The following is a 144,179-nucleotide window of genomic DNA, read 5'->3' as shown; positions in this document are numbered from 1 at the left end:
GTGGTGCAGTGTTTACCACTGTCACCTCACAGCGAGAAGGTTTTGAGTTCGAGTCCTGACTCGGGCATGGGATCTTTCTGAGTGGAGTCTGCATGTTCTCCCTGTGCCTGCGTGGGTTCTCTTAGGGCACTCCAGCTACAGTCAACAGACAGGCAAGTGGGGATGAGGTTAATCGGATACTCTGCATTGATCGTAGGTGTGGCTGTGAAAGCAAATTTTGCCTGTCTGTATGTGTTGGCCCTGTGACGAACAGGCGACCTGTCCAGGGTGTAGCCCGCCTCTCGCCCGAAGGCAGCTGGGATAGGCTCCAAGCCTCCCGACCCTTAACAGGATAAGTGGCAGAAAATGGATGGATGGATGGATGGATGGATGGATGGATGGATGGATGGATGGATGGATGGATGGCCCCAGCAAAAGCGTCTGATTCACCTCTCACCTTGCTACGTCAAATAGGAACAGTGTGACTACTTTCAATTGAAAATATTCCATAACCCCACAGAACTGTCCCATTTCAAAAACGTTGGACATGACAGGTGTAAATGAAGCCGGGTGGAAACCTGGGCCACATCCCCACTAATAAGGTTTCATTTCAAAAGGCATAACTTCAGCTACGTTTATGCCTTTCATCCACATAATTTCACCATTTCAAAGCTAAAAAACCGTTGAAAACTCTGCTGCACTTTGTGTAGGTTTGTAAACTCTGCAGTGGCTATGTCATGAGCATAGGTTAATTCAGAATGGGTACTGGATTACAGGGGTCACTGAACTTGTTGTATTTGCCAGCAGCAGTTTATGTGGAATCGTTCCAGAGAAATGGTGAGAAACTTTTTGAATGAACTAAAACATCGTGACTGCAGACACACAAAACTGAGGACGCCTCTGGGTGCAACATTACCCAAACATTACCCATTATATTAACATGAGTGGCAAGGGAAGACTCTGGAAAATGCTTATGCTTGTGGACTTCCCCAAGATTTTTCATGTGTCTGTGTTGCCACCATCTTCCTGCATCCAGATTACAAACACCAAGTCCGGAGTCTTAGGGATCTGGTTGCCATCACCTTCCACTGAACACGGCATGTCACCATTTTCACCTTTTTTGGAACGTTGCCCCTTTTGTGTGTGTACTCAGGAGCGATACTAGGATCTAACTTTTAGGGAGGGGCTCAGCTCCGAGTAAGAACATCACTTCTCATTGTGTCATTATCGTGGTATAACAGAGCTTAATATTTCATGATATTAAGATAATATCCCATTATAACGAGTAATCATCTCGTTATCACAATTTAACAGCAAAAAAGAATTGCTAGAATGGCCTCTCTTTGCTTCAGTACTCGTGTTTTACTTTTCCTTCGAAGTATTTTCTGCACTCAGACCCGCACTTTTACCTCAGGTGTGTTACCACTGACGTTATTCTCTCCCTAATATGATGCACAAATATCCTCTTGTGTGGATGAAGACTAATGTTTGTTTCAAGAACCTCTTATAAGCTACCTATCTGCTTTGAGTTAGTTGTATCCAAGCAAGCCTGACACAAAACACGTGGAAGGACAAACTCGCTGTGCTTCCAGCAAACGTGTGTACATCTTAGACCTTTGCCCCCCAAGTAGAGTTCTTGAGTCTGTCCATTGAGGGTATATTCAGCTTTATGCAGGAGAAAAATCACAAACGAATTCAGACAGTATGTCCTTAGTTTAATTAGTCCGTCTGGAAAGGTTGGCTCATCGTTAAATCTTTTTTAGCACTCAAGGTGGTGAACAGAGCAACGCAACCGTTTCATACAAATAATTCCAAACAACAAAACAAATCTGGAGATTTCATCCGGACAGCTTTAATGACAAGTTGTGGGCAAATGCAGCTATCAAGTCAGGGTCACTTACTTTTCAATATAACTGGCATTTTATTCTTCTGTATTTGTTTCATTCTTTTCTCCACTTCATAATAGTAACTGTGGAGAGGGATGTATTCAAGGTGTTTATTTAGTTATTTTTTCTTATCATTTTAATGTGGTGATTCAGGTGTCGAAGCATGAGTCACAGCTCTCAACACCCTCATTTTCGCATGTACTCTGGTCAAAGCCTAGTAAACAATATGAGAAGAAACAAATCAAATTGTGTAAAGTACAGTAATGTTTTACCTCTATATTGCACGAATTTAAGATGGGGATTAGGTAAATAGGAAGGTTTTCATCTATAATATTGACATTGTTTGGGAAATTTGTGCTAAATTATTTACGCTAACAGAAAATGGTAGCAAAAACTGCAAAGCTGTTCCAAGACACATTTCATATTACATATATAAACCAAATGTTCGTGTTTTTCCTGGAAAAAGAGCCATTGGCCGAGGGTTGCTGCCTCAGTTTAGCTTCAAACTCTCGCTGAGTATTACATAATTCTTCCCTTGCCTCTGCATCAGATTGGACAGATAAGGGTTGTGCAGCTGTTTGTGTTAAGCTTGTGAGTGTGTGTGTGAACGTGCTTCTTTGTGTATGCGCGGATGTTTGTGTGTCCAAGAAGCTGCATAAGGTTATCCAAGTTGCTGCCAGGAACGCAGGGAGTGAGGCAATGTGAAGGATGTAGTAACATAATCCCTGCAACCTCATCCTAACAGCAGGGGAGATGTCTTTAGAGTTTGAGTTAAAAAAAAAAAAAACCCAAAAAAATGAAGCTAGACTATTCTTTCCCTTATTTTCTTCTGTTAATTAATTTCCCCCTGACACTGTTCTGCCTTCATTTGTATGATTTAGCCATCTCTGCCTGCAAGACATATTTACAGTGGAAAGAAATAATGGCCCTTACTTCACTTTGTCTGGTTTATTAGTAAGCGCGTTTGCTCTGATCTATAAAAACATGATTTTGCGTGCAGGGCTTACATAGATTTTTGCAGTCCTGCAATTGATTGGAGATGCAATTTTGCCATCCTCTGAAATCCTTCAGGCCAATTTCCATATGCTTCTCGCTGGAATAACAAACAATGCAAGCAAGGCGTGGGGGAGTGAAATGATATATATGCCAAGGATGGAGTGAACAGAAAGTCTGCTGTATTAACCTGCATGTAAATGAACAGCCATAAAAAAAACAAACAGCTGCAGTGTCGCTCTCATTGTATAGTTTGAGGGCAGTGCAGCTGCATTTGCTGTCATCTGTCTGCAAATTGCTTGTAGCTGAAATAATACAGGCGTACTTGTAAGGTTTGAAATTGGAAAAAGACTATGTAGGAAAATTAACCATTACTAAACACAGCTGAGGGATCACTGAGTTAAAGAAAAAGTTAAGCTGTCTGAGCCTGCAACCTTGGGGAGGAGGCTGTTGGTTGCGTGATGTAAAATCAAACAGCAGTCAAATGCTCGCAGTGTGTCTTTGTATTTCTATGAGGCATCAATTTCACACAGAACAGCAAGTGTCATTTGTTTCTTTCTTCTCACATGTCTGGGCCTCACTTGCATGTTTGGCGAAATGAACACAGAACATTCTTTGCCAAGAGCGGTTGACCTTTCATCTGACCTAGGAGACTTATGAGGGCCCCTGGCTCATGGCCCTGTCAGCACACGCACGACAACAAAAAAAACCCAACATCTAGGGTTTTCACTTTTTTTTTTCTGTGTGTGGAGAGATATCAGCCTGACTGAACATTATAGAGACCCAGAGGACTACAAGCATTCAGGCATGCACACACACATACAGAGGAAGAGGTAGCTAGTGGAGTAGGACGCAACCTTGAAAAAGCTGTGCTCCCGAGGGAACTTCCCTGAATGGCCTGTTTGCAAGAGCAGAACAATTGCTTGTTCGCTCCATCGTTTCATCCCTCTCTCCATCTAACAAGGGAAAAGAGCGAAACTTGGATTCATGAGCGCAGAGCTGTGTTGATTGATGTTTTGTGGGACACACTGATGTGCGGCAATGAACATCAGGTCAGGCTGTCTGTGCGTCTTTGTCCTGATCTATCATCATTACTGCCCCATGTGTCTCGAATAGAACATACATACACACACACACGCACATTGGCTGATCAAGAAGCTTGTTTTACAACGTCATGGGATGGAACGTTGTAGGGAGATAATATACTTTTTGATAAGAGATCTGACCAGGAAATTGTTCCACTGATCCATAAGCACCTGTAACATTTGTGTGTCCTGCATAATGTTGCTTTATATCTTCTCTTTAGTCGATAAGAACACGCTCATGCTTCGGCAGCAGATTGAACTGGCCATCTTTTCAACAGTGATTCCTTCCTCCCTTTTTTCTTCACTCTCCATCACTGGCGAGGTTCTGTCCTTGGTTCAACCTGCCCCCAAAACGAGTATACATTTGCATGCATTTGCACTCTCCCGTAGCTTGCCTGTTACCCACTGTGCCGTCGAGTCTGATTAATGAGCTGAGTGTGCCACTTCTCACAATAGCCAAGCAGCCAGCCTGCTTGTGCTAACATCAAATATCCAAGATTACATCTACGATAAAGAAAATGAAAACTATACTTGCTATACAGCTGAACATACAATAAAATACTTAATGTTATTATAGAGGATATGCGAGGTGTGTTCATCCCAGGTCATCAAATATCAACCCTTTCTCATATTCTTTAGCATCCGATACCTGCTATTAAGCAATATCAGGGGAGAGGAAGTGCTGTTGTACTGAATATGATGTGTGTACCTTTAAGTTTTCTGTTGTCACACCAACATATAATCCAAACACTCACTACAAATGGATGCGATTAATTTTTCATCTATAATAATAATAATAATAATAATTACTATTATTATTATTATTATTATTATTATTATTATAGATGAAAAATTAATAAAATCAATAGAAATCCAGCAATTTTTAACAATGTGTGAAAGGCTCAACTGTGAACATCCGTAATCTGATCAAGAATAGAATGGCGTTTGTCTGACAGAGGAGAAGTGATTCTTTAAACGATGATGACCAGACAGAAGTGGTACTATTCCCTCGTGGGGGATTTGCTTTTGCACAAACAGTACAAGTCATTTCCCACTCGTGGAATGCCTCTTGTCTCATTAAGTCAAGTCAAGTCAACTTTATTTGTATAGCGCCAAATCACAACAAAAGTTACCTCATGACATGTTCCAAGTAGAGTAGATCTAGCATCACAATCCATCAATGACTTTAAACCAAACAATTCTCCATGAGCAAGCACATCCTGCAACAGCAGCAACAAAAACCTTTCTTTTAACAGGCAGGAACATCAAACAGATCCAGGCTCAACGTGAACCATCACCCGCTTTGACCAGTCGTGGGGAAAGAGAGCAGGCGAGCGGGGCAGAGACAAAGACAGATAATGGAGGAAGACAGATATACAGAAGGAAAGAGAGGTACAGAGAGAAAGGGGGAGAGTGACGGACAGACGGGGATGTGGAAGGCTGGAAGGAGGACAGTAAGTAATAACAGCAGCTCGCTACCAATAATCACATCTACTGTACACCATCAAATCTAGCATAATATGCACAATTGTATGGTAGCAAGCTGAATGCTGATGCAAATGCTAATACAGTATTGAGAATACTGACATAAATACTACGAGTACAAAACTAGAACAATGATGCTGAGGGTGGCAGCTTGAGCCTCTTAAGGTCTGTAGCCTCCTCCAGCAACAGTATCAGTCAGGGATTTGGGGAGTAGGGAAGCATAAATGCTCTGGAGAAGATAAGCTAGTAACACAAATGAGTAAAGGAGGACAGAGAGGACTGAGAGGAGGAGAGAGAAGCCCAGTGCACCATGGGAGATCCTGCAGTCTGAGCCTATAGCAGCATATCTAAGGGCCAGCCTAAGCCAGCCCAACTATAAACTTTATCAAAAAGGAAGGCCTAAGTCTGCTCTTAGAGAGGGTGTCTGAATCCTGGACTGAAACTTGGACAAGCTTCCACAGGAGGGGAGCCTGATGGGGGGGGGGGGACTCTGGCTCCCATTCTACTTTTAGAGACCCTTGGAACCACAAGCAGCCCTGCGGGAGTGAAGGGTTCTAGCTGGATAACAGGGGACTATGAGCTCTGTCAGATATGAAGGTGCCAAACTATTGAGGACTTTGCATGTATACATGAAGGCTGCTTGCTCATGGAGAATTGTGGGGTGTAAATTCATTGAAGGAGTGTGGCACTCGAGCCGCTCTACTTGTAAAGTGTCATGAGATAACTTTTGTTGTGATTTGGCGCTACACAAATAAAATTGACTTGACTTGACTTTGTATGTTAAAAGAAGAATTTTGAATTCTATTCTGAATTTAACAGGGAGCCAATGCAGAGAAGCACAGGAGAGGTATGGTCTCAGGTATGATCGCGGTACAGGAGAGGTATGGTCTCTTCCACCAGTTCTTGTCAATATACAATGGTGTTTTGGACCAGCAGGAGAAGTTGTAAAGACTTGTTGACATAGCCTAATGGGGGGAGGGGGGTTCAGTCACCATGCCTTGAAATAATAAATGCACGGACTAGGTTTTCTGCATCAGTAAAATCCCACAGTGTTTTTAGAGGCTCAGTTGTGACCTGTTTGACAACACATTTCATTTAGAATAGTGCCCTCTACAAAGATAAAGAGACACTGAATTTTTTTTTTTCACGAATTGCAAAGAGAGACTATGTTACAAACAAGAGCTCAGATGTCATTGTAGCTACTTGTCACTCTTTTAAAACAAATACACACCTGGACCAGCTGGTGAGTCTTTATGGACTTATTGGTGCAGCCTGATATCAGGGAATTGCAGTAATCCAGTCTGGAAGTGACAAAAGCATCGTCAAGTTTTTCTGCATCTTTTTGAGACAGGATGTGTCTGATCTTACTGATGTTACATAGATGAAAGAAAGCAGTCCTAGAGATTTGTTTCATGTTGGAGTTGAAGGACAGATCCTGATCGAAGATGACTCCTGTGTTTCTTACGGTAGTGCTGGGGGCCAGGGTGATGCCATCCAGGGTACCTGTCTCATTAGATAAGGTGTTCCTAAGGTGTTTGGGCCCAGCGCAATAACTTCAGTTTTGTCAGAGTTTAACAAAAGGAAATTATGGGTCATCCATGTTTTTGTTTCCTTTGGACAGACCTCCAGTTTAGTCAGCTTATTTGTTTCATGTGGATGCATTGATAAGTACAGCTGTGTATCGTCTGCATAACAGTGACAATTACAGTGACATGTTTCAGTCTCTGTAATAGGATGTAATGGTCAAAAGCTGCACTAAGATCAAACAAGACCGGCACAGAGACGAGTCCTTCATCTGATGCCAGTCGGAGGTCATTGGTAGCGTTGACTGGTGCTGTTTCTATGCTATGATGAACCCTGAACCCTGACTGGAAATCCTCTATAAACTGTTCCTCTGAAGAAAGTCACAAAGCTGCTTTACAACTGCATTCTCTAAAATTTTGGAGAGAAAAGGAAGATTTGATGTCGGTCTGAAGTTGGCCAAAACTTCTGGACCCAGGGTTGTTTGTTTTTTTGAGAAGGGGTTTAATTACTCTTACTTTAAAGGACTGTGGAACATAACCAGGTAACAGTGACACAATGATCACAATATTGATCATATCTAAGAGAGAGGCTCTCACTTGGGGTTAAGAGTTTTTAAGCAGCTTAGTTGGGATGGGGTCTAGGAGACAGGTGGACGGTTTAGAGGAGGAAATTGTAAGTTCTTGAAGGACAATGGGAGGAAAGCTATCCGGGTATCTACCCGGGCCTACAGCTCCTCTAAGGTTCTGAGTATATAGATGATGTGGTGCCAGCTGATAGGATGAGAAGAACTGCCTCTCTAATAAGTAGAATTTTGTTATTCAAAAAGTTAATGAAGGGAAATGCATATTACTTTGTTGGAACAACAGTAACTGCTGTAAAATGAACAGTGTCAGTTCGATTTCTTCCAACTAACATCTAGAGTAGTGCTTTTTGCAGTGCCTTATATTTGTGGACAGATGAATATTGTTTTTATCATTTTGTTTATTTTTTTAGTTGAACATTGTCTGAAAAACATTAAAATCCATGTTCTTTTGTTTCTCCTTTTTTAAAATATTATGGGCTATCCTGATCACTTTTAGATTTTTTTTTCCTAATCAGTGAAGCATTTTTTTTTTTTAATTACTACGCAGTTGTGGAAAAAAGGTACCTGCCTTAAGTTAGCACCCAAAACTGCATGTTCTATAAAGGCAATTATGATTATAAGAAGAGAAATAAAATGAAATACATCATTTCCCAAAACCTTAAGTTGTATTTCTTAATGCTTTTTGAAATTGCAGAGTGCTGAGATTGTTGCATTTTTCAATGATTTGACTCACTCTGGCAAGAATATCTGTCGCATTGGCAGATATACTTGGCCTGTTTTCACAAAACATTTTATCTTATCATGAAAAGTTCCCACTGACTCAGGAGACACAAGAACTTTGTTGCCGAGTTTCCTCTTAAAGCGTATTTACAATGCTGTTGTTTGTAAGGAAACCTCAGGCGAAGAGAAATGGGGTGGGGTGAGCAAACAGTCTAATACCCAGTCTAATGTCTGAACAAGTCCCATTCATTTCGGCTGTTGTACAATATGGCTTTTTGGTAACAAAATTCTTTCCAGTGTACCTCCCTGGGGAGGCCTGCCTACACTTTGAAAAACACTTTCCTACATTAAATATGATTTCTTCCGAATTTGGCCTCCATATTCTCTCGAAAATTTGGCCTCCGGGCTTTTCAACTTCATGCTGTCATATTTGGGGTGCTTCCTAACTCGGTATCCAAATTCATGCCTAGAAATTCAGTAAGCTTCCAAATTACTTTCAAATTCAAAATTAAAAAAAAAAAACAGCTTCTAATTAACCAATAAACAAGAACCAAATTTTCTTCAAAATTCAGCTTCCATATTTGCACGTAAAAGTTTGTTAGGTTCCCACCTTTAGCTTCAAAAGTTACGTGTCCAAATGGATCTTCCAAATCGTTGGAAGAGATAGATATTCCTCTGTATGTACTTAGGTGTCCCCCTGTCAGCAGAAAAAAACATCAGACCAACTGCTTGCCTGGTGTTCTTGGGTACTAAAGTTGAAGCATTTCTACCTGCTGAAAATCTCATTCATATTCATGAAATACCTCAGTTTTTCATTAAAGTTAGAAGAGAGGTCTTCCCCATAGTCACTTTTATTTCCAAATTGGAGCATCCACTTGTGCATACCCAATTACTCAACATGATTCTCTGGAAGAATGTTGCCCGTACTAGTTCACTCAGTCACTTTCTGAGATTTTTCACTGATGCTGTGCAGCTATGCCTGTAGAGCCCATGGTTTGCAGGTAAATGGCTTAATCTTTTAATCAGGCTTAGGCAGAACAGTTGTGATGACAGTGCATCTCCTTGGTATATACCGCACTTGATGTTAACTTGGGCTATTGGCTTTGAGTTGACCTGTAGGGTTGTCTTCCACATCCCCATCGAGGTTCTGATGAAGCCTTTCAGTTTAATGTTGATGTTTTACAGTTCAGACATTCTAGTATCCATGCGCATGGCATTGAGTCATAGGCTTTCTTGTAATCAATCCAGGTGGTGCACAGGTTGGCCTGTCTGCTCTTGCAGTCTCGGGGCAATTGCTCTGTAAACCAGTAGCTGGTGCTTGGCTCCTCGGTTGTTTGTGCCGATTCCTTTCCTCATGTATTCACACAATCAACTAAGTGTGAAAGATAGATAGCTAAGCTCTTTGATCCCCTTTGTCTTTGTTCTCAGGTACCTAAATTTTGGGGGAACAATTACAACCACAAGTTAAGAGGATGTAACACCACTCCCAGTTTAAACCACGACTATCAAACTTTAAACCAAAATAATTAAAAACTTCCCCTTATTCCCACAGTTTTCTAACCTTCAAACATTTTTTGTTTTAAAAGAAGACATTGGGAAATATGACCCTCAGTCAGTTTAGCCCTCACGATGATAGGATTAATGGTTTTTGATTAAACTGCTACAGCAAATGTCCCATTGATGGCCATGTCAAACTGAGTTGAGAAGGAATTGAAAAACCATATAAAGACAATTTTTAACTAACAAATTAAGGAAGTTTCTGTTCCGCTGACACAAACTAGTGCAACCACAGACAGGACACCGGTAATGAAGGAGAATGTCCGAAGGCTATTTATTAAATGAAATAGGCAAAAAAGTACTCTGGACTAGGGTGGCTAGAATGGGGTAATGTGGGGCTTAAGCATTATATGAATGGGATGTGTGAGTAATTATGTTTGTGTGTGTGTGTGTGTGTGTGTAGTGCTGCATGAAATATTTAGATGCACTAACAGTCCAGGGTAGGGAATACCTAACACTGGGGGTCAGAGGTCCCAGATGAACTGTAGGGGTCCAGGAGACAATCGGGGTCATAGCAGGGTTGGTTGTGTCGTCATGAAGGAGGTCTTGGGAGGCAGAGGAATCACGGAGGAGGACTCGGGAGGCAGTAGAGTCATGGAGCGGTTCTGGAGAGGCGTTGGAGTCGCAGAGGAACTCTTGGGGAAGGGAAAACAGGGGAAAAACAACATATGAGTAAAAATCTGCAGAGCAAAAACTAGAGTGCTGGCAAAAGGGCAGAGAAATCCTAAGAGCGCCTTTTGGTATAGTTATCATATGGGTTCAGTACGTTCAAGCACTGCGTGCAGGTCCAGGCTTCCTTTTGAAGCTGGGCTGGTAATTGGCTGCAGGCGTGGCTGATTGACGATTAGCATCACCTGTGCTGCTGGTCCTCCCAGCCAGAGGAGGAGGGCCATGGACAGCACCGGGAGGAGTTGGCAGAATGACCAGTTTCACTTGTTGGAAAGTGCTTATTTGGTGGCAAATTTAATTAAGTCTCTTCTGCCAAACTCTGCTCACAGATTCACTATATCGGGACAAACATAGCTATGCAAAGAATTTGCTGTGACTCGATAGAGAGGTGTAATTGTTAAATGTTTTTGTTTTCCATTTTGAATAGACCCTAATATCTGGTACATTTTTTTGGCATCATCTCTGTTGTGACCCTTGGTATGTTCTACATATGTTTGTATGTACATCTGGACACTCTTATGGGCAGACGTAAATGGAGTAACACTGATGTACCGCAGTGCTAAAAGAGAGCAGGGAGGCCAATACCTGATATAAAAGTCAATATGCTGATGTTTGTTTTTTATGTGTGATACAAAAAAAAAATGATACCAATAAGCAACTATACTGCTGGAAGTAAGTTTATGACACATGCACTCGCCCTGCTTTGCATATTTTTAATTAAAAAAGTTAATTAAGAAACATAAACGATGTTAGTTAATCAACCTTTTGTGAACACAGGTGTAGACAATTTTAAAATGACATTAATTGCGCAGATTTTCAGTCAACCTTGATTTATCTATTACTGTCTTACATATCCTCCCAAGTCTTTTCTATCTATTAATTTTCTATTTTAAGAGGAGACGCTAATGAATGATCATTCCCCGTGTGAGTGAACTCACATTCATATACAGAGAAGGCCGCCTCCAGGCATCACATTTTGATTATCACCACATAACCTTTTTAAAGATAGTTTTACTCAGTAGTTCCCATTTTACCCAGGAGCTTATCTTGATCTGAAATAATTATCCCTTCAAAACTGAACCACTGAACAGAGTTTTCCGTAACAGGGATGGAACTCACCTTTTACATCATGCACAAAAATTACACATACATTTTCCTGGCAATACAGCTTATTTAGTCTCATACAGAAGAACATCCAAACTTTCAATGCACAACAGCGCAATACTACTAGATATAGAAAACTTTAACCTTCATGTAATTTTACACAGCCTCAGCATTAAATCTCTTGGATTCAACCAAGTCAGAGTACAGACAGACTGCTGCTAGAGAATGAGGGGGTGGTGACTCTCCAACAATGCGCCGGATCAGTGTGCGATGACATGGTGTAACTGAGTAGATTGATGCTTAAAGCACGATTTTAGCAGTATTTACCTCACAGATTTATTCAATTATAGCTCCCTATTTGTACTATTAATGAGATTGATATTGAGAGAATATATGGCCCAGACTGCAGTAGAGATATTATTTTATTCACGTCAATGCTTGTCATTTTATCTTTTTCATCCACCTTCAAATCTTTCACAGTAGAAAATTGAGTTTGTCACATGGTTAAATAATTTTTCTGCCGTCCTTGCTTTGTACATGCACACGTCTCACATTCGTCGCTCCCTCGTCGAATCCTGACAGACTGACCAACTATGACAGTTATATGGAACAGCTGCACATGCTGCTGTTTTTTATTAACCATTTGACATTTATTCCAAGGCAGATTAGGATTTGATAGAAGAGAGGAGCGAGAGAGAAAGTAGGAAGGAGGGAGGGACATGGGAAGAACTGATGGTAAGGAAGGTTGGGGGTAGCCGTGGAAACCCTCCATGCGTTGGCCCATTCGTGCATTGCCATTGGCGGAACACTCATCATATTCCTGCTGAGGATTGCATCATCTGGTGCACGGAAGACACCTCTCACGGTCTCTCCCTTCTGTCTCTCCTTCTCTCTCTCTCTCTTTTTCCACTCTCTGAGTCAAGCTGTCTCCCACAAGCGATGCAGAAGCTGCTTGTTCAAATGGAATCCCCATCCCCCCTCCAGTTTTCAAAATGAGGGCAGAGAGAAAGCAAGAGCAGGGAGGAGGACAGATTTTAAGAGCAGCAGTCATGTGAATACATGGATTTTTTGACATTCACAAATACCAATGTGCACTGTGTTTGTGAGGTAAATGAGTTTTCTATTATTGTCACAAGCACAGTGGTCACATCTCATTTCCCCCGGGTTTACACACACGTACAGTGCACTCAGCCTGCCAGGCTTGCACTCACTCTCTCCTATTTCTAGTGTCACAGATGCTGCCTGGGAAGTTGGACCGAATTGAACCCTCTGTAATGGGGTGTATTGATGTAAATAAAATTGTTAGCGTCAAGACACAAACCCTTATCTCATTGCACCATACTCAATAGAAAGCTACATTTAAAAAAAAAATAAAAAAAACCAGGAGGCTAATGGTCATTTACTTCTCTCTTTAGGTGACTGAAGTGGCAGTGTTACACACTATTTTCAAATAGGCAAAGGTGAAGTGCTGAAATTTATCTGTTACCATGTAAACGGATTTACTGAGCATTGTGTAAAACGTGCAGTGCTCGGAAATGTATCTCTTAGCAATGGTCACACACATTTTTAGGGATCAAACTACATAAATCCTTTTCTATCCATTCTAATTCTGTTATATCTATCTTTTGCTATCTGTCTTATTTTGCATCAGAGGCATATTTGATCAAAGGATAATTGGAATGACACATCATACAAGACCTGACACTTTCATCATTATCTCCTCATCAGAAAAGGATGAAAACCTAGAGATGTTTGCAGCGCAGCCAATGAAAGTGAAGCTCAGGTCTTTGTTGATTCTGATGCAAGGCTTTGAGCCTCAACCTGTCAGTTTTTAAAGGGAGCCATGTCAAAAATCATTGCCACCCTCACATTCCTTCATTGACATCATCAGCTGCATTACCATCATTTTATTTCTACATCCTAATGATATTGTTTCATGTATCTTTATGTGTCAACTTGATTGTAAAATATCCACACACACACACACACACACACACACACACACACACACACACACACACAAAATGTTTTGGGGTATGTGAGCTTGTGGGACATGAGAATGTATATGCAGGCAAAGCAAGGAAGAGACAAGTCAAGAGGGAGTGAAAGAGAGAAAGGAAGGAGGACTGCTAAATCCAAGCATCTCTTTCCTCTCTTTTTTGATGCAAAGACAGTCACCATGGCAACACACCAGTCCCACTTTAAGTGCCTTTTTCTCTCCGCCCCCTCTTGCTCTGCTCACCAACAAGGTATACAGGCGCCTGCTGAAACCGAGTGATTATGATGTCTTCTCTGACTGAGTGTTGACAGGCCAACTCCAAACCCTGTTCCTTCAAAGTACACCTCCCTTTGTGTGCTGTCCTGCATCTGAAAGGAGAGAAAAAAAGAAAAAAAACATTTCACTAAAGGTTAGGAAATACTTAATATTTTTGAGGCTAGGGATGGTTGGTTTATTCTGTGTGTTGCGAGGAAGATGGAGTATGTGAAAGTGCAGGAGAATGAAAGACCAAACAAGGTTGAGGAGAGTGGCGAGGCACTTAATCACATAAGCTGACAGCAGCAGGCTGAGGTGCTATTTCCTCTCACCTGTCACTCAACCAGAAATCAGTTGGTATAAATTGCAAGCTGGACATCAGCCAGTTCTCTCTTCCCTGTTGGGCCGTGATCACTCCCCCACTTGCCAATCTTTGTGTTTTCATTGGGCAAAGGTTGTTGATATCATGGAGAAGATAATTCTGAGAACGCGTGCATTCACCAAGAAGTGGATGCAGAATAGGAAGATAATATAAGCAAAATATGGTCATTAATGTTCTACCCTGCTGACAGAAAGTCTTCCTGATTACAGATCTAGAAGATGGTTTCAAGTCAAGTCAAGTCAACTTAAGTCAGTTTTATTTGAATAGCGTCAAATCACAACAAAAGTTATCTCAGAACACTTCATAAGTAGAGCAGGTCCAGTACCACACTGCTTCAATGAATTTACGACCAAAATTCTCCATGAGCAAGGACATCAGGCAACAGTAGTGATGAAAAACTTCCTCTTAACAGGCAGGAATGTCGAGCAGATCAAGGCTCAATGGGGAGGCCTTGTGCTTTGACAAGGGGGGGTTCAAAAGGTGTCCTGAAAAATACCTTTAATAACTAGATCCTGTCAATGGCCTAAAAGAATCTTCAGGATCCAGGATGTAATATATGAGATCAACTCTAAGAGTGAATCAAGGTTTTATGTAATATTTCCGAACTTTCCTTTAAATTTGATCAAAATCTGTTAATTTTCTTGTGCTATTCTGCTGACAAGCTAAGATAGAGATCATGGTAATTGGACCCCAAAAAACTGCAACATTTGTGACATGATTTTACATCATTTCTGGATGATTTGGTAACTCATTGCAGTGACAGAGTTGATAATATTCGTATGCTCTTTGATCAGACCCTTTGCTTTAAAGGAATATTGACTATTGCTCAGATTCAATCAGTCCTGGTATTTAAAGATGCTTGGACCCATATGCATTCTTTTGTTTAATCTAGTTGGGATTATTGTAATGTCCCTCTGTCAGGTTTGCCAAAGACGAGTTTTAAAGGTCTTCAGATGGTAGAGAATTGAGCAGCTTCGGTTCTGACCATTGCATCGTTCCAGCACTGGCCTGTCTTCATTGGCTTCATGTTGATGCAAGAGCAGACTTTGTGGTCCTGCTGCTAACGTGTGAGATAGAAAATCCCATTACACCGTTGTCCCTGTCAGACCTGGTAAACACTTATACACCTACACATGCTACACAAACACAGGGGACTCAGCTGTTGAGTGTACTCCAAGTGTGTAAAAAGATGGTACTGTAGGCCCGACACTTTGGAACAGTTTACCTGTAGGCACTCGGCAGGCAAGAAGAGTTGACATACGGAAAGCAAAGCTACAAACCCACTTGTTTGCGGTTTAGCTGTATATGAGTCTTAAATTGTCTGTTCATTTCTCTGATGTACTGCCATGTAGTTTTTGTGCGTTTTGATTTGCTCTCAGATTATTTTTAATTGTCCTGTCATGTCGTCTTCGTGTATTTTTAATTGTTTTTAGATTTTTAAATGTTCTAAATTATCATTCGTGACTTGAGTGACAATTAAGTGGAAACCCAATAACAGCAAATCAGTTCCTGTTGTCAGGTCTGCAACGGGTCACAGTCCGTTTTGATCCTTTGATTTTAAGTTCTGGATGCAGCTGGTGATACGAACAGTTCTGGCCACCATAGCAGCAGGCGCCCTGTGGCACCTTCTACCTCCTTGTTGTAATCAAGCTGATTATTTCAATCCCAACATTTGATCGTGTGCACCTCTGCTCTGTTCCTCTGGTCCTTTCACTAGGCAACACAAGCACTGTTCTGGAATGTGATCAGTGCTGCGGGTTCATCAGATCTATGGCTCTTGTTTACACACTTTCTGATACGTTGTAATTCCCACTTTTTGGCACTTTTCTTTGTTTTTTTTTTATTGTATTTGATATTCGGTCCTTTCAGGATTGCATTACTGTGCATGGTGGGGAGTGTGAGGGTTGGAGGGTTTTTGGTGAAAGAGTTTTTCCCTTTTTTACACCAAATGCAGGTTTTGACCCACATATTTAAAGGATTTGCTCCCTTTTAGGGCTCATTATAATTGTTTAAAATTGTATTTGTAATCTTGTGGGGAATTCCTTGACTCTGTCCGTTTCTTTATAGCCATTATTATCACTTTTGAGATCTGAATATGAATTGTGTTACACGTAATTACTTAATTTGGGTTTTTTTTGTCAGTATTAATCATTTAATACCTGCCCTTTATGTCTCCATTTATGTCCACTTCCCTCCACCAGCACCACAACCATTGCAGAGTTTGTACCAGCATGAAGCAGAGGGTTCTGCTGGGACTGGCTACACCTCCCCACTGATCCAGCAGAGACGATGTGTTATTGGGGAGGATCTTTCAAATGGTCAAACACTGCAGCAAATGAACACACATGTCCAGCTTTCTCTCCCCTTTGTCTTGTTTCCAAATGAACTGTCTCACACACACACACACACGCACGCACGCACGCACGCACGCACGCACGCACACACACACACACACAATTACAGTCCACCACATCCGCTCATCCTCTCACATTTCACTGGCTTGTACTGTAGCTGGTGAAGCGTAACAGGCCTTTCTCCCCTTACGCTCTGCTTGTTAGCAGAGAAAGTAAGAGAAAGAGAGACAGTTAAAGAGAAAGTTAGCGACTGTACATTTTTGAGGGACTCAGGTGTCTTTCGAAGTTCATACACCTCAAAGAAAGAGATAACAGTTGCACAATGAAGAAACTGTCAATGATTCAAAAGTCTGTCACAGCACTCAAGTTTCTTTCCTTTTTACCGATTGAGAAAATGTCCTCTGTCTATTATCTGGCTTCATCTGGATCTGCGGTCCTGTTCTTGACAAAGATTTTGCATAGATCAGTGAGTGTTACTATGGCAACCGGTTACTATACTCTCTGTCTAGTAGATATTTGCAGAACCAATCTCAGCAGCAATAAAAAAAGAAAAGAAAAAAAAAGACTGTGGCTCAAATATGTCATAAAATGACAAAATTCCTTATCGTCCTAACAGCATCCATGTTTCCTTCCTCAATGGTAATGATCATAATATGTGCCCAAAAAAAGTGTTCATGTTCCCCAGAGGGGGACCCTATTAACCTTCCCTCCAGCAGGTTTTTCATAAAATTCACTCTGGGGACAGACATCCTCCAGAGGATAAACCATTATATGATCTAGAAATAATACTTACATTTTAGGCTGAAAAGAGTTTTCCTTTCTTTTCTCAATTCTACAAGAATTGTGTTCGTGCCTGTACTTGTGAGACTTCATAATTCCTTCACACGAATATCATGAACAACCAAATAGCTTAATAATAACTCACATTGAGCTGCTGTCCTGTTATTACCCGGACATTTCTGACTGGGAATTTTTTTTTTTCCATGGTGGGATATTTATATCCAATTGGGGACTAGGCTGTGAGTGTGAATGGTTGTCTGTCTCTATGTGTTGGCCCTGCGATGGACTGGCGACCTGTCCAGGGTGAACCCCGCCTCTCGCCTGAAAGCTGCTGGGATAGGTTCCAGCCTCCTGCGACCTTTAACAGGATGAGCTGCAGACAATGGATGGATGGATGGATATCTATACATCACTTTGTGAGATGAGCAATTCTCAGATGAGCTCAAAAATGAAGAGGAAGATGAAGTTAATGCAGTTTTTCTTCACGCTGTGCAGTGAAGCATTTTAAAAAGTCTAGTTTGTATCTTCAGTGACTTTCTGCAATTGTGCACTAAATTATTTTCACAAAGCTGAGACACCAGCCAACATCCAATGAACTGTGATGAACTCCGGGGAAAGTAGCAGTGGAGAAATTGCTTTTTGAAGAATACAATTTGGAGAAAAAAAAACAGTAACTTTGTTATCTATTGCACTGTGAGGGCAACATAATATTTTTACGTGCAGTGAAATTCCGGTGTAATCCCTTCCACACATAAAACATATTATTATAAAACTTCTTTTCCAATTGGCTCAGGTGTCAAATACATTGTTACCAATGTAACATGCTGTATTCTTAGTGTGTGTGTGTGTGTGTGTGTTTGTGTGTTTGTGTGTATACATACATAAGCAAATCAGAGCAGTACATACATGTGTGAGCTATGTGCATGAGTTCCCATTGGGTATACTTTAGAGAGCATAAATAAGACCCAGGGGACCCCAGGCTCAGACTGTGCCTTCTACTGTGTGCGAGGTGTGTGTGTGTGTGTGTGTGTGTGTGTGTGTGTGTGTGTGTGCGTGCGTGCGTGTGTGTGTGTGTTGCCGTCTTAACCGACTTGAGACATGAACCAGACATAGGACAAGGTTGATCACTAGAAGGGAATCTCAAGGAAAATATGCAATTAGACCACAATCTTTTGACATCACATTGCTTGAGGGTGGCAGGAAATGTGTTCAAATTATGAGGGAACAACAAAGAAACAATGCCAAATCATTAGAATGGTTTTTTTCATTGTGGAAACAAGAATTCCACGATTCAATGTCATACATCGGGCGGGGGTTACAGTTGTTAAAACATCGAGGTCTCTACAGGAGACAGGCTGGGGTGGTGGTTGACTGTGAGACGACAGCGCTAACCACTGCACCACCATGCCACCCCTGCCTCAATCAAACGTAACCAAAACTTAACCACAATAACATCACAAAAGATTAATTTGCCATGGTCAATGTAATTTCAATAAGCTGTTGTCAGTGAGTATCAATTCAATAAAGTTGTTCTTAATTGTTTTTTTTTTCCATGGTGCTGGCGAGTTATTTGAACAGATGTAATATGACAGGGTCATTTCATGTGTTTGAAGTTAGGTTGGGGAATTAAGGATGGAATACACAGGCCACAAATGGTGACGGGTTAGTGTTAGGCATATTATAGATGAGTCAATATGCGTGTGTGCATGTGTATGCATGCGTGTGTGTGTTTAGCCACTTAAAGGGACACATAGCACACTTAAAGCAAGGTTAATCACTAGAAAGGGATCTCGCCGAAAATATGCGACTTGACCGCAAGCTTTTGACATCCCATTGCATTGGAGGGGGCAAGTGATGTTTTGAATTTATTGGGGAGCAACATAGAAAAAATGCCACATAAATGAGGTCGGGCGTTTTTTTCATTATGGACACATGAAGTCCAATGTTACACAACGGGTGGTGGTCCCTGTTGTTAAAACATAGAAGTCTCCACAGGAGACATGTTAGAGTTTTAGCTGACACCAACAAGTACCAGCGACCTGTCCAGGGTGAACCCCGCCTCTCGCCCGAAAGCCGCTGGGATAGGCTCCACCCCCCTCGCAACTCTTAACAGGATAAGCAGAAGAAGATGGATGGATGGCAACAAATACCAGACTTTGCAGTGGGAGACTGCTGTGTGAGTCGTGTGTTTTCTCTGAGCATCAACCGACTGCCCTTTTCCGCCTAAACTTAACTACATTGACATCATGAAAGATTAATTTGCCATGGTCCATGTAATTTCAAGAAGCTGTTACCAGTTAGTATTGATTTACTAAAGTTTTCTTTAATTGATTTCTCCATGGTGCCGGCTAATAATTGAAACATCTATAATGTAACATGGTCATTTCATGTATTTGAGGTTGGGTTGTGAAACTGAGGATTGAATACACAGGCCACAAAGAGTGACTGGTTATGATTGGGCATATTGAGTGTGACGTAAAAGTCACTCACACACACACACACACACACACACACACACACACACACACACACACACACACACACACAAAACACACACACACACACAGACTTACCTTGTAAGGGCCCCTAGTCCCTATGGGGACCAAAGACGTCTCCCAATGCGGCATACCATAATTTCTGTTTCCAGTTGAGGTTACAATGAAAGTGTCATTTGAGTTTAGGTTAAGCTTTGGGTCAGGCTTCAGTTAGTTAGATTAGGATTAGCAAATGGGTTACGCGGTCTACATGGATGAAAGACAATGGAATGTCTGAACAAAAATGGTGTATCAACCACACTAAGACATTTATATGGGATCAAATAATTACATTTTGGATAAAAGGCTTTCTCCTTCGTGTGAGGGACTTTTATTTCCATGTTGTAAATGTTTGTTATGTCAGAAAAAAAACATGTTTTCATGAATTTGTTTACAAGAAAAGATGCTTTTAAACAATTTGTGACACCATTAACTAACCTGTTTATCCCTCCTGATAGATTGGATGTTGAGTGCCCCTCCTGATAGATGGGTTGCTGAGTGCTTGTGCGCACAATATTATGTGAGTGGTTGTGTGCATGTAAAGATTGCAGCAGAGCTAACTGAAGGTTATTAGATACCCACTTGCACAGAGGACTTTCACACTGCGTCACATTGACCAGGTGATTTAAGTCACACTTAGAAATGCGTGCAATAATGCGCACTCTCGCACGGTGTTGTACAAAAACACACACGTATGGACAGGCAAGCTGAAATCTATGCTGATGATATACAACAGCTGAGCAGTAAAAATCGATTGAATCCAGGTCCCCTCATACGTGGCAGCAATGTGTACACCTCATCTGTTCTATCCACCCTTCTTCACCTCCTTTTCCCCGTCGTCCAGCTGCTCATTCTTTGCTTGTTCCATTTCCATTTGCTCCCCCATCCTCACACTTTTTCTTCAAGGTTCCACATGGCTCGTTACCTCTAATAAATAATGTCTTTCCTGTCACAATCCTCAATCCCTTAGTGTCTTAATCCGCCTCCTTAACCACTGGTTTTCTGTTCCATCAGTTTTGTTCTGTCCTCCTCTCATCCTGTAAAGCCTGCAATTCCATGTGTGTGTGTGTGTGTGTGTGTTAACGCTGTAGGACCACTGAAGGACATCCACTGGTAAGATGAACTGGAACATTTGAGGGAGAGAAACATAGCATAGGTGAAGTAGGGACACAGACAGAAAGAGAAAGTGAGGAAGTGGCTGGCAGGGATGGGTTATTAGACACACACCTTTTTAACACAAGTTAATTTGGTAGTAAATTGAAGGCCTGTCAGATGATTCTTCCTGAAATAGCTCAAGTGTCTTTGAGTGCGTCAGCGGACTCTAATATCATAATTAAATTCACACTATTTGAATGTGCTGTGCATCGAAAGTGAGTGCAATTTCAAAGCAAGATTAAACACGTTTTGATTTATTATTTTTTTTCATACCGCTACCATGTTTCATATAATCCTTTTTATAATATGAAAAGTAAATACTCAAGGGGGGAGAAACACAAGTTTAAATGAGGAGAAAGATGAAAGCAGTATCAAAACAGATAGATAAATCCTGCTCTATGTCTGACCTTTACCTCAAAAACAGAGATGGATGGCGAGAGAAAATTCTAGATGATGAAAGCCGTTTTTATGAGTCTGGCTGCCAACAATATGGTGGCTCTCAATATGGTACAGGCTTTGTGTAAGCCGAACTGCCCACACACAGCCATATAATATACACACAAGCATACACTCTTGTGCATCTTGTAGAAACACTTATACTTCACACATTCTGCAGCATCTCACACACCTATACCCCCACACGCCCACACGCGCAAAGGCATTTGCGCAGACACAAATGTGAAGTGAGGCTTCACAAACAGAGATGCAGTGAAACACACATACATATGGTACACAGGCACAAAACATGACACAGTTACCTTGGCTCCAGACTCACTGAATGAATCACCCAGAAATCTGTCCCTTCTGTCCAAAACTCTTAGGCTCAAAATCCCATTCCACTGTGAAGAGCAAGCACCAAAATCAGAGGATAATGTTGTTATTTTCTTTCCCTTAAAAAAAAAAGCAAAACAAAAAAAAACCACAAGACGCACTGGAATATTTATAGCATATATAATCTTTATCAATTTACATTTAAATATGAACTAAAACTGTTTTATTAATAGGCAGCGTAACAGTGATTTGTTGAAGGGGTTCAGAAACAAATACAAAATTTCAAAGAAATTTATGGTCCCCACATTCAATTCCTGATTTAACAGTCTTATAGGAGCCCGAGGGTCTTGGGAATCAACATGTATCTGAGCGATTGAACTCTTCTATAAGGGCAACATCACTATTGGAATGAGAAAGAATCACAATAGGGAGCACAAGAGTTATATGGTCAAATGTCTTTCTGACATTTAGGTCAGGCAGGCACTCTAAATGGCAGCCAGACAGATTTACTGAGGGCACTGAGAGAGGCTGACGACTTGTCTCCTGACTGTCACACGCTTACGGCCCGCCTGGTCATTCCTAAAGCTTTTCTTAACCCTCTTCTGCTTTCCATGGCTTCACTTCATTTGCCTAAATGTCGGTGCGATCCTTCAGGAACATATTTTTGTCTTTGAATAATCTGACTCCACTATCTACTCCGACAGTTCTAGCCTTTTTTTTCTTCTTTTTTTTTAAATCTTTTTTGTCTTTTTCATCTCAGCTTTTGAAAATAATGTCACCTTTGCAGTCTGCCCAACGCTCCAACACAACTGCAGTGGGTGTTGATTATCCATTCAAGGTACACATTTCTCTCCATCATGATTCATTTCATCCAAAGATTCCATTTGAATTCAATACACATATTCAATAAAGTCTCCTACCCGTACAGCCATGTAAATTGTTGTTTCGTATAATTGTAACATTTTACCTTGTGTTATGAATTCCTGAGCTTGATTTGATGAGGATCTATCGCTATGAGGGGCAAGGAGCAGCTTGAATTTAGGAGAGTGTTTGATTAACTGTTCTTCATGAAATAAAACTGTCACCTTTTGAATCCCTTTTAAGTTTCACAAATAGATAGAGCCGTGCAACTAGGCTGAATGCCTTTTCCCATAATTTCCTTTTGAGTGTTTTGGGTAGTGAGTAACAAAAATTAGCACTGATTTTGACAGAAACTGGAAGCCTATTCTTACCACTGCTGACACAAAAGTGACAGCCCACTACTGCTACCGTTGCTTAGTGTTCAAATAGCCATTCGCATATCTCAACAAAGGTTTGCTAAACTCAGTAGCAAACATGAGTCTCCTGCACTGCAGTCATCATAACACCACCCCACCCCGCCTCGCCTCACCCACCACCTCTCTATCGATATTTTCCTCTTTTTATTGATGGAACTTTCAATGATGTAACGTCCCCCTTTCCCTCGGTCGTAATCACTACGGCAACTAGGTGGCAACCATCTCTTACATTGTAATCATAACCTTTCTGTTCATTCCTGGTTCATTCTGGGCTGCACTTTTTATGAAATTCAATTACTGTCTCCTCAGGTTCCACTCGTTCATACACAGCTGTGCTTCGTTAATGGCACTCTGACTGGGCCACGTAGTCAGCAACAGGTTATTGTGCGGCCTTTTTCCCTCGGTTATATCCTCATCTACAAAGAAAAGAACGGGGAAGTTCTTTATCTTTGTGTGCGATGAATTAACCAGAGAGAATTAAAACTAAGGTTTGAGATTGTCGTCATACTTTGTATACATTCACAATGCTAAGATTACATATAATCACTACCCATGTGGGAGCAGACTGGTGAGGGATGTACTTGTATAGCACAAGTACCAGCAGCGGAGGAACCTGAAGCAGAGCCAGGGGAACCAACCCGGCTACAAGAGTGAAGACAATGATCCATTAGGTTCTGAATTTGGCAAATGTGTCTGAAGCACACCATTCCCAAAGCTACAGTGGTGATAACAGGCTGAGCGCTGCACTGCAGATGCTGCTCTGATGACTTCTGGATGAGATACCTCCTTGCAAAAAATTCCTGTCTTCTTATTTTTCTGACGAATTTCAATTAAATTGATAGTTGTTGTTTTTTTTTTCAGCCCAAGGAATGGGCTTGTCTCCCATTAGTTGGCTGAATCCTAGGGTAGCACAGTAACACAGCTCATCACGATTCACTCTGCACCGCAAAAATGTGTCCATCAACAAGTAGTAGTCCTTTTTTTTTTTTTTCAAAATATGGTGAGATCATATCGGTTAAAAATGCAGTCAGTAACCTCAAGTCTTTCACTGCTGCCATTCAAAATCCACCTTTTTTTTTTTCCCTCTCAGTATGATGTACTTTGTAACATGTTACTTAAGTAGGGTTTTGTTTTATTCATGTCCTTCATGATTAATTCGGGGCTACAGGCTGACAAACCCATCTCACCTCGTACTCCTTCCCTGTCACTCTCTTCTCACCATTTCTTTGTGCAAAAACCATGACTACATCTGCTTATATGAATATAAGATTCCGAGTGAAATATCTGCACCTCCTCTTCCTCGCATGCACATCTGCCGCTTTCCCCCCCCCCCCCCCTCACATCACATCTTCATCATCAAGACACGAACCCAGCAATCTATGGAGATGGTAGACAGCTGCTACTCTTGTGGTAACACTGCAAATGAAAGGCAGGGCAATTGAAAGAAAAAAAAAAAACAGCATATACTGTTTAGTGCGTTGTGAAACAGTGGAATATACGTGACTGAAAGAATTATCATACTCACCTGTTGATAAGATATTAAAATCTTCATACTTATCCAGAAATTCGCTTCAAGGAAGTTATTGACTGATTCCATGTGACCATCGTCCCTCATTTCTACCTACTGTCTGACAGTAAGCACTTGAAACCAAGTAGAGAGAACTTGCAGTCTGCTTTGCTCTCAGACGAATTCCCAGGCAGTCAGCATACTGCAATTAGTGTTGGATGGGAGGTGATGGTGTCCCACCCACACAGTCTCCAAATGCCAAGTGGCAACAGCAGAAAGTCTGGCTGTCTCAGTGATGTAGGGGCCAGTGGACATCTGGGAAAGTCAAGTGGCTGAGGGGAGTCAGAGGAGGAGTCATGGCAGAGGCGAGGAGGTTTGGTGAGAAAGGGAGAGGTCAGAATGGTAAAGGGGGTAGGGTCTGGAGGGGACATGAGGCTGGCAAGGTTGTAGGTTGAGAGAGAGGTGCACAGCCAGGGAGGCTGCCAGAGTGCAATGGAGAGTTGAATGCATAAAAAGCGGTTCCCTAGACTAGAGAGTGTGCAGACAATGCAGTCTGTCAGGTCTCCAATCTGTCAGCAGAGTGCCTCTGTTCCCCTCCGGCCTCTCAACAAGGCCCTGCCTCATTTTGTGCTCTCATCCTCTCACATACAATGTCCTCATCCACCCTCCTGTCCCTGGCAGTGTGCTTCATAATACTCTGATTTCACCACAGGGATGAAAATAGATTGTTTGTGGTTTGTTGGATGACCCATCATGCAAAAGGACAATCTTAATATCCAGAATTATGCAGATGGTGTCAAATTATTGCTTTAGGTGTCCACGTGATTCTATTTCTTTTGTTGTTCATGTCAACCAAAACAACCCTGATTTAAGTATCCCAATAACTGAAAATGTGATGGATTTTTCGATAAATGAAGCTGCAGCACCATCTGCTGGAGAAAAGCTGTTGTTACATCTGATGATTTGTCGTGTCCAAAATAAACATAAATGTATTTTCCTTGTATTTTAAAGTATTTGCGATGTAGCCACATGATAAACTGAACCATTTTGTACTCATATTGCCGAACTTGCGAAATCCACCAACCTTTTTAGTGACTGCAGCAGGGCCACATTGAATTCTTTTTTAATTGATGTAGTGCCAAATTCCACCAGTTACCTTGGGACACTTTTCATAAAGGGGGCAGGTCTATGTGACCAGGGGTACAATTAGTTGTTCCGAGTATTTCATCTATGCCATTTATATAAATTGGGGTGGAAACCTCTCTGAAATAGATCAAATAAAAAGTGAACATCATAATCATCATCAGGAGTGGATTTATTGTAAGGTTTTATAATTATAGACCATTAGTCTGATCGAGGCAGACCTAATGAATTGGGAAGTGGGTGCACATACCCCATTAAAATTTAAAAGTCATCCTGTCATTGTTTCACAGGAAAAAAAAAATGCTGTATTTGGAGGCTGCAGTTTTGGCCCTGTTAAGATGAGTAAGTGTTACATTTAGAAATGTATTACTTGGGATTCAAATAATTGCTATGGTTACGTCTTCGAGGCCGCGCAGATGTGTGATTTCACTGCTTTTATTGCACATGGCCGACCAGACCATAACTGGAAGACGTCTCAACAGAAGCCTGGTCGTCTGTTGCCTCACAGCAAGAAGGTTCAGGGTTCGAGTCCTGGCTCCGGCACGGGATCTTTCTGTGTGGAGTCTCCATGTTCTCCCTGTTCCTGCGTGGGTTCTCTCTGGTACTCCAGCTTCCTCCCACAGTCCAAAGACATCAAGAGGGGACGAGGCTGATTGATACTCTAAATTGACCGTAGGTGTGACTGTGAGTGTGAATGGTTGTCTGACTCTATGTGTTGGTCCTGCGATGGACTGGTGACCTGTCCTGGGTGAACCCCGCCTCTTGCCCGTAGCAGCTGTGATAGGCTCCAGCCCCCCCCCCCCCCCCCCCCCGTCGACCCTTAATAGGAATAAGCGGAAGAAAATTAATGGATGGATGATTTCAATATATGATCTGGGTTTTACAGAGAGGAAATTCAGAGATGTTGTTTCTTTTTTTCTTGTCAGAATTCTGGATCAGCTGGAGAGTCTTCAGAGAGTATTTGGGGCATTCTAATAATAAATAGTAATTGCAATAACTCAGCCTGGAGGCAACAAATGGCATGATTGCACCTGTGAGAATATCTCCAACATTATCATACAATACTTATTATAGATTGCGTTTCTGTCAAACACACTTAAACACACACTCACTCTTTCTCATAATCTTGTATACAAAGTGAAATGTGAGAGGGGGAGTGAGGGAAGCAGCACTGCGTGAAGACAGATCTCTAAGACTTCAAACTAGACCACCCCCTCAGGGACCAGCAGTGACCTGACATGGACCAGAGCGTCATGCATATTTTCAGAAGTCAATTCAACTGTTCTTGGTATACTATACTAATGTATCTCATAAACTTTGAATGAAGCAAGATCTTCTGCAGATTTGTTTATTGTAATTATGGCTACATAATTTGTGAATCTGAAACTTTCCAGACAGCCATTGTACCACTCACTAAAATCTGATTTTATAAATGTGAAACCTCAGGGCAGCACTGATTTATTTTATATTCTTTACTAGAGTTTTTAGTTTTCTTGACAGTTTGGCTGTAGTTGTGGTGGCAGGATCTGTGATTGCAGGGTTTAAAGGTACACCACTGATGCCTCTCTGGTACTCCAGCTTCCTCCCACAGTCCAAAGACATCAAGAGGGGACGAGGCTGATCGATACTCTAAATTGACCGTAGGTGTGACTGTGAGTGTGAATGGTTGTCTGTCTCTGTGTGTTGATACTGCGATGGACTGGCGACCCATTCAGGATGCATCCCGCCTCTCGCCCAAAGGCTGCTCGGATAGGTTCCACCCCCCCCCCCCCCCTCGCGACCCTTAACAGGATAAGCGGTAGAAAATGGATGGATAAACTTCAGGAAGCATGTGCATGTGCATTCTTATTTAATGGCAGTTTGCGGGCCTGAAAACCAGGATATAGCCGATATATATGAGGGGCTCAATGCGCTTTGTGGGGGCAAAATGTTGTGCCCCACTACTTTGGATGGTTGTTTGAGAGTTAACTTGGTTTTAGGGTAATTACAATGTTCCTCGGCACAGAGTTGCGATGGGTAAGGTTAGTTTTTTCCTTCAATGCATTCTGTGCAGCAGGTTTTAACTGGGCTTCTTCAGAGCAGTGCCCTGCGAAGAGTCGTCTTCCACCATGGCAACATTGGCTTGTGGCCAATTTGAAGAAGGTCCCAGCGTAGGACTGACGCCACTTTACAAAAGGTCATCATACCCCAGATCAGATCAAGTGACTTCTACTGAACTGCGGAGTCTCTCTTGACCCAACTCTTTAACACCCACAGTGTCATATAATAAGGCTTATGCACCACGCGCAGCACCAGCATGTGACTGGGTGGAACCAAAATAGCAGAGGAGACAATGTCTGTTGTTACATTTCGAAGCGAACGATGTGGGATCAGTTTCTAAACGGCTAAAGATTGTTGATATTTCATGTTTTATGATGTTTTCAAGTTGAGCGTCACTTTTGTTTGTACAATTTCAAGGCTGATTTGGTTTCTGGACGAGGAGATTGCATTTTCCACAGGTGTCAGTGAATTTAAGACATATGCATGACTTTTTAAATCTTATTTATTCTTTTTTTTTTTTTTTAATTTGTTTAAGAATATAATACAGACCGCACCCATGCTCTGGCTGTTAAAAGGAAAATTCTTTTCTAAACGGTGTTCATATTGATTAAAGACGACCTAACTAAAAAAAAAATTATATTCAGCTTTGGCGCGCAGTGAAGAGCACTGAATTACTGACAAATTATCATTACGCTTAATGTTAACATACAGGAAAAAAAAAAAATCATAATTCGTCAGTGAAAGTCTTTGAGTCCCCTTGAACAAATTTCACTCACCATTAAATCCCCAAACTCCCATGACATTGTGCGTACGCATTATTATCCAGCAAACCTGTTGCACCTCCCTATTGCAGTCTTATTGTGATCAGTTGTACACTCCTGGATGAACTGGAGCAGGGATTTTCAAACTGTCTCTGATCCGATAGGGGCTTCCTCGATATTTTTTATTTTTATATTCATTTTGCATATCCTAGATTTTCGGTGGCAATTAATGATGATATAACTACATCACAAGGCTGAATGTTAAACGTATTGCATCATTAACCTTGTGATGTATCACGTTTTGTAACTCTCGTGTGGAGAAAAAAAAGGGATAAAATGGTCTATTTGTAACGTGAAATTTGATTTGATTTCAGCTTCCGTCGGCAGGCAATGAAACTGAAGCGATAAATGACTCCTCAGAGGCAAGGATGGGGAAGTGTGCGACTGAGGTTCAAAGATTGGACACATCTGATATAAAAAAAAAACAACTAAAAACGTGTAATCCTGCTGAAAGAAACGAAACATCATAGAGCACCAAAGAGGTGTTCAACTTGTTTCCTAAGATGATGTCCCTCAAACACGGTCTTTATTCTCATCCCTTTTTTTTTATATTATTATTATCAAGGACTATATTTCCTTTAGCACTTTTTAAATGTAAGAGAGAAAAACAGCCAACAGACACGTGGGCCCACGTGATCATGACTTGGACCTCACTATTTTGATGAGCGGTGAATTGACATCGGCAGAAAACACATTACCTCAGACTTGCATCAACTCGATCCAAGAATAAATGGCATGGGACTTGGACCAAATTAAATGAGTCACATGTCAGAGAGCAGCTGTACTTACAGGCTGCGGAGGGTGTCGGTTATCACACTGTATGGAATAATAAGTGAATATACAGTGTGGTGTATGTTGTATACAGTGTTGCTTGTTTGTTGGTGACGTCTGAAAAACAGCAAAAATGTGTTCAAGGCTGCCGTAAAAATGATTTCCTAACATATATGGTTCTTATTTCCCATAGGTGGGATGATAGCGTGTTGAATAAATGAACGCTTTGTCAGCTAAATGTTCCCCTCGTGAGCCAAAATACAAGATGAATTCGTTTATTTGTTTCGATAGATTTATTTTATTTTATTCAAAAATAACATCAAATGACCAGTATTTCAACTCACACGATTGCAAACATACAACAGAGTATCAGGGCCACATTGAGAGAGAAAAAAAAAAAAATTTTGAGAATGAAGTTGTGAATTTATGAGAAAAAGCCATTATTTTATGAAAGTAAAGATGTAATATTCCGCGAATGAAGTCTGAATTTTTGAGAATACGGTCGTAATTTTAGTCTTTTACTTTAAAAGAGAGCTACAAGAAGAGCAGTCGCCCACATGAAACCGAGGGTCGTAGATCGCTTTTGAAATTGTTCTCAAGTATTGTTTTTCTTTCAAATAAGGAAACACTTCAACCTCTGGCATATCAGCACCGTTATCTCGTATGTATCAGAATTTCAAAAGGATTTGCTAGAAACTGTGTGTATTCTGAAGAGTAAACTGTATAGCACCGGAGACAGGTTGCCAAGGAGGCTGCCTGTACAATCGCCTGTTTTGTTTGCTTCCATTGTGGGTACCATAATATTATCATTTACGCTTAAAATGATGCCTGTATTCTCATCATATTCTGATCTTTTTTTCATAAAATTATGGCCATCTCGATGTCCAAAAAAAAAAAACGTCTTCAATGTGGCCTAAATAAGCCATTTTACAAACACCCTTATCTACACGAATCAAGCACTTGATTCATAACTTTGTTCCATTTGGTGCATTGTAAACTAATGTTGGGCCCATCATACACGGCAAATATACACACACCGTCCACATACACTGTACGTTGACAGTAAATCTACCTTCAACAAGACGTCCAATAAAAGTACACGTAAACTATAGGTGAACTAACGTGAAAGCACAAATTTTTAAGATGGAGGCTTTAAGTTTTCATCTAAATGTGGAATTTCAGAAATTAAATTCAAGATTATTTGGAATTAAATCTTTGTGTTCCACCTTGTCAACAAATGTCGAATTTTAACTCAAGAATTCAATCACAGCAAGAGCTCGGAGGTCAATTTTGTTTGGTTTTACGGAGTCACGGGCTGAATCCGTTTCATAGCTTCACGTGAAATTAGGAAAGAACAAAAACAGCAACAACGACGACAAAAAAACAACCCCATATAAAACCGCACAACCAAACACACACGTTAAAAATTCTGTAAAAACAAGTTTGTGTTATTGCACCTGTTTCGTCAACTTTTCACCACCCCTGTTCAGACCTGGAATTAACGTGCATATTGGGACAATTTTGAGAACATGTTACAATCGCTCGAACTATTCATTCAAATGATCACTTCTGATTCTCTCTCTCTCTCTCTCTCTCTCTCTCTCTATATATATATATATATACTATATATATATAGATGGGGCAATTGATCATTTTAGCAGCAAGCTGTTGATTGTAAATGTAACATGAAATGCAAAACTGTGGGCAAAGATTATGAGTGACATATGATTCTTTTTCATTTTCTCTCAGCTGACCCCAAAATGACAATTTCGTCTTTTGCCTTACCCTTTGTAAGGAAACCTATCCCATCACATTTGTATTCACATCGCTAAAACAGCTTGCGGTCCAGGTCACCTCTGAATGTAGCCAGAGTGATTCGCAACTGTCCTTCGTGGCATGTTTTTGCCAGGTCTGAGCTGGACCATTGCCTCAACATCTCAGAATACAGTATGAACACGTTTGAATTTGACAGTAATGTAATGTTGTATATGTTTAAAAATGCCACACGCTACACTCTTTTAACACCTGTCCTTCTCTGAGGCCTCTCATTCTAGTCCACCATCCCCTTATTCATTGTCCCTTGATATTTCTTCCACTTGTAGAACCACCAGCTCAAGGAAAATATGTACATTGCAAAAAAAGCAGGGAAATCATACAGGAAAACAACAAAGAATCCTGCAACTAGTAGGCCACAGATGAGAAGTCTGGTGATGTGACTGAGAATATATAATACACTCCACCATATGAGACCATTGGACTGTTTGGATTTTTGAGACAATGGACTGAGGTGTGTGTGACATGGATGAGCCCACTGATTTAAACTCTCTTTGTGAGCGACGACATCATCTTCTGTTCGTCTGCCTTTTGCCTGTTGGGATCTTTCCCAATTTTGAGTGTGATCTTTCGCCGAGCCGAAAACTTGGGAGGCTAAAGTGGGGTTGAGATCTTGATTATGAGAAGCGCTTGAATTCAAATCTGTCTTTAATTGTGAGAGACAGCGTTGTTCTGGCTGAAGAGCAAAGCCACTTTTGGTGGGCTTCTTCCCTCTTTCTGTTGAGAATGCATTGCTCTCTGTGGATAAGGTTTGCTCTAAGCCGTGACTCAAATTGGGATAGGTTGGTTCTCTGACGGGCAATACACCTGGATCCAAAACCTCTGTTTTTGAAAAAGGATGGCAATCATGTGTACTATCAGACGCTTCAGTCAGTTGCATACCTAATCCAGCACCGATGTTTACATCTCTACAAGAGGCCTGTACATTGCTTTTCTGATCCAACGCCTCCTCCCAAATCCCCCTGACCAAATCTTCTCTAAATCTTTCTGTAAATGTCTCGTCTAATCCGGACTCTATCACTTCAAGTGCAGCCGTATTTTCTGTTACGATAGGGTTTTTTGTTCCATCTGAGAGTTCTTTATATTCAACACGTGGAGAGCTCTCAACTTCCGCGGACAACTTTTTCAATTCAGCTGGTGCATTACTTCTCTCCCCCTGAGGGTTCTCCACATTACCTATCAACTCCCCCACTGCTGCTATTTTCAGGTTTCTAATACTCACTCTCTCATCTTTGTCTCTCTGACTCATATCTTCCTCTATTCTTTCTAATATCTCAGGTTGGTCTCTCAGCTCTGGTGAAATATCTGCCTTTGAAACATTTGCAGTAACTTCATCTGAGCTTATTGCGCTGCCTACATCTTCATCGTGACTCTTCATATCTTCCTGTGAACGAGTCAGTCCCATTTCTAGCACCTCTATATGACTTTGGTCACATTTATACGTTGGAAAGGGTCCAAATGTGTCACAATCAAGTTGGAAGACCTTTTTCCTTTTCCTCAATTCCACTGTGTGTGCTGTAGGTGCTGATTGATTTATTTCTATGCAGGGCTCCTGCTTCCCTTGAATTATTTCTGTGCAGCTCAAGCTCACTCTTTCTTCTGCTTCATCTGAGATTATTTCATGTTCACCTGCTTGTGATTTCACTGCACTGTTTTCTTCAGTTTTTTTCAATGTTGGGTCCTCATCTTTTTGAATCCCTGCTTCCCCATGTAGGAGTTGAAACATTTCTTGCTCTGTGCCAGTTAGCCTCTCCGTGCCGTTCGTACTTCCTTTCTGTTTCATGCCCAAGTATTTGTCTTGTGATGCTGCATCTTCTTTTTCTGAATCACTTATTTGACTTTGTCTGAAAATATTCTCACATTTTTGGTTCAGATTGACTTCATCTGAATGAAACTGTGCAGGTTGTATTTCATTTCCATCTCTCTCATTGTGCTTAAATGGGTTTTCACTGTTTTGGTTCAGCCTGAATTCCTCACATTGATTTTCATCTGCATACCTCTGGGAGATTTCACACTCCTCTGCTTTCTGTGGCCTAAATATCATCTCCTCTGTAGATTCCGTACAGTTTGTCTCCACTCCTTGTCTAGCAGCGGAGAAGACAAACCTCTCCCCATCCTTTGTCTCCTGTGTGATTGTCTCCCAAAATGCCAGCATGTCATCCATCGCATTGTGTGCCGTTCCTGTAAGCTCCCCATCCCTGCTGTGAGAAAGACCCTTTTCCAGGCTCGCTCCCCATGAGATCCTATCAACAGCACTGGCATTCTGAGGGTCTGGTATTGCTGTCATGTCCGTTGTCTCTGTGTCCCCTGAGCTTGTTACTATGCCAGCTATGTGTGGGTTACAGGGCTCATCTCCTCCTTCTGCTTTCTCTATTAACCCTTCTCTTTCTAGTTCCAAGACTGCATGGTTGTGACACCCAGTCGAAGTGACAACAGAGCCCTTGGATACAGGCATTGCCCCCACAAACATGAATTCTCGCAGAGTGTCTGTTACAGAGTTTGTCTGTGACACTTTGGTTGTATCTTGTTTCGTGGTGTTTTCACCTCTCAAGACCCTGTCACATACCCCTGCTGGCTGGTCTTCAGTGTTCAAGGCAACACTAGTCACTGATATTTCATGAGTGTCTGACCGTAGTTGACATGCAGTTGAGGTGGGTGATTGTAAGAGTGTGGGGGCATCTTTCCCTGCTTGAGATTCATGTTGGATTTGGGGCTCTTTATTATTTGAAGGAGAAACGGACGCTGCCGTCTGCAGCCATTCTGACTCTGGAACAGTGGAATGGTCCTCGCTGCTTTGCCCGTTTAGAAATGCCTGCCATGCATCACACACAGAGGTGTCTTTATCTGTCGTATCATCTTTACCTTTAAGAAAGGTCTCCCATATATCACTAACAGACAGTGTATCCTTTTTATTTTTCTTCGACAGAGTCCATTTAACTCTTCCAGTCCAGATATCATCTACATTAGGAGTCTCCCACTGCTGTGGTTTGTCATTGTTCCAGTCCAGTGTGGTCAGAGGAATCTGGTGGTAAGTGAGGATCCTTGGATTTCCACTGGATTGTTTCTTCTGAATTTTAGAGAAAACGTTGGCAGTGCTACCCCATGGAGCTGCCATAGGTTGAAAAAAGTTCTTGTCATTGGTTGTGTCATGTGAAGAAGCTTTCGGCAGTTCTAGTTCCTTTACGCGTGCCAAGCGTGCCGCTCTTTGCCGACTTTTTATGCTATCCACCTGTCAAAAAGGCCAAAGGTCAAGTAAAGTATTTATATTCTACCTATATAAACCATAGGAAGAGGCCAAGTGCACGTGATTTGTTAGTCTTGGAGATCATGGACCACTTTAACTTCCAGCTGTCAAATATACAGTAGGCCTATATGTCTTTTCCTCCCTATTTGTAGAATGTTACAAATGCCACATTACCGTTAAGGTGCATTTCTTTGCAAACCTGCTGCGATCTCAAAATATACCTCCACTGTTGTTTACATCAACTTCTCTACACATTTACAAGCAGGTCACATGCACATTTATTATTAATAGCTTGCACATGTTCTCAAGTGTCAGATTAGCTGACTTTCTACATCCTTCTGGGACTCATTCAGCACAGAGTAGTATGACGGGCATCTTGAGCTAGATTTCATTCCTACCCTTGCAGAAAGTGCACATGTATTTTGTTTTTACTTTATATAGAATTGGCAGATAGAGACAGTGCAGCCAGTTAACATCCAATTAATACTGACTGTGGTTTTTTTTTTTGTGTGTGTTTCTGTGTGTGTGGCTAGTACTGTTTACTTGTGAGCGATATGGGTAATTTAATTTGCTTCCCGGAGTTTGTAACTCCAAAGATAATAAATGAACCTCACCAAATTTCTGTGCTCTTCTTGGTATAATAATGTTTGTATCTGTGCACTGTCCACTGTGTTTCTGAAAGCCTCCTCTGCATTTTGTGGTGCCTCAGCTTCTGAAAGATAAAGACTTAGAAACTCAGGCTTAAAAGCAAGGGTCAACATTTGCTCACACTATGACACACACTTAAACAAATACAGGTATACACACCTGCACCAGCTGTTGCTGGGTTCATGGTGTCCCTGGCCATTCCCCTCCTGTGGTTCAAAATAACAAAAGACAAAATCGTTAAATCACATTCTTCTCATAGTTTATTTGCTATTGACATTATGTTGCTTTGTTGCATCGGCTTGATTCTTTTTTTGTTTTGTCGGTGTCACATCTCATCTCTGAGCTTAATTAAATCGTATGACTCAAAGCTTTCACCCATCAGTATAATTCTTTTTTGTTTGTTGTTCTACCTGCACCGTATGCCTGTTCTCATTATGGTTGCGCATTACATGTTTGAGACTCTTATGCTGCAGTAAGGCAGACCAGAACATCAACGTTCCTTAACTGTTCTTAAAGTAGATTTCTGTCAGAACGGACAAATTGAAGTGTATCCGTCTCTCCTCTCCAGTGAGACGTCACAGAAATCTGGACGGACATCTGACCTTACATGGGCAATATGTGGTCTACAGCTCAAACATTTCCTGCTGAAAAGTTACATAACAGCTCTGTGTAAAGACACAAAGGCCCGGCCAAAAAGAGGCCATGGCTATTACTTCAACGTAATTCGAATTTGTCACAACGTGAGACAAGGCCTTTTTTACTTGTTTCCTTTCTGTCATCAAGCAGAACCTATAAGACATGATCATTAGAATGTAGTCAATTTATGTGTTTTCATTAAAACAAAACTAGAAATCCCTCAAAGAGGGCATATCTCACCAAAGAGGTAATATGGCTGTATAATATCATTGAAATCCCTTCATTAATGTTGTTCATACGATCGAAATGATCACCGGAGACTGTAACATTCTCTCAAGCATTTCCCTTTAACTATGGATAAAAGACTAAAGGACCCAAATTTATCTACATGTGCACACAAACACATCTGCTAAAACAGTCTGGGGTCTAGGATCTACAAACTTTTCCAGCTTATTTCCAAAAGCTTCTTCCAAATTTCATCAACATGTGTAATTTATTTTTGAGATAACATGCTAACAGACAGATTCATCCAGATGATCATGAGCCCCCTTGGGTGAGATACTAATTAGATCCAAATCCCCCACACTAGAGTATTGATTACTCCATAATGGTATCTATTGTTGACATTTGGAGGGGATGAGCCTTCTCCCTTGGACTGTGTTGGGCACAGAAGTGACATGTTTAAAAAAAGATTTAGCATCAGATTTTCCCACCTGTTAGCTTTGAGACAGCTCCTCGTACTCTTGAGTCTGGTACCCTCCTCTTGCACTACAGGCCCATGCTCCTTCACATGTACTTTCTGGTGGCAGAACATTACGTAGTTCATCTCCTTGTTATTGGCCCAAAAAGTGCCCACTGATGTTTCATAACGCAGACAAAACTCCACTCTGGTCCCATCTCTTTCAAGACGAGGAACAACCGTGTACTTGAAAGTAAACCTATCAGTTTTCCTGTCACTGGATCCTGGCACATACTCAGCCAACAGGTCAAAGAAGCTGTTCCACTTATCCAGGGTGATCCGGGCATAAACAGACTTACTGAAGCAGAGGTTGACCACCCTGATGATGCCACGGAACGTGGTGGTTCCTGGGAGAAGCTCAATGCTCTCCAGCTCGACCATCTGTGCCTGGAGCCTGTGGTCCAGCTCCTCTGGGGATGAAGGGACTGTAAACAGACAGGATATGTAGAACTCCTCGAGTGGATGTGTCAAATCTCTCTCAGCGGGTTTGCAGGCTTCTGACTCTGTCACATCAACATTGTCATACTCCTTGACTGAAACTAGGTCGAGGCCAAAAGCATCTGCAAATGATACCTTCCTTCGGACAACCGGTGGGGGTTCTGGTTCTTCGTCTTCGTCTGTTTCCTCATCTGTAGAGAAGCCCATGGACGAGGAGGCCTCCATGCCCCACTCTTCCTGTTCTCTACTTTTGTCCTCTTCTTCCTCCTCTATCATTGCCCCGTCATCTTCCACGAATTGAGTGTACAAAGCCTCCATAATGAGCACAGATCTGAGAGGCAGCTGTCTGCCCGGCCTACCGTCTGTGTGGCTTGGAGGGTGGCACAGACCAGAGTGCCCTTAGCCTGGCTGCAGTGATACTGTAGAAGGGAGAGCAGGGAGAGGACGTGACTTGACAGATGGAGTTTGGTTACAGCTGAACATTGTGATTCTGAGCCAGGCCTATTAATAGGACACATATAGCTAAAACAGGGCAGGACCGTTATCCCCTCATTTATCCAGTCACAATATGTTTGCTAGCTACAAAATAAATACATGAAAACAAAGCATATGTCATGCAGTTTAAACTAAAAAAAAATAAAAAAAAATGGACCCAACAAAGTCCATGTTTGAACTTGTGAAAGAAAGTCATTATTTTGTTACTTCACTTCTGAAAAAAAAAAACTCAAATGAAAAATAAAGACGATGAAAAATAAAGACTACGAAATTCAATCGGACTGTCTTGTGACTTTGTAAAAATGCTAAAGTGATGTGGCAGATACATGGTTTTCAAAATGGCTAAGATAGAGTATCCTAGATCCTTGTAAGTATTGTGCCAAGGTGATAACGGAGGCTATAATGTCACTGAGAGGTTGCGTGTTCTAAACCTAGAAATGAATAGTGCATGCATGTGATAAGAAACATGACCAGCATATTGAATGTCATGCTTGACACCTCTTTATGGCAACTATATTTTTCTTAGGCGTAAATGTGTTTTAATTGCCTGTAACAGACCCTTTTACTACCTCATGTGTTGTCCGGGGATCGCAATGACACACACACACACACATAGAACAGAAGCTACTTTCATTCACTTCCTCTTTCCATAAAGAGTACATACACTTGCAATAATGTGATGTGGTCATTCACTCCATTTTGAGTTAAGACATTGAAATCTAGTTTTTAATTCATTTTAAGGCCTTTTTCACCGAGTATTGCTCTTGCAGAAACGTTAGGTAGACATATATGTTTTTAAATGTTGACAAATGGTAAAGCCAAGACTAAGGTAAAATGACGATTTTAATTCCTGCGCGCCAGTCCTGCAGAAGATCACCACGCTCAAGTCTTTAAGGTTGTAGGGTGGTACAAAACCGAAGAACAATAGGAAGGAAAGTTCCCCAGATTTCGGTCTATTAAAACTTTCAGATTTACATTTACTCCCAAGCTTTCTGACATGCCCACTTCTATAAAGCAACTCAATAAAAGCTTTTTTTTTACTGCCAGGTAAATACCCAAATTGCACTCTCACAGGTTTAATGGAGATTCTGTATTAAAAATTTGAAGTCTCAAGCCTGGTTTGGATGATTTTCTACAGATTTCAGCAGGAAGCTTCCCCCTGACCACAGATTCGTTTCACAGGCTGAGTAATTATGAGCTGTTCCTGAATAAAATGAGTGGAGTAACCCTTTAATGATTGCATCGTGCCTAGAAATGCTGTAAATGAAACCAAATTTTGAAAAAGCTTAAAGTAATATCATGAAAGTATCTTGTCAGCCTTCTGTGCTCTAAAAAGACTACAAAAAGACTTAAAAAAAAAAAGAAAAAAGGATTGGATAATTTCAAACTGATGAGCCTGAAAGACCATAAATTAGTTATGTAAATTTGCCATCTATATAAACTGTGCCTTCTCATTCTGTTTCACTATTTCGAATGTTGGATGTCGCCGTGATGTTTGATTCAAGCACTTTGCGTCTGCTGAAGCATCGCACCTACTGCAGGACTGATACTGACCTTTGACCTCTATATATTTGCAAGAAAAAAGGAGAATTTCTCCCCTGAGATCACGAGTTCTTCAAAGTCTTATCAATTCTTATATCATGCTTCAAAGGCACCTGAAAGATCTCCGAAGCTGCGATTGCAGCCCTCATATTTTAAGTTCACTGCATCTTGGACCGGAAGAGATTATTCTCGTCTTTGTGTCAGACTGACCTCTGCATGTGTGTGTGTCTGTTTGCGGGCGTCTGAAGTGCAATTCAATTCATCCCTGATATGCAGTGTTAGAACACACTCTAAGCCCAGTAAATATTGTAAATATAACTCAGTACTGGTTATAAAAGCCTGGACAGGTATGTGAGTGAGTTTTAGTACACACTGGACTTTTTGTTTTGAAAGACATGAGACACTGTTAGATTTTATTTACAGTTTTTGTAAAGCCAGATCTACAAATATGTATGAAAATACTACACAACATCAACAATCATAATCGTAATCATAATCATGTAAACGTATGTGGAAAGGTGTGTTTGTGACTGTTATTTAATCTGCTGGTTAATAGCCAAGTGCAGCATGTGACCCATGTATATCAGTAGATGGCACTATGTGATCAGACAAAAACTACATGTCCTTGTCATCCACACCTCAGCCAATAGCATTGTTTGTTTGCATTTATCATGTGATAATTTCATCAAAGTGTGGAGGTGATGTGAAAGAAAAATTAACTCAACAGAAAAGAATTTGAATGACAAGATAAACGAATAGGATAATTTGCATTATATGTAATGCAGACTTCTAAATGACCAGTAGGTGGCAGCAAGCGACCACAATTCCATGACAACTGGTTCCCTTTCCTGTCGTCATCAATTCCCAGATACTTCGAAATCTTTTTGATGGAATGCTTTGATGGGAATAAGATTTTATAACATAAACAAGGCCCTTAAAATCCGAATAGACACATATTATTGTCACGGAAGTAATACGACAGTGTTTTCAAATCTTGTCATTATTTTTGACAACAACATTAGCGAATGACCAGATTAAAATATTACATTTTGGACGTTATTTTGCACTAAATTGCTTCTCAACGACACGTAACAATATCATTTTCTTTTGAAAAGAATAATTATCAGCCATCGTTGATGTTTTTTAGCTGCTATAAACTGACGGTGTATTTACTATTATTTAAAATATGGATTGTCAGGAAACTAAAAGTGATGTTTCAAGTACTTTAAATTCTAACTAAATGACGCAATAAGCTGGTTTGTCACATTCAGCAGTGTAAAGGTAACGCAAATGAAGCATGAATGTTGGTGTTTAGAGTAGCAAAGACGGTCAAATTACCTTTTGATTTGTCTCAATTTTGTTTCAAAAAACTGTCCTCCATATTTGTTTTCTTTTTCTAAAATAAATGCGATCATACCTCGACAGTCAACGTCTTTGAGGCTTTAAAAAAAGAAAAAAAGAAAGAAAGAAAGAAAGAAAGAAAGAAAGAAAGAAAGAAAGAAAGGAGTCACTGTTAATGAAGAAATGCCCCGGGACCTGCCTTTAATGATTGGACAGGCAGAATTACCTGTGAAGGTATGGCAGAATGAAAAAAAAAAATGAAGTCAAGTTATTTTGTTACTTAGTAGAGGTCGTATAGGATGACATTTACGTTTGGTTACGTTTGTTTCAAACTTAATCCATTGAAATAAGATTTCAGTTACAATAATATGTTACCATGCACACACCTCAAAGGTAGTTTTCCCTGCAATCTGACAATTAAATAAATCTTTGCGGAAATTGTTTGGAATTACAAAATAATATATATCGTGCATTTTTAAAAAAAAATAATTAATTTATATTATTTTCGACACAACATATTTCCATTGTATTATATATACTGGAGGAGTCATAATGGATGTTTTTGCAACATACACAAAGGAAAGGCAGACAAAATATCTTATTAAAATAAAAACGTATACAAAATTCAAAACAGCAAATGACAATAAGGACACTGACATTCACAACTCCACAGCGTTGACTCTAAAAAAAAGTAGATGTTCTTGATGAAATGTAGGAAGGAACAATGTATGAACATTGGCTGTCGATTTTTTTTTGTCAACTCGTACTTTCCATTTACAGTGAGACGACTGAAGGAACATAAAAGCCTCTGATATTCCTCGCTGAATGCTTTCTTCTTTTTGTTTGTAAGGTCGTCTCATTAGCCAAGAGGTAACAGTTCATTACCCAACAACAATATAAAGATTTCGAAAGCCCTCACGTATGACCGCCTGCTTATAATACAGCGAAGCGTTTGAAGAAAAAAAAACGGAAACAAACTTTTGAAAATACTTTTTGTTTACATAGCAGGTGGCCCTGACGTCACATGGGGTCGTAGTACGCCCAAAAATAACAACACACATCCGCGCACAAGCAAGTGCCTCCCCTGGGGGGGGGGGGGGGTTTCTAGTCCCAAATATACTTGCGTGCTGGGATATGACTTGAAGTGTGTTTGAATCCCAACGAAAAAAAAAAAAACGAAAAAAAAAAACAAGCCGCTTCTTCTTCTTGCGCGTCATTCAAACAGGACTCGGTGTACTGCTTTCCCCTCTGTTGCATTAGTAGCCTAATAACAGCGGCGTTGACGGGAGACAGCAGCAGGAGAGAGTGTGTGTATGTGTGTGTGTGTGTGTGTCTCCGACAGCGGTGCCCAGCGGAGGAATATTTGAGCTTTTTATTTACTCTGCACCTTGTTGTTCATTTTCTCTGCGTTATGGTGAACTTGGACAGTCACGTGTGAAGATCTCTGCGAGGACGGCGACTTCTCACCTGGCGAATGTCCCTTATTTGACTTCACCGCGAGGGAAATATACCTGCCGTTTTTTTTTCCTGGTAAGTTTTTCTGCCCATGAGCGTCTTTTCTCTTCACTGTCTGACTTTTTACTTCTCTGGCCACTGCACTTGAATTAGGAAGTGGACCGTGGGGCACCAGTTGGCCCGAGCGCAACTTGACTTGCAATGTTATTATTTAGTAGACATCGCGCGTGGACTTTAGGTATGTTTGAGTCTCGAGCAGCCATTAAGACAAGTCGCTTTGGCTTCATTTTGTTCTTAAATGTTAAGACCTTCTCAGTCTGTCTGACCGCCGAACTCTCACTTTTGAAACGCTGACGCGTTGTCTTAAATGATAAGTAGCCTTTCATAATGTTGTAACCCTTCTTTCATTTTGTAGTCATGACTTCCAGAATGTCCCGAAGCGCTCTCACGTTCACGCTAATACACTAAATGACCTACAACAAAACTAATTGTAGCTTTTTCGGATATGTGCCTTAACTTTTGTGTGCTAGTTGTACACACGTGTATTTAAAATAAATTTACATCTGCTTCAAAGTCTTTTACTATCGAAGTATTTAAACTATTAAAAATGTGACTTTTTTTTATTTTTTACTGGCTATTGCTATTGCGCAGTAATTGTCATTGTAAAATAAACATGGAGATCCATTATATGAGATACGTTGTCATATTTATTAAAATCGATGCGATATCTCATTAAGCTTATTTATGACACAGAAGATGATTCCTTACGTCTAAAAAATAAAGTCACTTGTATTGGCTGCATATACATATAAATCCATGTTTATATTTCACCATAGTCTCAAAGCCCCCCCCCCCCCAAAAAATGCAAATATCATCGTAAATGCTTTGTCACTACAAGCATATCTATGATTATCAGCGGTCGAAACCTTACCGTGGTTGCTTGCTCCATTTTTATATTCCTTTTTTTCCCCACGTCCAGTGACTGTGCTGGCAGCATAGTAATTTGCATGATGACTGACCTGAAATTATAACTAATTAAATAAAGCTTATAAACTCCTCAGCTTACTTCCTTTATTACACTCCTGGCTGTGTCTTGCCAATGTTGTTTTGCAATCATTGTGGCCCACTAAAGTCAATACATGTAAGTTGTTTTTTTTTTTTTTTTTTTTTTTTTTGTGAAGTGTGGCTAGCAATGCATTGGGAGCTGCTGAACTCTTCTGGCCCATCCTCTGATCAGCTTTCACCCCTGGATTAGCTGGACCTACCCTCCTTGTTCAAGCCGCAGGGTGCACAGGTGTTCCTTCCTCAGTTATGCAGGTGTGCCCCCCCCCCCCCCCCCAACACACACTCACTCAGCAGCTCTCACTCTTCAAAGGCTAGTCGGCATTAAATGCCCCTTGTGAAATATGCCAGCGACAGTGCACAATCAGCCTCTTTGTTGAAGAACCCCTGTAATAATTTCTTGAAGCGTTTTGCTCTTGTTTACTTGTCGTGTGTAGTAAGTAAGGTCACTTCCAAACGGGATGAATCTTGCCCCAATGCAATGAGAGAGAGCGAGAGAGAGAGAGAGAAGAGACTTGCCATTAGTCTGCCTCTGACTGACCGGCGTTGGGAGCAGTGCACTTATTACCCCGACTCTCCCCACTCTGCATCCATTTTTTGATTGCTGCATTTATCATCGGGCGGTCGTGCTCTACATTATGGTAATAGGAAAATGAATGTCCTCCACAGGATTAATGTGTGTAACCTGTCATACGTTTCAATCATTTATCAGAATTAAGATTCAGCTTTCAGCTCTATGAACACTGGCTGGTGCATGATTGTGTCTGAGATATGGAAATTGTTGCTTCCGACAGAGCCAAAGTTTGAAATGCGCTACAACTTATTTGTCTTTTTGTGTCAACAACAACAACAACAACAAAATCCTTATGTGCTTTTGCAGAGCCTGACAATGCATGACATTTCTGTTTTAAGTCCGATTACTTTTTATACAATGAAACACTTTTGGATTAGCTCTTGAATTGCACCATAACCCATCCCCCAACACCTCTGTAATGAAACCAACTGCTCACTCAACCCTTGAGGTGTTGCTCCATTTCGGGGGGAAATGGGTAAAAAAAAAAAAAGAAAAATATATCAAGGGAGTGGTGCACTAGCTTTACTTTACTAAACATCTTGCTGTGTCCATCAGCATAGCCTGCACACTCTCATGCAGCTAACTTGGCCTTACCACTTAGCTGAAAGGCAATTCAACAGCAAATCTTAAGGTTTATCCCTGTTAACTTCATAGAAATGTTTCCATGACAACCTCCATGCAAGTTAAGGCAACCAGAAATGATCAAGTCCTCCCCGTCTCCCTTCTCCCCCTTACTTTGGTCCCCCCCCCAGTCAGAATGGAATTTGTGTTGACAGTTTTGGCCTTTAATGGCACTTTTGTGCCTCGCGAAAGTATTTGTTTACCAGGATCATATGCTGCAAGCTGTCAGCCCTGGAAAGATTGACTCCTTAAGATAAAAGAGTGTATTACATGCTTAAGAGGCCACCCGTTTGCACTGTAATTATCCACATCATAGTAATGATGTTTTGTGTGCCCCAGTTACTTAGAGTCTTGAGACAGCTCAGACTTTTTTTAGTTATGCGCTGGGTCACTTCTTAACTCGACACTGTTGTGAGTGAGAAGTGTTGGCTGGAGAAAGCTGTGCAGGGTGGGGTCAGGGGATGAGGATTAGAAAAGGGATTGTGTGCTACCCACACAAGAGTGAGTTAAATGCTGTCTGATGAAAGAATCAGTCTGTAACTTTCTTTTTATGCTGGCTATTAGATTTAATTTAATTTCATAGTCAAAAATGTATAGCTTTCTTCAGATTTTTAGGGGCCAAGATAGACTGTGTAGGCTGTGTAAACTAAAACAATCAGGCGTCAAAACATCCTACAAAGATTATTTTCTGAATATTACATCTTTCGTCATCAAACCTCCTTCCACAGATTGTAAAGCCACAAACATGTTACAAAGTGTAGCTTTTGGCTGACGCATGTAACCTCAGTGTGACAGATTCTGAGCTAGGAAAAAGAACACACAGACAAAGTTATAAAACAAAGGTTTGGATTTTGTACACAATATTTTATTTGAAATAAGTAAAATAACTTACGCCTTTTCATAAGGGTTCACCCCTTGGCAGCAGTCTTGAGTCTGGCCTTGGTCTCCCATAAGCTTGGCCTGCAAACTGACCAACTTCATTTAAATCTCAGTGTACCAACATGAGCAACAAACCTTGCTTTTCTTTGTCTGCCCTCCATTTTTTCCTCCTCCTTCCTTGTTCGGTTAACAATTTTGTGTTTACTTGCTGGTTAGTGTGGTGTAAAGGCATGCCAGCTTTTATTCGAGTCATGGTCAGATGAACAGTGTTCCGGTGTGAAAGAATGTGTTGGTTTTGGGGTCTTGCCCTGAATTTAAGATAGAGGGTCACTCATAGTAAAAGGCAAGGTCGCCACTGCCCAGCCATCAGCCTGTCACTCGAAAACAATCAAATCTCATTTGAGACAGCTAAGGCTAACAACACTAGCTGATTCAGTTACCCTGTCTTTTTTGTCATGACATCTGTTATTTGATTTGTAACCAGATAGTTGTGGTTAGATTTGATCACATGTTGCCTCATGAAATGGATGTCAATCATCTGGCGATGGCAAAAATGATATACCACTGCTTAATAAGTGCATTACAAGTGAGGAAGAATGATTAGTTTTGTCTCACAAACAGTTACACTGCATTCACTGGTGCCTCACATCTCCAAGGACCTTTTCACTTTACCCAAAGAGGCACAGCTAGAGAAAAAAATGTGTATTTCAACATGTTGTGAGAAGAAAAAAACATTGGGATGGGGGGGTTCATGACAGTAACCATTTTTGACAGGCACATTAGGCTGCAGAAAGAGCATCCAGCTCGAGGCTGAGGGCATATGGTGCTGCCTTCTGCCGGCGTAGCTCTAGACCAAGTTACAACACTGGCACAGGGTCACGACTGTCTCAGGTTTGTTCCTTCTGTCTCACTCATCTAAATAAAAACAGAGGACAAACGGAAGTGGGGGGTTGGGTCAGTGGTGCTGATGATGAGTAGGTTTGTTGGGCAGGAGTGTTGTTGGTCGCTCAGTAAAGGACAAATGGAACATTTCAAGTTAACCCCCTGGGTCTAGACATAATTTGGTCAATATATGAAGGGGAGACATATGACATTTTCAGAAATCTCTTAGTCTTTGTTGTGTCACTACCACACACATTTCACTAAAGTTTTTGTTTCTGTTGTGGTAAATATAATCTTGCAAGCGAGTATAATTACTGTGTTCTTCATGTGAATACCCAACTTGTTCTCTTGGATGGTGATCCCTAATCCTACTCTAAACAATAGCCGCGTTTTCACCACATCGGCTCTGCGAGGTTTTTGGCCTCTGTAATGTGGAGAGGAAGGACTTGGATAATGTGTAAGATGACGCATGGCTCTGGTCTGAAGACAGCAGATCGGTGGGAGGGTAATTACAGGCTACTGTGCAGCGCTCTGGATTTTCCCTGGATCACTGCTATAGGCTTCAGCGCCACTGTTACTCTCGGAGAACGAGATGGGATGGCCACAACATATGGTCGCAGCAAAACAATGGTTTATTTTTATGATATTTGATGAGTGGTTTTTAATTTAAATTGTCACTTCTGGCAAGCAGCAGGGCAGATGGTGCAGACTTGAGTGCCCATCAGAGCCTAAATACCTCCAGGCAGCTGTTGGCCATAAACTTTTTTTCCCCTACATGTTTTTTTCATGATTTCCTCTCTTTAACACGGGTGAGGTCAAGAGGAGTCAAACCTGTTACAACACCTGTTTCTGCATATGCAAATCTGTTGTTTTGTCATTTAATTAAGCAAGGCAGAAAGACTTTGGTTCCCTTGTGGTTGCAAACGCGACTGGCACTGGGCCCAATTTGACATGCCTTACAGCGGAGAGACGCTGAGGGGAGGGACGAGATGTTGGGCAAAGTGACTCAGACGGCAGATGCCTTCGTTGTCTGGATGGGTTCCTAAAATTCTGATTCAGCTATGTTTTGGGTTCAAGAATGGGTTAGCTCCCTCTTAGCCACTCTTCATCTCCCTGTAAATGAATGACAGAGTCCATTGCCAAAAACTGGTACACGCGTGTCAGGCACACGCCACATGCCACCCCCCCCCCCCCCCGTCCTCCTCCTCCCATCTTCATCCCTTCATCATCTGGTGCTCTCCTGCAGCGCTCGCCTCTTAACCACATGTGCCAGTGCCGGGCCTGCTCTTGCTCCAGGGCTAATTGTTCACTGGTAAACTGCATCCTTGTTGGTGGGGGTCTCCCCTTCATCCAGACGCACTGCTACAAAGCTGGATGGTGGCAGCGGGGATGACGATAGTGGGTGGGGGGTACAGATCATGATCTCTCCATGCAGTTTATTTTCCCCTTATAAGTCTGAAGATTGTCGGTTGTAATCCTGCCTGTGCGCTGAATGCAACAAATACACCATGAAATTAAAGGTTATTGCAGGAGCATAATGCAAAAGCTCTGTTCCAGATTATCAAAGCTGTTTGCAGACCTGGGGGAACGAGACAGGGGGACAACAGAATATGGCTTTCTTTGCTTTGCTTGAGTGCAGGAGTCTTGCTGTCCCTCTAAGCACTAGATTATTTTTGTCATTTCAACATATATGCTTTGATTTGCTTGGATTCTAAAAAAGACTTGAGGGGACTGTGTTTAACTCTTAATCATCAGGGTATAGACTTTGTTTTCTGTAGTTGGTCAAATAAGTAACTAACCTGCAGCCAAGTCATTGTATTCTAGTACTTTTCTGGAGTGACCTCCTCAACCAGACTTAAAAGTTTTATGAATTGCTGAAGGAAAAACCTAGCACTAGTCGCCATGCTGAGCTTAATCTCGCCTGATAACCTCGGCCTTCTTCCTCCTCCTGTCTTTCTTTTCTTTTCTCCCCCCTCTCTGTCATCCTCCTCCCTCCTCCGCCATGGCTTGGTGGGTTTGATTTGTAGTTCTGCTCTTCTCTCACCGCACAGACAGCATTAAACCCAGGCCCCACAAGCCCCCTCTGATATGGGAGAGTTCATTAGAGATGCGCCTTTGATGGGCAGCCTTTTCATGTGACTACCGGTTTTTCAAATACCTTGATGTAGAAGCTTAAGAAGGCATTGTGCAGTAAGCCCTCCTTTTGATGCGACTTATTTAGATCTGCATACTAAATCAGGGGGGAGTAAATAACCAGCAAGCAGATGGAAGCAAGGAGATAAGGCACCGGCGAACAATCACATTTGTATTTTGTTATGATGTTGACAGCAGCTAAAATTCACTAATCTAGAGCTACTGATCTGCATTTCAAAGAAATCTCATTTAGCAGCGGGGAGGATAAAGTTCCTCTCATTGTGTCTATTTTATTGCATTCTTCACTAATTTATCTGCCCACAGATTTAACGTACAGGGCTTGGTGGTAGGAGCCAACATCCGCGCGTTGCATAGGGGGTCTTAAATACTGTGAAAGCGGCTACGTCTAGACTGTGAGCTGAGGGTAATTACACGTCTGACCATGAATAGAATGAGTTTGAAGACTCATCTTTCTTCGAGCAGGCCTGAATTGCTCGACTAACACTGATAAGGAGCATTTGGTCCCCACAGAAATATTGCCAGTGACTTTCCTTAACACCCCCCCTCCCCATTCCAACACCATGGATGGTATTTACTTTAAAGATAAAGTTATTGTATACAGTAATCTGACTTGTTAGCATAATGTCCTCTTTCATCACAGGACCCTCCTTTTTCTGCTGTGTGGAGGTATTTGTGGTGTGGGTCTTAAATAGTTTATCTTGACTTAGTGCACAAGCGCTTTATGTAAATATCAGCCTATAGCATTGTGAGGCCTTCATGAATACTTGAATGCATTTGCCATATTTATAAGTTGATAGAATTTACCATTGGATTTATATTTGGCATAAAGATATGTGTGGTATTTGTAAATCCCCACAAATTGGAGGTCATGCAGACTAATAGCATTCCTAATGCTTTTTCAGTGAATAAAATATGACATATGCACAGCCACGAGGTGTATGATATTAACTTGAAATCATTTAGATTGAAAAAGCATTAACTTTGGTCAAAACACTTAAAATTATACTAAAACTATTGAGCTTTATATTTTATTTTGTTGCAGTGTTTATAAGTGAATATTTTCTGTTGTTTACATTTTCATAGATGTACAGTTTGTAGAAGCACTCACACACATACACACTCACCTCTAATGTTCTCCTATTTTGAGTGCAGCAATCTGTGCAACATTTTCCACAAACTCAAAACAGTGAAAAATTATAGCAGTTGGCATGTTTTGTTTTCAGCTGTGCTCTTTGGGCTGAGGGCTTTTTCTGCAGTTCAGAGAGCACATTCCTTGGGATTCAGCAGTCGCTGGTTGCCTGTAGGGGTCATTGGAATTCTGGGAGAATAAAAGGGAGAAAATAAAATCTCAGAGTGGAGCATCCAGGCCATTTTGTGCCCCTCATGCCTCAAGCAGCAGAACTGTGCCTGCTCAACACTACACTATTAGAGGGATTGTAATTTTTCAAAAATGTGGTACTGCAAAAATGTCCAAAGCATTCAGTAGCTGGTGTCCTGGTATTACACATTCTTTCTTTCGTAGTTTCGTAGTCAAAACAAAAAACATCAGCACTAATGATCTGAATTATGTGGATGCCATAGACTTTGCAGTCCAATGTAGACATCATGATAGAAGTACATAAGAAATCAATTGTGTCAGGTTAACGATGTGATTTACTTGGTGTTGAGCGCTCAAGCCTTCAGGCACTGCGCCTTTTTAACTTTTGAGAGTATGTTTGTGTGTGTGTGTGTGTGTCTCTGCACGTGTGTGTGTGTGTCTCTGCACGTGTGTGTGTGTGTTTGTGTGCATGCACAAACAGGCAACTGAGAGTACAGTACAGGTTACGATCCCCCCACCACACACACACACACACACACACACACACACACACACACACACACACAAAGGCTCCACGCTACATAGCAAAATCCAGGTGTGCTTTGTTGTTTCAAAGTTTATAGCTTTCACCTACAAGTCATACAGAAAATAGTTATGCAAGATACAATCTAGCCCACACATGTCTGCTCAAGCAATGAATGTGCTGGGGAAACATTAAAAGATCAGAAAGTCAAGAAATGCATTCAGGCTAATGATATATGTAATGTTTTCTCTAATCTCAGATTGCTTACATCACTGGACTCCTTCCACACCTGTGACGGACAACAACAGGAAGTTCTCCCCCTGAGGGTGAGTATTAGAACATGGCCCCTTCATGTCCATCTGTCAAAGAATCCTTAACCTTGAGAAAGATTAGAGTGGCATTAATGGTGTCTTTTCAAGGATCAGTGTTGAAATTAAGTGCAACCTACATTCTATTCTCAAGATCATTCATCTGTCAAAGTAAACTCTGATAGATACCTAATTTTTTCTTTAAATTTTCTTTTATGCGTCCATACGAGTATGTCTCTTGTGCAGCACTATGGCATTGTTAGCTCTACTGTGTTTGGATGATTGTACTGGCCAGTCGAGGTCAAGGAGGGCCCATTCTCCCCCTCAAATATAACAAATCTTCATCTTGTCCACCTTGATAGAATTGCCCCTCCACTGGGCAACCTTTCAGTTTTGCCTGTTTGGTTTTCACACCCCAAGGCTTTTCAATCTACTCTTGCTTAGAAGTTATGATATGCATTACGGGGGACAAATGTGGGCAAGCCTGGGTATCACTTTTTTTTATTTATTTTGTTGATGTCTTGATTGAGATTTGTAGCAGAACAGAATGAAATAGAGGGAGAATAAGCTTTAAATTATGTTAGACTCACTTGGTGTGTGTTACCAATGCACTGCATGGCTATACAAAAGACAAAAACAGTCTTGTTCAGTGCATTGCTCATAGTTTTAGTCCAAACATCTTTCTCCCTGCCCGTTTGTCTTTTCAGGATAAAATATGCTCACTTTGCACCCGTAAGAACAAGTAGAAGACACGTTGTAAAGTCCAAAGAGGTAAGTGAAAGCACTTTTTATTGTCTCTGCATGCCTTCTGTTGTGAATTCTCCCAGACTACTGTGTCTACTGTAATGAGCCACATCAGTCATAGCAGTTGGAAGGGTTTAGCCCGGTCCTGGGTGCTGAAATTACAAAACAGCAGAGCCAAGTTTGAGAAAATTATGTCAGTACATGCAGTATTAATGCTGAACATATCAATCATACACTGGGGAATGTGTTTGAAAAGAAATATGAAATACTATATAGGAGGATTTACCATACACATTCACATAATATGCCTTCATCTTATCATACAGTTTGAAAACCAGTGTCTAAGTATTGTTACACATTTCTAGGTTAAGAAACAAAATTTGAACACATCTTTGAAACGTGTCAGTCTTTAACTTCTCTCTAGAAAAGCACTATTCAAGTTTTGTGCATTAAATGATTACACATAAATTTGTTGATTTCCGATGGCACGACAAAATTTTTATACATTCCTCAGGTGCTATGTTGTTTTAGTTAAATGTTAAATATTTACCACCATCATGAGAAACCTATTGTGATAATGAATAACTGAATAACTTGATTGGTAATATCTGCTCAATTTTAGCTTTCTGGTTTATCCTGCACATAGTCATTGTTATACTTGACCAATAAAAGCTCCCTTTTCCAAGCCAACAATACAAGTTAGTGATTGTCATCGAGTCGGTCCACAAATGAGTGTTAGGAATCTTGGGTCAAGTGATGGGAGTCACTGATTACATCACTGGCATGACATGCTATATTGACTGGCATACATGAGCATCTGTGCTGCACAAGTACACACATACACATAACCACACACACTGTCACACAACAGTAACAAATAAGAGAAAGAGCAAATCTTCTGATTATTTCAGTTGATTTTGGTAGTGTGTGTGTGTGTGTGTGTGTGTGTGTGTGTGTGTGTGTGTGTGTGTGTGTGTGTGTGTGTGTATATATATATATATATCTGTATATATCACTTAGTTTTTAATGTGTTTGCTTGAATGGAGTGATTTTTCATCTATTGACTTGTGTATACATGAGCTGTTTTTACATCATTTTTGTATTCATAATTTACATAATTTTCCAAGATTTTTTTTTTCAAAAGGTGTGAGTGACAAGAGAGTAGTGAGTTTAATAGATGGGTTAAAGCTTGCAGTTGATTAGCCTTCTATCAAGGTCATTGGATTATTTATTATAAATATTCTGACTTAATGGAGGAAATATGTTTATCTTAGTACAGCATCATGAAGTGGACTTGAGGACTAATATGATGAAAGTCCATGATATTGGGTGGCTTGGCTGTCAAACCAGTTCAACCTCCCCAGAGTCATATCTCCACCGGGCAGCATCCAGATTCCCCTCTCCACCAGAGGTTTGAATGCTGCTTCTTAATTTGTCTAGTCTTCAGCCTTATCTTCAAAGATGAACTCTTACTGTGTATATGCTGGCCTAAAAAGTCCTTCTAATCATTGCAATAAAGTGTAATTGCCCCAGCACTGCACACTGCACTTTCAGTGTAGACACAGATATAAAAATCTACTGTAATTAAGTATATCTGGCTGCCTTTAAGAAGCTGCAGTTTGGACCAAGCAGCCCTCCGCTCACATTTCCAGTCCGAAATGGATTTCTTGTCATAGATCAGAGAGCTCTTGTCATTTCATTTTCAATCCTCAAATGGTTTCCCTGAGCCTGCTAACTGTTGGCCCTCTGAGTGGGCAAACGGTGGAAACCTCCATGGGTCTTTACCCTGGGCACTCAGCAGCCGAGGGGGTAAAGGCAGAAATCAAAGAGACTCGGATAGTTCCCCATTGGTAGCTGCTATTGTCTGGCTTATTTGGGATTGGTGGGGAAGGTGAAAACTGCAGGATTGGGTGTGGGGAGGATGGAGATCAGGCAAAGCAACCCCCCCTTTTTTTTTATCTTTATCCACCATTAACCCCAGTGCCCCAGTGTGTGGCTGAGATCAGGGCCATTGGTCAATCCCCCATTCACCACCACCCAGAATATTTTAAAGTTAAGCCCCTGCGCTTAACAAAAAAGTCTTACTCATCAAAGGTTTACTTTCCCATCTTTCCCCTATCCTCCTTCTGCTCTCGGTCCCAAGGATCTGCTGCGGTTCTTCACGCACCATTTTCTCTATGGTCCACTGTTTTGTCTTCACACTTAGGGAAAGGGGAGGATGAGAGAACTTTTGGAAGTTCCCCAAGTTTCCATATTTCCATTTAATGAGGTTTGGGGTCCGATAGTGTTGCACTGTGAGCAAATTGGAGCAGAAGGTTGCTGATCTCCGATTAGGGGCTGGCCTGTTTTTAAATACTTTGGATAGTGCTCACATTATTTCCAAAGAGGAAATATTTTTTACACCTGATATGTATTTTCTTAGCCCTTTTCTTTTGATCTTTCTTTGATGCAGTAACGCCCCATATGTAACCCATCAAATCTCCAAAATAAAACCATAAGAAATAAAAATTCAGTCCAGATTTCCTGTTTTTTCTCTTTTTCTCAAGTCTACATAAGCAACTGGGAGGTATTTCTCCTATATAGGTCTGCGACAAAAGAGAAATACCTGTGGGTCAGACAAGAAAAAACAAAAAACAAACAAAAAACAAAAAACTGGAGATGTGGGGTAGGAGAGAAGAGATTGTTAAGCGTTTGTCCAGAGTGCACAGTTGCTCTGAGAATGGTGTTAAAAGGGGAGGTGAGGAAGCTCACAATGAGTGGTGCCATCATTCCTTAAGGAGAAGATAAAAAGGTTCAATGGGTCTATTGATCCTTTCTTTATGCTATTCCTCTTTCTTTCCTTTCTTTTCTCTTACAATAACAGCAACACATTCAAATGAGGAACACAGTATGTAATATACTGTCAAATGTTAAAATGATGCAGAGGGTTGTAGGGGGATGTGGGGTTGTAGCAGACCCCTTCAATAATTCTCTACACCTCTCATTAGAGACGAGAAAGACTTAATTGTAAATACCGCACACACAAGCTTAATTTCTATATACGGCCAGGGATCTAGTGTTTCACATGTTATTCTCTCCATGCAATTTAATTGGAGAAATGTTGGGTGCGGAAGCTGGCCTCGATGGCATTTCTCCAAGAGCCTGGGATTATTGTGAAACCCAAGCTGAGGCAGGCATGACATCAGAGCAGCCTGACATGAGTTTGAACTCCCCATTTCAGGTGGGAAGAATTACTAGTGGCTTCACTCTCAGGTGATCGTGTCCAATGAATCGGTCTCACATAGTTGGCCATTCTTCTCCCAAGGTCTAAATGCTGATTGTCTTGACAGATTGAACTTGCGTGTTATCACCAAATTGTCACGCAGACTCATTTTTCAGCCTGCACACATAGCACTCAGTTTATGTTAGCCCCTCACAGTCCACTGTTTTATTGGGATGTCATTATTATAGAAACGGTATCTACTTTAACCCTCTGATGACTTCAGTTATTTCAGTGACAGTGTATTGTGCTACAGAATGGGGTGGACAAGACCAAATTATTTGTATTAAAGTTGGGAAAAATTAGATTTATACTGTCACAAACTTGCAGAAATAAGATTTAAATAATTAAATGTAAATGTGATTAGGAGGGGGCAACCGAAGGGTGACCGTTTCAATCCTCACTTCCCCCATTGACTGTGTTGAATTATCCTTGAGTGAGGTACTGAGCCCCTAATTGCTGATGGCCCTGCAACAGACTGGCGACCAGTCCAGGGTGTACCCTGCCTCTAGCCCAATGCTAGCTAGGATAGGCTCCAGGTCCCCCTGTGACACTCAATTGGTCAGCGGTATATAAATATATAAATATATGTGTGTGTGTATATATATATATATATATATATATATATATGTGTGTGTGTGTGTGTGTATATATATATATATATATATATATATATATATATATATATATATATATATATATATATATATATATGAAATGGCAGCAGAATGATGATTGTATTACTTTTCATGAATTATCTTTAATATAAAAATTTCTACCGTTTTAGTTTTGTATGATTCTTCTATCTATTAAAGTACCTTTTTTTTGCTCTAGCACAACTCTTTTGCTTTCAAAGTTTCAAATCAAACCACACGGTCACAGCCACTGACAAAGCTTTTACTCCAGAGGCAACAAGCCAAGTCCTTTGTTCATAATGATCATTTGATCGCAGCTTGAAAAGGGATACAGGCGGCAGCAATATCCTACAAGAGCTTGGAATCCAACTTCCTTGCCACAAACCGCAAGCCAAGACAGTGCAACTGTTACTACCTGGTTGGAGGCGGTAAGGGCAGAAAGGGTGTGTGTGTGTGTGTGTGTGTGTGTGTGTGCGTGTGTGTGTGCGTGCGTGCGTGCGTGCATGCTTGTGTGTGTGTTTTAGAGTGTGGAGGAACATAGTCATAGCATGCTCGATTTGGGTCATAGGGCTGACAGACAGTGGAATGTGAATGTGTGTATGTTGACAAACTCCACTGCACTCTGAATGGGGTTTGTGATTACACCTCATCATGCTTGCTGCATTGGCCCTGTCCCTGGCCCCCCATCTGTGCGCTCTCTCTCTCTCTTTCTCTTTCTCGCTCTCGCTCTCTCTCTCTCTCTCCGTTGTGCCTCTTGGGCAATCATGTGGTCACACTACCTGACTCCTTGCTGCTCAAGAGTACAGTTGACAAAAACAGCCCGAGGCTCGTCATGTGGAAAAGATTCAGTCAGCGCACAGCATATATTCAGCCCCCCACCCCACAACTCCTCACTTTCTCTCACTAAGTAACTGATGCGCGTGGGTGTTTGCTCTTTCTTCTCACCTGTGAAGCGACATAGCATAGCCTGCCTTTGTGTGTGGAGTGTGGAAATTTTAGCGTTTGCAACTTGCTGCTGGTTTAAAGAGCCAAGAGTATATTTGTGCTTCGGCCAACCCCTCTCCCTCACATTTTCTGTGAGATGCAGGCAGTTTCTCTTTGTCAGTTTAGTTAAACTCGTCATGTCATGTAACACAAAGCTGGAGGTCAGTGAAAGCTCTCAGCTGTCAGTCAGGTTGGTGGTCCTGGCCTGTCGAGCTGCTCACCTGTGTTTATTGGACAAGACCTGCTCGGCACTACCCAGGGAGAACACCATGTCTCCCTTTCTGTCTCACTCCCATGCTTTCTCTTCCACTTACATTTTGTCTATTTCTATCACTCTCTTTGTCCATCTGTCTCGTGCTGTCTCTCAGTGCAGTATCATTTTTTATTAAGCATCTCTCTTGTATTTTTTTAAATTGACCACTACAGTTGTTCCCACATCTTCTCCTCACTGTCCTGCACAGTACAATTTTTTGTCTGTTCTTTTTCTCCCCTCCTTTTGTTTCCTCTCCTCTCCTCTGTAGCTGTCCGTTTTTATTTTGTATTATTTTGGGACCTCTTTGTCAGTCCTTCGCTTTAAAGCTGCGCTGTCTCTTTGGCGGCAGTGTTCATCTCTTCTCTGCACCTGGCTGAGCACACGCACGCACATGCACAGCAGCCGCTAGACGTTTGATTGAAACTTGTGTCTCAAAGTTGCTAATGCTCACTGAAGCATTATATTGTAGATAAAGTAAATAAACTAGGTTACCTTGGGAGAAATCTCTGGGATAGACTGAAGTGATCTGGCAGATGACACACACATGCATGTGTGTTGCCTGTGCTTTCTTACACACACACACACACACACACACACACACACACACACACACACACACAAATAGACATTCAGATATCAAGTGAAGGGGCTGGAAAGGTGTCAGTGATGTTGAGGTGTGAGCAGCGCATGGGATGCAGGGATATTCTTTGGCTTACGAAATTCACAAGCTTCATGTTTTTTTTTTAGGAGCTCTCTGGAAAGTTGGATTCAAGGTCTTGCAGTCAAGTGGCTGCTTACAGTGCAGTGCACCAGGTTTTTATCATGCAAACTATGTTTATTTTTAGCTTAGTGGGTGTCCTAAAAGCCATGCTTTCCATATATATCTGGCACATTATGTACAGAAGCCAAAGTAGTCTGAACCATTCACCTCTAAACTCTGCAACTTTTTTCATTAAGGTTCTTTCAGTCTATTGTTAATCTATTTAATTTGAATGTTTTTTTTGTTTTTTTTTTGCTGGAAAGACTTATTAGCCCAGCTAGTTAGCATATTGGTTAAATTCTTTGTGGCTACTGCATTACAAAGCAGTGTCCACTAAATGATCCGTCCATTTTAGAGTGCTAGCAAGGCAGCAAAGCCACAGATGGAAAGAACCCCGCATTCATATTTTTGCCTGGTATTATGTAAAACTCCCCAGTGTTCACAGTGGTTCCATTCTCTGCTGTAAAGTGGTATAGGTGACATGGTAATACATTTGCTTTGTGCCTAGTGATAAATACTCTACCAGGTCTTTCTCACTCCGCTGCCTCCGAATGTGTTCGGACAGCGCTTGTATTGTCAAAGGCACAGGGGTCATTCAAAACTTAACTCTCTCTCCCCTCTGCCTTTTGTCAAATATTTCTGCGCGGGTGATAGTTTTCTCATTTATTTAGTGAATAGTCAGCGGGTGAAGAAGAAAGAGTTTTACATTATGGAAATGATGGAATGGGTTATAATCTCCCACATATTCATCACAGCAGACATTGGACCCTTGTGATACCGTCCTCCATTTGGCTATTGTTCCTATTCTCTAGCAGTGTTCCCCTCAATGGGCAAAGCAGGCTTTAATCCTGTCCTTCTTTGGAATGACAATGTTTACTAGCGATCATTCAACAAGGAGCCAGGAGCATGACACACATCCCTCTGTCCATAAATGTGCTGGAGCAAACTACAAAAGAAAGTTATTGTTAGTCATCTCAGGATTGTTGGAAAGGAGAAGCTGGTTTGACAAGAAATAGATGTGAGTGTGTTTGGGTGCCAACCCCTACAAAATGTTTTTCGCCACCTCTTTCTCTTGATATGGTTCAAATTCAGCTGTACTAATAGGCCTTTGGCGTTTGTGTCAGACCCATATTGCGCATTTACTTGCTTTCGAAAAGGGCAAAACAAGCCAAAGCATGTATACATTTTATTTTCCATCAACCAATGCTAATGCAATACTTCAAAATACACATCAAGATACAGTATTTTAAGCCCACATATATTGAAGACTTTCCTTTAATTAAGCCAATATTATTATCTCTGGGAGCTCTAAAAGTCACAGGCTTCCTTGCAAACACAAAGAAGGCATCCGTTATTGACAGCTTTTGAAGTACACTAGTTTTAATCAAACACAGTCCTCGTCACGCACCTACAGCATTTTGAGGTGTGTCAAACTGCCTTAATGCTGCTACTCCAAACTGGTTTTGATTGAAGACCACAACTTGTTTTGCTTTGGGTATTTTTGTGTTTGCTTTATTTGTCCCGTGTATTTCTTCCTTATTGTACATAGCCAGTTCACCAGCTACCACATGCCTTCTCTCTGGAGTCATCTCCACATCAATTGTGTCTGTACAGATGTCAAACCAAGTTGGAGGCAAAACTAGGAACCAAACCAAGTCTTTGCGTTGATAACCTACACGATACATGACTGTAGCTTTTCTACAATTCCTACCTGGTTCTGTGGTGTGGGCATGAAAATGTGTGGTACATATCATAGTGGTCCTCACACAAAATAGGACAGTTCTAGGAAGAATGAAACAATCATTTAGTGTGGAATACCTGCTATCCTTGTATCAGGATCTATCTTACAAATGGTTCCAAGTTAATCTCAGCTTGGTTCTTGAGGAGTTTATTGGAAAATAGCCTGGAACTCTACACACACATATTACTATTAACATTACACAGTCACACATGCACCTCTTTCTCTCTCGACCACTTTTGTTAATGGCACAGACGCATCCTTTTAATGGAATCTGCTGCATGTATAACATTTGATAGGTGAAATCATATTAAGTAGCCCACTGCACAATAATAATCCTGAATTGCTTGCTTCATTGTGGACATCTCTGGCCTTCTTATATTTATTTTTTTTAACATTATCATGCAGAAGCACAAAGTTTGCATGTTGAACTGGTGTGTGAGTACAGGATTCAACCATAGAGCAAAACAATCTGAGGTCTAAGATGAGACTTCTTCCTGCTCTCCAAAAAATGCAGACCGTGTTTTTATTTCTGCATGTTTGCTTACGGTGTTGATTTTAAACTAGTTCTGAGTGTTTGTTTAACACACCTTTTGTGTGTATCAGAAGTGTATGTACAAATGATAAAACAGCAGCGCACTCCTTCTCCACATCACCCTTGTCATGTGTTTGAAGTTCACTTTTACCTGCCCTTATACTTCCATCACTCGTCTCATATTGTGAAATGATGAAGAATTGAGCGAATGAGATTTATGAATGTTTTAAAAGAAAGGCTAAGATGTTTGTCAGGCTTGATTTTCCTTCATTTCTATTGCTCCCTCCAAATTGTTTTCCCTTCATCGTCATGACAGCATTAAGGATTAGTGCCATAGCTGTTAACAATCATCACTGTGCTTTTGCCATTGTGTCATGCACAGTTTTCTAGCACCACTACCACAACTAGTCTCAGTCATACCTCCTGCTTTTGTGCCAAGTGAGAAATGAAAAACAATCGTTACGACCTCCAGTGACCCCTCCTGATGCACAGTCAGTTAAATGGTTTGTAAGACGTTTAATTACCAAATGGTATAATCGTTTCTCATCTCATCATTAGATGTATGATATTAAGTGAATTGCCTCCCTTGGGTCCCTGTGTTTCACAGATCAATAGATTTAGATGGAGCTTGAAGGAGGTGTCGGGGGGGGGGGGGCAGTTAAAACACTTCTGAGCCCCCTGATATGAACACATGCATTGTTTCTGTGATGACATTCACTCATTTTATTTATGCAATTAGCTTTTATATAGGTTTAATTATGCTAATTTAAATGTCTGCACCCAGTATGTGCCATTATGTCACTTTTTAAAATGGATTTATGGCTCATGGGCTTATTTTGATGGTGAAAGGACATGAAACAATAGACAAGGTTATGGCACAGCAGACTTCCCATCGGCAGAGTGCTTGCGTTTGCACTTTGGGACACTTTGTTGGTATCAAGCATTGTTTGAAGGTATTGTGGAGATTGCTAATGCAGCGTGTACACCTCGGAGGCCCAGCAGCCTGCAGCTTGATATCGCCTGTATTCCCAATGTGAATATGGCTGAGTGGTGATTGGGGACTTGCTGCACCACAAGCTGCTATTCACTCCAGCCGGCGCTACTAGCCAGAGTTAATTGTCCATTATCTACTATTATCTAAGCTCTCTGTCTTTATTCTATCTCACTCAGGATTCCAGCCATCACTGCCAGTCTCACTCACTCAATACTCTGTATCCACCCCCCACCCCAATCTCCTCTTTCAACCTTATACCAGTCTGGTCCTGGCAACTGAGTTCAAATAGTAATAATGATTCCCTTTGTTCCTGAGGTGCCTCAAACAGGATTCTGAACACCGAGTCAGGAGAGCGCCCATGTACATTTCTTGTTTTATCATCTAACTACTTGACTGGGAGAGCCACTATATTCCCATCAAGACACTTCAAGATCATTTATCAGCAGGGAAGGCATGCAGATATACAGAATGTGTTTGAAATACAATACGTCTTAATGGCTTTCTGCTTAAGAAAAGAAAGTGAACTTCTTTATTTTGGAAAAATAATTATTGATTAATATTCAAGATGGAGGACTCTCATCTTCCACATAGTTACAAATCTATCTGCTGAGGTGTTTTAGGAATCCTCAGAAATTTCACTTGATGGCACTGTTTTCCTTTTTGCTTCGGCTGAAGCAACAGGGCATGTTTTATGTATGCTGGGCACATTGTGGAAAGTGTGTGTGTGTGTGTGTGTGTGTGTGTGTGTGTGTGTGTGTGTGTGTGTGTGTGTGTGTGTGTGTGTTTGTGTTTGTGTGCACGCTCCTGTCCCCATGCACTTAGAAGAAGGAGTAACTACAATTACAAACAATAAAATTATGCAGTACTACTATTTAAAAAATATTATGTTCAAACATAACGTTTGAAAAGAAATCTGGGTTGCACATACTATAGAAATATTTTTTTCTGTTTTTGTTTTCTTAATGCTTGTTTATTTGAAGTATTTATATATAGTATAAGTATTCATTATCTTAAGTCATTAAAGATGTATTTCCTAATTTCAATATTATTTGAAAGAAATACATTTTATGTCATTTAAATTAGAAAAAAAAATAGCATACCTCTGTTGTTGCCAGGCCTGACTTTAATGATTTTAATTAACAACATGATCCTTACTACAAGGCTTGGAGTGTTACACACACAATACACACTTTGTTCTCAATTACACCTGCTATCAGTTTCTACACACAAAACACACTCACACACGCAAACAGTCTCACTCCGTCAAACAGTTTATATGGCTATATACATATATTTTTTTTGTATTAATAAATAGAAGTTAAGGTGGAAATTATTTTGAAAGGGACAAATTGTCCCCACCGGGGCCAGTGGGGGTTGTTAAACTGAGCTTTAATGGGGGTTCGATGGATGGATTTTGGGTGCAAAGGGTGGTTGGGGGTCAAGATCATATTAAGTGCTCACAAAGCAAATGGTTGCGCATTAGGAAGTGTTGGTCTGGTGGCCCTGCCTCATGAGGAGCCTGTAAAGATGCAATATATCACAGTGAAAAATAACTGGAGCTTGTACTTGAGAATTGTGTGCATCATAAATAAAGGTGTTCCAAGTATAATTGAGGCTCTTGCATGGAGAACTCGGCTAGAGATGAGAAATGGAAATCTGTGTACTGGTAAATAGATAATCACACAAAAGTAATTGAGGTTTTCAAACCCCAATCTAGTCTGCCAGCATGAGCTCGTTTGCATGTTAATCACGTCGGTGATTTGCCTTCATCACAGGGAAGTCCGTGCACACTTCCATAACCAGCTTTTAATTGCATTTAAAATGTCACAGAGGTGGAACACATGTAATTTAGCCAGAACTGTGTCCAAATTAATGGGTACTACAGAGACGCTCCATTGGACAGGCTTGGAAATGATAGAGGCTGTCCATTGTTTGGGTCTTTATTAGAGATGCCTCAGTCTTCCAGGCTCTCCATGCTAACAGCACCTTTTGAAGCCGATATCAAGGCTTCAGAATGGAGTCTGACGGGCACTTTGTGAACAACTTAACACTACAATAGTTGCCAGCTCATTGCAAAATAAGCCAAATGGATGGATGTTTAAAAAGGTGGAAAATGAAACATCAAAGCGAGCGACCACAAAGTCAAAGTGTTGGGTTTTAAATGGATAAAGAAAAGGAGGAATCATTTATTTTCTTTCATCACCAGGTGTTCTTTAGCGTATAAATTACCAAGATGATGTTTCCATAACACAGCTTAGGGATCTCTTGAGAGGGGAAACCTGCAAAACAGACCTATTTAATTTTTCATAGAGGTGGACCATCAGGAGCAATAAGCCAATATTCCTCTCCCCCCTTTTCCAGATGCCTTCTCCACCACTATATCTCACCAAAAACCCAAGCCTCTCTCACTTTTTTTCCATAAAGAAAAAAGTTCTGCGGAGACCTACATGAAAGGAAGGAACTGTTGAAATGTTAATTTTACCATCTGCTGTTGGGGCCTGCTACCTTTGTGTGTGTGTGTGTGTGTGTGTGTGTGTGTGTGTGTGTGTGTGTGTGTGTGTGTGTGTGTGTGTGTGTGTGTGTGTGTGTGTGTGTGTGTGTGTGTGTGTGTGTGTGTGTTTTTCCTGCCTTCTTTAATCCCCAGTCGTTCTGTTCTGTTTCATGAATGTGCTGCTATTTTGGCTGTTTGAAGTCATGGGGTCTCTGCAAGCATGGCTTTGACTGGCTGGAGAATAGAATGCCACATGGTGGATGGTGGAGACTGTCCCATTAGTTTCCTGTTTAGAGTCTGGTGCCTGTTGGTAACCTGGTATACCCGTCCCAAGATACTAGTCAAGCTCGTTTGTCCACCTCCAGTTTTGTATGTCCTTCTCTCCCTCCTCTCTGAGTGTCTTCAGGGACCTATTTAGTGTGCTTATCTTAATGTTGAGGACTTTAATCACTCGTTTACAAGACCTCTAGAACATTTTATCAATTTTTTCCCTTCTTGGCACACATTAATGCTAGTCTTCTTGTAAGCTCAATAAACCCCAGCAAATTCAAAAGTATGGCAAAAATGAATTCTGTCTCTCCCGTCGTTTTTCTTCTCATCACTGAAGTTGACACTTTTAAAAGCAAACGTATATTGCCAAGTTTGCTGTGAAGATTTTGCCAAATGGATAGATTCCATTGTGAGATTTGATAGTTGGCAATTAGGGTGAGACATCCTGTGTGCAGAGTTGCTTAGCATTTTCCTTGGCTGGGACCAGATTGTTTAGTCTGCTCTCATTGTGAGCTGTTTCTGAGCTGCAGTTGACGGTTGTTTGCAGAGCGCGGGGGGAAAATGTGAGAGGGGCCAGTGCCTTTCTCTATTTATTTATTTTCCCCGTCCTTGGAGCTGGAATCTGATTTGTGTTCATGTTTCTCTATTCTCTCTGAGCGTTTTTTAAGTGTGGCTGCTGAAATCTAGACTCTGTATGACCTCACTGCGCAGCCTGTGTTTCATTAATGACCAGCCCTGTGGTTTGGGGAGAGGAATATTTTTCATATGACACCGCCTTGCATTAGCGTGGAGCGGCAGCTGCACAACCACAAAACCATCCAATTTTGTGGCTTTGAAAGGTGTGAAAAGTTCAGCTCCCTATAGCAAGCCTTGCATTTATAATTATGCTCCATGTATGCAGGAGTGCGTGTCTATGTGTCAAGAAGCGGAACTACTGAAGACTTGTAAAAGAAGCACACACACACGTGCACACACACACACACACACAAAAGTCACCTGCTAATGAAACATTCGTCTTTCATTCTCCTTGGCAACATGTAAAGCAAATAGTGGAGATATATGTCAGAGTAAGATGTTTAAACAGTTACAGATTTGACATGTTACGCCTTTGAAAAACCACTGAAAATAACAAGAAATTCAAAGTGAAGTAGGTAGCATTTTGACAGCTTGATTCATATGTAATAAATATTTAATTTCAACATGGTTTTATTCTGTTTGGACCCTCAAAGTCCCCATACAAGCAAGTCTTTTAAGACTTCTTTCTCAGCTGCCACATCTGGCATAAGAGGTATTTTCTTCACAGATTGATTGATTTCCCAGGCTTTGTTGGAAGCAACTCACGCAAGCTACACAGCAATTGACTAAAAAGCATGCAACAATACCCAGACACACGTAGAAAGGCTTTGCACCCCTCCCCTAAAAAAAAGGGGCCAGACACTAGACTACTGTAACGCTGTTTGGTACCTTTCAGGATATTGAATATCCAAAAGGAAACCTCAGATTTGTCCTGTCCCAAAACAAAGAACCCTTGTGCTGCCGCCCTTCGCATCTTTTTTTCTCTCTGGGTTTAGGCTCATCATAATACAAGCGAAGATTTTCTGACAAAATGAGATGTTTATATTTACACATAACTCCTGTCCATTTATCATGGTGCAGTCTCATAATCCTGGCTGTGTTAAGTGTTGTGCTGTCAGCTTGAAACCAGGAGTTGGTGCTGGGAGAGATTTAGGTTAGTCACTGAGGCTCAGGGAAAGTGAACAAAGGAGACGATTACCTAATAGTCCTGCTATGTATTTGAAGTGGAGCCTTCTGTTTGTTTGGGGCTGGATGTGTGGGGAGATGTCTCACAGGCAGTTGATGGGTACTTTTAAGCTGTCACAAACATCCCCTTTGCCATCTGTCTCCCCGAAAAGATGGCAACATGCTTTGACAGGGGCTAAAGGCAGTCCAGAGAGAAAGTTTCCCTGAGTTTGCAACTTTGTGAAAATGATTCCCCCCTGAATTATTGGGTGCCTTTCTGCAAATTAAAAAGTCACCATGGTGATACCTTGACAAGTGTTTTTAAGCCACTGACACATGCTCTCCTGAATGTTTATGAGTTTAGTTTTATGACACATCTAATGAGGCTTTTCTGTACTTACATTCTAAACTGTAATCTTGCAGGTTGTTACTGACATGAAATTCTGTATTGTGTTCAAATGAATTTGTAGCCAAAAGCCCAATTTACAACCAAAGTGCATCATCATCATGCTTTAATTACTTAATTGCAAGATTGTATAAAACAAGCTGAAACTGTAAATTAAGTAATTTAATTTGTTGTATAATTTTCTCAGAATACCCTCATTATGACAATACAATAAAACAATGTGACAGAAATTTGCAAAGGTTTTGATGGGAGGTTTGTGATCCACGTGAATATCTCACAAGTGAGCTATGCCTTTTAAGAAATTAAATGTAATTCAAAACAGATTTTGGACAGAAAAACCCAAAGCACTCAATTGATGAATTGCAAAATGGTGTCACTGAATTTCATTTTTTTTTTTTTAATTCTGCAATTTTCTGTCTTCCTTTCTCCGGTAATTTTGGACAAATAGTTACAACCCTTGAGTCTTTGAAATCCCTGCCAGCCATATCTGTTTTCATAAATTGTACATCTATTTTCGAAGTCATCAGCGATTGCTTTTTTGCCACTCAGAGCACTGAGCACAGACAGCTTTTAAAGGTAGTGAGCAGGTCTGATAAGTGGCTCAATCTTTGTAGTAAAGCATTTTTACTGAAGCTTTAATAGCTACTGTATAATGAATTATAATGTATTCTCTCCAATTGCAAATTTCCTCTTATATTGCCTCTCTGCTGTAGTCAAAAAAGCCCATCTGAATATTGTTGTGGCCAGCTTTTTAAGAATACAAATCAATTGATTTTAAGTAGTTAGATTCATACTTTTGTTGGAAATGTTCCCCAATGCCAAATGGAATGGCACTTGTATAAGTGGAATAGCGAACCTATTTCAAAGTAGTGACATTTTTTCATCCCATAGATGATTCACTGTTTGTGGTACATCATGGTCAGCTCCAAGTCAACGGCATGTGTTGGCGTAAAATACAGCTGTTCATTTGAACATTTCAGCCTAGTTTGAACTCAAAGAAAAGCTTATGAATCATCTCGCTGTGCCAGTTTAATGGAACATAGCTTTCTATGATGGCGTGTAGCGGCACATCATCAAAGTGAAACTTCGGAAGTTTCGCTTAACTTGTTGCTGAAATAGTTTCTCGTTTTCAAGAAAATTGCAGTGCGCCAAGTCTCAAGAAGTGTATCAGGGAATCTTGCCTGAAGGAAAAAATTGCCACTTGCATACTTGTGTTCGACCAAAGTGAAGCCCTCACCCACTCCAGGGGAACATGTGCTGTTTAGGAAGATATAAAGGAGTAATTTTATTACTCGGTACATCTCCCCTCAGAAGCCATTTCATTTCTCCTTTCAGCCTCCACAGAAGCCTTTATTTGATCTCATATTCCCGAGTATGACTGCCTCAAACCGGTCGGAGTCCGTTTATTTTCATTTGGAAAATACATTTAGTGTTGGAGGGGTGGTAAAGGATGGAAGTGGGGAGCAGGGGGGGTCTGGGTGTGGAATAGATTGTGGCAGCTTTCGCTATCATATGTTAATGTCCTGTAGGGATTTTTCATTGTGCCCGATTGTTGGGAGTTAAACTTAATTTAATTCTCTCAACTTGATCAGTGTGATGCGTCGTTCTTTAAGCTTAATCCAAAAAAAAAAGTGTTTTCCAACTCTGTGTCCACTCCATGACAAATTGGAGTGATGCAGTGATATTCCACAAAATACATGAAAATAGCTGTTAAGTCTGCATACATACAGTGAACCTGATACAGCTGGATACCCTTTATTTTGCACTTTGAAACTTTGGATCACTGAGAAAGTGTGCCATTTATTAGACAGTCCACTTAGGCCCAGCCAGATGTAGTTGGTCACTTTAGAGGTGGACGTCCTCATAAACTTCGGAGTGCCTTTAGAGTGGGCACAGCACCCAGTTTCAAAAAGAACCCTCCCACTCATACCCTCTCTTCCAATCTCCATCTCAAGCCATTTACTAAACCCTGAACCAGTGCAGCTGTCTGGACAACCACGTGAAGCCCCACATGTCCTGAAAAGATCTCTTCCATTCCCCTTATTTATTAGCCAGTGTTTTTAGCACCTATATCCTCTCCAGCTTGTGTCTGGGGAGAACATAATGAAAACATTTTTGTGTGTCATTTCAGGGGTCCGGAAGTCCCACTCTTTTAAATAGTTCCTTCTTGATGTCTTCTCTCTCTCTCTCTCTCTCTCTCTCTCTCTCTCTCTCTCTCTCTCTCTCACTTTAATTTTTTTGGGGGGTGTTATCATAGCCTCCACTGGGCTCAGTTCCTGACAATGAATTACCTCCAGATGTATTTCCTACCCCCAGCCCCCCACCCTTCGCCCTCAAATTAGTGGCTAGTAAAAATTAGGTTTGAATTAGCCGCGGTGTAGAGAATAGAGAGTTTGAAATGTCCGTATAATGAGTTTATTATTCTTTGCCGGAATGCCATTTTCCTGAATTAATTTCATCAGGGCTTTTTTTTTTTTTTTAAGTGTAATTGGTGTCTAGTTGAATGCTGTTTTAGGCATGAATGGTTAGCCACTGTGTCAGCAGTAAGGCCGAGGTAATCGCAGGATTCCAGCTGCATGCTCCACATTTCAATAGATTATTCTTCAATTCTCTCCATTATCTGATTCATGGTCAGTGTGTTTGATTTTTCTGTCATCCCACATGGAATTATTTTTCAGCGCTACATTGACAAAGTTTCTTGGCCCTTCGATAGTGGCTGCAGCACATACAGGTGTTGTGCTCTTTTGACTGCCAGTGGAGCTTGTCCCGCTGCCATTCAACTGTGCAGTCATAGTTCTGGGAATGATAATCTCTTTGGCAGAGCTGTTTCAGTGGGTTGCTCAGACATCACATATCACTGTCATAAATAGGGTTTCAGTTTCCTTGACAGGAAATCTGGATGCGTGAAATGACCATTGTATCTCACGTTTTTAAAGTGATTACTTGATCTTTATGCCATCTCAGCCATAAACATTAGAGAAACAATAACTCAGTATAGTTATGTATGTTTTTCTGTGTAGGAATCTTAATTTAAACCCCAACCACTGTTACTATATGATAACATCTAATACTGAAGAAAAAAATGGAAGCGCTAGTCCATCTAATTCCTGTCTGCGTCATAACAGGTCAACTGCTGCGAGCTGCTTTTGCTTGTTGAAATTGACCTGCTTGGCTGGGTCTTTGATTTCAGCAATGCGTTTAATTCAGATATACTTTTGAAGCAAAGGTGTGTGTGTGTGTGTGTGTGTGTGTGTGTGTGTGTGTGTGTGTGTGTGTGTGTGTGTGTGTGTGTGTGTGTGTGTGTGTGTGTGTGTGTGTGAAGTGCCAATTTAACCTTAAGCGTCTGTTGCTACCCTACCAGCTCTTTCCTTTCAAGAGACCCGGTCAGCTTGAACTGTCTGATTTCTGTCATTTCAATCTCTTTTTATTTTTCTGCTGTAATGTATACTTTAATTCCCACCCGCCTGCTGTCTGTGTGTAGCAGCGGTTTCGGCAGAAGCAGCTGGAGGGGAGGTGCAGGTATCATTAAGCCTTGGAGAGGCACCAGCGGAACGCTGCTGAGTGCTATACGTGGCTCCTTGCAGAGTGTGTTGATATTTCTGGGCCCAATGAATGTACAACCTGGTTTATTTTCAATAGGAACCTGAAGCCGGGCTTGGCTAGAGAATCTCCCTCCAGCTGCTTACTTGGGTTGTTGATATTGAGTCAAGCAAACACTCTCTTAGGGATGTCCTGTTGGGCACTCAGCCAAAGTCGCAAATGGAAGTCACATGTAGAGACTCCCAGAGGAAGAGAGTGAGCGTTCAATTCACACTCATCACTGCAAATCTTTTATTCAAGTTTGAAAAAAATCAAATACATAAAGAGAAACTAGATTTCAACAGCTACGCATTTGTAATATACGCCTCTTAAGAAATTGTATATTTCCTAAGTCTTTCAGTAAACAAACCAAATAAAATCAGTAATTGTGATTGCAGTAATCAGGCTCTTCTCTTCTTTTATTCATTGCTTTTATTTTTTGAATTGAAATACATATGCAAATATGTTTGGACACTGTCATTATCAGCCACTTAATAGGCATTTCATTAGGGAGTTTCTGAACAGGGCAAGGCAAGTTGCCATGGATACCCTGGTGCTTAAGTACAGTAAATTAAAATGGTGCTGCCTTCCAACCACTTATATAATCACCGGTCCGTAATGGTCTCTGCTCTCTGGCCATAAGCAACATATCGTGTGATCAATGTTGCCCAGGACTAAAAAGAGCTCTACCCCCTCATTATGCCTTATTTGGCCTTTTTTCAGTAAGCAGGACTAAGTGGCTCATGAATTGTGCTTGTACAACATTTGTGTGACAACTAATGAATATGGTTCATATGTGAGGTATTTTGCTCTTTAGTACCATTTGTTATCACTGTGCGAGAGTCGTAAGGAGAGGTTCAGCATATTTTAGCAGCCGTTGAAATCACTTCATTTTGCTTGACTGGCTCCTAAATGTGAGGGAGGAGGACATTCAAATGGATACCCTCCTGATACAAAGTGAAGCTTTTTGGCACTTGGGCTCCAATAAATGCAACCCTCATAGTCGGAGAAGCCAGAGTGTTTTCCATGTACTTTGCGGTGGCTTAGTAGCATGGAAGTGATGGTGGCAGAAACCACTGTGAAGACTGTCAAATGCCCCAGAGGCAATGCACTTCATGGTGGCTTTAACTGAAAATTAATAGTTCGTGGTAGTGTGAATGTAAACTATGGAAGTAATCAGTGTCAGGAGACGGGAAGCAACATCATTGTTACGGCGTTGCACCACCACTGCTCCGCTGTTGCTGCTTCTCTTGCCAGGGTTGGTAACCAGCTGCTGCCACCATCACCCCTCCTCTCAACACAACTACACCTCCCACCCCTCCCCCCCTTTTTAAACCATCTTTTCCCTCACTATTCTGCTGCCACCACATCAAGATGCTGGTGGGCCTGTTTGTCTCTGTTGACCTTGGCAGCGGAAAGCATAGGAAGAAGAGACAAAGGGGATAAATAACTGGGAGGAAGGAGGTGCATGATTGTCACAGATGTGTAGAAATAGGCATAGCATTCCCCTAGTGAAGCAAATGTTTCTCGTGTTTGTCTTTGCTAGTGAGGCACTCTGAGTAGATTATTCAAAGGGCTGAAGGAGCTTTCTAGCCTGAAGCTCTCAGGGCTGAAAAAGAAGTGGGAGAAATTACTGGCATAATGTGGATGCTTAGAGCAATTAACGGCAGTTGTTTAATGCTAGCCCCCCTTTGCTTCTCTCTATCGGTGTCTTTTTTTCTCTCACTTGCTTTTGCACTTGTCATCCCTCCCCCTGTCATTCTCTCGATCCCCTCTTTCTCTTTCCTTTCTCTTCCCTGCCATGATTGTTTAGTGTTTACCTTCCTGCCTCAGAGCTCAGACAGCTGACGCTAATGAAAATGTTGCATCTTTTAGTCTGTGGTGGTCTCTTAATAATGATATCATACGGCTGAAATATGCTCCAGCGGAGCCGGGGAGATAATGTGCTATTCAGAGCCTGTTAAATCATGCCAGCGAGCTGCTCAGAGCTGCGAGTTCAAGTGGTCTTTACCCTGTGTCAGGGGCTATGTCTTTTCCTAAATAAATCTGTCATAGTTGCCCCGGGTGCCTCTCTTTAAAACATAAAAGTTCCTGCACTCCACATAACCTCATGCTGTGGCTGCCTGCATGTCTGTGTGTAGTGTGAATTTAATTTTGGAGTTCCATCTCTGCCAGATTTGGATGTTTGCATTTGATTCTTTGTATATAGCACAAACTTATGTTGGCAGATGTAAAAAAAAAACAACAAAAAAAAAAAAAACAGAAAGAGTCCCCTCTTGTATAAAATCTCTTAGGCCCAAGTGGCAGCGAGCTGGTGGCAGATGGACTGGCTTTCTGCATCTGCTGCGAGCAGACTGGGGGCTTTGTACTCTTCTCTCCTGGGGAAGACCAAGCCTTTTTTCTTTCCAGTAGATTCCTGTCGGTTGGAGCGACTAAGAAAAACATCTGTGGCATGCAAGGGAGAGAGAGACAGAGAGGAGAAGAGAAAGTGGGGAATTAAAAAAAATGACAAAGGGTTAGCAAACACCATTAGCCCTAAATGTTCCATCTCATTGCCTGCTGCGCATATTGTTTACAGTAGGGGAAACATGTCGATACATCACATTCAGCACATGTGAGCTCCGCTTAATTCAGCTTGTGTCAGTTTTCATTGGCTTCTTGAGCAGACAGTAGGGATTGGCGGTTTTTGCGGTTCCAGTTAGAGATACTGCACTACTTCATTAGCAGAGACATTTGCAGATATCTGAATCTTCATCTGCAGACACGTTTTCCTTTTATCAAGTGGTAAACCAAGCTTTTAAAAAACTGTGGTTGAATGGAAAATCTGTGAGAAGTTAGTGTTGTGTGTTTCACTTTTAAAAAATGCATCTTCCCATATATTTTTCCATTAGTGAATTTGGCCAATGATTCATGGTTGTGCTAAAAATTTATTTGGAGAGTAAGCAGCGGTGATGGCACATTAGCAAATGAGCCTCAAAACACATTATCTTAGCAGTTCATCAAAGAAAAAAGTGTGTGGAGGTCTCCCCACTTCTTGTGGTCTCCGTTATATATCAGATTCCTCAACAAACGCTTCTTCTGAACCCCCCTTATACACACACATGCAGTACACCCCCCATACACACACACCATTCCTCTGCCAACTCTCGCCACCCTCCGCCCCCTCCTCTCCACCCCCCCCCCCCACGGCCAGCCCCCCTACCCCACCGAACAAGCCACTGGTTTTTGTGTACTATTGGTCCTCAGGCGTCAACACAATCCAGCGGGGCTGCCTGACTTGTTTTAATTAGGCAGCACTGAAACGGCAACTGTCTCTCAGACGTGACCAGGCAGAGGTGCTCTCCCCTCACAATACTGTAAATACCGCTGTAAATACTTCTCTGGTGATGTTTTCAAGCTAGTTTCCCTCTACTTTTTTCTTTCTCCTTTTTTTTGGTTCCACTTGCTCTGTTTTCTACTAGTGGCATTTTTCCTCCTCTCTTCATTTTTTGACACACACTAATGTTTCCACGCTTCTGAGAGTACTTCTTCAAATGATTCTTATCGGGGAGAGTGGATTTCTCTCTTATTGCTTAAAAGGTAGGTCATTTTATCTGTCCTGGTCTACCTCTCTCTGGACTATTTATGTTTAGATGTGTACCTGGAAGGAAATCAGTGCTTTGTAATCGGGTCTTTCTGACCAATGCATGGATGTGATGTGGCTAATTGTTTTTAAGAGCCCTATTCACTCTCTGCCAGAGCACGGCATGGAGGCTACCAACTGCCGCTCAGTCCTTCAGTAATCCCATTCAGATTCTTTACACTCACACACTCTCAATGGCATGCACACAAGCAGATCTGAAGAGAAAAGCACTGAACTGCTCTAGAATAAAGCCAGACACATACCTCGGCAACTAGTAGTAGCAGCGTCCTCCAGCCCTCTTTCAGCTCTCCGTTCCCCTCTCGACTCAGCGACAGCGACTACGTAGAGTAAAGCAGTGAGCCGGTCCGGCTGTGTATGTGTGTGTGTGTGTGTGTGTGTGTGTGTGTGTGTGTGTGTGTGTGTGTGTGTGTGCGCGCACTTTCATCAGAGAAAGCGATGGTGAGAGAGAAACGGATGTGTGATTAGAGCAAGAGCAGGGAGAGCAGCGAGAGCTGCCTGGTAAGCAAGAGGTGCAAGGGGAGAGTTGAGAAGCATCCTGCAAGGACTCACAGCACTCCCCGTGTGAGGATCCCCACACACACTTTCTCATTCACACACAGAAGACCCACCCACACACACAGAGCACTTATACACAGTTTCACTTATGTTTCTACACCCAAATTATCTCTATTTGCAAGAAGTAATCTAACTAAAAAAGTGACATTTGTCCTAAATTCAAGACAATAGAAAACAAACTAAAATGGCCGTGCCTTTAATTACACGTCAAATGTAGAATCAAGTAAGAAGTAATGATTTCCAGTAATTGTGATATATTTCATTGGTAGCAGGCATAAGAAATGATGGTTGAGTTATTTCCAGTGAGGAGACAGAAAGACTCTTCCATGTCTCTGTCATAAATTTCCATTTTGTACACTACCCCCCCCCCCTTTCATTCACATTCATGCATACATGCACACACATATATCTCCTCTCTCTCTCACACACCCTCTCTCTCTCTCACACTCTCTCTCTCTCTCTCTCTCACACACACACACACACACACACACACACCTTCCGCTGTCCTCCTCTCCCACTCTTTTCCGTCTCTCCCCCAACTCAAGTCTCACCAATCGGGCCTGCATGTCCAACCTGCACAGGGGGCCCGGCTTGGTAATTGCCCTGGTGACAACTGGAAATGATAGAATAATTGTCAGGAGAGGCATCTGGGCTTTCTTTTTTTTTTTTAATGGGGCGCGGGTGATTTAAGTATGCATGAATGGCACGGTGGTGGTGAGGTGGCGAGAGAGGGAGAGGAGAGAGAGGGAGCAGGGGAACTGGGGCGGGGGCTGGTTGGTGGATGGTGGGGGGGAGCTGGCTTGTTTATGATGCCATCCCCCATAAACACGGCTGGAGTGATGACACAGATAGTGTTGCCTCTCCACGCGGTGACACCAGACGACTTGCGGCCGTTGCTGCTAGACACCCTTGGCGGTGGCAGAGGCAAGTACTCTGTTCTCTGGTCAAGCTCTCTGGCACTCTTCACCTTCAGGTAAAAAAAAGAAAAAAGTCAGGGAGACTGTGTCCATTCATCCATCTTCCCATCCACCCATTCATCAATCACCAATCCATCCATCAATCCACTGTCGTCCGTAGTCAACTTCAGGCTCTTGGCTGTGTTTAATGGTTGTATTTTATTGCCAGGCTGTGTCTCCTGCCTTCCCCGCTGCTCGTCCCACTGTGTAACTGTGCAGCCTTGGTCTGCAGGCTCTGATAATCGGCTGCTTAATTAGTGCTGATGAATGGCCCAGTGTGTGTGTGCGTGTGTGTGTGTGTGTGTGTGTGTGTGTGTGTGTGTGTGTGTGTGTGTGTGTGTGCATGCGTGCGTGCCTGCGTCCGTGCGTGCCTGCGTCCGTGCGTGCGTGTGCACCATGGTATTTTCTGGTGCTGCACTTTTTTGGTATTTTCAATTGTTGCTACTTGCTTGCTAAGCTAATTATTGATCATTAATGGTCATACAGTTAAAAGAATTAGAGGGCGCTGCCAGTGTGTAACCTCTCATAAGCTAATAATAATCAAATATTAATCAGATCCAGATGTGTGTTTTGTGAGGGCAAAGCTTTTCTTGTGTCTCTCCAGTCTCGTGGTGTTGAAGGAAAAATGAAAAACTCATACAAGCAGATGTTTAGTTTGAAGAGTAGAGAGGTCACGAGACTGATAAACGGCGAAGCACTAATTATCTTTATCAAAGGCGAGTGGAATAATTTGTTTACTTAAATATTGATGAGGGTGAGCAAGGCATGGTATTGGGCTATTGTGGGCATACTATTAACATTTCATAGAGCTTTGTGCAGGAATGCGAAAGGGACTCTTCTTCATAATTTAATACCCTAATGCATAATGAGCTATGTGATTAGTTCACATGGAGAATTGGCCAAACTCCATTTTGAAGGCAGATAATTTACGTTGTTCTCTAGAGTCTGGCATATAATAGGTTCTTTAGCTCAATAAAATTAAATGCTACACATTTTATATTTCAGCTTACAAATCCCCCTGGCAATATACAGTTTTGAGTCGTCTTTTTTCATTTTCCCCCCACGTCTGTCTTATTGTGGAAAAAAAAGGAAAATTGGAATTTAGAAATGATTAAAGTAAAACACATGTTTACTGATATGTTTTATTTAGGATGCACATCAGCCAATTAACATTGTTCATTAGCAGAGCTACGTTATTTGTTTTGAACGTTTAACCAATCACTTTGTTATGCTAATTGTGATGTAATTTAATTTGAGTTCCCGTAATGATGATGCCGCTATTATCCACATAAATGATGCAGTTAAGCAGCACGCTCTCATTTGCATGTGCTTGAAGGGAGAGAGTCTGAAAGGAGCCGGCTCCCGTATCACTCTTGCTTTAATTTTCCACCTCTGTTCACTCCTGCCCTATGGGTCTTCCTGGCTTGTCGCAGGCTATTGATGATCAGCACTTTTATCCGTTTTTCTCAACAGAGAGGCCTTTATTTTTCTTCTAGAATTAGAGCGTTGGAAAAGAAAATGGTGAAAATTTAGAAATTACTATTTCTTTCTAAATGTATAAAATTCAAATTGAACACTTGATTTGCATGCCACCCCACAACACACTGTCACACACACACACACTGTCACACACACACACACACACACACACACGCACACACCCACACACACACATGCAGTATATATACATATATATACACATATATATATATATATTTTATGATTTTATTATGAAAGTGGATCTTTGTTGGCAAGGACTTCATTTTTAATCTGTTGATTCCATCGACATCTTCAGTTTGAAAGTGTATTCACATATGGAGGGAATTACGGAGTGTGTTCTTAAGGGAGGAGCAAAAAGTCTCTGCTTTTGCGATACATATTTTGATGAAATCAATTCATTCATCCTAAGAGAAGCAGGAATGATCATTTTACTGGACCGGTTTTCAAGTCCCTTGATAAAAGTGTGACTTAGCCCAATAAAAGGCTGGTTATTATCTGTTTGTTTTGGGTTTGACTTTGGTCATTTTGCTTGGGAAAGATGTTTTGCCGCTCCTCACCAGTCCCCCCCTGTTATGCTCCTAATTGGTTACATAAATCTTGTCTGGTATGAATAAGGAATGTTGCGGTGTTGTCAACTGCAATCTTCACCCTTATTTACCAATTCATTAAGATCTATCGATGCAGGACTGCTGAGGGGGAATGACAACATAAATCAGAGCTGGAGACATAATGGCCCTAATCAACCAGAAATAACTGGAAACGTCACAATGAGCTATGTCTCTGTAGCTGCGCCGGCTGCGGCTGGCTCCCTGCGCCTGTCCGCTGGATCTGCCGCGCTTTGGAGAGGAGCGAGGGAGTCAGGCCAGCCTCTTCTTTACTCATTCACTCCCAATTTTTCTCTTTTCCCCTCAAAAAGAATAAGTGAAAGAAATTGTCCATTCTCTCCTTTTCCGACTCCCCATCAAAGCGGTTCAGTCTTGATCTCTTTAGTTCGGGGTACACAGTAAAATGTGTCTCCTCAGAGTGGAACTCTTCCAAGCATGAGGTCTATAAATACAGGAAGGTCGGAAGCACCCTGTATTCACTGGTGCACCTCCTCTCCTCGTGGTAAAGATGATTGGACGAGACAATGAGGCCTCCCCTCTTTATAGGTCAATTAGCCCTGATTAGGTGGGCCGAGTTAATTAATGGAATTGGCGAATATGCAAATTAGAGACGACTGATCAGCTTTCGTCACTGTCTCGCTCAGCCACAGCGGTGGGGCATGTCTCCTGCCTCAGCAGAATGAGGTGACTGATGGGTAAATGATATGGGATGAGGCTCAACACAGGAGAAAAGTACTTTCTCTCCTCCTCTTTCTCTTTCTGTTTGGGACGATCCGCACCATGGTAATGTTTTTTTTAGAGAAGTGCATTAGCTCAATTTTATCGTAAAATATTTCCCCCAATTTTTTACTAAATTGCATCTTTTTGATTTAATTTATATCTGTCTTGCTTTACCTAGTAATAGGATAGTCAGTGTACAATAACAGGTTTTTCATTGTCAAGTTCCAGTGCTGGTTGCATTCATAAAAATGAACTTGTATTAATATAGTATCACACATACTATTCACTAGTTTCTCTTGCACATTTGATTCTAAGGAGACATTGTGCAGGCCATACAATTGCACATGCACTTTACACTCTTTCGTCTGGTTTTCTTTGTCAGTTTTTTTCTCCCCTTTTTCCACAAACACTGACTCTCACACACTCTCCATTCACTCCATTCAGGGACACTTACACACTATGGCAAATAGTCTGTCTTTTATCTTATTCTGTCTCATCTCCTTATTGTAAATAGACAAGAATTAAGTTCTGAACATTCTTGACTGAATGTCTCCTATCACAGAACTACAATTTATTGTCGGCTCAAATGAAGAATTGAAATTTTTTTTTCTCAATGTAGGGCTCATTGGACAGGAGATAACCACATTTGATTCTGTGGCTTTGAATAATGTTAATCCCAGAAAAGCAAAGTCCATTATTCATATTCATCTCCTTTCATTTAGCGCCACTCCTGATTTTGTAAATATGATTTCTTCAGCCCCTCTCTCTTCCAAAGCAATCTTTATTCACCGGTGAAGCACTTTTGAAATTCCTCTATCTGAGAGCAGAAACCATTACCATACACAGGTTTATAAGAAGTAGTCATTAAGGCTCTTTTATGGTGGCCCTTTACTGCCAAAAAGGAAGCTTTTCATTCTGAGGCACGGCAGCCTGGCTTGCTTTACTTAATCTGGGAGACTGGGTTTTTTTGAACATGGCTTTCCAAGTGGCCGTTTTTCCTGTTTCCACTGCTTGAATGTTGAAGTAAACCAGAAGAAAATGCAAACACATTTAACACACAAGTATAAACAAATCAATGATCATAATCTCAGATCATACATTTATATAAGCCAACAATAAGTTATTCAAAACTTTTACACTCCATGATTTGGTCTTTAAATATATCTTTTTAAAATGCAGTCAGCACATATGTGGCATTTTGATTTATTAAGCAATCTTAAGTATTGAATATGTGAGCCTGTGCCCTTGCCCAGTTACTTCTTTATTTTGTATGCATAGTAACTTATGGCAATGATGAATTAATTTCACTCAAGCACAGAATCTGTGATTATTTTAAATGGTAACCATATCTTGGCTTGATGAGAGAGCTGTGAAGAGTCAGCAGACTGTGAAATGTAATTTCTATTATTTTTTTTTTTTTATTATTGTGCTCTTACACACCGAAAGAATTCCAGACAGCCACCTGAGATGTGAACTGAATAATGAACCAACATCTGGAATATACAGGTCATTTTTTTCCCTTCTTTTTTGTCACCCTAATGAAAATATTTTTTGGCAACTGAGGCATATAAAATGAGGGAATGGATCAGTGTTTTGGATGGAGAAGTAGTGAAAATGGATAGCCCAGAGAGTGTGAATGAACCAGTGTCAAGCCTGTTGTGTGTTAACAATGATATGTGTATGTGAGGCTCTGTGTGTGTTAAATTCACCAGTGTTCCCCAGACAGCAGACAGCTGTGTATTCCCGCTAGATGGATGGCCAGTGTCATAGTGTGTGTTTACTGCACATGATAGAGCGGGAGACAGGCCAGGTAATGAGGCTACATTAAGGGCTTTTAGAGCTCGCAAACAAAGATGGAGGGCTGCTTCTTTCCCCTTTAATGATAGGTGTGTGTATGTTTGGTGTGTATGTGCGAACGAGTGTGTATGTGTGTTAGGCAATAAAAGGCTCAATTCTCCTTGTTGTGTCACTTCTTGGGAGAAAAGGGAGAAATTCTCCCAACCTTCTGGGGCATATGTATTGTCACAGATTTTACACCTGATCTAGGAACCAGATCTGCAAATGAATATATATTGAAGAGGGGATTGCAAGCATGGGTCGCACGAGATGACACAATAGGTGGAGCTTTAAAAATTTAGGTCTTTGTCTTAACTTCTTCGTGAAATTCTCCACTTTGTTGGCTAATAAGCGATCGAAGCATTATACATTTTTGGGAATGTCACATTATCTCTGCCTTGCTTTCTCCATCTTCCCACCAACTCTCAAGTTAAACACCATGTAACACGACTATGGCTTTTTGCTAGAAGCTCTAGAATAACTGTTATACTATCAGGGCACGAGGAGCCTCTCTGTTTTCGATCATGATAATAAGTGGTCGAGGTTCTCCCTCATTGAAAGATTATGGCTTGAGGATCTGGCACCGAATAGAGGATGTGTTGAAATGCAGGACACCAGCAATTTATGGGATGTCAAATATACTTGCGTACAGCCTCTCTCATGCAGCATTAAAGCAGCCTATGCAGCAGCAGAACAGTTCAGGGGCCCCACTCGGTATTGTTGCTGGGGGTGCCATGGCTCCTTCCGACCCAGTTGGTTTAGGACAAGCTGAGCAAGGGTCAGGGCTGGTACCCCTCAGGGAGTGAGGACAGGGCATTGAGAAAGTGTGGTTTGCCGAACACACAGATACATACACGCACAAATGCAGATAGACTCACACATGCAGTCAAACCCTCAGGTGCTGAGTATTGTCACAACTGTCTCTCTTGAGTATTGTATGTGTGCATGCACGTGTGTGTGTGTGTGTGTGTGTGTGGGTGTGTGGGTGTGCGTGCGCGAGTGTGTGCTAGTGTGAGTGAAAAAGAGAGACAATCCCATCACCCCCACAGTCAGCTCGGCAGCTCGGTAGTCCGCTCATCATTGCAGCCTGGCTGTGTTTCTAATTGACACTTTAATTGGCAGATTTGAATGCCGCCTTTAGATGGCTAATTAATTTATCTCACCGCTGTCATTAAGGTTAAAGCACCATCTGATCTCTGCGAATATACTTTGCATATATCTGCATTATCATTATGTTGCAGTTAGACATATTGCACACTTTTCATTTTGGAGGAGGGAGTTAAGATTATAGCTGTGGGCCTGTATTGTTTGTTTGTTGAATCCCCATTTAAGATTTTATTTCAATAAAAACTCTAACATTTTTATGCTTTTTTCATTTATGTTTTATAGCTTATAGGTATAATATCAAAGGAGCAATATTCTTTCTCTCTCTGTATTTGCATTGCACGTATATTAAAAATCTTAATTTCTTTGTTTCATATATCTTCAAGTTTTCTGAACATGCTGTTCCAAGAAAGGAAGCAGAAAAAAAACGAGAGATCCAGGCTCCATTAGAATGTTCATAAAATCGTAGTAAAGGCAATCAGACAGTCTTTCTCTGAATATTTTAAACATTGGACATGTAAAATTTATGCCTAATTTGAATACTTATTAGCCGGCTGATCTCGACTGCAGCCTTGAGTTTCTTAGGCTGAGATTCATCTCCGGATTGGATGTCACATTGTGCCAGTCTTGCCGCCCCCCCCCCCCCCCCCAAGCACCACCACCTTCCTCCCTCCTCCTTCTCACTCTTCCATTCTCTCTCTCTTTTCCTCTGTCTCACCGACCGACCCCCCCCCCCCCCCCTCAAAATCAGTAGTGAGCGGTGCCGTGTTAAACGGGGGCCTGTTTGTTCACAAGCACGTCTTGTCCTGGCCTCTTCCCTATTTACTTGTGTCCCAGGCAGCTGTCGCCCTGCTCTGTGTAACAGCTCAGTCCTGTTTGTTCTTTCTGCCTGGATCCTGTTTATCCTGGCTGTGGACATCCTTTAAGGCCTGTCTTGTATCAGCCCCTCGTCAAAAACACACACACACACACACACACACACCCCAGCCCCCTGTCAAAAACACACACATGAACACACGCACACATGCCCGGGCGCACACACTCTCACACTCACAAACACACACGCACACACACACACATACACACACACTTGTATTAAAACAAAATTTACTGACCAAAATATACACATAGCACCCATGGCACATATGCACACAAACACACAACAAATTATCATTCATCCCTCTTTTCTTGTGTGTGGATTATGGGTTGCCCTTGTACTTTTATTTTATAAAAAGCTACAGGAATTTGTGCACTTAAAAGAAAAATAGGGAAAGCTTTTGTTATAATACAAATTTAATTAATGAAACGTATTCGCAAACCAAACTTACTCCATATGGTTGTGCTTCAAGCCTTTTAAAAGGCTGTGTTCTGATTTTATCAAATAGAGATTTACCTTTGTGTATCTTGAGTTGCCAGATCTGGGATTTTTTTTTTTTTTTTTTGCGCGAGAATGTTGACTGATGTTGGTGGGACTCTTCTCTGCTCCAGTGAAGGTGCAGAGCATTAGATGCTGGAGAAAATAATAAAAAATTTATTACTGGTTAGAGAGGAGGTAATATGCATAATTTATGCAGTTTTTAGCACAATCATTAGTGATAGCCGTGATAAATTTATTTCCCCTTTTTGCTCCTCTTTCTTTCACCAGTTTCCACAGACAAGAATTAATTTAGTGTTTTATGTTATTGTTTGCAGAATTGTCCTCTATTTTCCTCCAAAAAGTTTGATTGTGACTGGTCTGATTTTAATGTATCTTATTTGTAGTGGGATTTTTAAAACATCATTACAGTAAATAAATAACTATGTAGTTTAATTAACAGAAAAATAAAAGAGGAAATGTGAGTATCCTTCATCCAAGGCAGTTTTTATTAAGCAAAGATGACAAACCCATTATAGTCATCACCAGCTTGAACCATGTGTTCCGCTGCCTCCTCCTCCTCCTCCTCCCTGCCTCCAAATTTTAATTTTGCATGATTACCTTTGCGTCATTAGGCAACTTCATTCATACGCGACACTAAAAATCTTACAGCTTCAAGACAGGAAATATTTTAGGACTGCCTGTGCTTCAGTTTTGCTGTCTGGCTATTGTAAAGTGATAAAGATACTAAAAATTATGTATGTATGTAATGTTTGAGTCACATAATTGTATAAGCATATTTTTGTCTTTATTTCTACATATTAATTTTTATTTAGAGTGATAATTGTTCAGTTAATAGAAGCTTCTTAAATCTTTGATTTATGCCTTGATTTTAGTGGGTAGCAAGGTTTGACACAGTTAGGTTCCTCTCCTGCACCAGGACGTGAATCTCTTTGTATTGCTTCATTTACACAATGAATGCATAATTGCTCCTCCTGCATCCCCCTCTCTCCTTTCCCCCTCCCTCTTCTTTAAATGCTTTAATTTGCAGAGGGGGAATGAGGGCTTGATAATAGAAGCATAAAAAAAATATAGGAGGGAAAAAGGGGGGAATTGTAAGAAGAGCCCTAACCGGTGCCTCTTAATCACTTCTAGGTTTTAAATCATGATGATGCAGGAGTCGGCCACAGAGACAATAAGCAACAGTTCAATGAGTCAAAATGGAATGAGCACCCTAAGCAGCAGCCAATTAGAGGCTGGCAGTAGAGATGGGAGATCAAGCGCTGGTGACACGAGCAGCGAAGTAAGCACAGTCGAGCTGCTGCATCTGAAACAACAGCAGGTAAGTTGTGTTTCTCCCCCGTCTCTGCCGCTCTCTCCCTCTCTCTCTCACTCTGTTTCCCCCCTCGCTCTCCCACTCCTGCTCCTCTTTGCTCTCTTCTCAGGCAGCTCTGGGATTTTCTACACAGATAGGATGCACAGGAAGATTTTGTGTTGTATATATTTTCTTGTAAAATGTTTTTAGTGTGACAAAAACATTGCTTACAAAAGGATGTTTGTTGTGTTGTTAGTTTGTTGTGATGGCAACATGTTTTGCCTTTTAACTGTTGACTGCAAAGGTTTTATTGTATTTTTCTTATTTGAATTTGAACATTGGCAAGCTTTTTACTGCCATGTAAGAGTGAACAAGTGTGAGAGGAGAGAGAGAACATGAAACAGAAAGGGATAAACACAGAAAGGGAAATAATGTGTGAGTTGGAGCATTGCACTGACCACTTTGGTGTGTGTGTGTGTGTGTGTGTGTGTGTGTGTGTGTGTGTGTGCGCGCGCACACGTGTGTGTGTGTGTGCGTGTGTGTGTGTGTGTGTGTGTCATGGCAGTGCTGTAACCACCAGAGGGCCTCCTAACTCGGCTCTGGCTCATATAGACTTATTACAGACCCACCAGCAACAGAGAGACCTTTAAACAGCACACTTTTGAAAGACTCATTTTGCATGCAGTGTCCCTTTCCTTGAACCAGAAAATTTTGTTTTTTTTTAAATCCCACTTAGAGGTAATTTCTTCTCTGTGTGGGGCCAACTTCACAACTGATTTTATTGCGTAGTTCCCTCCTATTTTTTATTGATTGCGTTGTATTATTAGACTCACAGGCACAATTCCACTTGATGTTCCCTTTTTTAGTACCTTAAATGTTTCATTACTATTCCCTTCATCAGAGCAAGTTGAGGCTGAATGAACTGGAGGGGTGGGGTGGGCTGGGGGAGCAGGAGTTGTGAAAGTCAGGCGCCAGCGGAGTAAAGGAGTCAACTGCCTCTCATATCTTTTCATGGTGAATGATGGCTTTGACAGTTCACCAAAAGAGCAGTGGGAGATGAGGTCGGAGGGCCAGCTTTGGGGTGGATGAGGGACAACACTCCGGGTTGATGTAGGCTGTCCTCTGGTTTAATGGCAATGTTCATGCAAGTGTGTGTTTGTGTGTATGATTGGAGGCAGCTGAAGCCCTGCAGTCAGTTTGTTGGGGCAGTAGTGTGTGTGTCTACAGAGGGGGTGGGGATGGGGGATGGGGGGTGTTCAGTGGAGCAAAAAGAAGCATGTCCTACAGGGTCCCCCCATCACCTTTTTTCATCCCCCATCCTCCATCCAAAGCACAACAACAGTGGCCCTGCTAGGGCGCTTCAACAGCACCGTGGCCTCGCTCCTCATCTATCACCACTCTGCTCAGCACTCTTCCTATATACACACACCTGATTGGGGTCAATTCTCTCCCCCTCACAGTCATCACTCCTGTACATTTGAAGGTGTAGAGTTCAGGACTGTCTTGAAACTCCCTGCAGATAACAGGTACAAGAAAGAATTAGATGCAAAGTTATCCCTGAACTATTGTGCCATGAAGGGATTTGGAATATTCTGTTAAGAAAGCTGTGCATTTCATTTACATATATTACAAAATAAAGACTGTGTTTATGTAATTGGTGACTTTTTTCATAACCTTTTTTTATATTTAAAATCACATAGATCTGATCTGAGCTATAGAGATCTAATTAAAGTTTTTCAGTCGTCTGAAAATAAGCAGAGAAATATGTAACCATGGCTCTTCAAATCAAGATTGTCATGAAATATACGAGAGACATATGCCTAAAGTTTCCAGATAACTCTCTTAGATGGACGTGCAATGAAACGCTTGTGGTGGTGATGTGTCGGTGCCTGAATTTGGATGGGGGGATGACAGTGTGTGCCTTGAAAAGAGGCCAGTCCGTGCCTTCCAACCTCAAGACAGACACATTGAAATGAGCAGTCCAGCTAACAGGTCTCTGGAGACTTTTTAAAACAGGGGCCCTGCACTGTTAACTTCACATACTTCCTGTAGTATACTTGCACTGCATGTCTTTGGAGAACAAGGAGGTCCAAGACTAAAGATGGACTTTTTTTTTTTATTGTTTTAATAAATTTTTTTGCATTTATTGTATGTGACGTTAGCAGGTGACTGACAGCTTGCGAATATGTGGTTATACATTGAGCTTTTGGTGTTTTTGCACCAAAAAAAAAAAAAAAATCCAGTTCACATCCATTTTGAGGGAAGGCTGTTGGGTGTAATTTTCCGCCCGTATTTGGGATGACATTGAGTGGTCCAGTGGGTATAGAAGCTTGAGTCTCTCATCGTAGTGCTGGGGGGATGATTAATAATAAGCACTGATGAATTCTCCACTGTCCCTGTGGGTTCAGCCATTACCTAGCAGCTCCAAAATACCACCTGCAGCTATAATTAGAAAAGCTGCATCTTAAGGTCTCTTGCTTCAGATTCGACCAATTGCTTGTTGGACGTAGATCAAGACAGGAGCAATTTTTCCATATTCAAATATTTGTTGTCAAGTTTGTCCCCAAAGTACCTTTTGTCATGTGGTTTTAAACCCCACATACAATGTTCTAATTTAGTCAGTTCTCATTTTTGTATTTCTTTAATGTAGCAGATATGTACTTTGTTATTCATGGATTTGAACACAATTGATTTTCCAGTCCCTAATTTCTGCCCGGGTTTCACCACCCCATTCCCAAGGTTGTCTAAATAGACCTAATTTGATTTGAGATCACAGATTAGATTTCCACTGTATCTGATTGCAATTTGCCAGCCGCAGATATGTATCAGAGCAAATGATGAATGTTGCACAGCCCTAATTACTATGCACAATGATCACTATAAAAGCTCCCCCGTTGAAAAAAAGGGAAGAGAATTTGTGCTGAGCTCATAAAACCAATCAATTTGTCATTGGCCATGGACAGTCTTATGTTTTAATATGACTTTATGGTGCTGCACATATACATGCATTGATCTTCAAACCTAAGATCATGATGAAGAGCCTGTTAGTTGATTACAGTGGTCTGTAGACGTAATCCTGCCAGGGTCATAAGCACGATTGATGAACCAATACTCAGGACCACTGCCCCCCGCCAAATGCACTCACTAATGTACAGGAATATTGAAATTAAGAAGAAAATGAGGACTCTGGCTTATGTATTGTGGTCGGGTCGGTACTTTAACCAAAGACCTCTTGCTAAGGGAGAGGGGAACCTTCTGGTCACTGCTACTCATCCACTTAATTGACTCAGTAAAGCCAAATATTAACATTATTGGGAAAAGAAATTGGCTTTAAAGAATACAAACAAAAATGAGTACTTGAAACATCCATTTTAGGCAGATTCCTAAAAAAAAAAAAAGGGCAGATCGGTTACAAAAAATTTAGCTTGTTGAGTTAAAATAAAGCATAATAAAGATTTTGCAGGGGGGTTTTTTCCAGGCAGAAAGCTTTCTTGAATGGAAGACCTGCTTCAAAAAGGGCAGTGATTACCATCAAGCAGCCAGTCAGACATTTCCTGTACGCAAAAAGAACCCAACGGGATATTGGAGCCATTTAAAAGACAAAAAAAAAAAAAAAAGTCACAAAACCATCTGTACATTATATTCGTTGAAATCTAATTTTCTGTGGAAATGCAACAGAAGAAATAAATAAATAAGAAGAATAAGTTTGACATCTCAGATGCTCAGCAGTATCAAAACAGGCCTAAAAACATTATAAAGAATAAAGGCTGTAAAAAATAAAAAAATGATTGTCACAAATCAGTGATACTCAACCTTCCGTCAGAAGCCACTTACATTTACAAGGGCCACCGTTCAAAACTTTCCAATGTTCTTCTCAAAGCCATTTGCATTTGAGAATGAGGTTAACAGTACTAAGTTATTAAGGAATTAATAGCACAAGCCACGCTCATTTTGCACAGAAATCCAGTTTACAAGAAATTTTGACAATAGTCTCCATGTTGGTAAACTTCCCTGAGGCACATGATGCAGCAGTATCCCAAATACCCCCCCCCCCCCCCCGAAATCACTGCAGCATTTTGACATAAATTACAATCAGTGCACCACAGTTCCATCTCACTTTTAAGCTACCTCTGTTGCTACTCCAGAGCTAGGCAGTGGTCCAACTTGTGGGTGACAGCAATTAACCTGCTTTTCTGGCTGTTTAGCTGGGGGGAAATACAGGGGATGAGAAATCTGACAGCAAGTGATGGGTAATATTTAGAGTTTGGGGGCAAATGAAATTCTCCCTAAAATGAACGTCATTAGGGAGAAAGTTACCCTACGCAGACAAAGGACAAGTTTGTGCACGCTCATGTGCACTCCCCTTCTTTCTACACTCGTAAGTTTGTTGGTTTGTGTAGGTAAATGCTCACTCACTCTAAAATGCTGACATACAGTGTTCACCTACCATCACCTCTCACAAACAAGCCTCAAGCATCTTTCTCTCTCTGCCCTTCACCTGTCCCTCTCTTTCTTTCCCTCTTGTAGCATATTTCACAAGACACACACACACACACACACACACACACACACACACACACACACAAGATGCAAATCTGCGCTTTGCCCTTGAGCATAATTTAAAGGCCTAATCACCCAGACTGTCCCTTTCGGATGGAAAAGGGAAGGAGGGAGGGAGGATGGTTTCTCTCATTTGCAACCTTACACAAAGAAGCTCATTAGGTTTATCTTTGAGGCCTGAGATTGCCCCACTCAACTGTGTAAATAAGACACCGACCCTGGCCTGATGCATCAATCACCTCTCAGGACAGGAGAAAGACCTCCGCTGAAATATGGACAATTTCATAAAGGAGCCTATTGTTAACCATCATCATCTGCCTGAAGATTACTTTCCTCCACGAGGGCTGGAGGGCGTTAGTGAAACAGCATGCAGTATATGTCTTTTAAAATGATTTCCCCATTCACTGAAAAGACAGCTCCTGCCAGGCAATCCTTGTTGGACTTATTTACAATGAAAGCCATCCTTTTTATTTCAAGGCTGGCTATCGGCAGACAGTCCCTACAGAATAGTACATACAGGCTTGTGACATATAGGCCTGTAGTTTCCCCCTTCGTGATGACACTAAAGATATAGTGTGTGAATGACAGCATAGCTACTGTTTGCTCACCCTTCCCCAGACAAAACACAGTATTATTCTATTATCTATATAGACACCGGCTCTTCCTCCTCCTCCTCCGTCTCCCCTTTTCTCCCTTTTTTTTACTTTTTTCCCTGTGTCTTTTTCTTCATCTCCTTGAAACCCCAGCTGTCCATCTATGTTTAAGACACATTACGTGTGGCCTCCTGGAATTTACAGTGGCACTCTCCCAGTAACTCCATTCCGCGCAGGAGTCCCACGAGAGCATGGCGAAATGTCAAGCTGCAATGCTTGAAAGAGAGACAGGGAAAGGGGACTGTAAAAGAGGGGGAAAGAGAGTGACAGAGGAATTGAGAAGAGAGCATCGGAGAGCCAGACATGGAGAGACAGAGTGAAATCTGCTGGAAATAAACATTTATGGGTATTTTATGCTCAAGCAGTCAGAAGCTGTGGTGGAGGCAGAGTGGACTTTGGGTTTCAGGAGGAACACAGGTGTAACAAAACAGATTGTAGTGTGTGTGTGTGCGTATGTGGTTTGTTAGATCAGTGCCACTGGTCAATTACCGTGTCAAGCACTACAAACTCTAAATCTTTGCAAGTATATTTACCCAATTTCATGTCATACACAATACTGTAAATGTAGTATTTCAATAGAATAATGGTAATATTTTTTGATGATTTCAAGAAATCCTAAGGGAATTTTCACTGGTTAAACTTGAAGATTTTATTTTTACTTCACACATAAGAACATCTGTTCAAGGTTTTTGAACATGGAATACAGACACGGCTAATGCCATCTGACGGAGTTGCTGAGCTGGAACTGAAACTGACTGGGATTAGGTTTATGTCTGAATCTAACCTGAACCTGTTGTTGATGCACTGTGAGCTGGAGCACAAACACAATTGTTGCATGGCTGTCACGTGAATTAATCTTGAAAGAATACATAACTCATTGCAAATGACTAACAGAAAGAGCCATGGACATAGCCGCAAAATAAAAAGAATCCTAAACACACTCACAAGTGCAACTGAAACTACATGCACACGAACAGTCTTATACTCAATGGGAAATGCGTTAAATAGATGACAGTTTCATAACTCAACCTAGGTTAAGCCTTTTGTTTGACCTGACACCATTTTTTCTTTTCTCCTCCTTTTTTCATGTGAAGCGCATTAGCTTGGTGATAAATGAACTTGGCTGGGGTTAACCACCTCAGTGTAAATAAGAGGCAGCCTTTCAGCAGTACACACTGTGGCCAATAGTCCTGCAGTCTCTTGCCAACCTTGTGCGAGGCAGGATCAATGGTCACTTCACAACTCATTTCCTTTTACGCCTCCCTAACTGCCCTGTTTCAGCTCTGGGAAATAAATGGCACTGGATCTATAAGTCCACTCACACAAACACATATACAGGGATGCCTACACACTCCTACAAACACACACTCCTCATACAGACTCTGAGGGGACTGAGCAATTGCCTCAGCTCAATACTCTCCACAATAATTTATTTGCAAACTGCCTTGGTGGTGAATGGTGTATCATCTTTTGTGGCCTCACAATCGAAAACAGGCATTCTGTCATTGTTTGTTGCCACTCTCCTGTCATTGGCTTAAACAGAGTACCAGTCGTTAATATGGCAGGGTGGAGTGTTACTGTCACACACAGCCGGAATACATACATGTAATTGGCTGTGTTTTCCTGTAATGTGGAGTTAACTGGGGGATAGAGAAAACACGTGAAGTGGGGTGCCTTCTGATGCATACAAGGTGCCGCTTGCTTTTCTCTAAATGATTCCCTTCCCCCCTTCAAAAAAAGGAAAAGTGAAGCAAGTGGCTTACAGTCATTTGATAGGCCACGACACCACTATCCATTTAACAGAGCTTAAAAATCCTACATATGCATATGCCGGGGTGTCTTAAGCTGACAACCACAAGACAGGATTTGCTAGAAGGCAGCTTTGGAGTGTTGTGAATTTAACAAGCATGTCTAGTATTACAGTTTCTCTCTGCTTTAGCCATGAATAGTAACAAATCAGTCTCTGAAACGCATGCCCGATGGTTTGTTGTGTACACCCCCCTCCCTTCTCTAACTAATATTAAAATGACTTCAAATCTGGTTAAGAAGATGACGAGCAACGTCATTAATGACATCGGTGCTCTCTTCCGCTAATGCTTTCACAATCTCGGCTAACAGAATCCAGGTATGATCAAAGTTGTTTTTTTTCTCTCACTGCACTTGTTAACACTCTCTGCTGCTCAGATTACCTTCATCCCTGACCCATTTTTGAATAGATAAACGCTTCTATCCCTTTCCCAAGTTGTTTGTAGTTGTAATGCTACCAGGCTGCAAAAGGAAGATGCTCCTTATGCATCGCCCCCAAACACTGTATACATATGTAAGAGAGCCAGCCGGGCTCTCAGCCCTCTCCTCTTCACAGCCTCTCATACAAATGCAGTAAATAAGCTCAGGCCATGGGGAATTCAAGGCTCCAAACAGACAAACTGACAGACATGTTACTTAGTGCTGGCTTTGGCTCTCTTCACTGCAGGCTTTAGAGCTGAAGCTGCTGGGTTTTACAGTGCATCGCCCAATTTCAAGGCCTCCGTTGGCTGTCAAGGTGGACTAACTTCTGTGTCATTTAAATTGTTTTCTATATTTTTTTACATTTGTCCAAATAGAGCAAATCGCTGTACATACAAAAAATCTATCTGGTTTATTTATGAAACAAATCTACTTAGCATGAAGTCCTTTGGGAGTGGAAAGTGAACATTTATTCTGGATAGATATATAGAATAAAATGTATCCTAGTCAGAGGTTAATCATTAGAGTCAATGTAGCTCTCTGGCCTACGGCCTCTCTCAAACAGCCTGCCATTCCTCATCAAGACCTAACACTGCTTATTTACCCACACTGGGGGACTCAACTCGCACGAATTGATCAGCGATAGCGGTGGAAAGCTGCTTGTTCCACCCTGATAAAAGTGACGCCCATGAGCATATGCAGAACATGCTTTGTGGGCTAGGCGCTGCACTTCAAGCTTGACTAGACACTAAGCTGATATTGGTTTCACGCTTGAGTCCATGGTGCAAAATCTTCCAATGGAAACACAGAGATTTGATTGTTTCTGTATATGCATTTATCAGGAGTTTACATGATAAATATACATTAGTCTGGTGGCTTTGCCATGCGTGGTATTGTTTCAGCGATACACTTCTTCCTGCGTTCCCTCTCACCCGTTTAGACTTCATCATCCAATTCAGCGTGAACCTGATAATCATAATTTGCTCAAAACTTCAAATGGATTTGTTGGAGGTTCTTTGCATCGTTAGTCTGAATCCTCTCATAGTGAGGAAATACTTTAGTTGGCAGAAGTTTTAAATGGATGAGGAGAAAATCCCTCTCAAAATCAATGCTTGTTTTTACCCCTTCTGCTCTGTACAATAACATAATTCTCAGACACACAAGTAAAAGTTTCTTAAATATCTATGAAATAAACCCCGTCCCTCTCTCTGCTTGGTTCTAACTTAATATTTTATTGCTTTCCCTGCAGATCTAAATGATATGTAATTTATCATTCATACAAATTTCATTTTATTTTTTAATAACTGCTGTAATTGTTCTGTCCTTGTATAGAGTGCTGTGAGGGAGTGATCATGCTTTTGGCACATTTATCAAAGCTCATGCTAAAAAAAAAAATGCTGAAAGGAGTCCCTTTTCTCACATAGCCAGACTAAGTGTGCGACAGAGTGATAAATTTTCTTGTTAGGAGAAATTACATCCACTAACTTGAGCTACTTCAGCATGAAATTGAAAAAGAGGCATTTCTTGTGAATTTCCATTCTTGATTCAATGAAAGATGTAGATTAGCCCTTTGGAAAAGGGCGTGGAGTAAGAATGAAATGAGAGAAGTATGACTGCGCTCACTCCTTCTTGTTCTTAGAAGCGTGATATAGGATGCTGTGGGAAAAGGTTTTGTTTATGGCTCAGTCACCCTGTTCGTGTCTCCGTCCTTCTCAGTTCTGTTTGTGTCTGCATTTGCTATACACATGTTTTCACACACACCTCATACAGTAGTACATCTTTATCACCGGGCTCCTCCAAACCTTTTTTCTGGCCTGCCCCACAGTCTGTGCCCATCATACCGCCATATCTTCATCTCCCTCTCACCTTCAACACACATGTACACATACACACACACACTCAGGAAAATACTGTCTGTTCTTGTGAGGGAAGGGGGGGCTGGAACACTGATTGATAGACGCTGTGTGTCAGAGTGGAAGGCAGATAACTATATCTTCTACAGCTAACTTAAAGGTCAAACACACATCGTTGTAATTGGAATATTCACAAGACAACTGCCAAGGTACAATGCAGACTCGAGGAAAGAAATAGATTGGGAGGAGCGCAGATACTGAGACAGGATGGGTGAGGTGGTGGTGAATGTGATCCATGACCCCTCCACAGGCAGATGTAGTGGCTATTTATTGATTTGATCTTTGCATAAATTTTCCATGGAGAGTGACCTCAATGAGGTGACAGGAAGCTCATGATAAGACATAACTGGTAAACTGTGAAATTAGCATTGAAATCTGCCTTGTTGTGAGTAAACAAATAAAAGGTGTCCACCCTCTGTTTCGAGAAATAACCAATTATGACATAACACGCACACTAAAAATTCATGAACAGTTAATTTGCAAAACTCCAGTTGATGATCATATTGAGTGTGAACAGTAGCTGTAAGCTTTTAATATAAACATATTTTATCAGAGGTACAACCACCTTTTGTCAGTGGAATGTTGAGCCAGCTGGTGGACATATTCAGAGTTCACCATGCAGGAGGTGAACTGAGGTCATTCACAGCTAAGGGCAGAGAACAGTCGAATCGACCCTAGAAAGGTCCAGGTAACACTTTCACTCAACACTGAACTTGAGCTCTGCAAACCAGACAGACAGACAATATTGAGCTGCAACAGCAGAGCGCCAGAGACAGGATGTGAGGCACGAACAAACACACACACACACACACACACACACACACACACACACACACACACACACCATGTAGATGCCGTCTTTATCTGACTTTGGCTGTTCTCAAGATGAATAACAGTGCACAGAGTAATTTATTTCATGATGGTGAGCGAAACCACAGCAAAAAACAATTCAATTATTGACTGAAGAGTCATCAAACTTTATGGTGTCTTAGCTTCAGGAGTTGGTATTTTGTCTTTAATATTCTGTAATAGTCTTTAAGCTCCAGACAACTGTTCAACGGGGATATCACTTGCTAACATGTTTGGTATATGACACAAATGTGTCTTGAAGAGAATCTGATAGCAACCATTTCTAAGAGGGAACAATGCCACCTGAAGTTCTAGAAACGGGCACTTTGTTGAATGAATCAGTTTATCCCCATTCATGAACAGAGGGAAAGTAGTAGTCAAATTCAGGGACCTTATCAACTTGTAACTTTGACTGGACTGCTGACTAAGTTGTATTCTTTTCTGGATTTTGAAGTGTATATATGTCATGTGTGTCATTATCAGAAGTTTAATGTAGGAAGAAAGAAGAAAGCGGTTAAATTACTCTCTATTCAAGATTTTCCCAACCTTTTATTTACCCTGCCCTCATCCCTTTCCTGAGTCATCACAAGCCTTAACTGCACAAATTCATTCATCTTTTCAACAGTAAATATTGGTCTTGATGTTGCGCACCAAACCAGTTCTTCTGTGGTGATTACTCCTTCTCAGGAGTCACATTTCAGATTGCTTGTTGCCTCTGGCCATGTTTTTGGAGATAGAGCCTTTTAAAAAGGACTTGTCAACAAAGAAAGACACAATTGCTCTGTGAAACAACTTCGTTTGATCCTCAGACAACAGTGTTAAGAAAACCTTAGTTTTCACTGAAAGATAGCTGTTTAAATGTACTGAATTATAGAAATCATAGGTATATTCATTTTTGATTATGCTGTCGTAGATTTGCAACAGTGTATTGGTTTTAAGACATCCATCCATCCATCCATTTTCTTCCTCTTATCCTGTTAAGGGTCGCAGGGGGGCTGGAGCCTATTCCAGCAGCCTTCGGGCAAGAGGCGGGGTTCATCCTGGAGGGGTTGCCATTCCATCGCAGAGCCAACACATAGAGACAAACAACCATTCACACTCACAGTCACTGACACTACAGTCAACATAGAGTATTCAATTGGCCTAGTCCCCAATTGCATTTCTTTGGACGGTGGGAAGAAGCTGGAGTACCAGAGAGAACCCACACAGGCACAGGGAGAACATGCAGATTCCACACAGAAAGATCCTGTGCCCGAGCCGGGACTCAAACCCGGAACCTTCTTGCTGTGAGGCGACAGCGCTAACCACTGCACCACTGTGCCGCCCTGGTTTTAAGATATATTTAACCTTATTATGAAAACTGACAGTTTGTCATACCATGTATCACTTTTGAGAGGGACCTGCTTACATTATAAAAGTATCATGTAACCAAGATTAAAAAAAAAAAAGATCCCTGAAAAGTGGCAACCTAAATCGTTTTCAGAATGATGCTATTTGTTACTGAATCGTATCAAGCGCACTCAATATGCAAGTGTCCCAGTAATTGGAGTACTATTTCCAAGCATCTATGTTTATGTTTTCACTCCCCAACTGCGTTTTTTTTCACAGGCCCCTTCTCCAAATGAGCTATGGCTTGCCTGAAAGCAACATTTCTTAAAACTATTCATCTAGCTGTGTGACCTCCGATTGACTGAAACTGTGAAAAGGAGAGAGCTCATAATCACCTGGAGAGGTAATCAAGCACCGCAGGAGAGGAGAAGATAGTGTAGTAACAATAGGTGTGTGTTTGTGTGTGTGTGTGTGTGTGTGTGTGTGCTTGCGTGTGTGTGTTTCTTTGTGTGTTCTTGCAATGCTACATATTGAGGACAAACATCCTTGTACTTATATCTTTGTGAGGACTTTCACTGACATAATACATTCTCTAGCCCCTCACCCTAACCCTAACCATCTCAACTGACTGCCTGACCCTAAACTTTGACCCTTAACCTAACCAGAACCTATTCTAACCTCAACGCGAAAACCAAGTCCTGACCTTCAAACGGCCCTTTGAAGATGTGAGGACTGGCTTCAATGTCCTCACTTTCCAAAAATGTCCTCACTCTGTTGGTTAAATATGTATTTGTGTGTGTGTGTGTGTGGGGGGGGGGGTGCTCTCAGGCAAGCTTTGCAAAATGAACACTTGACCCCACACACACTGTTCAACACACAAACACCGTCTGCTTTCCCTTCTTCTACCCGCACAAATAGCCTCCACTGTCTCCTCTGTTCTTTGTCCATCTCTATTTTTCTTCCTCTCTTTGTGATAATATATTGTGGAAGCGCCCAGCTGTCGGCCTCCAAAGGACTTCCGTAAGAGCAGCAGTAGATAAAGAGCATTGCTGAATGGGCTTGCTGTCACCTTATCTGAAAGTAGCGGTGCAGCACAGGTCAAAGTAACGACTTAACTAAAGCCACCAGCAGAGATCAGGAAGGGGAAAGTACCGGTAGGTACTTGTTGAGGTAAATTGAACTTCAAAAGTGATGAAGCATCAACAAGACGCTCAGATATATTAACTACATTTAGATGTGCACTGTTATTCCAAAAATGACTGTACTCTGTTTGATTTTCTGAATTGGTGTCTTTCACAATTTAGCATTTCCCAATTAAGACGTAGATATGTCTCTATGAGTTGACTTTAGAATTTCTTTTGATACGTATACTGCATATTGCACATATAGCCCTCAAGTCAGCTTTCATAGCAGTTTGCAATCTTGTGGCTCATGTCCTCTTGCTTATCATAACAACATAAGCACAAATTAATATAGATTTTAACATAATTATTTTCTTTCATCGATACACACAAGGAAAAGGGAGCATGGCTTGGAGGTAGCGTGGCAATGTAGCAACCGAAAGGTCACTGGTTCGATCCACACTTCCTCTGGTGACCATCTCGAAGTATCCTTGAGCAAGATACTGAGCTCATTGCTCCTTATGGCCATTTGATGGACTGGCAACCCATCCAGGGCGCACTCTGCCCAGTGTCAGTTGGGATAGGCTCCAGCCCCCAGCCCCTAGCACCCCTGCGCACGACCCTTAACGGATAAGCGGTATAGAAAATGGATGGGTGGATGGATGGAATACGTACAAGGAGATATATTAAAATATTTCGGACAGGAACACAGTCAACTTAAGTTTCAACCTTTGTTCTTCTGACAAGGCAGCTACTCAGGATTTGCGCAGCTGCAAATAAAGAGGACTTTTATTGTAGTATCATTTCCTTAGCTATGTAAACATGTTTTTCCTTAATAATAAGGGCAAAACCTGGAATAATCGTGGAATACTGGGTACATGTACATGGGGCCAGTGTTAGACATTTTGACAGGACAGAGGACAGTTATTTTAGATGGCTTTATTTATATTTCAAACTTGATGAGTCAAAATCAAATTAAACATGGCAATACAGACTTGTTGAAATTGATGTATAGCTTAAAACCTTGCTCTCCCTTGCGAGAACAGATATATCATATTATTTACTCACGATATCCATGGTGATAACACCAGGAGGCCGGACATTAGTGGATAGTAGCGGTTTGAGTGAACGACGTCAGGCCTTGTTCTCAGTTATTGCTGGCATGGCCAAACAAAGTCTTGGCAGCCACACACATATTGCTGCATATGCACTTTTTCTTCCAGCTCACCGATATAAACACACATTTTATCTGTGATGGGTAAAACAGACCAATGTTTTGTCTTGTTGGTGAAAAAAATAAGTGTGAGGTTACACAATGGCGCTAGAGTCCCTGGAGCGCTGCCTACCACTACCGCCGCTACCACTGCTACCACCACTTTCCTATCCTTTCCCATACAAGCTTTCTTCCTGGGGTAGCAGCGAGCAAATTCATCTCATCAATCCCCCCGGGAGGGTGTAGCTATGCAGCTCTGTTTACTGTGGCAGAAAGTTAATATAAATTTTCATCAGTGGGGGAAGTTTACACATATGATTCTATTTGTCCTTCATTATTAGCACCTGAGTCTGGGGCTGGGTAGGCATAATTGTCTACAGACACAGGCCAAATAGATGCAAGGGAAAGGCAAATAAGCACATCCCAAAATAATTTGATGCTTGTGTGTTACAATCCTCCACCCCAGGAATTCTTAATCTAGAGAATCAATAAACAAGGTGGAAGAGAGGGGGTAGAAAGACAGAGAGATGAGAGGAAGAAATGAATAATGTGATATGTGGAGAAGGGGGAGGGAAGAGGGGAAGAAGTTGAGGTGAATTCAAAGCGCAATGATGAGGTAAAAGGCAGCTGAGGCAAGCAGTAAAAGATCAATATGGAATACGTATTATTCACCTTAGAAAGACGACATGACAACAAATGATATTTTCATGGTTATTTGTTGAGACAGAAGAAGCTGAAGTAGTCGCTGAAAATCCTTCGATAGAGATAGCAGAACGGGACACAGAAGCCCATTGTTCTACTGGAGAGCTTTATGTCTGTCCTGAGGCCGAGTGCTCTCTCCATGGACCTCTCCCTGCCTCCACACTGTTGATTTATTGAGTCATACATTCAAATGCTCATTATGCCTACATACTTTCCAAATTTTCATGTTCTCCGCTCTGTCTTTCCCTTTTACATTAGCTTACATGTGGCGAGGTGGGAATTGTTTTTTGTTTTTGTTTTTTTGTCATGGACATGTATTGAGAAACTGGCCAGAAGTTAGATGTGGGACAATTTAAGACTGAATTTTGTTTGATGCTCACCATCAGCAGCATGTGTTGGAGTTATAACAGGACCCCATATTTGGGGAAAGAACATGGATTAAGAGGTAGCAACGATCATCTCTTCCAGTCTAGCAGTTTACATGTTTGCTCTCTTGTCCCCCTGCTGTTTGTATCTGCAACTTTAGCTAACTATGTTTTCTGCTGATGCTCTTTCTCTTCCAAGTAGGTAACCAAGCAGAGAGGATGTGCAGGCGTACTTTGTGCTTTGTAGATTTCGTAACAACAAAATGGAGCTGAATCTGCAGCCAGTATTCCTTGTAAATTTTTGTGTTTCTCATGGTAGGGATGCCTCTATATATTAGTGTCAGGCAATATTTTCCCCGTTGACTACCATCAGAGAAATTGAATTTGTTCTCAAAGGTGTGATAAAGGTCTAACACACACACGCACACACACACACACACACACACACAAATTTCTTTATGATTTTTTTTTTTAAATAAATGATGAACAACAATGGTTTGCACAATAAAAAAAAATCTTTGACACCAGGTATTGGCCAAAACATTGTCATAAATATTAGCATCGACATCGGTCCTGCAAAATCGATGCATCCTCAACTTAATGAGATAAGCTTGCTTGCCAATCTTTAGGTACACCTAGAAAAAAATGAGTCGCATCCCCCTCCATGAAGATTATATGCTCAGTTTATAATGTTTGGAAGAGGTGTTTATGTGTTTATATATTTTTTGGGCTGTAATTTATGTTGAACTGTTATGGGTTGTACTGAGAGTTGGTCCTTATATCTTGTGCATCCCATTCATGTGATTTGATAGCACCACAATACAGTGAGTAGTCTCTGAAGTGACCTCTCAAATACATGTGCACCTCTCTTGAACAGATTCAGAAAACCTGAAGTAATTCTCATGAATGTAAAATTTATGGCAGGACTGGATTTTTTTTATCCAGATGTTCCTAAAAAAGACACATAATCTTCACACTTGAAGGGTTGGCTTGATGTTTTTTAGAATAATTTAGCAATTTAAAATGATAACTACCTACTCGCATGCTCTCTGGTCATGTTTGACTGAAGTTTGTTTTATGACCAGTGCCACCCAATAAAACTCATTCTTCCTGCATGTTTAGGGGCTCTGCTTTACACACAGTGCTCCCTGGTCGCACTTTTCTTGTTTTTAAAAACTCCTGACCCAATTTTGTATTCAGACATTGTCTAGGACATCTTATCCCTCTCCCCTTCTCTCCTCGTTTGTCTATCCTTTCCAGCCAGCCCCTCCAAATCTGTATCCATCCATCCATCTGCCCTGAATCCACTTATATAAGAAGATAGGGTGTAAATATTTTGGTTTGGAGTGTCAGCGCATATCGCCCCGGCCAACAGACCAGCAGCCTCAGTCCAATCAGCCATGTTTGTTTGTTCAGCTTAAACTGTTTGTGCCTTGTATTCAGGGGCATGTGACTCCCTCCAGCTTGATAAAGTGTTGCACTTGTTCTTTTCCTTTCACTTTTAACTATTTCTTTCCTACAACCGCCCTATCCTCCCGATTTCCTGGAATCAAAGATAGATTGGTGCTGTGAATGAGATTATGTGTGTACCCAACCGCATGCGCGTGCGTGTGTATGTGTGTGTGTGTGTTTGTGTGTGTGCGCGTTGTCACTGCTGTCAGCATAACAGGAGTTTTTCTGGCCGACAGCCTGTTGAACAGCAGCCCTCCTACAAACACACGCGCAAACAGAAAACGTGTTATAAACAGCACGGAAATGCTGTTTTATCACGATGCAGCACATTTTTTGTTGATTAACAATTGATGCAATCTTTTTACTGTTACTTTCTGGAACTTTGACACTTCCTGTGCAGTCTACATCTACCTCTTAGGAAGCAGGTTATTTTGTTCTTGTGTCATCATTCCAATATCTGCTACATTCCCTAATAACAACAACCTGCTCTTGGCCAGGAAGTGATCTGCGCTGTCCAAACACAATGTCACAGCTCCTCAGATATATCAGGGTCCTGTGTCATGGCTGCGTATTCTGCAGTCTCCAGGTGGATTTGAAACAGTGACATTCATAGTGGATGGCTTACTCCTTGTGTGCAGCCCATCAGCCTCAATCTGCCACACACAATAAGCAAAGCAATCTAGAGATTTGTTATGGTTGGGCCTGCTGTAGGCCCGCTAATGTTTTTCATGCTTGTTGAAGATCTTTGCATGCTCGTTTCAAAGGTGCATTGTGATAGGTGTTGCTTATTACCCTTTCTGTTGAGTCTAAACACAAGCCGAGGCACGGGATGAATGGACGGATGATGTTTTTTTTCGGTCCCCTATCTCTTCCCCTCTCTTTTCTTCCTCTCCAGTGATTTCTGCATGCCTATTAATGTAGCAGAGGAATGCCTGTGTAAACATTCTTGTTTCTCAGTCCGTTTCGCATAATAGTCGCCTGTATCGCCTTTCTCCTGACCTCACTATCTGAAACCAATTACACCAGATCCATTTGGGCTGAATCTTATTTTCATAAGGATCCCTGTGTCGCGGTCTTGTGTGTTATTTTCCCTCCTCTTATTTTTTTTCCAACCTCAGTGATGGATATCAACATCAAATATGCCTCTGAGTGCCTTGTTATTTATATAGCAGGGCCCGGCTCTTTTACTCTTTGTCTCTCTCTCATATTCTCTCATATTCTGTCTGGCTTGTTCTCATTCGAAGGAATGTGTCACATTGTGCTATTTATACAATGTGCGCATTAATAGACTGGGGGATGTCATTTTTTTGTGCATAGCAACCCAGGTTAAATAGGCGCTGGGTCTGCACTCCTCTATGTTTTTGTCCGCTTCCCCCGGCTCTTCAGCAAACTTTTGATGACTTTTCTTGGCATTTGGTGCTTTTTGTGGGCTGAGATGGGCTTCTGCTTGCCATCTCTGTGGAGTGGGAGGTGGGTGACACAAATTGGTGCTTTTTACTGTAATGGTGGAATACTCAGAGCTGGTGAAAGTGAGGGGACATTTTTTCAGACTTTTTTCCTCTCCCCCTCTTACCTTTAGTCTCAGAAAAATGGCTAACCCCTCTTCCACAAAAGAGGTGACAGACAGTTTCAGGCCTGACATACCACTCTGGAAAAGTTTTGCCGGTTCTCAGAAGGTCTTTGTTTTGTTTGGAGAATGACTCTTTATTCAGTCTGAGCAGACTTCTGTTCTAATAAGCCTGGTGCAGCTGGTTTCCCTGCTTCACCCTTGTCCACCACCTTTCATACATCCATCGATGTTTACCTGGCTTGGATATTGCAAGTGCTGTTAAAAACATCCATTTCTTTGTACTCTTCACCGCATGTAATATATTGAGTGGCTTTCTTGACTATAACACTGGGAGTCATTATTGATTCACACATGGATAAACATTTCCTCTATGACAGCAACCTTAGGCTGCACTAATCAAGCAGCCTCTCCTCTAACTACTGTGTGCAGGACTCAATAAGCCTTATAATTACTTTGATTCACCAATCATTGTGAGATTAATTATCCCCCATGTTTTAATTAGCAAACCATTTCTGCATTCACAGAATTTGTTTTTGTCTTGTGCGTTCTGCTGGTGGAAGTGAAAGTCGAGCAATGTTTGACATGCATTTTGAAAAAGTCCACAAAGCTTCCTCTGCCTCGTGTGTGTGCCTACTATACCACTTTTTCGCATGTGTGTTGTGAAGGAGAGTGATGGCTCGGCTTACAGATGTCAAATTGCACACACACATACATATAAAGCAATGGCGACTGGGCTCCTCTTACCAAGGAGACAGATCAATGCAGTTAGGACCCAGTGTAGGTGTAATGTGTTTGTTTACTTCAGTTCAGAAAGCCTGGCTGCTCAGGAGGAGCCAGACAGACAGCAGCCCCCACCCCCACTCTGTCTTTTCATAATTGATCATGGGGTGGCTGCGTTCCCCCAGGGGTTAGGGCATGGCGACTTTTTTCCCCCCTCAATCTTGTTTTTACATTTTTACTGCCTCACACTTTCTCTTCTCCCTGTCTTTTCCTCTTGTTTGCTCAGGATCTCAATGTACTAGTTCAAACATTGTTCCCACCTGCTGGTAGAGCTGTGCCATATGCACGTCCTGTCAAGGCAGCTGTTGTCATGGATACTAGCAAGCACCAGAAAATAAAATGAGAACCCCTGTTTCCTGAAGAAGTGTCACTCTTTTTTTTTTTTCCTTATGTTTTGCTTCTTCGACTTGTCCTCTTCTTTTTTCATCAAAAAAACATCTGTGAAGTTGTTGTTTAGGTGTGTGTGTGTGTGTGTGTGTGTGTGTGTGTGTGTGTGTGTGTGTGTGTGTGTGTGTGTGTGTGTGTGTGTGTGTGCGCACGCATGCATGCTTGCTTGTGCATTCCCATACTTGTTTCCCCCCCTCTCCCACTTGATGCTCATGGGCCTGAAGAATACAAGTTATGCAGCAGTGTGGAGCAGCAGCAGCAGCAGCAGTAGTAGCAGATGTGCACAATGTTCTTTTCTGCCAGACGCTTTCATCCATCTGCTCTTGAAGAATTGGAGTGAAGCTGCTAGCCCAGCTGCCGTTGTACCTGTGAAGCTGGAGCTTGCTCGTCGTACACATCCGGTATACACACCGCTAGGCGGGAGGAGATCTGTAATCCCATCCAAACCCTAGAGAAATAAATTACGCCTCATTGCAGCCTTTTTTGATTCTTATCATCTGGAAGTCTGGCAAACACAAATGGTGTTAATGGCACATTCTACAATTTACAACAAAAAATTCTTCAGGCCATATACAAACAGCTGTGAACTCTTTCTACCACCCATCCTCGGCTCATAAGCATCCTTAATGCATAGTGTAAAACCTGCACTGCTAGTTAATTCACTCTAAATGTAATCTGATGTTGATTTTGTCAACTTTAATTACAGCTCCCAGGGACACTTCACATGGTGCTGCCTCTACTTCAAATTGATATTATGAATATGCAAATGTGGCAGTAATTTGCAGAGAGAAGTGGGTATTTCAGTTGAGCACACACTAGACAGGTCAATTCTACCGACGCTCTGCCTTCTTTTTTTTTTTCCATCCCTCCACCCTCTTCTTCAGGGGGTACTCTAGACAAACTGTATTTATCCTTGATCACAGCTCTGTGAATTGTTACTAGGACCAGTGTGGTGTTAACCACATCAGAGAGTGTTGCAGAAAACACCACATGACATCATTGTTAGTCAGATTTTTGTTCCTTAAAACTTGAATTGTCTTAGCTGTCAGCTCCTCTTCTTCCTGGCCTTCCAATCTTTCATTCTCCCTTTTATTTCACTGTCTTTTTTTCTTTTTGTGTTCCTTTCTTCACAGGCCCAACAAGCAGTGAGGCAATTACTCTTGCAGCAGCCAGGCAGTGGCCTGAAATCTCCAAAGAGCCAGGACAAGCAGCGTCCACTGCAGGTAAAGCAGCTCCCAGTCTAATCTCCTAAGTCCATCCATAATACATGCTCCTCCGAAAAGATTTCCTCTGTTCCACAAGTGTGTTTGATTTGCCAACGCAATCCTCGGACCTGTCACTGGAATCCTAAAGCTGGACAAGCCAGTAAGCTAAGCGTCACATAGACACATGAAGGACGTTTTGTCTTGAAAGCCATCTTTCCATTTTCGTGTACACATTTTTTTTCTTAAGGGTGTAAACTGAACAATAATTATAATGGGGGTGCATCCAGGGGTTATATGATAGGATGACAAATTAGAAGACATATTTGATCTGTCCTCTTTTCTTCGGCGGATCTATAGTGTTGTTGACACGGGAAGATTCTGAGGTTAGTTATTGCATGAAAGGCCTGTCATCCTGACTAGTGGGTTATGCAAACAGCTAATTTTACTGCACGTCATCTCTTCTTGTCAACGCTAATTTACCTTATTGATTTGTCGAGCTGTCTATTCCTGTTGTCAGTGATTTGGTAAAGGTCACACTTGTACATATATGCACAAACACACACAAAAAGCACACACAGTTGCACTCTGACACCACACATGCACATATCTTCATCTTAACACATTGCAGCTGCTATCACTTCACTTCCTGCTGTTCAGATATCCTCACACATTGTTATTTATCTCAATTGATGTAAGGTCCCTTCACATCTGCTGTTTTTAATGATTCATTTTTTTTTCTCCGTTTTATTTTTAGCCATTTGAAATTGAGGTGTGGGAGTTTTTGCTCTCCACTCGGCTAATAACTACCATCAAGGACCAATGGTTTACCTCATTAGGGACGTTGTGTGTTCCATTAATGACAGGGAAATTGGCGTTAACCTCACTCGTTGATATTTTCACAGAGTCTAACAATGGCAACACCTTCAATTGGAGTCACACCCCTGTGTACCTAATTACGCACTGTCTAAGAGATAAGGTTGGCAAAGACTACTCGTGCTTTTGCATTTAAATAATTCAACTTGACCTTATCAAGTGTGCTAATATTATCAGTGTATTCACACACAACCGCATCATAAATAAAAGGGCTGTTTATATGGGAGGAATGAATTGTTGGGCTTTGAAGTTTTGTATACCAAAGTGTTTTGACTCAAACAAACAAGCTCCTGATCTAAAAATGCTGGCACAGTCAACAAGAATAATAGCAGGAAGAACAATATTGAATGAGAGCAGTGTTGGTGCATGATAACAGCCCACCCATGCCCAAGCCCCTGCCTCTAATAACACCTGCAGAAGCTAAATATTGAATATTTGCATTTGCTTACGCCATCCCTGCCTCAGGTTGGTGATATGAATCAATAAGAGTTGCCGATTGGCTGGTTCACGTCAGCTCCAACTATTCCATCTGTTGATCCAGCCTTTATTAACATCCTCACCTCTTGGTTCTAAAACATCTCCATGCAGAACATTATACATCCGGATTCTCCAAGTGGTACAATGATCATTTTTTATTCTGGGACTGTGCTACTGTACACCTTTAAATCCACTCATTTCAGATGACATTTTAGTTGTAATACTCCATTGTACACATATTAGGATAAAACCTTGTTTTGCTTCTCTTATTTTTCTTCCATCTTGTCAGTAGTCACTTTTTATTTATTGTTGTCCTTGGGGAGTTTACCCAATAAAGCTGCCTTATTTACCTGGATTATGAGGCCACAATGGATGCTGCCGTGCAATATTTTATTAGCTTCACGGCTTTATAAGAATCGGTGGCAGTCATGTGACATGTTTTCCACCAGAGAGATCACGCAGATTGATCCCCTTGTATGAGTAGTGCAGTAGAAAGTGGGAAAAGGATTAATATTACCATGACATCCTGCTTATGACAGAGATAGTGATAAATCCTCTGCCAGTCTTTTTTTCCCTCTTGTTCTCCCATCTTTGGTATTTAAGGGAGGGAAATGATCCATAGATCATGGCATGTAAATTATTTAGTACACAAGCATCTAAGTGCCTCAGCTTGCAGTTTTAATTACGCGTATTAGTGGCTAAAGGCTCTCGCCTGACTAATTCTATCCGCTCGCTCATCGCTGCGTCTCAGGAGTTGATGATGCGGAGGCAGGCAGCTCTGGCATTCACATGCGCGCTCACACACACGAAAGAGAAAAAAATCTAACAAACACACATACAAACACACACACAAACTGCTTCTCCACATTTGCGTAATGTGACAGGTCTATTATTACACTGTAAGCCCACGGGAGCACTCAATAAACACCTATTTCTCCCTGTAAATCCCCCTGCCTCCGCCATGCTGCTTTCTCGGCTCTCCCAAGGCGCACGACACCCTCTCGTCTCTGCTTCTTTCCCCCCCTCACTCTCCTCTTCTCTGTGGCAATATCCCCCCTCTGAAAGGCATTTATACACTGACATTTGGAATACAAATAAAGAAACGCGGACAAGGAGAGGCGGAGAGGATTACAGAGGCCTATGAGTCTGACAGTTGTTTCATTCGCACACACGTACATAATGCATTCACACGCAGCCCACACACACACACATCACAAGCATGAAAGTTTTACTGTTGTCAGATGTAACTTTGTGCCAGTATTAATTGTTTTATATTGTTGTAGTCTATACATGTCATTATCGATTACAAACAGGGTAGAAGTTGACTCAAAGCAGCTTTAACGTGGTGGCTGAGAGATGTTTCTTGTTGATGATTGGCAGAACAGCTCAAGTTTATGAAAATCACCTGACTGTTTCAGGAGTTGCTAAATTTTTCAGCTTATGTCCCCCAAAATAAAGGTGTCAGAGACTTTTGATCCCCAATATCCCAGAGGTGGTTAAAGCATACAAACATTGTTGCTCACATATGCATTAGAATTCCATCCAAACAAAGCCAAATTCAAACTGATTTAAAATTTGAATGTCTTGTAATCTTGTTTTCATGTCTGGAAAGGTTGCCAGGTTGCCTTCAACGAAGCATCACTGCCTCATTTTGACTCAGCCACTACTTCACTTCAATATGTGACCGGACACACACAAAACCACTAGACTGACCCCCCTCACCTGAACTAATGAATTTGTCAGGTGGGGCCTTGACAATGTAGACGAACACCTCCAACCCTCCATATAGTCTGGTCTGATTTTTCTCCATCCAAAACCAGCATTGAAATGCAGTTGTGAATACCCTTTTATGAGTATGAATGAAAATGTTTAAGGTTTTATCGCAAGGTTATGGATGGGAAGAGGGTAGACTTGTTTACACCAACTTTGAGATTGGTTGTGGGCACCGGGCCCTAGGTCAGAGGAAGTATCACACTTAAAAGATCAGATCTACACGTTTGAGCCAACATAATCTCACGAGTAGCTGCTTACTGGCCCTCATCTGGAAAACCAGCATAAAGAAAGGGCTGGCTTGACTATAGGTTAGCTGACTTCAGCAAGCATGGCTAAAGGATGGCATTTCACATTTACATTTATGTATCCCCTCTGGTTGGATCTGAAAATGGAGAAAAACTATCACAGCAAAGGGAATAAAGAAAGGGGGAAAATATTATGTTATTCATGAGGAAAACTTCTGTTGACTCTGAGAGAGAAAGAGAAAAAAAACGTCAGCACATTTTAAGTCAAACACCCTTGGTTACTGCTTTTATAACCAGAAAACAAGATTTTTCCCCTCTCTCCATCTCCCTCCCCACTTCTCTTTTTTCTTGCATTTACAACACCTACAGGACAAGATTGCTAAATTGCGAGGACAGAGCAGGTTCATCATTGTGATGCAAAAGAAGTTGAAATGCAACCCCAAGGCGAGGTAGCTGAGTTTGGGGGATCAAGTGAAAGTGAGAGGGAGGGAGGGATAAAAAAAAGTAGCTCAGACCTTTGATGTAGCAGCAACAAATTTACCTTGTGACAGAAGATACATGGGTGCAATAAACGAGTTATACCAGCCCTTACACATGCAATCAGATGATTCTGGCCAGGGTGTTAATTGGATCCTAACCGGCAGATCTGATACGCCTGGGCCCCAGTAGTGAGGGGGAAAGCCTTTCCAAGTGATGAACTATAATTCACTGAGCTGCTTGAAGCACTTGTAATTTACTGTGTGTCACTGATGAAGAGGCTGATCCAGTGGAGGCTGTATTACCTGCAACATCAGAGGGAACCCCCCCCCCCCCCCCCCCATCACTTGTACTCTCACTTCTTTATATTTCAACACTGTCTCCTCTCTGCACTTTTTATTCTCCCCCACTATCTGCCACCCCCATTTACTCTTGAAATTCTGCAGGGAGGCATCAGTTGGGGGTGAATTGTGCCAGTGTAATGATTAAGGTTCTACAATTTGTAACGATAATGATACAAACAATGTGCACCAGCAGAGTCATGCAGCTAAACTCCTTTTCACTACACTCAAAAGGCTTAATCAATGATTATCTGCATATAGAGACAAATCAATATGGAAATGGTGCTAAGCCAGTCTCCTCTAGCTTTTTATTAGAGGCTTTTACATGATGGTTCTTTATGTTATGATAAATTGCACTTCCCATGTACTGCTGCCAAACCTTTATGGAAATTGATTTTGGAAAACATTCAGTAATCTACTTAGCTTGAGTCCTGACAATCTCAAGTATTGATCTCCCTAAGATGAAAGCATGTGTTTGAGCAGCTCACATGCATTTAACACAGCAAACACACATGTGCTTCTCACGTACTGCACACTTGAACTTCAGAGTCGCATACTCACCCCAGCCAGCTTGCCCCAGAGCTTTGGTGGTCCTCAAGTGGAGAGTTCCAGCTATCAATAATTGTGCGGCCACATTTGGCAGTAATTGGATAGTAAATGAGCAGTGTCAGCTGAAAGGGAGTTGAGAGGTCAGAAGTCCACAAGCTATAAGGGGGGTCTGAGTTTTGTCTCAGTGCCCCCCTGGGATGTTCAGGAGATTGAGATGAAAGAGAGGATGAGAAAAGAGGGACTTTCTCCCTTTTTTCCCTCAGTTTCTCTCTCTCTCTCTCTCTTTCTGTGTGCACAATGAAGCTAGTGGCTTAATTAGCAGTGATCTCCCTGCCAAGGATCCACAGTAATTACCAGCTAGGACCCTCCATTCCTCATTGCATTTATCTTAGCCGAGTGTGTAATGCTGCTCAGCCCTCTGTCCAGTTCTGCAGGAACTACCTCTGTCATTGATAACATCCCCTGGCACCACAATGTTTATGGGCAACATCTAATCACCTGTTTCCCCTGCATATTATCAGTAAGTGAGCAGTGAGGCAGGAAAACGAAAATAAGGAATGAATCTCTGCTGCACATGTAATTGTTTCCGTTTGAACATTGACACACCAGCAAAATCCCACTACTCTGAGGACAAAGGGCCAAATACCTGAATTGGTGCAGGGGAATTTGTCAATTGGCCCAAATGTGTGTCGTGTTTTAATGCAAGAATGGCTCGGTTACATCAAACAAAGGTGCCAACTCTGCCTGGAAATGATACCTGAGATCTCCGTGGAAGAGCTTGACCTTTCACGAGACATTGGAGAGGCTGCTTACAGGCTGCTGGGGTGACAAGAGCGCTGTAATGATCTGCTTGTTCTGGTGAGGGCCCCACTGGTGTTTTCACATCAGGAGCCAATTTAAAGGACCTTTGTTTTGCTCTCCAACTTTGTGTGCAAACCAGATGGCTTCAAAGTTCATGTCAATACTGATTATCACTCTCTTGTAGTTTTTAAGACAAGGGGGCATAAATTAAAAAAAGGGGTTCAAATGGAGAGAACAACACAATCATGTTTCTGACACATGTCTAAAAGGAAAACAGTTGTTTGGACACATCAAGGGAAAGAATCTTTCCTGTTGCCGAATAAACTGCAGGAATTGTATCCTCCTGGATCACAAAGAACCAGAAGTTCAGCACGTTTGGATATCATGGCTCCTCTTCTCCAAAAGATTCATACTGTGTGAATGTTTATGCCACCGCCATCAGCTCGTAAATGCTCATTAATTTCATCCTTTCGTGGCAAAATCATTTCTAGGAGAAGCAATTCAGCCTCCTGTTCCTTTCAATTCACTGCTCACGTCAATCAAGCCCTCATGCAGTATCCTGCAGAATGGAGGTGTTATATTCCTGCAATTATCATGTCATATACTCGAAAATGTAAATGAACGTGTGTGTAAAATTAAATTTATGGGTTGTCAGTGAAGAATAAGAACCAGGAGAGCAATTACTTATCTGCTTTCATCTTGGAGCCTCTGATACATCAAGCAGAAAAGCATGCAGTTAAATGCTGGAATTAGCATTGTGGTGCACTTCACAATGGACGTGGGCCAATGCCTTTTCTCCCCTCTCTCTGTCCTGTTTTCCCCTTTTTCTTCCCCTATTTTGTTTCGAACAGTGGTGAAAGGAAGACTATTATACCCCATTTCGCCACTAAAAATGAAAGCACTTCTGAGTTTTGATCATTTTGTTGATTTAGCTCTATGTTGAAGTTTTGTTTGGTTTTATTTATTGTTGCAGAAATGCTGCATTATTCATATCCAGGTATTACACTATGAATGCATATATTTCACTTCTGAGACAATAAAAAACACTTTGAAGTACAGTTTAGAATTTATATTATTCTATTCTACATATGCATGCGCATACATTTATGTTAAATCCTAAGCCTGCTTTGCTTTTGTGAACCAAAACATCTTTGAGCCAGCATCCAATTAATAGTCTTAATGAGTGCATCTTTAATGTTGTTTCTCAGCTGCACTCGTCCTATTGTCATGGCATCCGACACAAAACCAGGAGTGACTGCGGGGGTAATTACTTACCTTGCAAATGTACCTTTAAGGGTTAATAACAATGAAGGTGTAAGCACAGCATTTGCATAATTACACGTGGACTGTTTAATTTGCAACTTTTGACGTCTTTTGTTCAGCACATCGGTTATTGTGAGTGGGTTTTCTTTTGCGCTCCTGTATAGAGGGTCCAGAGAAGAAAAGAGATGTAGCACAACATCCTCCTCCTCCTCCTCCTCCTCCTCCTCCTCCTCTTCCCCCTTCTCCTCTACGTCCTCTCCCACCTTAGATGGAGTCCCTTCTCTCTAAGACCCTAATGAACAATGGAGGCAGGATTTGTTTGAATATGAATATGAATGTGCAGCGGGGCCGGGTGGAAGTTGACCTTCAGCTGTGATTTTCAGTTCATCAGGATTAGTCAAGGCGGGCGATCAGGAGCCACTAATGCATAATGACTTCTAAAATGAAAAATGTGTAGTGACCATGCAAATGTCTCGGCTAATCAAAGAGGGGGGAGAACCTGGGTTGGGGGGTAGGCGATGAGGAGTAGAGAGCTAAACAAGGACGTGTCAAGGCCTGACAGTGAGAGAAGGTGTGTGTGTGTGTGTGTGTGTGTGTGTGTGTGTGTGTGTGTGTGTGTGTGTGTGTGTGTGTGTGTGTGTGTGTGTGGAGGGGTGCGTGAGGGAAAGTAATCAAGTCAGCTTGATTAGCTGGCGATGAGGACAGGGATGTCTTATTGGCCCCTTGACACACCATATAGGCTAGCTACTGTCATGGCAGCTCCGTGCCAAACACAGCTGCAATTAGTGTCAGTGAAGCTGGTACTACATGTTGATATTTTAATTGTCTTATAACAGTTTAAAACCTCTTTGTTGATAAGATGTAGCCTAATCAATAGGCGATATGAGTGTGAGAATTTTTTGTTCAAGCGTAATGTATCTTAAAGGTCATCTTAAAACAGGAAAGAATGATTTGAGTCGGTCAATTGAAGTGTGTATAAGTCATATGTAGTCAAGGTGCAATGATGCTGTTTTTCCACATCTAAAATGTAAACTAAACCAAACACAAAAGTATATTTCTTCCCCCCAGGAGTTGTTTTTTTGTTTGTTTGTTTGTTTTTTTACACAGGCTGCTGAAACTGACAATGACTTTTAGCCACACTCCCCTGTTTCCATGTGTCCACATAATCAAATAGCCTCCTCTTCCCACCGATCTGCCACCTCAGACATCAATAGCACTGGCATCTTTTGAGGAAAATTTTAAGGAACTACAGAATGCATATCTTTGTTTTGTTTTGGTGAAGTTCTTCTACAGCACACAGGTATTTTACTCATTATCACCTAAAATTGCAAGTTTTTTTGTCAGAGTTAGAATCGACAAGGCTTTTAGCTGCTTTTATGAGAATAAAAGATTATGTTTTTTTTTTTCTGTTTCCCCTTTTTTCCAACCAAGAAAATATTGTAGGACGAACCCCCAATCGCTCAGCCACCACCCGCCTCATCACTGATTGTTCGTGCTCTATGTCCACTTCATTAATGTAGTTTTAATCGACTTTGGAGTTGTGCATTTTCACACTTTCGCAATCGCAGCACTGATAGACGGGGGGGGGGGGGATTCAAGAGTCTTGCTAATTAAGGTCTATGTCTATTTAAATCCTGTACTTTTCCCAGCGGGCTGGAAGAAGGAAAATAAGATGAGCAACATAAAGGCACAGCACCTTTCTTCTTTCAGCATCTCTTCTAGGCTGTTCAACGTCATGGCCATAGGAGGCCTGCTCTCCCTGCCTTTTAGCCACCAATTAGACCTCTTGCAATATGCCAATCTCCTGTTGCACATCTGCAATACTATGTTTTTCCAACTTTCTCCACTTAAACGATCTCGCACTCTAATTGTTTACCATTCTCTTCTTTTCCCATCCTCTACATCTTATACCTCCCCTGTTCCCCCCCTGTCGTCATCTCCCTTCTTCCTCCCTGTGCCTCATCCCTCTTTCATCCTCCTGCTTCAGGTTCCAGTGTCAGTGGCCATGATGAGTCCCCAGGTGATCACACCACAACAGATGCAGCAGATCCTCCAGCAGCAGGTGCTTTCCCCCCAGCAGCTCCAGGCCCTCCTCCAGCAGCAGCAGGCTGTGATGCTGCAGCAGGTACACAAACATTCTCATCCAGCAAAACACTGCAGTACATGTGGATACACATGCACTTGTAAATGTAACACATAAATTATCTCCCTTAATGAGGGATGTGCTGTGCTAATGTGACAAACTTCTGGCATGCCTCCTCATCTTTGATTGTAACCTCACAAACCAAATATAGACCTGTTGTCACTAAAGACCATTAACACATAAACACAACCAACCCGCACATGGGATCAGTGCACACTCACAAACACACGTGCACAACCTGAGTCACTCCTTTTTCAGTGTATTGCAGCCACCAGCTGCTTACACCCGACTCACCACCGCCCCTTGTCCTTGACACGCTTACCAAGAGGAGTCTGAAATTGACTTACTTGTTCACGTCACCTCTAATTAACCGTCTCCTGTGTGTCACCAGTTCAATTCCCTGACAGGCATCCATCAGGGACTGGAAGAGTAGGGCACAGTTGGCTTGAACACCAGAAGCTGAATGATAGGTGATGGATGATGTAATATTAGGAACTGGCTTGTGAAAGTACACACTCAACACGTGTCAGAGTTGGAATCCTTTTCTCATCCATAGATGATTAAGCAAAAGCGAATTGTTTAATTAAGAATGTCACTTATTCTGATGATTCCTCATTATTAAGAGCAATCACACTCTGTATTTGGTGACTGTTTCAGCACACTTTGCACAGCATCTGTCACAGCAAATAAAGGAACTTAAGATTCAAATTAATAAAATTCAATTTGAGCATTTTTAGTTCTCATTAATATAGAGATTCTTTGGCAGTTTCGGCATAGCGCAGTTGATCATGTCGTCTCAATGGGTGCTTTGGCAATGTGTCATAGCACACATTAGCTAAAAGTAATCCAGAGTAAATAGGAGCCACTTGGTCAAAATTTGTCTCAGCTATGTTCTCGTGTTGATTTATGTTGATGAAGTAACTGGGGCAAGAGTTTGCATTCGGTCCTTGGGATCTCATTCATTTTTAATATGGTGTCTGTTAAATCATGTGGATATTTTTATGGCAGTAAGCCGAAAAACTCGACCATCCATCTCAGCTTCATGGACTTCTTCATCACGCCAAAAAAGCCATCTGAAGTTTCTATGAAATTTAGCTGAAATCATTGCTTAAACAGATATCACCGTATGTGTGTCTGTCTGTCTGTCTGTCTGTATGTGTCTGTGTGTTAAATGAATCAGTTCAATGTTGTGAGTCTGTCTCTGGGGCAGTTTATTTTGTTTATCTCAGCTACTCAAAAAGAAGCCATCACATTCTGGCAACCAAATGCGCAGTTAACATGATGAATTGATGCCCCCACCAGATCTGTGGGACTATTAAAAGCCCATATGGAGAGGAATGTGAAAGACGAGGATACAAATGCCAAAGCCACTTGAAATTTTTTTTTTTATATCATGCAACAGTTTCTGCCTGAGCAACATGTGAGGTATAGTTGGAGCTGAGGCAGGGTAGGCAATGTTAAGAGAGACTGTCTGTTTAATTCCAAGGGATCTTCTGTGAGGGTTTTCCATGTAAATCTATTCAATTCATCTCAAAAATGGCATACAGATATTCTTGTATGTAGTGTATTGTAAAGCTATTGAAATCAAACATCTTTGTGAGAGAGTTTTTACATTTTTTTTATCTTTTGCCCGTGTGCATGTGTGCGTGCAGCAACATCTGCAGGAGTTCTACAAGAAACAGCAGGAGCAACTTCATCTACAACTTCTCCAGCAGCAACACCCTGGCAAGCAGGCTAAAGAGGTTGGTCCTCCACATTCACACATCTATCACCTGTACCATGGCATTTTAGATCGAAAAAGGTCAAACGTTAACAGTACTGTGACATAATTTTCTGCAAAACGTCATTATTAAAGGCCATACCTTTGAAACAGACGTTGGAAGTTTGACCGTATTTGGCATTTGGCCAGATACTGAATAGGTGACGCTAATCTTGGTAGTTCACCTCAAAACTGTGATGATTGTATCGACCTTCTATGCTGCAAGGTTTAAGTATCCACATTTCAGATTTTCAGCCCCTTTGCATCAGCCCTCATTTTTGAAGAATTGTCTGCTGTTATGGTTAATACCTTTATATCTATTCTTTCAAAGTCTTCTTTACTGTATATTTTTTTGGATGTAAATGGGCAGTTGTCAGTCAATCATAGACTAACCCCTAATACACACACCACCTTGCAACAATTTCTGCTACCCTCACGCACAACCTGGCAATGACTGCATTAATGAAGCAGGATTCACAAAAACGATGCATGCACACAGTCTCACCCCCTGATTTATAGAAAGAAGACTAGAGACAAAGAGGTCCCAGGTCCAACTCATTAATGAAGTGTTTCTACAGGCACACACAGAAAAATACATGCTCTACCTCTAAAGTTACGGTGTATGGCACTCATAAATCACAGTGATAGGAAGCCGGTCGACAGACATAGCTCTGTCTCATACTTGTTGGATATCAGAGAGGGGGAGATAAGCGTGACAGCCATAGCTACATTTGCATAACTGTGCTGGTTGGTGCTGAACCCTGAGAGCCAGTCCAGGGCTTCATTGCGACGGCACTGTAAGTGTGAGAGCTTTTAAATTGATCAGAAGAAAACTGTATATCACAGAAACATTCTGTCCTTTTTTCTTCTCTCTGTTATACATCTCAGTGACTCCTCAAGCAGCCCATTATGCTGCCCCTACAGGAAGCCACGACTGACCTCCCGGCGGCTTTGTTTCTGTTTGGATTTGTGAATAGTTTTTCCAGGGCCCTGCCATCAAATATGGAATAGAAATTGCTCCCTTATTTCTCTAGAGGCAGGGTGAAGAGGTGGGGGACAAACCACCTCCCTGCATCACTCCATTATGCAGCCTGTTTTCCAGTGAGCGCATCACAAGTTTTTACTCCCCCTCCACCACACCCTCACAATTCCTCCTCCTCCCCCCTCTTCCACGCCTCTCCAGGTCCATCATGATCTAAACATACAGAAATACATGAGCTTGACATGCTGAATGCACACACATGTATATGGTAAGGAGAGAAGAACAAAACATCCAAGTCGTTCAAAAGATAGCAAAAAGACACTTCAGACTGCCAGTCATTACCTTAGTCTGACTTGTGGTTTACAATTTGATGAAGATTTTTTTTTTGCTGTTTGTTGTTGTTCACCCCCTAAAAACTCACTCCCTCTCTTTCTTGTTTTGCTGCAGTTATGTTTTTCAGTGTTTTGTTGTTTTTGTTGTTGTTTTGCACAAGGCTTATGCAACAAACAATTCTCTCTGGCAGTCGGATTGGGGATATGTGTGTGTTTGTACTCAGCAGTCACATACACGATGCTGTAAATCTGTCATCCTGCCAACTCCCTCTGGCCATATAAGCACCATCAGTGAAGGCGAGACAATTAACTATCAGGGGTGGTTATTGGGGGGGGTTGTTCCAGGGACTTAGTATCATATACGATCACAAGCAGGCAATGGTAGGCTTGAGAGCTGGCATATTAGCACAGCTTTGTATCTGTTTGTGTGCACTCATGAACATGAACACAGTAACAGAGAGGAACTCTGGTGCAGCCCAAAAACAGGAGGAAAAATCAAGTGCGCACAGACAGCGGGAGAGTAGAAAAGAGACAGAGGTATAAGTAAGGTCACGGCAGAGGCGAGTGAGTGCAGACTCTCACACACACACACACACACACACACACACACACACACACACAACCAACACTCACACACACACAGCCAAATCCGTCCTCTCTCCCTCTCCCTCAGTTGTTAATTCGTCTGTAATTTTCCCTCCCTCTCCTCCTCTCTATAGCAACAGCAGCAGCAGCAGCAGCTGGCCGCCCAGCAGCTCGTCTTCCAGCAGCAGCTTCTGCAGATGCAGCAGCTCCAGCAGCAGCAGCACCTGCTCAACATGCAGCGGCAGGGCCTGCTCTCGCTGCCTGGGCCCGCTCCTGGCCAAGCTGCCCTGCCCGGACAGACGCTGCCCCCACCAGGTAAGAGTAGAGGTGGGATGAATTAGGGTAGGAGTGATGTGCATGTGACTTGTAGCACTTATGGTCACATGCATCCTGTGTTTTGTGGATGGTTTGTGGAACAAGTGTTTGTCACTCTGCTTTTATCTCTTTCATTCTGCCTCACTGCTGTTTGATACCTATCTAGTGTCTCAAAGCCTGTCTGCCCAACTCCTTGTCTGTCTTGCTGAATTGCCTGTCTTTGTTTCTCTCATTGGTATGCACCTGTGTCTCTTCTGTGTTATCTCTAAGTATTTCTGTCTGTTTGCCATCACCTCATTGGTATGCCTTCCTACTATCCGCCATGTCCCTAACTCGCCACATGATCGTTTTTTTTAGTCTTTAAAATCCTTTTCCCCGCTCTTCTTGTCTGATTAGGACTTCCTTTGTCTACCTCCCTTTCTCCCTCAGCTCTTCTCTGCTTATTTTTGCTGTTTTTCCATTTCTATTCCTATTCTCCTGCCCCCCACTCCTTTCCTGATTCTTGTTGTTGTTGTTGTTGTTTACTGCCTTCACTGAGAACCATAGAGAGGAAAAAGAGAAGAATAAAAGGACACAGAGGGAGCAAGAGCGAGATAGGCTCCATTTTCTCCTGAGTCAAGTAAACACCTATGTTTATTGTTTACAACCAAAATGGCGGAGACAGAAAACAAGAAGCAGAGAGACATTAGAGTGAAATCAAAGCAGTGAAATTGCCTAATTAGTTGCCAAGCTGGAAAGAAGGAGCAGACAAAGACTGTTTATTTGAACATCATAAACAATAATGCCATTTGTACACTCAAACCAATTCTTTGCAAATCCTCTTAAGATTTTATTGCAACACTCAACATTTTGAGAACTACATCAACAGGTAAAGTTGGCAGTACCTCAGTGGGCAGAAGAGTAGAAGAGCTCAAACTCAGCCTTGCAGTGAAGTAGTTCGGGAGCATCATTGGAGGCCTTGAGTCATGCAACTCTTCTGGATGTTGAATAAAGTGGTCAGGGCATTTTTGTTAGGCAAATCTCTCATTTTTTATGATACACTGTTTACATTAATTATTCCTTCTTCCTCTTGTCTTTCCCTCAATTCCCATATCTGTCTTGCTTTCTGTTTTCTGTAGCTGGCCTGAGCCCTGCAGAGCTCCAGCAGTTGTGGAAGGATGTGACTGGAGGCGGTGGCCATGGCATGGAGGACAACGCAATCAAACACAGCAACAGTGGTACTGGCACTGGTGGGGTAGGCGGTGGTTTAGACCTCTCCACCAACAACTCTTCTTCAACTACCTCTTCCTCCAATCCTCCCAAAGCTTCACCACCCATCTCTCACCATTCCATTGCCAACGGACAGTCCCCAGCCCTCAATCACAGAAGAGAGAGGGAACGGGAAAGGGAACGAGAGAGGTATCAGCGACCCTTTTTTCTTTCTTCTTTACCAGAAAAAAGGGGTTGTATATGAAAAGTTTGTGACCTGCCACACATGCACAATACAAAAAGAACTCTCATCCAAAGTAAAATAACAGCATTGTTAGCCACAGGGAAAACCTGATGTTTTGTTTATTTGTTCAATAGTTTATTAGTGTCGTGGTAATATGCACAAAAATAAGAGCCTTGTTCTCCCAGAGGACCACATGTGCCATTGAACGCACTTAGCTTGTATACAGATATCAAACGCAAGGAGAGGAAGCCATGCAGGCAGGCACACACACAACAAGCCTCTCTGGCAGCCAAGACAAGGTAACCTCCTTGTACATTAAGTATTTAGTGCTTTCTCACAATTCTTCCCTTTTGAAAATTACCTTTCTTGCTTGCTTGTCATGTAAACAGAATATGTGATGCCTTGAGTGGCGTTTCCAGGATGTTTATCCTTGTGATGGCGTGTTTTATAAATGCGCCCCGCACCAAAACACTGACTGTTCACATATCTGCCTATCTTGGCCATGCATTATTCAAAGGCTTTTCTTGGGCGATATTATAATAAGGACTTAGCAGTGTGTGTGTGTGTGTGTGAGTGAGTATGTCTATGTGGAAGCTTCATAGAGACTCACACTGGAGGTAGAAGTGCTATGTAATTGGTTTAAAGTAGATGCTATCGCTCCAGCACCACTAAAAGGAAGCTTGACAAAAAGATTTTTTGAAAGGAAGACAGGGAGAGGTAGAGAGGGAATCAGAAGAGGAGTAAGACAAGGGGGAAAAAACACTTTTTATCTGCCTGTGTCCCGAGGGGTGTTTGGTGTCTCATAATGATCGAACAAGGAGTATTGTAAGGAGCGCTGCTTACTAACATGTCATGGATCGATGTGGGGGAAGCCCCCTTTGTGTGTAAAACACAGTGTGAGCTACGCCAGTGCTAACACATATTCATGTACCACACGCACACATATAGTCATTGACCACACAAGCGCAAGCATAACCTATAAGCAGACATAAAGAAACACACTGTACACAACACATCCACACAGACATGCACACACACACATCCGAGCCAAGCCTAAAGGTTAAACTGTCATCTTTAATAGGATGTGCTGTCTAGGCAGGGTCGTAACTTATTTGGGTGCCATTTGAGAAACGCCAGAGCACCCCTGCTCCCCTTGTCCTCAAAGAACATAAGTTACACAGAGTATTAATCTTCTGATGAAAATTATATGGCTGTCTGGATTTTTAATGTTTACTTGAAAGCCTCCAGCCCTCTTTCCCGTAATAGCTTTACAAGATGGGCTGGGGGCTGCATTGAGACTACAGCTCACTCAAGATTTCTATGAGGATTGTTAACTGATTAAATTCTACCTTGTCTTGTAATTAAGGCACCTGCATGTTGGGACATATAGACTGAATGGAGATCAATGCCCAGTAATAGTAGCTTTCCATTTATCGTTTTCTATCTATGTCTCTCTCCCACTCTCTGGCCTCAATTTTAGCCCACTGCAGACCTGTTTTAACCTCTTGGGTGTTGACTGTAACCTGGAAAACTTTGTCATGCTTGCCTCTCCTTCTTTTCACTTAATCTTTAGTTCACAACATGAAGAAAATGGAGGGTCCCATCCCCTGTATGGTCATGGTGTGTGCAAGTGGCCCGGCTGCGAAAGCATCTGCGAGGACTTTGGACAATTTTTGAAGTAAGACCATGCACCTGTATGTTTATATGAGCTTCTTAACTCCATATGAGAGTGTTTTTATGTGTGTGTGTGTATGTGTGTGTGTGTGTGTGTGTGTATGCGCTTGCAAAAGCTAACATTTTATCCCATGGAGGTAGCCCCCTACACCTTCTCTCCCTGTGGATACAGAGTGGCCTTACAAAGAAGACACCACTACCTTTTCAAAGAGCCATTTTGACCTCCCAGAGAGCCAGTTGACAGGGTTCATCTCCAGTAGCGCAGGATTCAAACCAATTGTGATCCATAACAAATCTCCTTTGCCGGCATGGAAGGGCCTGATAGGTTTGTGAAAAACGTCAAAAGCTAATGGCAACTCGCACGGCCGCACACTTACCTCCACAACAAAGGCCCCCATTCACTGTTGTCATGGTGCAGGCGCCAGAGCGAATGAACTCTTCATGCTCCATCAACAATTTAGTTAATTAGCTCATTTGTAATTGGCCGGCTTTGTTGCCAGGATGTTAGTGGGGGGACATCAAAGGAAGAAGGTGTTTGCAGCGCTGCCGATTACAGGTTATCACAATGACACTCACTGAGTCTCTCTTGGCCTTCTCTCTCTGTCTGTGTCTCTCTGCCTCTCTCTCTCTCTCTGTCTCTCTCTCTCTCTCTCTCTCTTACTATCACTCTTTCTCTGGCTCCCTGCTCTCACACAGAGAAGAAAAGAAAGGGAAAGCTTTAATTTGAATATTCTAATTAGATTTGTAATTAACTGTGAAATAACGATCTGGCGAGTGTTTTTCACGGGCTGTAAACGTCCATGTGAATTCGCATAAACTCTTGAAATCAGGACATTGTTCTGGTGTATTTTCTAAAATATGCATTTCTCTACAGTAAGAAGGCTAAAAAAAATGTACTTAAATGATGAAGTAGTCCACTCAATTAGAGCTGCTGATGTAGGGCAAGCTTGAGAAATAAAGTTAAAATGGGCATCTATGAAATGAAATTCTGTCATGAACATATCGGTCTTTGAAAAAAAAAACCAGCCAGACTGAACGTTAAACTGCATTTTCACTCTGTAGATTCAGAATACTCACAGCAATTGTAATTGACAGCGTCATATATAAATGAATCAAAGGTGAACAAATATTACAACACTGGCCTGAGTGTTTGTGTTTGTGCTTATCCCTTTGGGAAATTGTGCCACATACATGTCAATATCAATCTCTAGAGTGGCAATCCATGGGTAAAACCTGATATAATTTCAGTCATGCTTATGAAAAAAAAACAGTGTAGACTACACTTGTCGAGGTAGAAGAGGCTACCGTACATCTTGAGGAACACGTGTGTGTGTGTGTGTGTGCGCGCATGTGTGTTTGTGTGGGTCTGTGTATCTGTGTGTGACTGTATGTGTGTGTGACTGTGTATGTGTGTGAGAAGGCAAGCCAGTATCGGATTAACTTTTTTCTGATATCTAGTTGTATCACCTTAGTACGCTTCCTTAAAGAAGGCATCAGTCTTTCCCTCTGCACTGTACACGCAAACACACGTACATCTGTGTGCTTTAAGGATACTGTGTCTCAGTGGCTTAGCGGGTCATTCAGGTGAGGGGCAGAGATACGCTGTATAAAACGGTAAGCTGGTAAACTGATGCAAAAGGATGCATGCTTGTAAAGGCAAGCAGCGAGATAGACAGAGGGAAAGCAGGTAGATTACAAACTTTAAAGCTAGAGCACATTTTGGCAGATGGTTTTGTAAGGATGCTTGCTAGATCATTGGCTGCTACAAAACAGAAACAATGTCTTGGTTCAGCTCTCCGCTGTCTCTCTCTCTCTCTCTCTCTCTCTCTCTCTCTCTCTCTCTCTCTCTCTCTCTCTCTCACACACACACACACAAATACACACACACAGACACACACACATCCCTGCAAGTCAGAGGCTGTCGCTATACTGTAACTCAGCCAGCACATGAAAACAGACACCAACAAAGAAGGCAGGCTCGTCATCAGAACAAAGATGGCTGCTCGGTGGCGTGCCTTGGAGCGGTGATTGTCGGTGTCAGAGGCACTGCTTTTATGTTTCTGGAGATGCCACTCGACTACACACACACGAACACACAATGATGCTCACACATACAAGCATAGTTTAAACGGGGTTACATAAAGCGGGTGTCAGATTTAGATGACAGTTTGGATGTTGGTAGCTGGGTGTGGGTTACGCATGTGAAGAGGGGGGCAGCCAAGTCAAGCTGGCATCTCATAGCTCACTGCAGGAGCTAAGCTCAGCGGCAGTGACACGTTTAGTCATCTATTGTTTTGTTGCATGAAGAAACTTGTCAAGATCAGCATTTAATAGCTCCTCTGTGTTCTTTTAAGTGTTTTCACCTGGAAATGGTAGCCGCAAGGTGCCTGGCATCCTGAATTAGCTCTCTGAAGTACAAAATGAAATCATATCAGTGGGAATGTTGCTTGAGTGGTGGGTGTTGGAGGTGTGTGTGTGTGTGTGGGGGGGGGTGTGGGTGTGGGTGTGTGTTTGTATGCATGTGTGTGTGTGCAACAGTGAGAGAGATAGAGAAAGCAAGAGAAAGGACCATAAATGGTAGTCATGCTAAGACTAATTTTGTTGGAAATCCAGTAGCTTTCTTAATACACTCCTCTACCAGCATGTTCGTGTCTCTCCTTCTTTGGTATTTCATCTCATACACCCCCATTAAATCAATGTCCTCCCACCTCAATGAGATGCAGTCTGTCTACATATAAACGATATAACAATACTTGCTCCCACACACACACTTAACTCTTCCACTCATTGTCACCACCATGCTCTCCTTATTACTAGCAGAAAGGCAGGCTCTAAGTTAAAATGGCAAGCTCAGGCGCTAACCTGGTGTCTGTAACCCACTGCTAATTAAACCCACAAGGCAGCAGCCAAGTGTCTTCGTCTCTATATAATGTACACACACACACACGCAGACGCACACTGTGGAGGCAGTCAGGCAGGCCCCTGGCCCCTAGATAGCCAAGCTCCCCCTCTACCCTTCCACATGTCTGCTGCACTGTGACAAGACCTTTAAAACGGAGGGCATTACTTATGCATCACCACCGTGGGGAGAGTGTCTGCATGTGTGTATGCATGTTTGTGTATATATACTTGCTTATGCATGGAAGTACAGTACATGCTTCTTTTGTTTGTTCTGTGTGTGTGTACATTACCTTGGTCGAATTAGCGTTGGTATGTGTGTGTGCATGCCATGTCTAGTCGGGGTGCGTAACTTGCTGTTCTCTGCTGGGCCTTAGTAGCCCCTGATAATACACACAGATAATTAGCAGAGGTACATCATCCATATATGCTGGGTTGTGTAGATTTATTATTGGGCCCTTAGTGGACATTGATGGCCTATACATATTCATATTCACAGCTGTGGGGTAAAACCTTTGAGATGTTTTGCTCCCATCTCTGAGAGAAAAGAGACTGCAGGATCCAATAATATCCAATTTCCTCCCCTTTTTTTATTGTTATGTCTTTCTTTATCAGGTTTGTTTTTGTTTTTTTACACCTTTGCAACATCTCTAAATTTCCATCTTTCACATGCTTCATGTCACATGGTGGTATTTCTTCCAAGACAGAAATTCAAAAAGACAAAATCCAAAAAGACAAAAACAAAACAACACTGTTTCTATCAACATATTTTTCCTTCTTTTTTTTAATCTTTTTTTTTTAATTAAAATTAAATTAAAATGCACAAAATCAGGATAGAAACCCTTACTGACCTCTCAAATAATCTTCAAGTCACATGACTGACCAGCTGCTTGCCACAAAGTCATGACGGATATTACCAAACTTTCTCTAGACAGCATGCAACACGGCAAATGTTCACTGGCACTGGAAAGTAATAACTCCATTGATTTTGCTGGCTGTAGATGGCCTGAACAACCTCCTCTTCCTCTACTGCTAGTTCTACCCATGCGTACTATTGATTTTACCGCCATCTTCTGATAAAAACGGGCATTGTGTAGTCCAGTTCATTCATTCCAAAGTAGGCCGAAACACAGCAAGTTCGCGTTTCCTTTTTGGCTTAAAATTTGCTCGACAGTTGCATGGAAACTTCCATGGAAAACTTGAACTTTATGTCCGACAAGTAATTTTTCCACTAACCTTCAGCAATAAGCTCTGAACTTCAGTGTAATGACAAGTTTCTTATCAAGATATCCAAATCATATAAGAGAAAGAGCTTGCATGTTAAGAGTTATGGGATTTTGTTTAATAATGGAAGATAATTTATATTTAAATGGAGAGGAACAAAGTACTTTTCAGCCACATCTCAGTAAATAAGGTGTTCTTTCATTATTGTTTCCTGGCTGCCTGTCTTCCCCCTCCTCTTTTTTTCCTGTCTTGTGGCATTATTAATGCACAGTAGGACATGCTGCCATTTCAATATTTCATAAATGCATGTAGTAATCTGCCTATAATCGGCTCGCTAACTGGCCAATAGGTGTGTGAGGGAAATATCTGGCTGAAGGACAGACATGAGGCCTTTGCACAATCCCAGACAAACATCGACAAGGTATAGAAAAATATGCTGCTTGTCGACAAGAGGCAAACTTAATAAAGACGCCCTCTTTTTTTCCTTTTTTTTTGTAATGAGGTATCTTCAGGGACAGCGAGCAGCCCGCTCTGTGCTTTTGAAGCAGCTGTAATTCATGACACACGCCATACATCAAGTGCATAAGATAGCATTATGGGCAGTGAAATGAAAAGGGTATTTGCAACATTAGTTCCCTCATCCTGCGAGGGACGTGATTAAATGATTAATGAAATGCCCCCTTTTTGCATGCGCATTCTGAAACAGCAATTAGGCACAGGGCTAGAGAAATCCACCGGTTCATCCCTCCTCTCTCCACCCCCACCCACCAGCCCCTATCCATCCCACCCCTCCTTTTTTAATGCTACCTCCTTTTTGATTCATAATGAAACATTTCTGAACATTAGAACTGAAATGGTGAGAAAAGTAAAAGCAAAACAGAGATGGAAGGGTTTTTAAATGTGTTGGGTGTAATTGAATGATACAAAGCTATTGTGATTGTAGAGTGTTGATTGGCAGGCCAGGAGGGAAGTCGGCACAGTGAGTTGTCTTGTTTTGCATGCTGCAGATAAACAAGAAGCGAGGGCTTTAGAGGAGACTATAGAAATATTTCTGGGTGTGTGTTTTTATTGTCAGTGTTTGTGAGAGCTCATGATAATGTTAGAAAGTGTGTTTGTGCTCTTAGATAGAGTGAAAGCCGGAGAGAGGGTTTACTCTTCTAATGCACTGGAGGCAGCACTGTAAATGATCATTGAAGGGTCTGCAAGCTAACCTATAATTACTAGAGATAAAGTGGCAGCTCTGGCATTTCATAAGCATTCCTCCTCAGAGCTTGCTTTGTGAGTTTGTCACCAATGATCATTTAGATAGAGGCTCATTACCCAGCATCACAACACTTTAGAACCTCGGTATTTGCCCCATATTTGTGTGTTTTTGCACGTATACGCTCACGTGTATGGGGAATAAAGGTCTATCTTAATGGCAAGGCTCTTTTGTGTCCTACAGACGAAATCCAATCGAGACAAAAACCCTCATTGACTGTTATGGCTGTCTGACTGCCTTTTTCTTTTAATGAGGCGAACACGCCAGATACATTTAATATGTCTGCCGCCAGATAATGCACCTCCAGCTGAAGAGATGCTTCTACTTCTACAGTACGTGTCAAATGTTGCTGGTGTTAAATTGTGCGTATTGTTTTCGGTAAACGAAGGAGACAAAGCCGTTCTGCTGGGCTAGCTCCTTTTATTCTCAGCAGAACACAGCGCTCAGGGTGGCACTGAAGTTAGCCATCTAAACCGGTGCAGTCCTATTGTCATGTTAAACGTGGCACCACACACACCATCATGTTACTTCTAATTACCTCATTTCAGAGCAGAACAATGATTCCTAACAGGACCCTATAGATAGTTGTCCCAGTATAGAAATATTATCATTAAAACAAGGGAAGTTGATACTGTAATTATCATGCTCCACATGGTGAAAATGACAGATCTGATAGGTTCTCTCTCCACCCCCCTCCTCTTCCCAGGCACCTAAACAATGAACACGCTCTTGACGACCGGAGCACAGCCCAGTGTAGAGTGCAGATGCAAGTCGTACAGCAGCTGGAAATACAAGTAAGTTTTTCTGGCTCAAAGTTGCAACAAAGCTTTACATTCTGTCACAAGGTACCCTCATTCTGAACCAATCTTTATTTAAGTTACTTATCATCCTGTCAAAACTTTGTTTTCAAAGAGACAGGCCAAAGTGTGGTCTGCTCAGTACTTCTAGGCACACAGGATCTGCCGAATCCAACAAAGCCACTAAACAAAGGAATCCTCGGGCCTTACAACGAAAGCCATTATGGCTGTTTTAATTGAATTAAGCTTTGCACTTTATTTTCTCTGCTTTCTTTTTCTCTCTCCCCCACCCTCTTTTCTTTCCAATTAATAGCAAGTGCATCTCTCCCAGTCTGCTGTGTTAATTAACTGCACTTTGCACCTGAAGAAAGCTCAAAAGGAGGGAACTATTTTCAGTAGGTGGAGCGTGACCTTATTAAGAAGTCATGCTGGCTAGATAATGAGAGCGCTGATTGAGCGACATTATTACTCAGCACTGACGGCAACTGCTTCCCTTCCTTTGAAAACAAATAGATATCTATGTTTGGAACTGAGGCTATAACAAAGTGGCAGCTGCAAGTATTTAGTGTGTTATTTGAGACCAGGGTCGGAGGGGTTAACCTAGCTGACCAGTTCTCCGCAATTCGTAAAGTTAGCACCCCTAAAAGGGATCGGCACTGGGACATACTGTTGTACCATGTTAGGAATTTGATAGAAAGCAGTGGAAGCCAAGATGTTCTTCTGCGCATTGAAAGTTAATGCATTTGTCGTCTGTATTTGCAGGATTAGGTGCTTAAAGTGGTGAAAAATACAAAAAAAAAATAGATAATAGCATACGTCAATCATGTGATGGTCAGGGTAAAGGGCAAATACACTGATATTATTTGTCCAAAACTCTTGATTTCTGTTCTTCAACAAGCTTTCTGTCCATTTTGTTGTTCTTGTTTGGTTTGTATCTCTTTGACTGGCACTGTTAAAATAACTTCATCTCACTGGACCCTCTTCTCTTACAGTGATAGATGGGAGAATTAGCTTGCTGCTTATCTCAATGAACCAACGCCTAATACTTGCATAAAAGTAGTCGATGGAACCAAGCATAGTTTTGCATTTTCTTTTCTTTTTTGAAAATTTGTTTAAAATTTTTGATACATTCAGATGAAAACTTGACCAATGTTCTGAGGGGTCTTAAAATAAAATGTATTCTGTTGTTGTGTGAAAAAAAAAAAAAAAAGTACAAAAAAAAGGATTTATGTTGTATTTTCTGTTTTTCCTTGAAACCCCAAGCTAGCGAAGCTTTACAGTGTGACCAATTACAGTGTTGCTCTTGTGTTGTCTGTCCTGTCTCTTCTCTCTTTTTCTTTTACTACTTACACCCTCCATCCCTCTCTTCCCCCTTTTTTTAAGACCCGTCACTTGTAATGAGGACCAGATTTGTGTGTGTGTGTGTGTGCGTGCGCGCGCCTGTGCGTGGGTGGATCGGTGCACTTGCACTACTTGTCTCTTTCTCATTGCCCTGGTCCTTCTGTGTGTATATTAAGGGTGTGGGGTATTTGAGCCTTTCACGTGGTCCAGTCCCTGTCACTCCCTGTGAATTAGATTGATGATAGGCAATGGCTGGGGCCACTAACTGGACCAGGGAGGCGGAGTCGCCTCATACCCTGTTTGGAAGACCCCTTCACCTCTCAGCAGCTGCTGGCTGCGTTCCATCCCCCTAACAGTGTCCACAGGACTTTACACACACACTCAGGACCACCTAATTTATGGCCCAACTAGCTTGTTACTGTCAGAGCCTTGCTGACCTAAATTCTGCTATTGACAAAAAGATGAAATGCTATTTGTTTAGCCTGACCTGTCAGCAGCAGCAGCAGCACCCCCCCACACACACACACCCCCACCCCCCCAAGTCTCTCATATTCTCTTTAGATCAACAGGAGAACTACTGTCTGGCTCTTTCTCACTTGGCTTAAATATTTTCTTTAAATCTTACATCTTATTTTTCCTCTCCTCTCCTCTCCTCTTCTCTCCTCTCCTCTCCTCTCCTCTCCTCTCCTCTCCTCTCCTTTCCCCTCCCGCCTCCACTCTAATCTACTCTAACACACTCTCTTCTTCTTCTCTCTTAACAGCTTTCTAAAGAACGTGAGCGTCTTCAGGCGATGATGACCCACTTGCACATGCGACCCTCGGAACCCAAGTCATCTCCCAAACCAGTGAGTGCATATTGCCCTGGCTACCGTAAACAGCCAATGAAAGTCTCTCTCTCTCTCTCTCTCTCTCTCTCTCTCTCTCTCTCTCTCTCTCTCTCTCTCTCTCTCTCTCTCGCTCTCTCTCTCTCTCTCTCTCTCTCTCTCTCTCTCACACACACACACACACACACACACACATAAAATGACCAGTTTAACCACCCAGCAGTTGTGCAAGTGAGAGGCCAAAGATGAAAGGGAGAATGGGATTTGTAATACCGAGTAACATCTGCTTCTTATCAGGTATGGTGCACCATGAAAGGACAATAGTTTGGAAGTATATTAGATGGCAAAGCCACAGAGTCCTTGGCTAAAGCACAGGGTCATTTCTGTGTGATGGATATAATAGCCAAAACAACCTGTTGGCTGCTGATGACTGTTTGGCTCACTGGCAGCTAGAGCACTCCAAAATGGAATGAGAGAAGAAGAAGATGTGTCATTTTAACAACAAACACCTGAAAATGATTGCTGGTGGAGATGATGTTGATTAAACACATAAAGTGCTGCTATGAATTGTTAGAGGTCTTTGTATAAGGAAAATTGTCATTCTACATTTTCTTTCTGTTCCCTTTACTTTTAGATTTTAGGATTATAAATGCAATTCTAACATTCGAATGCTTTTCTGCAAATATTTCCTTCGTATTTAAAAGCAAATCATTGTTATTGTGTTTCTGATGCTTAGTAACTACCTACTTTCAATATAATAATATTGTGCATCACCTCTCATCATGAAGCTGTATAATCACAAGATAGCCTATTTATTGCATATTTTCATCAGGAATCAAACTTCATATTTTCAGTCTGTCTTTCTCTCTCCCTCTGTCTCTGTCTCTTTATCTCTTTTCTCTCCCTTTCTTTCTTTGTAGCTCTTTTTTTTTTTTTAATCTTCACAACTCCAGCGGCTTGGTTCCATCTTGTCCAATAAAGAATTTGCAGCCTATAATCCATGCCTGAATATGAATGAATGATGCTAATGAAGTATTGCATTACATAAAGCACACATGAAAGAGCAGCTAATTGCATTTGATGGTGGGGGCAATTCAGACAGAATTTTTAAACGAATAGTTAAGTCCTCAGTTTTAAGGCTCCCCTCGGTTTTAAGAGTAGGTAAGGCGAAATTTAGGTGGAGTACGCGCGGCCTCTCTTGTGGATTTTACTGGCAGCATGGATTTAAACCCAGTCCAACATGTGACAAAAAGTCTGAAATGTATTAATCTATCAGGTTGGGAAGAATGTCAGATTTTTCTATTTGTAAATCCAGTGACCAAAAAAATGCATTACATCCAGCACAACATTTTTTCCTCACTCATTTTTTCTCACTCATTCAGTAGATGTTGCCTTTTAGGAGGCAAAGTTAGCAAGGCTGCAATTTGCAAATAAGGTCTTTCCTAACCTCAAGGGTATATTCAGATGAGTAAGAGGTTACTTGTTTGTTTGGTTTTTTTTTTTAATTTGTATGTCATTAATTTGTCATTTGTCATCATCAATCATGCCGAAAAATTGGAGTGAATGCGTGTAAGTCACACAAAGAGCAGGAAGTTAGCTTTTAATGCATGAATTTACATGCCCATTCATGTTTTTGAACAAATATAGTATGAATTATTAGGTTGCATTCGACATGGGAGAAATAATTATACAGTCGTCTCTAGGATTTGAGATGTTTTCTGCCAATGCTGTATGACTGTATGATTTCCCCTTTTGGGTAAAGCCACATCATAGTCTATCGACCATTGTCCAATTTTGTCACCTGCTTCAAATAATTGCCTAAAATTTTGGACAGGTTTTTTTGGGCATAAATCAACTCCTTCTTATGTTTTATGTCAAGTTTTTTTTTTTTGTTTCCTGAAAAACTTTAAAAAAAATGACTCAGAAGGTTAGTTTAAGGAGGTGTCGATTTACAATGTTCTGCAAAACTGTTTGTGAAATTGATTGAATTTTGGCTTAATGGCAGGTCTGTCCGAAGGGAACTAAAAGGAGTAGTTATAGGAATTTAGATAGCTGGAAGCTCTTGAAAAATTGGAAAATTTGCATTCAGAAAATAAATCGCATGCATATATATATATATATATATATTCCTTGCCACATGGTATCCATCCTCCATCTGTGTGGGGCGTGTGAGTGTATGTGTGTTTGTGTGCACCTGACTATTGTCCCACTGTCACTGTAGCAGCTCATTACAGCTAAGTGGGCATATGATTATCATCTGAAAGCCCCTGTATCCACCCAGAGTGTTTCAAACTTGACATTTTATCGTATTTATCAACACATGCCACAAATGGCCGCTGATAATTTCTCCTCACCCTCACTCCTCCGTCTCTCAGAGCCTCCATCCCCTGATTCCCCTCTGTCTTTCAAGTCCGTTTTAATTCAGACTCTCACAACGGATGCATTCCACTTGCAGACTCACAATTAATGCAATTTGGTTTGAATATGTAACAGTGTCATTACCATTCCAACCAAATTAGCGCCAAGACTAAAAGGTCAGTTAGGAATTTTCCAGTCGGTTAGAGCCTCTCACATGAGATTTGGGAAGCAAATGCAAAAAAAAAGGTGGAAGAGCTGGACAATTAGCGATTGAGGGAGAGGAAGTGTGTAACTGTGTCTGGAGGCAGCTCACGCTTTGAAAGACTGACATATTAAATAACCGTCCATGCAGGTTTTTTGAGTTTGTGTCTGGACAGTTTTATGTCGAGAAAGAACACGAACAGTAATCATTAGTGGTAAATGCACCGTAACTAATTTCTCCAAGTGTATATATTCACAATTTGATGTTTTGTAATAGGAAATGTCAATCCAACTAGTCAGAGTAGGGTCTCATCCATCTGAAGCAGTCTGCAAAGTTTTATCAAAAGAAATTAATACGGGCTTTCATCTGCATTTTCTATCTTTGAAGAAACAACATTTGATTGCCTCCACCCTCAAGACCGTATGCAACAGCCACGTACTTTTAGGGGTTGTTTATTGACTTTTTTTTTTTTTTTTAAGTTGATGAACTGCAGGGGAGAGGGAAGTATTTCACATAGAAGCTGTGGGGATACAGTAACCTTATTATTGGTTGGAATTTTATGTTTATATCTGCTATAGAGGCAGAGAAATAAAGGCTTTAATGGACACTGCTAATTAAGAGACCTAACAATTCCTTCTTTTTTCTTAGTTTCAGTATCATTCAGATCATCTTTTCAGTACCAGTACTGAGTCAAACATCAGACCGTTTTTTTCCCCTGAATATTGCCATTATCATTGTTGTTGGTATTGATTTTAAAGTTACATCATTAATCCTTACTTACTGAAGAGCGAAAGGGTACTAAAATGTAGGGCTTTGATATGAAATGTAGATGAGAGGTTATCATAGTAACTGTCAGATGTTTTCAGAGCTAATATATGGACATCTAGCACAATAACACATTTAGAGCTTGACCAAAACATGTCATTCACCTAAAGAAACCAAATTTGGTTGACTACTCTCAAAGAGTAGAAATAATAATAATAAAGGAAGTGCCTTTTACACCTTTTACAGCCCTCCTCTGATACCTCTGAGCTAGAGTTCTTCAATCAGGGTCAGATAAACTATGTAGATGGAGTCACACCAGCAGCAAACAAGAGCTTTTACCAGCTTTGGGAATCTGGATCAGTGTAGTGAGGGAGGTATAGGAGGAGGGAGGGAAGGAGGGAGGGAGGCAGTGATAGAGAGATAAAGAGAGATGGGGCCGGGATAACACGGAGGCTGATCGTTGGATAATCTTGAACAGCGTGCTCTAATTAGAATTCTTATGATACAATTTGGTGGTTGTAATTAGTGGAGATGGGCTGGCTCCTCTCCACGAGCCTTGTTAGTGGAAACACAGCTGTGTTAGAGAGGAGGAGAGCAGACACTTTGCACTGTCACCGAAACCACAAAATAAGACTCCCTCCCTCCCTCCCTCGCTGTCATTCTCCCACTCACCACCTGCTCTCTCTCTCTCTCTCTTTCATTCTCCAAGCTCAACTTGGTGTCCAGCGTCACCATGTCCAAGAATCTGCCCTCCATATCACCCCCCAACTTACCTCAGACCCCCACCACACCCACAGCACCCATTACGCCCATGGCTGCCATGCCCCAGGTGCCGTCAGTACTGGGCGGAGCAAACGTCCCGAGTATGGGAGCAATGCGCAGACGCCACTCGGACAAATACTCCATGCCTCTGTCGTCAGGTAGGACCAACTACTCAGCGCACACACACACACACACACACACACACACACACACACACACACACACACACACACACACACACACACACCAGATATTCTCCTTCTGTTCATCTGTTTATATTATTATTAAGAATGAAAAAAATGGCTAAGTTTAGAGGAGGAAAACTCACTTCTTCCCTTGGTGACTTAGAATTGAATTTAGAATTTTGACTTTCAAATTAAACCAATTCATACTAAGAATTTCAGAAGGAAGAATTAGACACTTCAATTTTATCACTCTCCTAGACAAAGCACGCATCCCATGATCATCTCTGAACACTTTCTCTGACTCACACAAAAAAGACTCATTCTCACACTCTATACATACACAGCAGCTTGTGGGTTCTACTAGTGGGTTTCTAAAAGCAAGCCTATGTTTAATCACTCTATATGTAAATAGACAAGAACTTCCTCTGTGCATAAATATTACATGAATGTTAATTAAGTTCAAATAATTGTGGGGAAAAAATACAATATTTATTACATTAAGACATTTCACGTATGAAGCTTTGCATTTTAAATGGTCCGTCTTTGATGTTTATATTTACTCTCTCTGTGTTTAGTGTGAAGACACATAAATTATTCAGCCTCACCCTAACTAACTACATGGATCTTATTTTATAGACGTATTAGTGTTTAAGATCTCTCGCGAGAGAGATTAATTAAAAATGCATTTTGTTAGACATGGAAAATGCTGATTTGATGTGCCCCCTCTCCCCCCACCCTCTTTTTCTCCCCCCTCTCCCCCCCCCTTTTAATTTGATGAAACCTTGAGTAAATTCAATACCTAAAGGAATAAAATTTACCAATTATTTCAGGTGGTGACACAGTATTTATTTTTCCAGAGATTGCCCCAAACTACGAGTTTTATAAGAACGCAGATGTCAGACCGCCATTTACTTATGCAACCCTCATAAGACAGGTGAGTGGGAAATAAATTAACTTTGCCTGATTAGATTAAAATTAATTGCAGCATGAATCATGGCCGCTCTTTCAACCTGTCTGTGTGTATGTGTGTGTGTCAGATATGTGGTCTCGTTAGTAAACCATTATTTGATGTCATCTCATTTCAGGCTATCATGGACTCTGCCGACATGCAGTTAACACTTAATGAAATCTACAGCTGGTTCACACGCACTTTTGCTTACTTCAGACGCAACGCTGCAACTTGGAAGGTAATCTTGATGAAGGCACCATCTCCACCCCACCCTGACCTCCTTCCCCTTGCTAAGACAAAACCTCAAGGAAGCCGATATTTACTCAGCACTGAGCCACTGGCACTCCTCTCCACCGTCTACCTTTCTCCTGAATAGAAGCCAATTCGTCCTCTATTTATTTTTTCCGCTGCTCTGCCTTACTGTTTGGGAATGACAGCTGAGAGAATTCTTCGTCCGATATCGTTTTTTCATTTGGTGCAATTAATAGCGGAGGCTTGGCGTGGAGAGGAAAGGGCTCTGACGCACTAATTATACAGCAGCCACTCCATCATCAGCACCTTTTGTTAAGAGAGACCCCCACCCCACCTCCTCATCCCCTCATACTCCTGAAACCACATCCTCTTGCATATCATTGTTTAATTAGGAAGAAAGATGGCTGCTTGCCTGTTAACCAGCTCTCAGCCAAAGAAGCACGCTCATATGCTCCTATAAAGCTCTGTCTGGGTTCAGGGTGGTGTCATGTGCAACTAAAGCAGGAAGTGAGAATTGGCCTGTCACAGAGAGAGTCCTCTTTATTTACCCACACAAAAGAGCCCATTTGTATATCTGTCCCTACAACTTTATTGTCCTGTCTCTCTCCACAAAAATGCTAAAAAAATGTTTCCACCAGAAGTGTGTCTGCCTACTGATAAAGAAAGCCTCTGTGTTTTATCCTGTGTGCCCCCACCACGTTATTCGTTAGCTGCCTTTTAGCCTTTGTGCGCGGAGGACTGGAGGGAAAACTCAGCCGTCGCTCATCAGCATGCAAGCCATGTCACAGCACTAGATTTAGTAAAGTGAATTAATTTGGATTTGGGATGCAAATGAGCACATGGGCGTGTGATCACCAATTCAGAAGGGCACACGGGAAAGATCAGTGCCCTTTTCCAGTTTGTTAGGTACAGTGCTCGTCATGTTTCGCTGTGTGATAATCTTGTGTTCTCAAAGATGCTGCAACACTTGTTACATTTATAGCACAAACAAACATGTTTCCGTTCTTTCCTGGTTTCCTCAAGAAAATACACAATAGCAATGAAATCACAATCAGCACGCACACATACACACACACACACGTAATAACCATGGTGATACATCTCGAGCTCATCGTTTCCCTTTGTAAGCATTAGTTTGATGGCTTGTCAGCTGATTAATGGAGAGAATTTGTTTTAAGAAAAGAAGAAAAGAAAGGTAGTTTAATATCTCAGCTTGGTCTCATCAGCTCAGAACAGGGGATCCCCCCCCCCCTTCATCCCACTTCTCTCTCTCTCTCATCCAGAAGCTTATTAGTTCTAACTATATAGCATGCATAATAAAACTGCTCATTTGCTCATTAATATTAAAATTATCATATTCAGAGCCATGGGCATTAAGATCAATCAAATCCAGGGATTTTCAGGTCAGATGCAAGATCTGCTTATGAGGTTTTTTTTTCTTCTTCTTCTCTGAATCCCCTTTTCTAAGAGAAAGAGCAGTACACACCAAGCTAAGGGAGATGATAAATATGAGCAGCAGGGATATTAAAGCCAAGGTTATTATTTGTTGAGTCTGAAGCATGTTTTAATTATGGTCATATTAATATGAGAGGCATTTTCTATAGGTTGTCTACATTTTGTCACGGAAAAAAAAAAAAAAAAACACCCCTGTGGTTTATTTTCATGTTTTAAATTTTAAAAATATTGACAAATTTGTAGTAGGAATGTAAGAATTTGAAGACATACAGACGTCAGGTTCACTGACAACAGTTTATTTTTTTCTCAACATACTGTCACATTTAAAGTGATGTGTCCATTAAGAGCTTTTCTGGCGCAGAAAGGGTTACTGACATCACCATTATCAAGGCCGGCATTACCACTTCTGTCACCACCATAAGCCATTCGCTATGCTGATTACCTCCTTTTAGCCTACTTACTCTGATTGATATCTACTGTGTGCAGGACTTGTAAGAGCATTCGCTTTCACTCAATTTTTACTAATTAAATCAATGGTGCATGAATGTTAAGAATTTTTTCAAAGTGCACAGGAAAAAAATCAATTTCCAAGCCTCCTTTTTTTTCCTGATGGATAATGAATGATTCGTTTTACCTCATCTGCTGACCTGTGTGCCATCTCTGTCTGCAGAACGCCGTTCGCCACAACCTCAGTCTGCACAAGTGCTTCGTGCGAGTGGAGAACGTGAAGGGGGCTGTGTGGACGGTAGATGAGGTGGAGTACCAGAAACGCCGGTCGCAGAAGATCACAGGGTATGAATCCTGTTGACTCTCTCCTTAGATCTGGTTCTTGAGGTCAATGATGGCTAGACAATCAGAGGGAACACTTTTGTCTCTCTGTTTGGAAGTCTGAACTCATGTTTATGTCTTGTGTGTCTTCTGTATAGCAATTTTTAATTTCTCTCTTTTCACTGCTTGTTTCTTTGCAATGCTTTCAGAAGCCCATCTCTGGTCAAAAACCTGCCCTCCAGTCTCGGCTATGGAACTGCATTAAATGCCAGCTTACAGGTATGAAACCAAACACCCAGAGACTGCCACATCATTCTGCTGACCAGGGGTGTCTCACTCATGTTTGCAAGCAACATCTCACCTGATGATAAGATTCCTCCCTTTTTATCTTCTTGTGTTCTTGCATCTCCCCTCACACCTTCCTTACTTCCTCCTTCTCTCCACTCCTCCAGACTCAGAAGGCCACCCTGTGGTCGAACCAGGAAGCTACTCTCCCTCCTTTTTTTCCTTTCTGTTCTTTTCCTCCTTTCAGCTCTAGCAGCCACCCCTCAGATTGATAGGGGCATGTGCAAATGCAAGGGCATGCGCATTAATATTTATCTAAGCTGTCATAAATGATTTGGCTTCATAGTGAACGCCAGCGAGCTGCTCATGGCAAAAACTTTAAAAATTTAATCACAGTATATAACTTTAATGCACAGCAGGCGAAAGTGTCAGGAGTTTTTATTATTTGGAGGTAAAGTTTTTGGGGACTTTTTTTAATAGGCCAAAGCACACAAGGGCACATGAACGGCAGCTGGGGGAGGGAGATGGCAGCAAGGTGTCACAAGGCGAAAATAGTCTGTGAATGAGTGGAAATAGATTATTCTCATAATGAAGATGTCAAATCTTTGAGTAAACAGCACTGATATGACTCGTTTCTTTTCATCTTTACACTTTTTAAACTTCATTCCCCCTTTGACATGATCATCATCCCTTATCCTTCATTCTTGCTGCTCTACCTGCAACCAATTCTCCTCCTTTTCCTCCCTCGGTGGCAGGCTGCCCTGGCTGAAACCTCCCTGCCCCTACTGGGGACCCCGGGCCTCATGAACAACAGCTCCACAGGCCCAATGGGCGGTAGCTGCCACGGCCTCCTGGGGGGAGACCCGTCCGGACTGATGGGGGGGAGTCCACCAGGACTGTTAGGTGGGAGTCCACCAGGGCTTCTGGGTGGCAGCCCTCCAGGTACGCTGAGCGGCAGCCCACCCACCCTATTGCAGTCTGCTCATGAGGACCTCAACGGTTCTCTTGACCACCTGGACACCAACGGACACAGCAGCCCTGGATACTCCCCACCAGTACACATGTAAGTTCCTGCTGCTCTGCTGCTGAAATGGAGCAATTTTCATGATTCATTGATAGACCTTTACTCTACAGGAAGATACGAACATGAATATTCTCCAATCACTGCTCTATTTGTGAGATACCAGGTGCATTTCCATCCTCTTCATGTGCATTTTCAATTTGAGTGTAAAATAAACAGATGGAAGATCTGCCAATTAAATCACCCGTTAGTCATGTGATGGTCAGGGCTCATCATTGTAATATTAGTTAATCAAGACGATTTCTGATGTCCCTCAGGAACTTTTATATTCATCCTTTTTTGTTTTCCTTCATTTGCATTTTTGCATTTTTTATATCTCAAATCTGTCAAGATCCCCAGAATGTTCTGTCCTTTGGTCACAAAAGAAACAAAATATCAAAACAATAAGACTCTTTTTTTTTTTTTCATTAAGAAAAACACTTTAAGGTCATCCATTATTTTTGAATGGATGAATTTATTTGATATATTTATTTGTTCTTGGGCTTTTTCTTACTCCTATATGTTAACTTCAATTGAATACTTCGATTAAAAATGTCTTTAATGATAGGGAAGCGTTGGCCCATACATGATGGAAAATCTCTGCAATTGCAGAGAATGAGTGAATTATGTCACCTTGCTGTGCCCTCCCATTCCACAGCTGTAGACGGGAGACTGAGCACTCCTTTTACTGCTTATCATAGTTAACAAACATCTCATATTCTCACGCCAGAGGTGGATGGAATCGCACGCAAACTTGCATTTTCTTTTGCTGAATATGTGAAAACTGTTAAATTACGCTAAATTTGGATGGAAACCGAACTCACACGATTTGTGTACCTCTGTGATGGTAAAGCATCCACCTCTACACCCAGTTCATTGACTGTCCTTCTGGCCTTTGTTAGTGTAATTGCCTGATATTTAACCCACAGTAGCAGCGTTTCCTTCATCACTCTGACCTGAGGGCAAGGCTTAGTTCACACTCTCTCCGCTGCAGTCACTTCAATGACACTGACATTTTAGAAAACAGTCAGTCTATAAATAAGCTCAGTTACACATTCCTCTTTAATTACGCCACCGCCTGCATTACAGCAGTTGAGCCACTATATTTTATGCAAGACTTTTCCCTTTAATATTTAGAAACTGTAACATTAATTATTTTAAAAATCTCTCCCACTCCTATTTCCATTTTAATGGAGCAGAGAGAAAAAGAGTGTTTAAAAAAAAAAAAAGTTTCAGGAATGTCTGAAATAAAATGTGTTCTACCTGAGCTGTTGATGTCTCAAAACCACACACACACACACACACACACACACACACACACACACACACACGCACACACACATATGTTCAGAGTCAAAGGCAGAAATGACATATTAATAATGCTCATCCTTCAGTGCTCACGCGACATTATCTCACATCTTTTGCGTATTTCAGAAAGGAGAAGTGTGTTTGGTGAGACCATCCAGACATCTATACTTTAATCTATCCGGACATGTTTACCCTTCTTTGAAATGGGGTGTTAACTGGAGCAAATCTGTCCAGTTCTCGACTGAATCCCAGAGTTCCCACTCCCCCAGGTCATTTAACTTTTAATAACAGGACAGCGTTGACTGTCTTTCTTGCCTCTTCTTTTCTTTCTGGCCACGCTGCATCACCACTGACATGAGTGGTGCATCCATCCCTCCCTCCTTCCCTCCATCTGTTAACACAGCCACGAGAACCTCAAAATGGAAGAAATGTGTTTTTCATGACTGACTTTTCCAGGATCTCTCTAAATAATGGAGTGGCGTGTAGCACTAAACTCCAAAGTACATCACCTTAAAGGCCTTTCTCCAGAAAGGACACCAATGCCAACAATTAGACAAACCTCTCACTCTCCTCAGTGTCTAAAGGTTAATGCTATCTGCTTAACCGCAAAACCAGCTCGCCCCAGGCCATGCTCTGTGTGTGTTTGTGTGTGTGTGTGTGTATGTGTGTGTGCATGTGGGCACGTGCAATACACTCATGTACACCCTGAGGGGTATGCTTAAGAAGCAGCACTTTATACTAGCTTCAAATTCTGCAAAATTACCGTCCTCAACTTCAGCAAATTTCCCAAACTTTATCATGAAAAAAGCCCGTTTCACCTCCCCCACCTGCTCAACCCCTCTCTGGTCCCCACCACAGCCACCACCCACACCTCTCCTGTCCCCCAGCCCACCATTAGGCCTGTGGACTAATGACCTTATTTGCATCCCTGACATACCGCTGCATGATTGCTGGCACTAATCAGCAATCCAGCGTCCAGCGTTTACTGGTGAATGATTCAATAATGGCGGCTAGTCATTAAGTACGAAATGGCTCATCGCTATATTTTAATAAAGTGTCGGAACAGTGAATATGCACCGGCATATTATTTTTCAAAGCCACACAAATATCTAATGAGCTGCATATTAAAGGTGCGTGAGCCCTTGGTTTCAGATATCTCATTCTACTCTGTTGATCAATGTGATGTATTCAAGTACGGACCGACTACCTTTTTTTTTTCTTTTTTTTTTTTTTCTTTCTTTCTTTTTCCACAAAACATTTTTTGAAAGGCCAGCCGTCATTATCTAACTTACATTTCTCTCGAATTCTACGACAATACAAGATCCAACTTTATCCTGGCATCGTCTGAAAATAATCAAATGAATAACATATTGGGATGAATCTGTCGTAAAATAATTCAAAAAAATTAGCTGACATAGATGCAAAATGTTGATCTTTTGGCAAAAATGTAATCCAAATTTTGGTTATATTTAACTGTCTAGAATCAAATTTAACATGAGTAGAAGAAACTTATCCAAGTTGTTTCATCATCTAACCTGTTATCTTGATAAACTGGGAATCAAACAATTGTTTCAACATCAGTTGGATATTCCATTAACTACCAATTTAGTGGCACCAATTTACACCAAATAATAACAGTATTACAAAATAAAATTGCCCTCAATTGTGATTTGATTCAGGATTTTTAAACAAGTCGGTGCTGTCAGTGGCTGCCATGTGTTATGTTTTACAGTGTCTGTAACCTCTTACTGGGGTGTTTTGCTTTTGACTTACACTGCCTTGATGAATGTGATGGCGAAAACAGAAATATTCATGGCGCTGCTCGCATCCTGCTAAGATCAACCTCCTCTCCTTGGCCCACCACATCAGAATATTAATTTACAGTATTTGCCTCTGAATATTAAAGTCATCTGTACCTTTTAAAATTCTTTTCAAATTCAAAGTCCCCCCCCCCCCCTCCGTGCGTCCTCGCCACTGATGAAGGCAGCCCAGGAGAGCGGCTATGAGACAAGTCCTAATGTACTACTACTTGATAAGTCTCCCTCTCTCTCTCGAAGTCTGCAGGGATTTCGGATGCATTCGATGTGTCAGAAATAATTAGGTTTTGTCAGATTTATCATCGTGGCACAAACCTCTCCCCAGCTAGGGCCCCAGATCATGTTAGGCCTTGTTTGTGTGTGACAGCATTATTATTCTTGTTAGTCGCCCAGCACTTTCTTCCTTCCGCCCACTCCTCTGTTGTTGTGAAGGGAGAGGCGACTTGCTCACGGCCCTATTGCTTTCTGCCCGCCGCTTATTGACAGTGGCTAAAGATATTCATCCATTTAGAGTTAAAAACATGTATCATGGTGTCCGAGCGAACTGCCAGGGCTGAAGTTGATTAATGGCAGAACCTAGCTGCCGGTTTTTCCTCTTGAGGAGCGACATGCACAGCCCCTGCATATTAACGAGTGGCTGTGCTTTCTATTAACTAGATAAAAAAGCCTCTCCTCTGCCTTTGCTCCAGGGGGCTTAGGGATGAGAAATTCTCCATTATTTATCATGTGGCCTGTTTTTTTCCTCCCTTTTCCTTTTTCATGTATTTCAACCTGGTGTCATCAGTAAACTTTTAAATGCCAAACATGTCTGAGACATCACAGCTTATCGGCCTTACATGGGCCGTGTTTTTCATGAAATTTTCATGCACTTACTTACAGTAGACGTGAGGCATCATGTCAAATTAGCGTCTCGCAAACAACACGGTTGTTACTTCTTGCTAGATAATGCATGTAATGGCATTTTTGATGCAGCAAAACATTTGTGATTGCATGCTCCTAGAAGCTGTTGTCTCTTTATTGTATGAATATATGTTCGATCTTTTTATACCTTCAGGTGTTTCTGAAGATGCTGTAAAATATGCAGATTTAAAAGTGAGTGTGTGTGATTAAACCTGCGAACCCCTTATATTGAATGTTGTGTTGTAGGCCGTCAGTTCACGTGAAGGAGGAGCCACTTAACATGGATGACGACTGTCCGATGTCATTGGTGACGACAGCCAATCACAGTCCAGAGCTGGAGGAGGACCGTGAGCTGGAGGAAGGGAACTTATCAGAAGACCTGGAGTGACTAGGATATGGTTTTTGGTGGATGTATCCCTTCGCCCAGCTGCACTGTTTCCCTCACACAGACTCCTTGCAAGACTAAGAAACCACTCCCACAGTCCAAGCAACCACAGCTCTCTCTCTCTCTCTCTCTCTCTCTGTCTCTCTCTCTCTCTCCCTCTCCCCCCCCCCCCCTCTCTCTCTCTCACCACTGGGACTATTTATTGAGCATGCATCCGGATGGAGACTGGGCCAAAGGAACTCTTTGTTGCAGCCCTTTGGGATCCCCATGACAGGCATGAGATGTCTGATTTAAACTCTCGGAGACCTATTTCATTAGAGATGGCGTGGCCACATACAGTACAAGGACGATGGACTCATGGATGGATGGGGGCGGGAAACACAAATGAGCAAATCATGTTCCGTTGAAAGCTAGGGGCCTCATATACTGCCAAAAAGGAAGACATTTTATGTTTGTGAATAACCCAACTCACAGTAGTTGTTAGAGACAATTGCTGGTTCAATTCAAGTTGTTGCTCTGTTCTCATTTGCACAGGAGTAGTCTCAGAAATTTGTGTCACTGCCTGTATGTTGCTACTATGAAGAAAACCAGTATATTATTTTCAACTTTTTTTAACCATCATTAATTTCAGTATATGATTTTTAAGACACCACCAACTGTAAATGCCATCTCCTCCTCCCCCCCCCCCCCCCCCCGAATAACACCAGTCATGGAACTGCAGCACCAATGTTGCAAATGTCCAAAAAAAGGAAAAAAAAAGAAGAAAAAAAAGGTTGGCTTCCAGTCTTTGTGATTAAAAGTTAAACAAAACAACAAAAAAAAAACTGGACTTTGAGGGAAAAAAATGCTCGTTTGTGTAAAACACCATTAATGAAACATTTGTGCATCCTTTTCTTCTCGCTGTTCTCCTTACCTCCTCGTTCGAAAGCTTTGTCTACCTGCAAGCAGTCACAGGCAACAGCTAGAAACCAAAGCCAACACTAGCAATGGCTAATAGCTTATAAAGACAGAAGCCACCAAACACCTCTTGGTCCGCCTTCTGTCACTTTAAACTAGTACAAAGAGAAGCTTTTTGTTCCACAAACTACCTTCGAATAACCTCTGGGATTGTTTCATTTAGCCCTATACAAAGATGATCAGGAGAAGGAAGGAAAGTGTAATTTGAGAACGTCCACTTTTGGAGATTTCTTTGAACTGTAAGTTTGTGATTTGACTGGTAGAAAGCAACTTAAACTGTAAAAGTGGATCATGACCAAAACAAAACATTTGTGTATTCCATGGAAGTGCAGAATCATTGTGTCACCGTTGCTTGTTTTGGGTTTTTAAACCTTTTATTTTATGCATTACACATGTCGTTTTTTTTTTTGTTTTTGTTTTTGTTTGTTTTTATTATTTACTATTATGTTCCTAACCTGGTGATTATGTAATGTTCTAAATGGCACTGTCAAAAAAAAAAAAAAAAAAAAAGTCTTATTTCTGTGGCGGTTTTGTTCCAAACCGTGTCGAAAACTGAAAACATTGCTAACCAAACATGAAAAATATCTAGTTAAGCCAAATAAGTCATAATTTCAAGTGGATATGAAATGATGTGGCTCTGTTACCATAAAAACAAATGATAGCCATTTCAGATGAGGATATCAAAGGTGAGGGTGAACTTTTCTAGGTGATATCTGCTTTATACTTGGTGGTTCAGAGCTTCAGATACAGCTGTTGTTAGCAAAAGGGATACAAACCCTCAACTGCACTGATGTATTCTGTATAGCTAGTCAGCTTTTTTCAAAAGAGTCCCGTCATTTCCTCCCAGCTAATGTCATCTAGAAAAGTGTTGTTGCTTTAATGGTCATTTCTGTTTTCAGTAAACCAAAGTTACACAAAATTCTGCCTCCTCTTGTATGGGATAAAGAAAACAACCATACACACTCAGTCAGACGAGCATACATGCGCGGAAACACACACACACGCACACACCCTGAATTTATGGTTTGCCAATTTTGGGTTATATCTCCAGCTCAAGCAAATGTACGCTGTCAAAGAACTGAGTTTGTATTGTTCTCTAACAGCCGTTGCGTCTGCCTGACCAATATGGAAACACTGTGTTGTATGTTGTTTTTAAGCCGAGAAGTTGGCCATGAAAGCTTAACACAGAGACACATACGGTACAGACCAGAACACACACACACACACACACACACACACACACACACACACACACACACACACACCAGTTCCACGTCAAGAGGGGCCCAGGAACAAAAGCTCTGATACTCAGCTGGAGTCAGTGACTTGAAGACGACGTCCTTAATAATCTTATCACACCAAATAAAAAGGACGCTACGTCTTTCAAAAAAAAAAAAAAAAAAAAAAAGGGTTCTCCCACTTACCCAAAAAGGCTTTTTAAAAGCTTCTACCTCTGCACCACAAATTCAGAACAATTATGACAGATTGCACGAGTTATTAGAACGCCACAAGAGCTGTTACGTTTTCCTTGTCTCATAGGAACCAACCAACGTTTACATTCCCTGCGTCAAAGATATGGAAGATTTGCATTGTAATAGGTTGTCCTCAAACATTTGTAGAATGATAATGTATAGATTACCTGTAAGGGAATATTGTGTTTTAACCATGCATGTCTAAAATCATTTGGTGGACTGGAAACAAGAACTAATAAAAATAATAAAAATCAATGGGATGATGGCCTAAATATACGGACAATGCATCGGCGTGCATTACCTCAGATATACTGTTTTGGGAGGGATAAAACCTGTCAGCCACAGAATGCATATTACCTGTAGATTTGCATGGGTTTTGTATAAATTAAGTAAAAAAAAAAATGTCTAAAATAGTTGCTTGCACATGATACCAGAAAGACCTCCAGAACTGCGATCTGCTCCTCCACTAGATTTTAGGATTGTCTGGAATTTCTGGGTTAATTTTGTCTGTATTTTGATAACTGTGCATACTTATGTAAAAAAAAAAAAAAAAAAATGTTGGTGGACCCATAAATTTACCAGACTTTTTTCTAAGAGGAAAAAAAAAAAAATCTGTGTTTCTTTTCTGACTTACCTGAATTTTTACTGTTTCACTCTCATTGCTCGCTAAGAATAGCAAACCTGCTTTTTCTGCATCTGCTTTGCGTAGCTGTAAGGCTTAACCTAATGTGTGTATTTATTGCTTGTACCTCTGTGCATACTTTATGAAGCATTATGTCTGGCAGTTGAGTCATGTATCCTTTCTACTGCTATCCTTCTCTAATAATTGGGAATATGATCCTCCTATGTATACAGTAAATTGGGACTGTAGCAAACATATGTTTATGTAATTGGTGAAAACTTCTTTTTTTTTTTTTTTTTTTTTTAGTTTGTTTTTTTTTTTTTTTATTTCTTTTTGGAGACTTTTTTTGATACTTTTCATTACTGTGTACTGTGTCCATACGTTAAAGGTTCTCTGACATTAGAAGGTCATGGTTGAGAATTGTAACAGACGTTATTATTTTCTGTATTCATGGCATTTCACTGCTGAATAAAATAAAGGACCAAAACTTGGAATTTAAAAAGCAACTGTCTACCTCAAGCATCAGAGAGTTTAAAAAAAAAAAAAAAAACACCGCTGTTGCACATTTATCTTTTATTCTACAAAGGCACAGCCATGAAAATCTAGCTGGCATTTGAGGAGCTGAGATGTGAAGGAAGGGTAGGGGGGGGGAAAAAAAAAACAATTAAATTTTAATGTATATGTTACAAGGCTTTGTTCCAGCTTCCAGCACCTAGAGTCTTGTTTAGAGGAGTGGGACAAGGCACTGTATTGCCCACCCCTCTGGACCTGTAATGGGTTAGCCTTTGTATGATTCAAGCCCACTACTTTTTCATGTACCACAAGCATGTTCCAGTGCACACGGAAGAACTGCTATGAAAGGCTTTTCTGAAGAGTGACTAACCCCTTATTTCTACTGCCATAGTGGTTTTGGCACGAATCACATTATTAAGTCATGTTAAAAA

General features: G+C 41.5%; 2 protein-coding genes across 6 annotated transcripts; one reads left to right on the top strand and one right to left on the bottom strand.

Annotated features, from left to right (window-relative positions):
* Positions 1–23,386: 23,386 nt before the first annotated feature.
* On the bottom strand, positions 23,387–37,327 carry LOC147263934 (protein phosphatase 1 regulatory subunit 3A-like). Its single transcript, XM_086202520.1, has 4 exons — positions 36,449–37,327; positions 35,259–35,305; positions 35,113–35,160; positions 23,387–23,508 (listed from the first exon to the last, which is right to left on the bottom strand). The coding sequence occupies exons 1-4, from the start codon at positions 37,228–37,230 to the stop codon at positions 23,387–23,389; spliced, it is 999 nt and encodes a 332-aa protein (XP_086058646.1). The 5' UTR covers positions 37,231–37,327.
* Positions 37,328–41,076: 3,749 nt separating this feature from the next.
* On the top strand, positions 41,077–143,753 carry LOC147263933 (forkhead box protein P2-like). 5 transcript variants are annotated; one of them, XM_086202309.1, is made up of 21 exons: positions 41,077–41,160; positions 41,719–41,820; positions 42,927–43,062; positions 50,018–50,084; positions 50,774–50,837; positions 81,883–82,069; positions 102,296–102,385; positions 111,154–111,291; positions 112,962–113,051; positions 115,102–115,282; positions 116,401–116,680; positions 118,288–118,392; positions 124,478–124,565; positions 126,671–126,754; positions 130,768–130,978; positions 131,836–131,939; positions 132,091–132,192; positions 134,332–134,453; positions 134,639–134,708; positions 135,470–135,777; positions 140,046–143,753. In XM_086202309.1, the coding sequence occupies exons 6-21, from the start codon at positions 81,893–81,895 to the stop codon at positions 140,185–140,187; spliced, it is 2,292 nt and encodes a 763-aa protein (XP_086058435.1). In that variant the 5' UTR covers positions 41,077–41,160; positions 41,719–41,820; positions 42,927–43,062; positions 50,018–50,084; positions 50,774–50,837; positions 81,883–81,892; the 3' UTR covers positions 140,188–143,753. The 5 variants fall into 5 exon arrangements, with proteins under 5 accessions (XP_086058435.1, XP_086058437.1, XP_086058434.1 ...); XM_086202311.1 differs by lacking the exon at positions 41,077–41,160 and having other exon boundaries at positions 41,466–41,820; positions 131,863–131,939; XM_086202308.1 differs by lacking the exons at positions 41,077–41,160; positions 42,927–43,062 and having other exon boundaries at positions 41,466–41,820.
* Positions 143,754–144,179: the final 426 nt, after the last annotated feature.

The sequence above is a fragment of the Aulostomus chinensis genome, chromosome 4, assembly GCF_037954235.1.
Source record: "Aulostomus chinensis isolate RoL2024-O1b breed Wild chromosome 4, RoL_Achi_v1.0, whole genome shotgun sequence".
Taxonomy (NCBI): domain Eukaryota; kingdom Metazoa; phylum Chordata; class Actinopteri; order Syngnathiformes; family Aulostomidae; genus Aulostomus; species Aulostomus chinensis.
Note: the sequence above shows the minus strand (reverse complement) of the source record. Positions and strands in the feature narration are given on the sequence as shown.

Excerpts from the sequence above, each read along its gene's own strand:
- LOC147263934 (XM_086202520.1), bottom strand. The coding sequence starts at position 37,230 with ATGGAGGCTTTGTACACTCAATTCGTGGAAGATGACGGGGCAATGATA. Across the intron at positions 35,161-35,258 it reads CCCAGCAACAGCTGGTGCAG|CTGAGGCACCACAAAATGCA; the intron begins GTGTGTATACCT and ends ATCTTTCAGAAG. Across the intron at positions 23,509-35,112 it reads TTTCAGAAACACAGTGGACA|ATGAGGATATAACCGAGGGA; the intron begins GTGCACAGATAC and ends TTTTCTTTGTAG.
- LOC147263933 (XM_086202309.1), top strand. The coding sequence starts at position 81,893 with ATGATGATGCAGGAGTCGGCCACAGAGACAATAAGCAACAGTTCAATG. Across the intron at positions 130,979-131,835 it reads CTCCATGCCTCTGTCGTCAG|GTGGTGACACAGTATTTATT; the intron begins GTAGGACCAACT and ends CAATTATTTCAG. Across the intron at positions 134,709-135,469 it reads CATTAAATGCCAGCTTACAG|GCTGCCCTGGCTGAAACCTC; the intron begins GTATGAAACCAA and ends CCTCGGTGGCAG.